Genomic DNA, 121,896 nt, shown 5'->3' with positions numbered 1-121,896 from the left:
CTACTAGCAGTTGTTTCTTGGACTCCACTTGAGGACCAATGAGGAATTGCAAGAGGATTGACACAATCGTAACGGGCACAGAAGAACAATCATTGCTGCTGCCACGATCAAGGGAGACACACGTTCTTGATTGCTGAAGTACATTGCTCCCTTGTCTCGCATAGCCACAGTTCATTCATGGACATCAAGCGTATGCAGTAGATACTTAGTGTTGGAGTCGTGCTGTATATCAAACAAGAAGGTGGAACTGGGGAGAATTGACCAACGAAGAACACCAAATTTGGAAGAAAATGTACCAACAAGCTCAAGTTGAAACTTTAGACGTGTGTGTAAACTAACGATGCGTATATGTTTTCTGTTGGTGGTAGTGCTAGGGCATGTGTGGGGTGTGGGAGCTGTGACGGAGTACAAGGTTGGGGTGATGCTCATCTCGGGGAGCGACGTCCCATACAGCTTCGAGAGGACCGGTCCTGCCATCAGACTGGCGTTTCAGAAGGTGAACAGGGAGATTCTCAACTCCAGTTACCAACTGGTCCCGGTGGAGAGGCCTTACGATGACATCTGTAGTGCTCGCAACGCCACAGGTAAACCCTCACATACGTGGGCTTTCTTTCAGAGGAGAAATGGGTTGGGATATACGTATATTGCACTTGGGATATACATATATTGTACCTGGGATATACCTGTATTGTACTTGGGATGTACATATATTGTACTTGGGGTATACCTATATTGTACTTGGGGTATACATATATTGTACTTGGGGTATACCTGTATTGTACTTGGGGTATACCTACATTGTACTTGGGATATACATATATTGTACTTGGGACATACATATATTGTACTTGGGGGGTAGACATATATTGTACTTGGGGTAGACATATATTGTACCTGGGATATACATATATTGTACTTGGGGTATACATATATACTTGGGACATACATATATTGTACTTGGGGGGGGACATATATTGTACTTGGGGTAGACATATATTGTGCTTTGGGATATACATATATTGTATTTGGGGATATACATATATTGACATATTGTACTTGATATATATATATTGGGGGTAGACATATATTGTACCTGGGATATACATATATTGTACTTGGGGTATACATATATTGTACTTGGGGTAGACATATATTGTACTTGGGGTATACATATATTGTACTTGGGGTATACATATATTGTACTTGGGGTAGACATATATTGTTCCTGGGATGTACTTATTTTGTACTTGGACTATACATATATATTCTACTTAGGACATACAAATATTGTACTAGGGATTTACATACATTGTACATATATTGTATACATGAAGCTTTATCAAGAATAGGATTACACACTTTTGCCATCAAGAGATACGAACCTATCGTTTCTCTCCACATCCTGGAATTTGTAAGTGTGAGTCAATGAGTATAGTTTTACGCCGCCGTTAGCACCAGACATTTTCCACACATGCACCCACCACGGGAATCAAACCCTAAACTTAAACGAGCAAACAGCTTTAAGCATCAGGCTATCCCATCGTCTTTATAAGACGATTCAGAAGGTAAATACAGCTTTATAAGACGATTCAGAAGGTGAATACAGCTTTATAAGACGATTCAGAAGGTAAATACAGCTTTTTATAAGACATCACGTTGTATACCTACCACTGCTGCTGCTACCAATACAACTTCTACTACAACTAGTACTCCTGTTACTAAGTAAGTAAGTAATAAAGTAAGTAAGTAAAACAGTAAGAAAGTAAGTAAGTGTTGCAGTAATATTGCAGCTATTTGAAACAAATACTTTCCTAATGAATAAAACCCACAGAAGATCGTTAAAGTCCGTTACCACAGGAAACATTAAGAAGAACTGAAATTCAAAACTTATCATTCTTCAAACATGCGAAATTAAGTGGTTAGAGACGGCATTGAAAAGTTCAGAAAATGTTTAAACATGATTAAAAGCGAATCAGAGCGAAATCAACACATTAAAAAAAAATGACTCTGAGAAGGAATACATTGCATAATCCTCTCCCTTAGGAGAGTCCAATGCGACACCTTTGGATCACAAGTTCATCTTCTCGATTTAAATTGGTAAGGGTATGAATCACAATCACGGTTGTATTCTTGTTTATTCCATCTTTGCTGCCAAATATTTCTCACGTATTGCCAAATATCGGGTTTTAGGTCAATGCATGGACCTTCTTGCATTGTACAAAATGAGTAAGTATTATATAATATTTTATAATATTCGGCTTTGTCTCAATGAAGTCGTTAGTGTATGTAGGTTTTACGTAGGCTCAGTATAATATAGCATTTGTTATTAGAACTTTAAAGAGTATTTTTGAACATACCTATTCTGGTACTTTTCCAAGAATAATCTAAACGAAACTAAATCACAATAGAAATAGTTGCAAACGCTTGTAGTTTGTCTAATGCTGAAAACAAGTAATATGACAACATTTTGACAATAAAAGTAATATTTTCCCCATGACTATAAATGTAACTGAAACCAAAATCTAAACTACTAGATTAAATCTACCAGACATATATAAAAATATTACAGATATGTAAGTAGTTTCAGGAAAATACCACGTCTTCACGCTACCGGGCACTGGGAAAACCCATATGGTGTGTCAACGCAACAGGAAACAAGGCGCTCTGCCAGTTAAAGACTGTTACAGTGCAATAAATATGTCGTTGTCCAAACAGTATCTTGATAATTGGCTCACGACATGACACATAACTCGTACGGTCTCGACACTTATCTCATAAAGAACCGTTTTAAATCATATAATTGATAAACCATCCGAATCACTGTGAACTTGATCCACTTTAACCATCAATGGCCTTTGAAGTTACGAACACTACGCTACGCGGATCTACACAGTATGTACATCGGTTTTCACGTTTATACTTCGATAAACGCAAAAATATTCAAGTCAATTCATAAATATATTAATATAATTGAAATTCATGAATGACGATAATTTTGAGCACGGGTATAGTATGGGTTTATATTATTATCGGATTTGTATAATGGATTCTGCTTTTAAGATTTATTGTTATTATTATTATTATAGAAAGCTTTAATCGCTCTAGTTAGAAGTCATATTCTTGTTGTCTTACGACAAGCATAGTTTGCTGAAGACCAAGCCATCTTCAAGGGTACCTTCTTACCACATGAGGTGGGGTAACCTACTGGTTAAAGCGTTCGCTCGTCACGCCAAAGACCCGGGTTTGATTCCCCACATGGGCACAATGTGTGAAGCCCATTTCTGGTGTCCCCCGCCGTGATATGGTTTCAAATGCATTCTGTTGTATGGTCGGTAACGAGTTCCAGATTCTGTACAAGCTTAATTGAATCGTTACAGTATTATTAGTGAGTGAGTGAGTTTAGTTTTACGCCGCACTCAGCAAAGTTCCAGCTATATGGCGGCGGTCTGTAAATAATCGAGTCTGGACCGGACAATCCAGTGATCGACAGCATAAGCATCGATCTGCGTAATTGGGAACCGATGACATAGGTCAACCAAGTCAGCGAGCCTGACCACCCGATCCCGTTAGTCGCCTCTTGCGACAAGCATGGGTTACTGAAGATCAATTCTAACCCGGATCTTCACGGGTTACAGTATCATTAACGCGCATCACATGGCAATTGTATCTTGCATTAATTTCTTATTTATCGGTTTGCCATCCTAGATGTTAATTGCTCAAGGGCAAAACCATTTTGATAATCTCGCTGAAGAAATTTAAAGTGACCGTTTCCATGTCCGAATATGTCAAGCATGTGTTCTTGAATCAGTATGATATGAAATAGGGATGATACCAGGTGGCCCTATCCCACCCCCATGGTGGCATACGTCACAAATACAAGCTAAGGCAAGTAAATTAACCGTAACATACCCAGAAACGTGTCGAGTACCATTCACAAAGAACATTGTCAATGCTGCATAAATGTTTGAAAATGACCTCCATATCCACATGTTTACCATAAACAATCAAAATATGAAATAAAAAAGGTAAACGTTTTGACTGCTATGTAAGAATTTTAGAGTCGCATTACTTGTTCATTTGTCTTTGAGATTTAAATTTTAATTATAACTGAGAGGTTTGAAGGCCCAATGAAGATTTTATTTCCAAAGATTCTAAAGATTTTATTGAATTGTTTTTAAAATTTAATCATATTCCTGTTCTGCTCAGTAAGCTCTTTTGTTCTTAACTTTTGTATTGTGATATGTCTGGTTATGTTCAGTCCTTGCGAGGCGTAACTTTTGTGTTACATATCACCTATTAAATGTCAACAGGTTATCCCGGACTGTCTTGACAAGTGGTTTGGTTTGCATAGAATACATTGTCATGATAGTCATAGTGACATATCGTCATGACAGAATGTTCACTTTTCAATAAATTTAAATATGATCACAGCTGCTGCTGTCATTGATTGTACTCGATACAAGTACCGTTACCTCGTTACGCTTATGTAATGCTCTGATTGCTATTTTACCTGAAGCATGAAATCGTTTATCACTTAGCACGCCAGCTCAGTAATCATTCAGCCTCGGGGAAAAAATTAGTAATCTTTAAGCAAAGCTGGAATACATCCGTCAGAACTGTTGTTAATTTATGCTATTTGTAAACGCTTTCATCGATTTGTCGATATCTCAGATCTACCAACGACGATTGTGATTCTTAGTTTGTTAGCATGACGTCAGTGATCATATTTTTGTGCAGAGGGTGCTTGGGTGCTAAGTCTCGAGAGAAGCATGTGTGAATACCACAGAGGGTGATGTGTGAATACTACAGAATGTTATGTGTGAATAACGTTGAAAGATATGTGTGAAACCGTAGTGTCGCGTCAACGCCTTAATAAGACAGCCATTCGCGAATAACGCGCATAATTATTTGTGAATACCGATCAGAATTATGTGTGAAACCATAGAGGATTATGTTTGAACACCATGGAGAGTTATGTTTGAATACCGTAGATAGTTGTGTGGAGATTAGTATGTGAACGCCGTAATGAGTTATGTCTGGATATCTTGGAGAGTTATATGTGAATACCGTAGGTAGTTATGTCTGAATACAATGGAGAGTTATGTCTGAATACCTTGGAGAGTTATGTCTGAAAACCTTGGAGAGTTATGTCTGAATACCGTAGGTAGTTATATCTGAATACAATGGAGAGTTATGTTTGAATACCATGGATAGTTATGTCTGAATACCGTAGGTAGTTATGTCTGAATACCATGGATAGTTATGTCTGAATACCGTAGGTAGTTATATCTGAATACCTTGGAGAGTTATGTCTGAAGACCATGGAGAGTTATGTCTGAATACCGTAGGTAGCTATGTCTGAATACCTTGGAGAGTTATGTCTGAATACCATGGATAGTTATATGTGAATACCGCAGATAGTTATGTCTGAATACCATGGAGAGTTATGTCTGAATACCATGGAGAGTTATGTCTGAATACCGTAGGTAGCTATGTCTGAATACCTTGGAGAGTTATGTCTGAAGACCATGGAGAGTTATGTCTGAATACCATAGATAGTTATGTCCGAATACCTTGGAGAGTTATGTCTGAATACCATAGATAGTTATGTCCGAATACCATGGATAGTTATGTCTGAATACCATAGATAGTTATGTCCGAATACCATGGATAGTTATGTCTGAATACCTTGGAGAGTTATGTCTGAATACCATAGATAGTTATGTCCGAATACCATGGAGAGTTATGTCTGAATACCATAGATAGTTATGTCCGAATACCATGGATAGTTATGTCTGAATACCGCAGATAGTTATGTCTGAATACCATGGATAGTTATGTCTGAATACCATAGATAGTTATGTCCGAATACCATGGATAGTTATGTCTGAATACCGCAGATAGTTATGTCTGAATACCTAGCAGGGTTGTGTCTGAATACCATAGCGAGTTATGTCTGAATACCGTAGATAGCTATGTCTGAATACCATGGATAGTTATGTCCGAATACCTTGGAGAGTTATGTCTGAATACCATAGATAGTTATGTCCGAATACCTTGGAGAGTTATGTCTGAATACCATAGATAGTTATGTCCGAATACCATAGATAGTTATGTCTGAATACCGCAGATAGTTATGTCTGAATACCATAGATAGTTATGTCTGAATACCATAGATAGTTATGTCCGAATACCATGGAGAGTTATGTCCGAATACCATGGAGAGTTATGTCTGAATACCATGGATAATTATGTGTGAATACCTAGCAGGGTTGTGTCTGAATACCATAGAGAGTTATGTCTGAATACCGTAGATAGCTATGTCTGAATACCATAGCGACTTCTGTCTGCATAGGGTGGAGATTTATGTCTGTATAGCGTGGAGAGTATGTATCGTAGATAGCTGTCTGAACACCCTAGCGAGTTATATGTGAACACCGAAGAGAAGTATTCGTGAATGCCCAAAATATTTAACTGAGAATACCTTAGAGATTTGTGTGAAAACAGTAGAGAGTAACGTTTGAACACTATAACATCAAATTGTCATAACGTTACGAAATATAACCGTGTGTCACACAGAGAGACAACATGACACAGACATTACTTTATCAGATAATGGGCAGGTTTCTCAGTGGGATAATCCCCCTGGTTACAGATGACATCCGTCAGGGTCATACAGACTCAAATATGAAGGGTCAAGTTGGTTCGACATCCAGGATGTTCAAATAAACAAGACTTTCCACTTATCTATACATTAACCAGACATCAAAATCACTTGCTGACCGCCTACCCACAATAGCTATTTTCCTGTGTGAAGTCATTATTATCACATGTCTGTCGTATGAAGAAAATGGTATTATGTGTGTCCTGGAACAAGGAACCATGATTACATACAGCCACGTGCTGAGTCTCACCAGAACGTTTTGGGTGAGTGAGTTAGATGTGAACAGAATTTCTGTTGAGTCAGCTTCGATGTGATTAATGCCGCTAATATGTTCTCTTTGGTTAATCTCTATATATGATCATACTAACAAGCAAACAAACAAACAAACATACAGACAAACAAATGAACGAACGAATGGTAATGTACTAAATGTAAATTTTGCATCTTCTCACGAATAATGGACGCCTGGATCGTCCAGAGGTCAAAGCGTTCTCTCGTCTCGTCTGAGGCCCGGGTTCGATTTCCAACAATCTGTAAAGCCGATTATGGTGTGGCATTGCTGGACTTTCACTGATGTGGCGTGAAACTATATTCCCACACTAACGTCATCTTTATCATTTGTAGTTTGTACGAGTGTGATTCGTAAACATAATGAAGAAATCGGTAAACGATTGTCATTAGAGATTATACATTTTAGAAATTAATACAAAACTGCTCCTAATTTATATTCCGGTGATATTTTAGAAGCTGTAGTAATAACGAAATGTATCAAAACGTTGATGACGTTGATTTCAGTATGGCTACCTTGTAAGAATACAGAAGCTGAAATCAACGTTGTCTTCATAGATCCTACTTTATCAGCTGAAGTAATTCAGCATGATGAAGCGGAAGACAAATATGTATGTGGAGTGAGTGAGTGAGTTTAGTTTTACGCCTACTTTAGCAATATTCCAGCAATATCACGGGGTAAGCTACCCCAACGACCCTTTAACGTTGGAGAAAGCACCGCCCCCTACATACATGTACATTGAAGTCCTAGGCATCGTATGGACCGCCTCCGTGGTGTAGTGGTTAGAGCGTCCGCCCGGAGAGCGGAAGGTCGCGGGTTCGATCCCCGACCGCGTCATACCAAAAGACGTTAAAATATGGTACTTGTTGGTCCCTGCCTGGCGCTCGACATTAATGGGTACAACACGGACTGGTCGACTCGGAGTCAGTATACTGTGTCTGAGTGGGGTATTCATCCTTCACTGCGGCATGGTATCTCAGTGGGCTAGCCCTATAAAACCAGCTATCGTCTGGGCTAGTACAAGCAAGCGGCCATACACATACGCATGCACGTCGTCATATGAGCGAAATATTCTCAATCACGACGTTAAACCCAATTTCACCTCACCTCACCTAGGCATCGTATTGACTTGATCTGTCTCCAGCCAAAAACTGACCACTCCGTTTGCAATAACGGAGACAGAAATCAATGGCAGTTGTCCACTACCTTTCAGTAAATGGCCAGTGCTGAATGAAACAGAAATAGCTGAGAACGTGGCCTTCAAGAACAAATCATAAAATGTCGGTTTCCGGTGCTGAGCTTGACGTGAACATTCACTAAGTTCCACAGCCAGGCATAAATTGAACTGTTCTGTTCTGTGTACAAGGTGTTATTGCCGTAGGCTAATGCATTAACGTTTTGTAATTTCGCGTGGAAATTAGCCAGTATGATTTTCAATATCCTGACAGACTTCCGGTGTGCGTGGCTAATTTTTGCTTTACCTGATTGGCATCTGCAATCCGATAAAGGCAATCAGTACTATGCAATCTCGTTGTGATGAAAGTAGTTCTTGATGCAGGCGATAGAGTATCTGTGACATCCTCTCTCGTCTTGTTCTTACGAAAGTAGTTCGCACTGCAGGTGATGTAGAGTCTGTGATCACCTCTCTCATCTGGTAATTATGAAAGTACTTCACACTACAGGTGATGTAGAGTCTGTGACCACCTCTCTCATCTGGTAATTATGAAAGTACTTCACACTACAGGCGATGTAGAGTCTGTGACCACCTCTCTTATCTGGTAATTATGAAAGTACTTCACACTACAGGCGATGTAGAGTCTGTTACTACCTCTCTCATCTGGTATTATGAAAGTACTTCACATTTCAGTTGAATGTAGAGTCTGTGATCACCTCTCTTATCTGGTAATTATGAAAGTACTTCACACTACAGGTGATGTAGAGTCTGTGACCACCTCTCTCATCTGGTATTATGAAAGTACTTCACATTTCAGTTGAATGTAGAGTCTGTGACCACCTCTCTTATCTGGTAATTATGAAAGTACTTCACACTACAGGTGATGTAGAGTCTGTGACCACCTCTCTCATCTGGTATTATGAAAGTACTTCACATTTCAGTTGAATGTAGAGTCTGTGACCACCTCTCTTATCTGGTAATTATGAAAGTACTTCACACTTGACCACCTGTCTCATCTGGTATTATGAAAGTACTTCACATTTCAGTTGAATGTAGAGTCTGTTACCACCTCTCTCATCTGGTAATTATGAAAGTACTTCACACTACAGGTGATGTAGAGTCTGTGACCACCTCTCTTATCTGGTAATTATGAAAGTACTTCACACTACAGGTGATGTAGAGTCTGTGACCACCTCTCTCATCTAGTCATTATGAAAGTACTTCACATTTCAGTTGAATGTGCACTGCGACCAACTCTCTCATGTATTACTGATTCAAACGTAGTCCAAACGTGAGCTTCTGATCAAAAAGAGGGAGTTTAGTTTTACTCCCATTTTAGCAATATCCCAGCAATATCACGGCAGGGACACCAGAAATGGGCTTCACACGTTGTACCCATGTGGGGATTCGAACCCGAGTCTTTGGCGTGACGAGCGAACGCTTTAACCACTAGGCTACCCCACCGCCCCTGATCAAACTGACAAAGCTAATGAAATAATGTTATCCGCAGCGTTACTCGCTCGTCCTATTGTCACACAAGTCTGGTAACTAATCATAAGAAATATAGACACGTCAATACGAGAACGTACATCAATTTCAAAATACAGTATATTTACTGACCACTTACACCGCAATAAAAGGACACAGGATAGAAAACATATCATGGTAATTGTTATTGATCTGACCTTTAGAGTAAAATCACCTACGCACATGTTAACATCTGATTGCACGCTTTTCTGTACTATCAATAAACAAATATGGAAATTATTGAAAATTCAAAGTAAATACACGTAACTGGAGACACCTCATTAGATATCCTACAACCAGCAGAAAATCTATTACACGTCGTTTACTTTTGTCATAATAATACTCGACCTCAGCGCAAGAGGCTGAAAACAACAAAGTACTGTCTGAAAAAATATCGATTCTATGGAATACTGTAAGGGACATTCTCGCAATCTCGCATTCCCGCGATCTCGGCCTTTTGAAACAAGCTAAAAATGCCAAAAGTGCGAGAATGCGAGATCGCGAGAACGCGAGATTTGACAGCATGTACAAATGTCGCATTCTCGCGATATCGACTTTTGACAAAAAAGTGCTATGTACCAAAAACACGAGAATGCGAGATCGCGAGAACGCGAGATTTTGGCCAAATCTCGCGTTCTCGCGATCTCGCATTCTCGCTCTTTTGGCATTTTTAGCTTGATTCCAAAGGACGAGATCGCGAGAATGTCCCTGACAGTATTCCATACGATTGTCACATTTTCACTAAACAGGTAGTGTTGTCATCACAGCTTGGAGAGGACATGGAGTCATATGTGTAAACATAAAGCATACCGTTAACAAAATATTGTATGCGTTCTTCCAGCGTTGGATAAGGATCTCTGGTGCAGATACATAACACCACGGTCAATATTTTACCCGTGTTAGAATTTGTCTTTAGCAACCCATGCTTGTGGTAAGAAACGACTAACCGGATCGGATTGTCAGACTCGCAGACTTGTTTTACACATGTCGATGCTCATGCTGTTGATCACTAGGTTGTCTGGTCCACACCCGATTATTTACAGACTGCCGCCATATAGCTGGAATATTGTTGAGTGCGGCGTTCAACAACATACAGCCAATCAATCCTAGAACAGCCTCTTGGATCGTTGGTATACTGTTACAAAAGTGTGAATCTGAGCTATATTGTGTACATTCTGCTGAGATAGCATTTGCATTTTCCCAACACCATTACATAGCAATTCCTCTTTGTCCTCATTCCATGTAACGTTTCTTCACGATATCGATGTAAGTAATAACGCGTCCCATTATCTGTCAATGAAACTGTAATGAGATAAATGCACGATACCATGACTAGAAATAGCGGGTGACTTATTCAGCCTCTTTGTTCATTCTCGCTGCTAAATGGGTCGACGAAAGCAAACGAAGTCCACGTTTATAGCTTTTAACGACATACTGCCATGTAAAAGATCTATTGTAATGCTGTCTGGGTTATACTCATTCTATATACCTATCTGCTTGTCCCATTTAGGAAAGAGACGCGTGAAAAGTTAGAATTGGTCTACAGAGGTGAGGTGAAATTGGGTTTAACGTCGTGATTGAGAATATTTCGCTCATATGACGACGTGCATGCGTGTGTATGTGTATGTGCGGCTGCTGGTACTAGCCCAGACGTAAGCTGGTTTTATAGTGCTAGCTCACTGAGATACCACGCCGCAGTGAAGCATGAATACCCCATTCAGACACAGATTACTGACTCCGAGCCGACCAGTCCTTGTTGTACCCATTAATGCCGAGCGCCAGGCAGGGACCAACAAATACAATATTTTAACGTCTTTTGGTATGACGCGGTCGGTGATCGAACCTGCGACCTTCCGCTCTCCGTGGGGACGTTCTAACCACTACACCACGGAGGCGGTCTGGTCTACAGAAACCCATGCTTGTCGTAAGAGGCGTCTAACGGCATTTGGTGGTCAGGCTCGCTGACTTGGTTGACACATGTCCCCGTATCCCAATTATGTAGAGCGATGCTCATGCTGTTAATAACTGGATTGTTTGGTCCAGACTCGATTATTTACAGACCGCCGCCATTTAGATGAAATATTGCTGAGTGCGGCGTTACACAACAAGCAAACAACACAGACTATAGGCATAATCCCAGAATCAATATCTTAAACAAATCTTGAGAGAGTGTAATGAAAAGAGGTGGCCATCCCTACGGAAACATCGTTGTACTTCTTCCCTTGCTGAACTCTATATATTGGCATAGAATACAGAATTTCTGCTCGTCAAAAGTGAAAATTGGAAATCGAAGCGAAAAAAAAATCAATCCCCCCCAAAAAAAAACAAATACAAAAAGGAATCATAAAAAAACAATCAAAAGTCGTTCTAATTTAATTTGTTTTTTCTATTTATAGGAGTGGCTGCTGATCTGTTCTACAGAGAAAATATCATTGCTCTGGTTGGTCCGGCTTGTGCATATGCTTTGGACGGCGTTGCGCGATTGGCTGGCTTCTGGAACATCCCCATAGTAACAGGTAAAAATTCCATTGTCCTTACATATCGGGGGTTGATGACACTACTCGTGCAAGGATAGTTATTCATGCGATCAACCTCTTGGTTACTTAGACAGGTTGTGGAGCATCTCAAAAACAAAGACAAATATACATAGGTTTCATAATTGATGATGACGGAGACCACGACATCTTTCTTCGATATATTTAATTTGAAGATATATCATGGTTGTTGCATATACACAAATATACATATATCATAATTGGTTGAGGTTACGCATCTTTCTTCGGTGGATACAGATATCATGGTTGTGGTTAGCACCGGATGTTTTGGCGACACTTTAGTGATATTTTTTATGTTTTGGTTAAATCAAATGTTCAAGTGCGCGTTCTCTTTTATCAGGCAGTTGTCAGAATTGCTGTTTGTTGCGTAAAAACATAATATGCATTCACTTTGGCGTTCACGCCGAAGACCTGGTTTCTACTCGATAGATAGTGTGGAGCCCATTCCCTCGCCATGATATTGCTGGAATATTGCTAAAAACTGCGTCAAACCATGCTCATTCATTAACTCATGCATTCAACACTCTCTCTTTCAACGGGGCGGTGGGGTATCCTAGTGGTTAAAGCGTTCGCTCGTCACGCCGATGACCTGGGTTCGATTCCCCACATGGGTACAATGTGTGAAGCCCAACTAAACTCACTCACTCTCTTTCAACGCCTAGCAGATGGACAGAGATTAGATGTAGTGATGCATGGTCGTCATGAATGGTGTCGGAATTGGAGCCACTATCCCATCTCTGTACGCAGTGCAGTGAGATTTCCCACAATAACGTGTAATCGTGTCCCTGCTGTAGCTGTAATTCCACCCCACACCATTATGGAACCACCACCGAATCGATTATGGGCCACAACAGTAGCATCTGCAAAACGTTCCCGACATCGTCTGTAGATTCTCACGAAATGAAACATTAAACCGGCTTTCATCAGTAAAAAAAAGACTGAGGACCACTGACGTTGATTCCAGCGCTGATGACGTGTGCACCATAGTAAACATGCTTGGCGGTGACGTGCTGTCAATGGTGGACGAACAGCTGGACGTCAGGAACGGAGACCAGCTGAACGTAACCTGCTTCTTACTGTTGTCTGACTAAAGCGGACGTCGGTGGCGTTAAAGAGTTCATCTCTCAACTGGCGTGACGTCAGAAATCGGTTGCGTAGAGCAAGGTTGACGAGGTAATGGTCCTGTCTCAGTGTGATAACCTTAGGACGCCCAGCTCTTTGGGCATAAGCAACAGTTCCGGTCGACTAATGCCGCTGCCAGAGTCTCCCAATTACGCTCTGAGCGACGTTAAAATGTGCAGCAACCTGACGTTGGCTACTACCCGCCTGGAGCATGCCAATAGCTCGACTTCGATTTTCAATACTCAAAAAACGTCGCATTCTTACAAGTGGATTTTACTGTCAACGAGGCCTGAAAGCACGCGCTTCTGCCCCTGTTTGCACGTGCCCACACGATATGGACGTGCGAATCGTGTGATGGGTTTGGGTTCGATTGTAACGATCTGTGGTCGAGCATGGAAATCGTCAATTGTTGGAATAATTATCACCGTTTGCTTACTTTTTTCATCATTTTCTGTGGTTTAAATTTTGTTCCCAGTACTTATGTCATAATCGTTAATCATGATTGTAACCTCTAACAACTAAAGTTTGTCTTACTGTCAACCCTAAATATAAGTAAACAAGCTTTAATTTCTATCAGTCATTCATATGGGCGCCTCTTCAATCTAAGACATCCTCCCTTAAACACCAACATTACAAAATCCGAAGCGTGGTTTTTCATTCTGACACATTGTGGTGAATGTTGGACGCGGAAACAGTTAGTGCGTCGCCATGGAAACAAACTCAAATTGGAGCATTTCATTAATAATTGAAAAACAATTTCCTCCTGATTGTTATTTATTTCTAGCTGTTTAGTCCTTGGTAATCCAGAATCTAAACAAGACTGCGTCTCAGGGTAACTAGTTGTTATTGTTCTGGAAGGAAACAATATTGTGTTGGTAGAATTCACGCGCAAGTCAAATCAAATCATTTTTTAAGTCACGTTCAAGTCAATTATATATACCATTTATGTAATTTCAAGTCAATAACAATTTATATAACTTTCAAGTCTGCTGTCTGAAATGTTCACGTCAGTTTTAAGTCAGTTTCTAGCGACGCTCAAGTCAGTAAACTACAGTTAATTACTTCAAATATTTACTAAATGTGGCGAAAAGGCATTTTTACTTTGAAGCCATAAAAATATACTCCACGTCACGCAAGTAAATGTGACGCGATTGTGACGTAATGACAGTAGAGCTTTAAACATATAACAATGCAAAATGAACGGCTTATCAAAGTATAAGATGTATAAGACGGCATCTTGTAACAACTGAGGCAACAAAGACCCTGGTCAATGGTCTAATAACATCAAAACTGGATTATTGTAACAGTTTGGTGCAGGGCATTAGTGACAGACATCTATCCCGACTACAAATGGTCCAAAACACAGTGGCTAGGATCATTACCAAAACTAGAAAGTTTGCGCATATATATCACCCATCCTTAGAGTGCTTCACTGGCTGCCCATCAGAGCCAGTTAAAAGATGGTTATCTCGAGCGGTTATCTCCCTTAGATATTACAATCCCTTTTACATTTCGAACCCAGTTGTGATACTTGATCATGGTAGCATCATACCGTGCTTTAACGATCTTTGAACTGAATCATCAGAGATTTCCAATTGCATTAAATTGACAACCACAGTGATACGAGTATATCGAAAGCGCAACTATCTCGCTTACATTAGCCAAATAAAACTTGTGTCGAACTTCATCCCTTGTTTGCCTTCTCTTCATTTTTGGATATCATCTAACCTTGCATAACTCGAAATATCTACTTAGGGCCTTCACGTTAGACACAATGGTAAATAATGTAGTGGCGTGTGGTCATTGAGCTCAGGTCACAAATCAGGTAAAGTTAAGCAACGTCGAGCGCGGAGAGTCCTTGGATGGGTGTTTGGTAGCTTGACACTTGAGAGTTTCTAGGACTTCTGTCCCGCCCCACAACGAAGCACATGTGGTCTCACCTTGGACAAGTGAGCTTGTTCAAAATTGCCTCTGTTCACCCAGCAGAAAATGGGTACCCGGTGGGATATGACAAGTCACTATTTACCTTCTAACGCCTCACAGGCAGCTTGGGTTATCCGGGGTAATAATGTGCTGTGCTATTCATTACTAGCGCTATGAGCATACCTAGTGTGGAGTATGGCGCTATATAAATGGACACATTGTTATTTATTATTAATAAAGACATTATGGAAAGCTTGATGATTAACATGGACATGTTCTGGCAACAAAACAATTCAGGTGTCCATGTGAATTAGAGAGAAGTACAGAGTCTTGTCGACCGAGTCTATTGGCCCGGTGTTAAAGATTAATCAACAGATGTCGTGACCAGACGTATTGCTATGAGACCCTGATATTATTAACATGATTCTGATGGATTTCATTCAGTCCAAGCTATTCAGAGAAATATAATCACCAATCAATTACGATACAGCTAGTAACACATGGTGCATCGGCTTCACAGAACATTAACAAAAGAATATTTCGATAAGCTATCTGGAAGGATATATGTATAATATCTTCAATCTAAAGATCTAGGATTGCGCATTTACTCCAATTCCCCTTTTTTGACATCCCGGGTAAGTGAGTGAGGGCCGCCTGCAGTCTAACCTCGTTATCTCGAATTCTGTTAACTCGAAGGGCAGTGGTGTAGCCTAGTGGTTAAAGCGTTCGCTCGTTAAAGCTTGGTCCTGCGTATTCCATTTTTAGTCAGCATTATCGGTTGTGTCGAACATCGGATAACTCGAGGTATTCAGTCACGTTCCTTCATCTTCGACACAGCGGTGTTTGGCTACATGTTTTACTGACAACGTCAACATCTGATGCCGTAATAGCAAGATTCTTACGCGATCGTGCGAACAAGCAGCGTTCTCATTGTAATAATACGTGTAAAATGATAATACGTACACAATAGAACGTCTTCGGGGCGGTGGGGTAGCCTAGTGGTTAAAGCGTTCGCTCGTCACGTAGAAGACCCGGGATCGATTCCCAACATGGGTACACTGTCTAAAGCCCATTTCTGGTGTCCCACGCCATGATATTGCTGGAATATTGCTACAAGTGGCGTAAAACGAAAACTCACTTACTGAATCTTCTTCAAGTAGGACAGTACATTTCCTACAGAACTCGTCCGGATACAAATACATTGACATTACCGAATAATTGCATCTCCAGGTGTTATTGTGTCGCGAGTGGAAGCACAATTGTGCGTTTCGATGCGTGATGCAATACACGAAGTTGTGATGAGAGGATATATAATGCTGATATAAAGGATGTATAATGCTCGTATAAAGGATATATGATGCTCATGTGAGGATATATAATTCTCATATAAAGGATATAATCCTCTATAAAGGATGCATAATGTTTATTTAAAGGATATATAATAATACATAAAGGATATAATGATGTTTATGTAAAGGATATACAATACACTTGAAGGATATATAAAGTTTGTAAAGGATAATACTATTTAAAGGATATATATGTTATGTCAAGGATAGAAGAAGAAGAAGAAGAGCTTTATTCAGTATTTATGGCCACATGACCAAAAGTACAATTCAATAAGCAAAATATAGCACATGGTCAGGAGAACAATTTACAATTTATACAGGTAAATATAGTTTAAGATAAAATGATACTCATCTTGTATCAAATTACAATTACATTTATCACATTTAATGGAATCAGCATTTACCTTATTAAAACGGTTGTGTTGAATTTTAAGTTTATGACTCATGCATCTGAATTTAAATAAAACTCGTAAGAGATCTTTATCATAGCAAAAACTCTGATATATATTTTCCGGTTCAAGTACAGATTTATATGATGAGTAATGATTTAAGAATGATGAAGAAGTGATTTTTGCATACCAATTCTGTATATCTATATCTTTACATCTCTGTTTAAAAACACTTATAAAACTTGTTACATCGCCACAATCTTGCGATAACCACACAAAGAAGAAAACCCAGAGTGAAATAAAAGTAAACGTACATGGGATACCCAGTTGCGACCACCATTGTCGTCGTATGTTTTTAACATTTCATAACATGCCTTTGGAATACGATAACTTTCCATATTCAGGAGTCTACACCAGTACTTTATACAACAGGTGAAATACTGTACACAAAGATGGCTTCTACCTGTTTCACCGAGTACAATATTTGAAGATACAGTTTTGCTAACACGAAGATATCTTTTGAAATAATAACTTTGTATTTTTTCAATGTTTGCACGATAGGTAAACCCCCATATTTCTGCACCATGTCAAGGATATAATGCTCTATAAAGGATATATAATGCTCATGTAAAGATATAATGCTCATGTAAAGATATAATGCTCATATGAAGGATATATAATGCTGATATAAAGGATATATACTGCTTAAACATCATGTGTATCTTCTAGAGTGGCAGGGGCGTGTTGTTAATAAGACAACAATCCTTTATTATTAATTTTATTGGATAATTCAATATGAAGTTTTCACGTTTTCATTGATCTTCAGTCCTCATTTGAGACAACAACGAAATCGTGAAGTGGAATCGCTTAATTGAATAATGCATTTCATCGTATTCCATTCAGTTACATCGATGCTCATGATGTCAATCACTGGATTGTCTGGCCCAGTCTCGATTATGTAAAGACTTGCATATATTGCTGAGACCAGTGTTAAGAATTGTCAACAAACAGACAAATTAGCACACATTTTTACTGGATATTTGTAGCGTCTAAGTGCCTCATTATTTGTAGTTCCATACAAGATAATCATTCGGAGCATGGGTGTTTTTCCTGGTTTAGATTATTACTGGAAGGGACGAATACCTGCTTATCAACAATAATGCAATTGTTCAGTGAAACGAAATAAGAAATCTTGTTTATCCCAAGTACTCTGAAAAACAGCTGAACACGCATCATTCGCTGAACAATCGGTACTCTTTAGTCTTGTTGATGCTTTAAACAAGTCATTACATATGTATCTAACTTACTAAAAGACAGTTAGACGAATTATACTTTAATTTAAGTTCCTGGTCAAATTACAATTGACGTTTATATGGCATTTACGAGAGTGGCATCTAATTCTAATTTACTGAAGAACATCTAATTTATGAGACAGTTTTCTAATTTACTGAAGAACATCTTATTTATGAGACAGTTTTCTTTAAGTCTGTTACTTCCAATGAATGGGCATTAAATACAACGAAGCAACAGAAATGTTTTTGATGTTATATTAAAAATGCAACATGTTCGTTTTTCTCACATTAGCATATATCATTATCGCTTAAACATATTCGAAAGAAGCCACTCAGAACATTATTTTCTCGAATAAATAAGATCAATATTATTTAATTGTTTGGGGTATTTTTGGTTCTTGTTAAAACATATCGGATGTAATAATGTAGGTTGTAGATTAACTTTATAGACCCATGTGAAATTACAAGTACTTGTTAATTACCAGAATTTTTATAGTTATTGAAAAATATTCACTACTCAATATTAACATAAGCCATTCTGAATATTACGGCTAAAATGTCCATTTATGGAAGATTGTTTTACTCCTAGGCAAGTCGTACTTGAGTCTAATGATGATGTTGACTGAGATGACGAGACTAGTTTCAGCAACTTTACCCCTGAATTGTTATTCCGTTTCGTGTCGTCGAGGGGTTTATAACATGTACGAGGGGCTATAAAAGGTTTTGAGTCTAAAATACTTCTGATATGTGCATGATAAAAATAACTGTACGATATTGAAAAATGGTTTACATCATTCACATAAACGTAATATTGACATGCACATGTCCCTATAGTCTGTTTGCAGGGAAAACCTACCGATGAATTTCACTTTAAACAAAAACGTAAATCAAATAAAGTGAAATTAGAAGTGCGAATCCTCATGATTTTACCTTGCCAACTGAACATTTAAATCTCAGAATTTTATTCAACTTAGGATATAAGTTGTTTAACAAACGATCATAGTTTCAAATCGCTATTATTGGTTTGTATTACAAGGGTGTGTGCACATTAAATGAAACACCGAGAACGAGTAGGGTTGGTCTAAGTTAACGCTCATCACGTACTGAACGTGCATTTGTATCACTGTTCCAATTACTGCGTTTACTCCCTTGTAATACAAACCAATAATAGCGATTTGAATCTATGATCGTCTGTTAAACAACTTTTATCCTAAGTTGAATAAAAATCTGAGATTTAAATGTTCAATTGGCAAGGTAAAATCATGAGGATTCGCAATCTTAATTTCACTTTATTTGATTTACTTTTTGTTTAAAGTGACATTCATCGGTACGTTTTCACTGCAAACAGACTATAGTTTCCGGTCACGTCTAATCACCCCTATAGCCCTATATCCCCTCCTATTGTTGCAGCTGAAGAATATTACCTCATTCGAGGTACAAACGCCATTGTGGCGAAGTTGCCGGGTCTATGTGAATGGTTCGAGTTATTCGACGTTCAACACAACCGTAAAATTACAGTATAGAAGGAATACTTTGGGGCCAAGCTTTTACTTCGAAACAACCATAGCTCGACACATCAAAGGTCGACTCAGAGATGTTTGATTGTAGTTGATAAATGGAAATTACTTAAATATATGTCATTCGATTACATACAATATTTTAGTTATGACATAGCAAGTCACTGTCAGGGATCAGACTGGAGCGATCTACGTCTTTTGCATGTTTCGCGAAATCCACGTCTGGTGTTGTGAAACCAATGATCATAATCAGGTCGCATCTGGGATTCGAACACATGTCTTGCTCAACAGCAAACACGAGGTCAGGCCCGGAACCCTGCATACCGAAAATCGCCGACCTTGAGGTTAAGGTTGAAAGTGCCCGTAATATAACGTCGCTATTATATACACAGCATAAAACATTACTTAAACGTTTCCAAGATCATTTAGTCTGGCAATTAAACGTTCTCTTTTCGTACCGACGTTCGTGGCTAGATTCTTCACTCACTCACTCACTCACTCACTCACTCACTCACTCCAGTGAATAGGAAGTACTCACAGTTTACACTGGTTGACCTAACAATGAAAGCTCTGTACGGAGAATGGACGGAGAATCAGTACTGATCTACATATCATAAGATGATGTATACATTGATTTGCTTGTGTTAACCTATTGATATACCGATTTGTCTGTAACAACCTATTGACAATTATTTTTATATATACAGATCAATTGATAATAATCTATGGACACAATTTCTTGGTCAAAACCAAGCGACATAACAAGCGAATCAATTACACTAACAGCTATTCTAAACAAACGGGCAAACGAAACAAACAATCGCATATGACGTGATCTTAGAATTTTAAAGCATTTTATAAGAAGAGAATGTGCTTTCCAAACCATGCAGGGTACATTCATGATGAACCTTTCCACGCACGAGAGTCCACGTTTCCCGTTGCGCCGAAATGTGCGGCGTAGAGTTGTCTCCCCTAATTGTAACCGGATGCGATGGTCGAAGAATCTAAGACCGCAAACATTTTGGTCTTTTCAGAACCATAGACTCACTCGTGAGGGTGAACTTCAGTGACGGACCTCTACCATCTGTGGATCTTGACCTCCCATTGAAACTGACTGACTGACTGAGGATAGTTTTTACGCCTTTTTCCTTAGCAATATTCCTTCAATATCACAGCGGGGGACACCAGAAATGGGCTTCACAAATTGTGCCCATGTGGGAATCGAACCCAGGCCTTTGCTGTGTGGAGCGAACGCTTTAACCACTGGGCTACCCCACCGCCCCCCTCCCATTGAAACATGTGCTAAGTGACATTCATCGTAAAGCTTCGTAAAGCTCCGAATTTCCTTTGAAAACATGGCGACAACAGAGTGTATGTAAACCATATCAGCGTCTGTACGATGGTTTGTGTAACGCCAGGCATATTAGACGCCCGTTTATGATATCATTAGGTTATTACCCCAGTCAATAATGATACTTCACTCCTTAACCCCACCCATATGAATAATGAGTATTTGATATATGTATATAATTAGACACAAGAACAGATTCATTATCTCAGACCATTTTGCGCAACAATTATAATCACGAATAGCTACGATAATAGCCAGGTCTTCGACCTATAGAGGTCAACAACTGTGCTTCATTATATTATACGAGTATACGTGACGTAGTGGAAGGAGAAACTAACTGGTTCTGATAGGAACATATCCCGTTCCACAACCCGTTCTTTGAAGATAATGATGATGGACATATATCGATAGTATAATATTAGAGTTACGATATTTACGACAATCGTATCTCTAAAATAGATTTAGGGAACGGTTGCTGGTTTATTACAGGCAAAGTCATACTTACGTTAGTGCAAACACGTGTACAATTACGCAAGTTCCGATCCCGTTTAAATATGGTAATTACGACAATCGTAAAACAAGGACGGTCACTTGGTACAGATGGGCCAAGGGTTAAAGAGAGGAAGTGTTACAAAATGGTCTTCGTGCGACTTGTTTAATAACTGTTACGGCCTTCACGTCTAATCGTTTACGTCGATCCTTGTCAAGAGACCTTGGCAACTTCTCTGGCACTTGACAGTATCTGTATTGACGTGCAAATATAAATTGGGAAGGTAGTAAATTCATGGATTTGTATGTAATAGATCTTTCCTGTGTAACAAACAAACAGAAATCATATATACGGTGTCATAGTTTTTACTGAAATTTCACACATTACGAAAGAACACGTCAATGTTTTCAAGGTCCATACTGGTATATTGTTGATGTAAACAGTAAAGTTCAGTTATAACGAACCCAAAGGGACCACTAATCCTAGTAAATAATAATAATAATAATAAGGGTACTTATATTGCGCAATACTCCATACCACAAAGGGGCATGCTCAAAGCGCGCACAAATGTTTAAAAACAAACACATCAAAATGTCATATGAATCAGTATTGTAGTAAATATGAGCTTGGAGAGAGTTAATGTTTATATCGACTGAAAAGGTATGTTTTGAGGTTACGCTTGAACACTTGAAGGGATGGAGCTGTACGTAATTTAAGTGAAAGTGAATTCCATAGTGCGGTTGCAACTGAAGCAAAAGAACGGGCACCAAGTGTCTTGAGGTTGAATGATGGCGGATCCAGCAGGTGTTGGTTACTGGATCTGAGGGCACGAGCAGGAGTGTATGGTGTGAGAAGATCACACAAGTATGAGGGAGACGTGGAGTTAACACACTGGTAAGCGAGAGTGAGTACCTTGAAATCAATTCTTTCATGGATCCGTAACCAGTGTAAGGAATCCAGAATGAACTGTACGTCACAAGACGGCTTAGAACGGCTAACCAGACTGGCAGCTTTATTTTGGAGAGATTGTAGGCGCTTTATCTGGGTTTTGGAGGCACGTGTAAGCAGACTGTTGCAGTAGTCCAATCTTGACAGAATGAGGGAGCGAACAAGCAGAGCGGTGGTGTCTTGGGTCAGTTGGTGGCGAATGCTGGATATATTACGCAGGTGATAGTGAATAGTTTTGCACAGCTGATTTATATGAGTTTCCATGGAGAGACTGCTATCCAAGTAGACTCCCAGATTTTTCACAACAGTGGAGAAAGGGATCGAAGAATCCCCAATCTTAAGATGATGAAAGTGACACTTTTTCAACGTAGCAGGTGGACCAAACAGTATTGCCTCTGTTTTACTGTCATTCATTTTCAGCATATTTGCTGTCATCCAGGACTTGACGTCACTGAGGCACAGCTCCATGTTGTGTATGGTGGAGGCTTGGTTATAACCGAAGTTCGTTATACGTATTTTTAATGAAATATACGGCAAGTGGTTGGGACCAAAAATAGTACGTTACAAGAGTATTCATTATAAACGTCGTTTACTTTTACTTTATGACGAGTGTTTATAGTTTATGTACGTTTCCGTGCAATTTCTACTACCACAATCAAGTTTAAAATGACATTTTGACCCACTAAAAATCCAGCCTTTATACAAAATGTCAACCGTGAAACTATGAAAAATATTTGACGTTAGATACTAAAACGTCACTACCTTCAGCGTCGTGCAAACAGATCTAACCATGGATGAAAAAACACACATAAAGCAGCGTGCAACAAATGTTGACAGATATACGTTTGGTTAGGTGATAAAATCCGGAAATATATTAGTTTGTGGGTGCCAACATGTCATTGACTTTGTCAACACTATTAGACATCCCATCATCTCACCCCATCATCTCTTAACGGAGAATCAGTTATTGTTATAGTGGCCTTTGGCGAGAATCATCATGAAATCGATAACCCGTTACGCTGACACTGGTTTTCACCTCGAACATATGTTTACTCGTAAATACAGCGTTAGTGTGCTCTTGTGTGGATGGTTGCCCTTGAATAGGCCGAAACATCAACGAGTGAGACTAGCGTGTGTACAGAGTGTTAGCGTGTGGTGTTACACTGAGCCATTTCGAAAATTTACAAGGGAATTACAATGCCAAATACTATAATGAATATACAAACAGGACAGCCTTCGTGAGATTCATCATGGTTTCAATGACTCGTTCATACGTTTTCAACTGAAGTAAATTCTCATGCGATGGGGTAGCCTAGTAGTTAAAGCGTTCGCTCGTCAAGCCGAAGACCCGGGATCGATTCCCCACATGAATACAATGTACTAAGCCCATTTTTGGTTATTTTTTGAAGTTATTTTACCCTTTACGTGAAGCGTGATGTTTCATGGAGATAGATCGGGTCTTTGTGGTCAAGATAATATATTTACTCCATCGAAATGTAATATACACTGAATGTTTTCCCCCATAAAATGGTTTTATGACCTAAACTTGAAAATGTAATCACTGTATGAGAGTGACCTATATTAAGTGTGATGCTGACGGTGTTTAGGGCAATCAGAATGCTATAATATTAAGTGTTTCTTACAAAACTAGTTGTCAAGACAAAACTCGGGCATGCAACACAGACACAGCCTATAAGGTCAGGATGGAGATGTGTTGGATCCTGACCTTTGGATAAGGGTATAGTGATCCAGATTGACATTGGGTACCGGAATATTGTTGAATAAGACGGAATAGGTTCTACGAGACCAAAGACAAAGAGCAGAACCTGGCATTTGGGATGAGACTGAAATGGGATGCTGGGCATTATTGAACGTGACTTAGAACAAACAGGACGAGGGCATTTTGAACGACACTGAGATAGGAAACTCAAACACAGCATCGTTGAAATATCCATAGTTCAGAAAATAGACTTTGTCCCACTCGACAGATCAGAAATAGTGCATTGTTAAAATGTGAGGAGGAAACTGGATATTGATGAACTACATTTAGAGGAGGAACTGGACATTTCATCAAACGTGTTTTTTTTCACACATGTCAATACACCTTCAACTAAATGATTCAGTTACCACTTAATGTAGAAGAACCTGGAGCTATTTAGAAATCAACCGTGTCTATAGATCCTGTGATATCGACTCTACATGTTCGTGACACTGCACCTGTCTACTGACCTACGTGCTTCCATGCTTTTGTTTATTTTGACTAAATGTATTACAAACAATATTGATTAATACGAATCCGGATGTTAAATCACAAAACATTCAGTTGTCGATTTTTCGTACCGGCTGCATGCCAGAATGCAAGATGCACAGACATACACAAACAGACAGGACGTTTGAAGTAGAAGAGGCTGAACAAAACTAAACAAATCTCTATGTACAGTATCAGGAACTGCATTCATGGGTGTCAAAGATGTCGCAAGAATCCAAATACACTCTACACTCGCATATGTGTGTATATCTACAGTAAAGACACCAGGTGTTCTCGAAACGGTATCGGAAGAATATAACAGTGGAAGAGAAAACATATGTGCAAGCTCCAAAACAATATGAAATGATCGCTGTTCGTGTGTAGAGTGACCTTGAAATTTAGTTCATTTTCCAATTTCCATCCAAATGTTCATTTTCATATAATTCCATTCATTTAAATTCTGCACTGGATTTTATGAATTGTTCTGACTGTTAGTTTTTATTTAATGCCACGCTCATCAATAAATAAACCGGTACTGATACTATAATGTGTTGATAAGGACTTCTGCCCCCCCACGACCACCACGAGCTGATCACTGGACAGCACAAATGCAGTCTGATTTAATATCCAAAGTCGGACAAAGTAAATTTTTGTTTTGAAATTACTCTCTTTAAATTTTACATGCGTTGCAAGTGTAACATGTTTTTCGTGTAGTGTTATTATTTCCAATTTTCCATTTTTCGGTAGGGTTGGGAGATGGAGGGATGTTCAAGAACAAGACGGACTACCCAACACTTACCCGCTTTGCCTACTGCCAGTGTCGCCTGAGGAAGGTGTTCGGGAGTGTATTCAAGCAGTTCAGTTGGTCGGACATCGTCGTGATCTACGACGTCAACGACGCCCACTCCGACATCCTCGGACAGACGCTGAAGAATGGACTACAGAAGGGGAACATCTACCCCTACATGATACCATACTATGGACAACAAAATCCTAACTTTGAGAAGATCCTCAAGACAGCAGCGGATAATGCACGCGGTAAGATCTCCAATGCCCTGAACTCAGTTCTATTAATTGGTGTGGGGGGCGGTGGGGTAGCCTAGTGGTTAAAGCGTTGGCTCGTCACGCTGAAGACCCGGGTTCGATTCCCCACATGGGCACAATGTGTTAAGCCCATTTCTGGTGTCCCCCGCCGTGATATTGCTGGAATATTGCTAAAAGCGGCGTAAAACTAAACTCAGTCAGTCAGTCAGTATTAATTGGTGTAAGTATTAAGACCATAGAACATGTGTTGAAAAGGAATACATATGTAACTAGATTTGACATAAAAGTATATCAGAATTAAAAGGTTCGGTCATAAGGATCAATAGAAACCATTCATTTAGGCTTCAAATTTGCATACTCCATAGGGCGTTGAGAATTGAAACTGGTACAGATACCATGTGATAGCACTATATTCATATTCTATCACACGTTTCGTATTTCTGTTCTTTATTTGTTGTCAGGAACCGAGAATTATTGTTCATTTACAAATCGGGAAATAATACGCATTCTACCATGACATTTAAGTATGTTCGTTTTTGATTGGCTGTTACTAAACAAATTTCAATAACCACTTCTGAGAGCCGGTTCACTGCGCGTAGGAATATTTTGCACTCATTAGGAAGGGTAATGAGTGCATATTTAAAACGCGTTTTATTCATGGTGCATATGTCATTGCAGAATGGAGATAATCCTATTGTGTTTACATTTTGGAAGTGATTATAGTTGGTTGAACGCTGCGAAATGTTTCATTTAGTTTCACTATGTTTCATTTAGCAGCGTTCAACCAACTATAATCACTTCCAAAATGTAAACACAAAAGGATTATCTCCTAATTATTTATTGTTTTACTTTCCAATTCTTTCCTTTACTCGGCCATTGTGAACTTATAACTACTAGTTGTTGCAAACGTTTATTTATCTATCAGAAACCTATAATTGTTACATGCATACAAGTGAGTAAATTGTGTTCTCTTTCCGCCAACAGTTGTGGTGTTGATTGTGCCTGGTGATTCACTACGAGAGTTTCTGCTCACTGCGCATAGTCTGGGCTACACGACCAATGGTGAGTTCGTATTCATGGACGTCGAGCTATTTCCGTTTCCGGGAAACTACTGGGGCAACCACCATTGGCGGAGAGACGACTCACGTGACCCGGAAGCTGAGGAAGCATTTCAGTCCCTTCTCCGGATCTCCTTGAAAGAGCCAACGAGCGAAGCATGGAAGAACTTCACCTGTGATGTTATTAGAATCGCCAGTGACGACTTCAACTTCACTTACGGCGAGGAAAAGGTAAAACATAATGCCATAAGTGCAAGGGTACTTTAGTCCAGTAGGAACCTAGGTCGAGACAAGTGGTATGGCATTTCGACTGCAGTGCTGATAAACACCAAACCGGGAACATACTGACAACGTCAGAAACGATTTATGGACATATAAATGTCTGGTGGAAAGATTTGGCGTACGAATTGTCTTGTATTTTAATTATTTTAACGACAAACTTACATAGCGTCAAAACGAAGTGGTGAAAGCTTGATTGCACAAATTAAAGGTCACATTGTCATGGAGACGACGTTAATTACCTAACAAAATGTACATTAATATCCATTTTACGACATTCTGCGTATGTTTTACGGTAAAAGCGATTCAGAATGGCACCATAACCTTCTGTAAGCTGTGACGTCATTGCATTGCAACCCCATTTCGTGACGTTAAAGCACTGTATGGCGTCATCGGCTGCAGGTTAAAAACTGAGGGCGTTATGAATGCTCATGGTTCAAAACCTAGCACACCAACAAAATGGGATATATTAATCTTATGATATCATCTTAATCATACAATAACGATTATGGAAACGATTTCATATACATATATAGAATACATATATAAATATGATAGAATTCTTTTTATTTATACAGATGGACGTTTAGTTTATATGTGGTCGTATATTCAGCAAAGTTAAAGGCTGAAAATCGTATCTTTGTGCAAGACCGTCAATAAGGTGCTTGCTTCCTCATATGTCATCGCAGCAAATAGCTGTAATATTGCTGACGAGGCGTAAAACAATATTTATTCATATTATTTAGGTTGTTGATAAATACACCTCAACGCAACACAATAACAGGTATCCCTGTTCGACATATGAGAGAGCAGTCGACTACGGATATAACGAATTCGGCTATAAGGAATTAATCAAAACCAATTCCCCAGAAATCCAGGGTATGCACAACGTGTAGCGGACAAATAATATCGCGAACCGAATGTTTATAATGAAATTATGCTTGAACTACAGTTCATAAAATATGGAAACTCAGAAAGGACATGTCTCATTGTCGTGGCATAATAAATTTTCACACTTTTTGCTTGCTTTTTAATGTGACAATGTGACTCCTAGGATTATATATGCATGAGTTTAAAAAGTACACCTATTCTATACGAAATGTAATATCGAGTTATGTTCGATACAGCAGAGAAATGGTTGTTATAAAGTTAATAAAAAGTACACTCTAATAAAAAGTACTCTTCATAACTGATTCAAACCAGTTGCATATCTTTTACCATCTAGAACATATATAGCCTCATTATGTATTTTTTACTTCCATTTGTAAAATTATCCCCGTGAAGCAATATCCTGTTATTTGTTCCACTCTTAAATGAAATATGACCACGGCTGATTGATCAGCTGCCAGTTGTCTGAAGAACCCCTGGTGATTTACATGGATCGATAAGAACGAATACATCCTCTAAATAAAATATAATGTCAAAATCAAGTGCAGATAAGAATTAATTGTTCAATGAGAAATGTGATTCCCCATGCCTTTATTCTGAGTCATTACTATCTGCATTGTGTTAATCGGGGTTCCAGCTGTAAAACGCATCAACGTCAACGAGTTTCATTGTTGAAGAACATTGATATTTCCATTCAGGGTAGTTGTGGTTTGGTAAACACGCTGTCAGTGTTACTGTGGCATACTGCATGCATTGTGACAGATGATAAATAACACTTGTCCATATATTCCTGGCACTGTTTTTTTAACTTTCGTAAAATGATAAATCAATAAAGCCTTCCTATTCATCGCCATCGAGTTTAACTCGTTATGTCTCGCGTTTCAATGAACTCTCGTTGTAGACTCTACAGATAACGTGGTTTTCCACATAACCCTGACGCTGTTTTTCACTTTCGTAAAATAATAAACCAATAAAGCTTTCCTGTTCATCGCCATCGAGAATAACTCGTTATGTCTCGAGTTTTAACGAAGTATATTCTAGACTCGCCAGAGAACGTGTTTTTTCTATCGAAAGGAAAACAGCAACGTATTGAATATTGGAATTACAAATGTTTCAAAACAGTAAGAGTGAAATATACATACGGATATAAATTAAACTATATCACTAAAATGAGCCGACATTAGCCAGTCACAAACCAGCTTCCGAGAATGTTTCGACTGGCGACTTCCATTTTAGACTATGCTAAAACATATTTTGACAAGATCTCCATTCCAATATTGAAATCTGAACAGGACAAATGTCAGGAATGTGTGACAGATGGTGGAGTTTGTAAGGCTGTTCTCCCAACAGAAAGTCACTTCTTTTTCTAATGTTATCCTGTTTAAGTGAGAGATATGCGAGGAGTTCGACAGAATCAGTCGTACATTCGGAAATTGTCATTCGGAATACTCCCAGTCAACCTTATCGAGTTTGCGTGTTTTAAAAAAACATTCTAACTGTCACTTTCCCGTACTGTAAGGAACGATATGATTGGTCGGGTAATCGTTCTGACGTTTACATGTTGCTTAGCGGAAGCGGGTACTGAGATCTGATTTCAGTGAGAGTGCATTTAAAAAACGTTTGTAAGTTTCTTTTAATTCGGTTTTAAACACATACATTCATTTGCCCGGCCGTTTAGCTATACTTAAATTAAAGTGCAGTCAAACACTATTGTGTCGAAATGTAATTTCGAGTTATGTTCGATACAGCAGAGAAATGGTTGTTATAAAGTAAATACACAAGGACAAAGTTTATTTCGATTTTACTTCGAGACAACCGTTGTTTGACATATCATAAATCGACACAATAGTGTGTCCAAGGAAATTATTGTGTATACTGAGGGAGCGGTAGGTAGACAAGTGGTTAAAGCGTTCGCTCGTCACGCCGAAGGCCAGGGTTCGATTCCGAACATGGGTGGAATGTGTGAGGCCCATTTCTGGTGTCCCTCGTCGTGATGTTGCTGGAATGTTGCTACAAGCGGCGTAAGACCAAGCTCACTCACTCACTCTACTAAACAGGGTGCATGAAGACCAATGTAGGTCGAGGAATGTGTTACCATCTGACACATTCGTGTCTTAATCCAGCACAGTCATAGTTGAAACATCATCTGTTTGTTTTATTGCCCAGGTGAACTACTTTGTCGGGGCTTTCCACGACGGGGTGGTGAGGTATGGGATGGCACTGAATGAAACGCTGGCTAAGGGGAGGGACGTCCGAGACGGCTACGTCATCGCCCGCTCTATGTGGAACGAAACTGTTCTAGGTGGGTATTATATATCTCCTCTGGACCATCCTCTTGCCAAGTAAATTATTTTATCCATTTTGGACAACCCTTGATTGTCTCAATGCACTGGACATCCATTATGAACAACCCTTGAGTGTTCTGTGCACTATAATGTAGCAATGTAGAATATTTATAACGCGCCTTTCCTGGCTTCATATATTGCTCGAAGTGCAGAAATATAATCCGATGATTATTACCCCTGATAATCCAAAGCTGCCTGTGAGGCACTAGAAGGTTAATAATCACATGACCTATACCACCGGGTACCCACTTTCTGCTGGATGAACAGAGGCCATTTTGAACATACTCACTTGACGAAGGTGAGACCAGGAGTATTACATGTACTTCGTTGTGTGTCAGGACTGAAGTCCTGAAACCTTCAGGGGTCACGCTGCCAATAAATCAAGTCTTGGTTATCCTACAGGGACATTTTATCATGCAGGCATTATAGATCATCCTCGTGCGTCCAGGGCATTATAGATCTATTCTAGATCATCCTTAATTGTACATACGGTAGTATAGTCCGTTCTGTTTTGCCAACATGTTAAACCTGTCGATTACATGTTCTCTAGTGTTCACGACCATCATGTGTGAATGAGCAATGTTCTTTAAGGTGTTACAGGAGACGTCATCATTGACGACAACGGCGACCGTGACACCGATTTCTCCATCCTTGACCTCAACATCAACGACGGCGAGTTCCAGGTATGCTAACCAAAAGTGTATCTTTCGATTAGGTGACGTCCCCAGGATTGTCGTCAGAATTAACACATCCCTTCGAGTCACGAGTATGATGTGACGTCCCTGCAATATCCCTATGTGTCTTTCAGGTTTTTCAGGGTTTTCCAGACGATCATTTTCCTGTGAGATGCTTTCCATAGATTGTAAAGGGAGATAACTCCCCAGCTACATTGATTCAAAGGGAGATAACTTTAAATTATTGATGTCTGTTTCAAATAACATTTTAACACTGTTGAAAAACACGTCTAAGTTGGTAGAAATAAAAGTTTAATATGGTGTCCTATAATTTGCCATCGCGTGGCGCGTAAAAAGAACTACGTCGTGGGCGACGTCGCCCACGACGTCGCATAAAAGACGACGTCGCCCACGACGTCGTGTAAGACGTCGTCCACGACGTCGTGCAGAAATACACAAGAGAGATCTACGACAAAAATACAAAATCGACGTCGTCCACGACGTCGAAGGCGACGACGTCGCCCACGACGTCGCGGGCGACGTCGTGTTTAGAAATTGTTATATTGGAAAATCGGGGAATAACCTTTTGTGGTGCAGTTATACTGCTATTGATCTCTAATCACTGATTTCATGTTCAACACTACTACTTATTTAAGTAAACCAATCGAGGGGTAAGCGCCAGAACACCTTAAGTAAAAAATTCTGTCAAATTTAGTTGATGTTTGATGTTGTGAAAACGGTGTTGTTTTAAAGGATCAAAACACTGGTTTTCTACAAAATGTAAAATGTCTCCACTCAGGAAACGAAATATGACTTTTGTACCAGCGGGTTGACATGTGAACCAGCGGGTTTAGTGTGAGTGAGTTTAGTTCACTCAGTTCATTAGTAGTGAGTTATTCAATTTCTTACATAAACGTGCAAGCTATAAGAATGTTGGAATTGACAGTTTTCATCATCATTTCCACAAATTCAGTTATGGAAAATGCACAATAGGTTTCTTTATACTTCTCGTGGTGGAACATACATATATGTAAATGGTTATATGTTTATTGTGAACAAGAAGAAAAGGGGAAAATGGATCTCGTGGAGATGCATTCAGAACGACTGCATATCAGTCTTAACAGTGAACGACATAATTTCCCAAGTACCTGGAGACCACAACCACGGACCTGTACACAGCGAAGTCAAAGTGAATCTTTTCGACTGTACCAAAAATACTGACGGCCCCCGCACAAACAACAACCTCCGGGTTTGAATTGGCATGGCTGTCTCATGAAGGTTGTGGTAAAACAACATCCCACCCTATTCGAGATGGCCAAGTTCCTGGAAGATGAACAAGGACTGAACGAGGCAAAGATGCTTCAGTACAATGCCGGCCAAAGACTGACCCCAAATAGAAGTACAGAGATTTGGAGGAACGACTAGATACCTTGAAGTTCAGGGCTTGCAAATAACCACCCGACATTGATGGAGTACCTGGACAATGACAGATAGACACACAGACAGTCACACAGGCTTTATTCAGTAGTTAAGGCCCAGTGGCCCAGAGTACAATTGAAGTTACTCAATTACAACTATTGGTCACGTGACATTAAATTATGATTTTACATGTGATTTACGGATGGACATCAAATGTTTCATGAAAATGGCAACAGATTTAATAATATCAGCATTATTAGAATTAAGTACATTGAATATCGTTTGTGGGGCATCATTAGTGCATTTTAAATACTTCTTTCGGCAGGCAGAGAAAGTCTTACAGACTAATAATAAGTGTCGTTCGTCTTCAGTTTTACCAGAAGAACAATAAGAACATGATAAATCTTCCAATATATTATTATCTTTCTAAAACGTTGTATTTTTAAGGCATGAAGAGAGATTTTAAATTTACAAAAAATTTTAAAAGGGACTTATCATTAAGAACACTGACATATTTTGCAGGTCCGAACATCGATTTACATTGTGAATAATGACTAAGAAAACTGGATGAATTGACTGATGCGTACCAACTGTGAATATATATCTTTTATTCGTTGTTTAAATGTTGACAAAACATTTTTATATCACCAACATTTTGCTTAAATCAAACATGAGAAAACTCGCTTGAAAATAACATATTTCTCACATCTGAAGCCCATGAATACTTTCCACATTTATCCAGTGATAACAATATTTGACAGCTTTGATAGGCGTAGCGATAATCAGGCATTCTTATAAGTTTAATCCAGTATCTAATAACTCTCATTTGACTCTCAATATGCATGTTATAGCATCCTGTTTCGCCAAGTATGGCTTTATTGGAAGCAAATATACCTTCTGTAAGAAATCTTTTAAAATAAGATGCATGGACATTTTCAATGGCTTCGAAATAATTTGCTCCCCATGTTATATGGGAAATTATGACATGATTATATATGTTAAAAAGAAATATACTAAATCACAACCTTTTGTAATATGTTATAAAGGATCAAAGAAAGTATACATTTACACAAACACACATTCTTATGTGTTTTCATTGTATTCTAAACCGTAAACAACACCAGCCCAAATCCGATAGCCAGCGCGTATGCATATGCTTAAATTTGCTAGTACACATGAAAGGCAAAATGGTATTATATCTACTAGTACCTAAATACTTCTTTATAGAGTCTCAAAGCGTAGTATTTTAAGCAAACACGTTGCTCGAAGTGCAGCCTTCATTTCTATATATTCTGAACAAACACACTGTGTCACAAGCGTTCGGTCCGGCTTGGCTCGAGTCGTCTAAAGCACCTAACACCTCAAAGGTGTATCTTTAATTGTGCTTAAATCCATAGATTAGTATTATATCTACCTACATATCACATTGAAATGTTACAAAATGCCACATGTAAAGGTAACTGCTCCGTTAAAGTGAAGCCCTTTGTTCGTCTAACTCAATAGTTTTCAATCAAAAGTGTTCAGTCTGTTCGGTTTCGATTTGTTTGGTTAACAGTAACTTAAACCTCACACATGTATCTTGAAATGTGTTTAAATCCATAGATCAGTATTATATCTACCTAAATGCCACATTGTGATGTTACAAAGAAAACTGGGTCTATAAAGTGGTATTTAGATAGATATAACTATATTCATTGGATGTAAACAGAATCTAGGATTCATCTGTGAGACTTCAAGATACATGTGCGAGGTTTAAGTTGCTTTTGACAGCTCCGGCCAAGTGGGGCCAACAGAAACTTAACACTTTTGATTGAGGCTATGTTGAAAATAGAGAGTGAATGAGTGAGTGAGTTTAGTTTTACGCCGCACTCAGCAATATTCCAGCTATATGGCGGCTGTCTGTAAATAATCGAGTATGAACCAGACAATCCAGTGATCAACAGCATGAACATCGATCTGCGCATTTCGAACCGATGACATATGTCAACCAAGTCAGCGAGTCTGACCACCCGCTCCCGTTACGACAAGCATGGGTTACTGAAGGCACTTTCTAATCCGGACCTTCACGGGTGAAAATGGAGAGAGAAAGGGCTGGAAAAGTGATATATAGGTAGATGTAATACTAATCTGTGAATTAAAACGCAATTCAAGATACATGTGTGAGGTTAAGCTGCTTTGACGGCCCGAGGTATGCCGGACCGAACAATAGTGGCGGTGATTATGTTTAGAGTGTGGGGAAGAGATCGTTTCATTTGCAGATGGGTATGCCTTACATACAATGAACAGTGGCCTTCTAGGGTGGTATTTGATTGGATATAGGTGTAAAAACATTTTCGGGTCGACAGAAATGTTTATCGGGAGTGACTGAAGCATTTTGCGTTTTAAATCCTGTTTCGTTTAACGATTCTTCTTTAGACGTAACCTTGGTCAGCCACGTTCAGAGGCCGATAACCACTGATATAGTCCGACGTCGCCTGCGACGTCGACCACGACGTCGCCCACGACGTCGCCCGACGTCGCCCACGACGTCGCCCGTTCACGACGTCGCCCGTTATTTTGTAGCCAAAATATATTTTACAAAGCGCGACGTCGTGTCAAAATTTTTATGCGACGTCAGGGCGACGTCGCCCACGACGTACTTCTTTTTTACGCGCCACGCGATGGCAATTATAGGACACCATAGTATTGAAAATGCAATTACTCAGTTCCCGTTGATAGGTAAACATATCTTGACATATCGTAGTGACGGACAATGTCATTTTTAAAATATTTTAACTTTGGTCTGAAACCATTTTATGCTGCATCTGCAGATAACGAGTACTGACTACTGATTATTGTTCTTTCTTTTCAAACCAACATAACGATTTTATTTGTAAATTCTAGTTGTAACTGAACTGAGTTCAACCTTGATTCTATTTCTTTCCATAATTTAAAAACAGATTCACATTCCCATAACATATGGTTGATAGTTCCCCTTTCTGTTTCACAAAATGGATATATTGGTGAAGATGTGTATCCAATTTTATAAAGTAATTGTCTTGTTGGGAGAATATTTCTATATTTCAACCATTTCAAGTCTATGCTTCGCGAACATTTATTTGCAATAATGTCAACAATTTTCCAGTCTATATCAGTAACAACACTCTGTAGAACTCTTTTCCCATTTTGAAAAACTTGGCAAATTTTGAGTTACGTTAGTCTTGCTCTTACTGTCAACCATGTATTTTTAAAGGCGTGTGTGTATATAGAGATTATTACACGAGCAAATGTGTCACACGAGTGTGAGAGAATGATATCTGCTCATATGACACATATGACCCTGGTTATGTTTCACCATGTGACTAATAAACCTGTAATATTGATGATTGCTCTGGAAAACATACACTGGCTCATTCACTGCCTGTCCCATTTCCACTGACAACGGGTACTGCGAATCAGTGTAAATTACGTTAAGAAACGAAAACTCGTATATCGAACGAACGAATATAAAGAACTGGATTGTATTTTAGTCGAAATAAGATTTCCAAGACTACATGTAGGGATTAAAACACAGTCAACTACGGTTATAGCGAACTCATAGGGACCACTAATTTTAATTCCCTACAATTTTTCTTGTGTTATTTATCCATACATTAATACACGTAGTCTTTGAGTGACTGAGTGAGTGAGTTAGTTTAGTTTTACGCCGCACTCAGAAATATTCCAACTATATGGCGGCGGTCTGTAAATTATCGAGTCTGGACCAGACAATCCAGTGATCAACAGCATGAAGATCGATCTACGATGACCGATGACATGTGTCAACCAAGTCAGCGAACCTGACCACCCGATCCCGTTAGTCGCCTCTTACCGTAGTCTTTGAGAGTCACTTACAAATGTTTAGTTCACAGAGACACAGCATATGTGGATATGGATCATATGTATTTGTTCATGTTAAACCTGAAGAAGTCGAAATCAATACAGCTTTTTAGTGTTTCTGTGAAATGCAGCTGAAACCTTAACACGTCTTCATTTGACATTTTGCTATAGGTTGTGGCCAATTATTGGGGCGACAGGCCTGGGTACACACCTGTAGAATATATGACCATCCACTGGCCTGGAACAAGTGGACTACCCCCGCAGAACACCCCACGGTGCGGCTTCAGGGGGGACGCCCCTGTCTGTAGTGACGGAGGTAAGTGTCCATCTCTAATGAGGTATAGTCCGTTTGGCTCAAAAGCGGACTGATGAATTGCAATCTAACTCGAAAACTAATAAACTTAAAATACTCAATGAAACGCTGATCAAAATCAAAACATCATACCCACTCTGTGAGGTGTTTGCAGAAACACCTGGCTGTCCCTTTCTCTGCACTCCTTCCTCGTAACAAACAGTGAACTGTGTCAATATTTTAATGATAGTTTGTTAAACAACTTTTTTATTTTTAGGACAAAAATTCTGCAAAAACCTCACAGAGTGGGTATGATGTTTTGATTATGATCAGCGTTTCATTGAGTATGTTATGTTTATTAGTTTTCGAGTTAGATTGCAATTCATCGATCCGCTTTTGAGCCAAACGGACTATATAAATACTGAGTTTTACTGACCCATGACATGATCGTTATGTAAGACTTAGTTGTGCTTTAGGTTATACTGAAAAATAGATGTAGACAGCCATGTAAATTACATTGTAAAATATATTGTCTCATTGACGAGTTCCTCATTGTAATGCTTGTATGTTTTGGAGAAATTGCCAAATATAGGAAATTCTGTCTCTAACAAAACTCCAAGCTTCCTCTCGCCATACAAATATAAAATGGTATATTCAGGTATTTAAAGCCTTAATCTCAGGCACTCCAACACAACTCCCAAGGTCCGTAAAAATAAGGACAATCTGACGAAACTGGTAGCACTCTAATCGAATCCGCAGCCGGTCCAAGACGATCAAGTGGTTGAACCACGTGACTGTTTCCGTTGGATGTTGGTCTTGTTTCGACACACTGTGGCCAATCAAATCAATGTAATTCCCTCTGCTATCTGGTTGCATGGAATCCTGTGAGAGTGCAGCTGAACAAGCGAAACTGAACATGAGGCGTAATGTTTCTGCTCTCCCGGATCGCGTCCTAACTACAAAACACAATGCCCAGCAATCAATTAGGTAATTCACTTCCGGGATTGTTATAAAGCACATTTGCATTAAAAAATATGAAACGTAATATACTATGATAAATTACACTACGATGGCATATGTATCCAGACCATCAAAGATTCAGCGTTTGCCCTTTAGAAATATATACAATGAAGGTCCAAGCATTTTGTTGTTACCCCCTAAACTGTAACTAAAACCTCATGGGAATCAAATATATATATATATAATCTATAAAATATACCGAATGGTCCTCTGACCTGAACCTTGTCACAAATACGATACCATCGAATGGACATTTCGTCTTTGTTACATACATGTACTTAGACACCAACATGGGAGCATTAATTCATTTGGCCGGCAGTTCACTGACCACGTTAACAGGTTTGACTTCAATGTCCAGTGTACACAAAGCATTGCTGACCTTTATCAAGGTCTGAGTACATGGTTACCTTTGAGTAGCAGATGTCTCAGACTTGAGTAATATGTTTTACGTTTGTCATTACTGAGATACTGAGATAGCTGGCATTTGGTCCATATGGATGTACGCGTTACAAGAGTGTACCGTTTCCAAAGCGCTCTTGGCATCATGGTCAATGGCAATAAACCATTTGTGTTTTGAAATTTGAGGTAAACTACTGTACCTCTGAGTACGCTCGGTTCCAGATTAAAATAGGGCAAAAAATGTACGGTTGGAGCCCATCAAATGTCAAACATTACAAGAAAAGAAAAGAAAAGAAAAGAAAGATTTATAGACAGACAGTCAGACAATTTATTTCGAGTATTCAAGACCATGGCCCATATTACAAAAGGGTTTTAACAAGTGTATTCATGCTGGTCATATTACAGGAATCTTGTCACTGGACGAGACAAAAAAGGCTCTCGTAAAATAACAATAGAGATGCTACACTAAACTATCACATAACATTTCAGCATATATACTGAAGATCTAATTATAACCTGTTGTATTTCTTATCCTAAAGACTTTGTATAAAACCTTGCCAAACGTAACATTACATTTCTATCAGTACTTGACATAATTCTAACAAAACTGTCCATAGAAGGACTATTTCTAATGCTGTTATGAAGACATTCTCTTATTTCGGCTTCATAACGCTGACAGATCATAAAGACATGAAATTCATCTTCAACAAGAAATAAATTTTTACTTTGACAATATAAGCAAAATCTTTCGACAGCAGTTAAATTGAAATGCATTCCTGTTTCAGTTGTTAGCCTGAAATTATTACACCTGAATTTACAGATAACAGTTCTTAAATGTAGTGGAATGTCAGCTGAAAGATAAGACTCAACATGTAACATAGTATTAAACTGACAATAAGTTTGACACTTGCTCAACTTTGAAGTAATACAGTGACATGCCTGGCTCAAGGAGTCAAATAATCTCTGTTAAAATAGAAATAAACATTTATGGATGTCAAATTCTTTATTGACGATGTATGCTTGCTCCTTCATCAGTGGACATCCACAGATCTTCCTTTTATTATGGATTCCACTTCTAAATGCCCTTCGAAGACAATATGTTGATTTTAGATTTTTGCCACCTGATCATTTATTTTAAAAGTTGATATCAAATATTATATCATCGCAACTTTACACAATTTAGCGACAGTATAAGAAAAGACCACTTTTGGTCGCTGTGATTAGATGTAATCATGTCACGTCTGAGAGAAAATAGCAGATGGCGAGGTATGGAGATATTTGAATACTGCACCGCATAGATAATACTGCAGAACCTCTTCAATGAATGACGGTTTCCCAAGCGCTTGGTTGCCTTTGAATAGCAGATGTATCATGTTGATATCTATAATTGAACATCCTGATATTTAAAGATACATCTATTTGATATTGTTTTTATTTGCTGTACATGCCTTTTCCCGTTTTCTGATGTCGATCCCAAGAGTCCAACACATTGTTAAACATTAAAATTGCTTTCAATTAACGCGAAGGATCGAATGAGTTGATATTTAGCCTGAGCCATTCATGGAGCAGAAATACGAAATTTAATCCTCTCGATTCTATTCAATAAACATCCTGTCAGTTTAGATTTCTGTATTTGATCGACCCGATAGCTGTATCGTATGTGCGTTAGGCGAATACACCACGGAAGATGTTTGTTGAAAAACACTTCTTCCTCAAACCCGACCACATTGGCCATTTCAAATGTGTTTTTAGATAATAAACGTTGGGAAATACCCTGCTGTGGTTCCTAGTTAAATATGACAAGCGTGGTATACTATGTCAGACAGGGACATTAAGAACTGAGAGAGTAAATGAGATTTAGTGTCATCTGCACAGCTTGACTGACGTCACGTCGATCACGCCAGAACATAAAATTGGTATGTATATTAGAAAAAAACAACATTGCCAAATCATTTTTTATGATGACTTCTAGCCTAATGGATTACGGGTATATGCATCAGATGATGATGATGTTGATGATGATGATGATGATGATGATGATGATGATAATAATGTGCTATTTTATTATTATTTTATTTTTATTATCTCTCATACGTCGGGTATCGTTTGGTCAAAGGATATACTGCATCGTGTATATATAAGGGGTGGTGGGGTAGCCTATTGGATAAAGCTTTCGCATGTCACGCCAAAGACCCGGGTTCGATTGCCCACGTGGGCACAATGTGTTAAGCCCATTTCTGGTGTGATATTGCTGGAAAATTGTTAAAAGCGGCGTTAAACCAAACTCACTCACTGTATCGTGTATATAACTATGTTGTAGTAGCGAGTGAGCTAATAACATATTTTATATGCATAATATTCAAAAAGATTTTGATTGTCTGTCTTTGAAGTGATCTGAGGGCAGTGCAAACATATGGATTGAAACTTGCCATTTGATCATTCAAGTTTGAATTTGATCCTTCATACTGTAAATGATTTTTTATATTATTAGAGAACCATTACTTATGAAAACGGCCCTGTTTATTTTTCGCTTTGTCACAGTATGTTGAAAAGGATCCTGACCAGTTTTCAATCATTCAATAACTGTAATGACGATAACTGTAATAAGTGTCATTCACACGGAAACTTGTCAGTGAAATGTTCACTTTTGAATCAACTTTACACGAGTGAATCTCCGTTTGAAACACGGAAGGTGTATATCCGAATGCAGTATATATACGAAATGGAAAATTACCATATCGAACAAACTTTATCGAATTTACCAAGTGAGTATCTTTGATCTTGTTTACTTGCAGATAGCGTGCCCATCTACGTCGTCGTGGTTTTGGTGTTGTTTGGCATCATCATCGTCGTCCTCATCAGCACCTTCTTGATTTACAGGTAAGGTATTCTGGACAAGATATTCAGAAGAAACCTCTGGTGGCTCACATGGTAACCTGAAGATTGATAGACCATCACGTACAGTTAGTTAAATAACACACTTTGTTGTGTTCATCCATAGCCAGTAAATATTTCGCTAGTGTACACTGAAACTCTGTTTGGCTGGACTCGGTTAAACAGGAACCGCCTCCAAATCATCTCAGAACTCAGAACGTCTTCACGAAAAAAAGGATTATTCGTTTCTCATGATTAAGTACTTTTCGCGAACACCTCCTATCATCACTATTTGACAGTAATGCATACACACATTCTTATGATCTTGTTGGGATTGTAGGATGAATTCTACTATTTTCTGAGATTTGTTGTGATTATAGAATTTTTGTTGCTTATATTTACAAATAATGGTCGATTCGGGATGTAACTGAACGTTGTGAAGCCAAGCCGATTGTAAGTGAGTGAGTGAGTTTGGTTCAGCGCAGCTTTGATATTATTTTAGTGATATCACGGTGTGTCAGATTGGATTTTGGAGGAAATTCTGAAATGAGGCGCTCTTAAGACCATCCCCTACTGATGAATCCCACGAGCATTGGTATCATGCTGATAAAACTAGAAACACCATCAAGGCTTGATTAGGATTCGAACCACGCACGTTCACAGTTTTCTGACACGCTAAAGATACCCTGCATGGCCAACTAGGAGACCCCTTGTGTCACTAGCAATTGTATATTTTGTGTGTAAAGAGGATGCAATGTTTCGGGATGCTTGTGATAATGATTATGATTACTTAATGTATGATTCGTTTGCCATTGAACGCATGATTATATATGAAATAATTAACCTTGTGAAGCTAGGTAGTGGATGGCTGTGATGCTAGAAGTAATTAACGTACATGTAGGGAGTGTAACTGGTGGAAAATGCGTTCTCTCGTCCTGCCGAATACCTGAAGTTGATTTCCCACATGGGTGCAGTGAGTGAAACCCATTCCTATTGTTCCCCCGTTTAGTTATTGCTGGAATAAAAAACAGTGGCGTAAAAATTAATTCACTCTTATATGTTAAGTGAACTTTTATAAATATTACAGTATAACTGAATGCTTAACCTATACAAACTACAAATCGGTTCTGAATTCTGCCGTAAACATGCGGAGAAGTTGCATTTGGGACCATGTTGATATTTAATCCATGATGGTATTGGATCCATGTTTATATGGGTCCACATAATGATGATATAGTCGGAATAGTTAATGGATCTGTTGATCGTGGGGAGGATTTTGTGGCTCATATTATTACAATATGGATCACAGCCTTAGCAGCTGGAATATCACTGAAGATGTGAAACATCGTGCAGCGTTAATGAATGAATGAAGAAATGAATGTATGAACGGATGAACGAACGAACGAGCAAGCGAGCGAACGAACGAACGAACAAACGAATGAACACACCTCTGACAAAACCCTTTACGGACGGTCGTCGGTCTTCAACATTCGCCATAAGCTGTTCACGTGACGTCAACCATGGATGTCCTCAGGTGAACCTAATTACGTATCGTTAGTTGGCCATAAACTTAAAAAACACAGCACGAACTTGCCAACTAATAAGATTTACTTCGTTTTCAAAGCTGATGAACCTAATTATTGTGCTAGATTTGGCTCCCAGTTGTACGACTGATGTTCGTTAAGATATCTCCAGACATGGGCATAAAATATGTTGGCAATATAGGTTGTTTGACCGACTGGAGAGTGTCTGGTCGACATGTGATGTCCTGATGAAAGACATAATTCCTTCTGATGCAGATCTCAGGCATCTGTTGCCATTACACTATCCCACAGACAGGGTTGTCAATGTGTTTGCTATGAAGTCATGACTCGCTATAAATTGAGGGTGCTCAAAAACGTCATTATCGGGATCGCTCATGATGTCAGTCACTGGATTGTCTGGTCCAAACTGGAATAGTTACAGACCGCTATGGTAACATGCATGACCTGGCTGATTGTGTGATAACACGCATGGCCTGGCTGATTGTGTGATAACATGCATGACCTGGCTGATTGTGTGATAACACGCATGGCCTGGCTGAGTGTGTGATAACATGCATGACCTGGCTGATTGTGTGATAACACGCATGGCCTGGCTGATTGTGTGATAACACGCATGACCTGGCTGATTGTGTAATAACACGCATGACCTGGCTGATTGTGTGATAACACGCATGACCCGGCTGATTGTTTGGTAACATGCATGACCTGGTTGATTGTGTGATAACACGCATGACCTGGCTGATTGTGTGATAACACGCATGACCTGGCTGATTGTTTGGTAACATGCATGACCTGGCTGAATGTGTGATAACACGCATGACTTGGTTAATTGTTTGGTAACATGCATGACCTGGCTGATTGTTTGGTAGCATCCATGACCTGGCTGATTGTGTGATGACACGAATGACCTGGCTGATTGTTTGGTAGCATGCATGACCTGGCTGATTGTTTGGTAGCATGCATGACCTGGCTGATTGTTTGTTAACATGCATGACTTGGCTGATTGTGTAATAACACGCATGACCTGGCTGATTGTGTGATAACACGCATGACCTGGCTGATTGTTTGGTAACATGCATGACCTGGCTGAATGTGTAATAACACGCATGACCTGGCTGATTGTGTGATAACATGCATGACCTAGCCAAATGTGTGATAACACGCATGATCTGGCTGATTGTGTGATTACACGCATGGCCTGGCTGATTGTTTGGTAACATGCATGACCTGGCTGATTGTTTGGTAGCATGCATGACCTGGCTGATTGTGTGATAACACGCATGGCCTGGCTGATTGTGTGATAACATGCATGACCTGGCTGATTGTGTGATAACATGCATGGCCTGGCTGATTGTGTGATAACACGCATGACCTGACTTATTGTGTGATAACACGCATGACCTGGCTGATTGTGTGATAACACGCATGGCCTGGCTGATTGTGTGATAACACGCATGACCTGGCTGATTGTGCGATAACACGCATGACCTGGCTGATTGTTTGGTAACATGCATGACCTGGTTAATTGTGTGATAACACGCATGACCTGGCTGATTGTGTGATAACACGCATGACCTGGCTGATTGTTTGGTAACATGCATGACCTGGCTGAATGTGTGATAACACGCATGACCTGGCTGATTGTTTGGTAACATGCATGACCTGGCTGATTGTTTGTAGTAGCATCCATGACCTGGCTGATTGTGTGATGACCTGGCACGCATGCATGATGCATGGCTGATTGATTGTGATAACATGCATGACCTGGCTGATTGTGTGATAACATGCATGACCTGGCTGATTGTTTGATAACAACACGCGTGACCTGGCTGATTGTGTGATAACATGCATGACCTGGCTGATTGTTTGATAACATACATGAAATGTGTGATAACACGCATGACCTGGCTGATTGTTTGGTAACATGCATGACCTGGCTGATTGTTTGGTAACATGCATAGCCTGGCTGAATGTGTGATAACACGCATGACTTGGCTGATTGTTTGTGATAACACATGCATGACCTGGCTGATTGTTTGGTACCTGGCATAGCACATGACCTGGCTGATTGTGACCTGGCTGATTGATGACACGCATGACCTGGCTGATTGTTTGGTAACAGCATGATGCATGACGCTGACCTGGCTGATTGTGTGATAACACGCATGGCCTGGCATGACTCGTGATAATTACATGTGGTAACATGCATGACCTGGCTGATTGATCGTATGGATAACATGCATGACCTGGCTGATTGTTTGGTAACATGCATAGCCACAGCTGATTGTGTGATAACTGCATGACCTGGCTGATTGTGTGATAACACGCATGACCTGGCTGATTGTTTGGTAACATGCATGACCTGGCTGATTGTTTGATAGCATAACATCATGACCTGGCTGATTGTGCGATAACACGCATGACCTGGCTGATTGTTTGGTAACATGCATGACCTGGTTAATTGTGTGATAACACGCATGACCTGGCTGATTGTGTGATATCACGCATGACCTGGCTGATTGTTTGGTAACATGCATGGCCTGGCTGAATGTGTGATAACACGCATGACTTGGCTGATTGTTTGGTAACATGCATGACCTGGCTGATTGTTTGGTAGCATCCATGACCTGGCTGATTGTGTGATGACACGAATGACCTGGCTGATTGTTTGGTAGCATGCATGACCTGGCTGATTGTGTGATAACACGCATGACCTGGCTGATTGTTTGTTAACATGCATGACTTGGCTGATTGTGTAATAACACGCGTGACCTGGCTGATTGTGTGATAACATGCATGACCTAGCCAAATGTGTGATAACACGCATGACCTGGCTGATTGTTTGGTAACATGCATGACCTGGCTGATTGTTTGGTAACATGCATAGCCTGGCTGAATGTGTGATAACACGCATGACTTGGCTGATTGTTTGGTAACATGCATGACCTGGCTGATTGTTTGGTAGCATACATGACCTGGCTGATTGTGTGATGATGACACGAATGACCTGGCTGATTGTTTGGTAGCATGCATGACCTGACTGATTGTGTGATAACACGCATGACCTGGATGACTCGTGTGGTTACATGTGGTAACATGCATGACGTGATTGATCGTATGGTAACATGCATGACCTGGCTGATTGTTTGGTAACATGCATAGCCTGGCTGAATGTGTGATAACACGCATGACTTGGCTGATTGTTTGGTAACATGCATGACCTGGCTGATTGTTTGGTAGCATACATGACCTGGCTGATTGTGTGATGACACGAATGACCTGGCTGATTGTTTGGTAACATGCATGACCTGGTTAATTGTGTGATAACACGCATGACCTGGCTGATTGTGTGATATCACGCATGACCTGGCTGATTGTTTGGTAACATGCATGGCCTTGCTGAATGTGTGATAACACGCATGACTTGGCTGATTGTTTGGTAACATGCATGACCTGGCTGATTGTTTGGTAGCATCCATGACCTGGCTGATTGTGTGATGACACGAATGACCTGGCTGATTGTTTGGTAGCATGCATGACCTGGCTGATTGTGTGATAACACGCATGACCTGGCTTATTGTTTGTTAACATGCATGACTTGGCTGATTGTGTAATAACACGCATGACCTGGCTGATTGTGTGATAACATGCATGACCTAGCCAAATGTGTGATAACACGCATGACCTGGCTGATTGTTTGGTAACATGCATGACCTGGCTGATTGTTTGGTAACATGCATAGCCTGGCTGAATGTGTGATAACACGCATGACTTGGCTGATTGTTTGGTAACATGCATGACCTGGCTGATTGTTTGGTAGCATACATGACCTGGCTGATTGTGTGATGACACGAATGACCTGGCTGATTGTTTGGTAGCATGCATGACCTGACTGATTGTGTGATAACACGCATGACCTGGATGACTCGTGTGGTTACATGTGGTAACATGCATGACGTGATTGATCGTATGGTAACATGCATGACCTGGCTGATTGTTTGGTAACATGCATAGCCTGGCTGAATGTGTGATAACACGCATGACTTGGCTGATTGTTTGGTAACATGCATGACCTGGCTGATTGTTTGGTAGCATACATGACCTGGCTGATTGTGTGATGACACGAATGACCTGGATGATTGTTTGGTAGCATGCATGATCTGGCTGATTGTGTGATAACACGCATGACCTGGATGACTCGTGTGGTTACATGTGGTAACATGCATGACGTGATTGATCGTATGGTAACATATATGACTTGGCTGAATAACTTATCAATTTGTGTGGTAATTGTCCATGACCTCGCTTCCGTCGTGGTAACAATGCAAAACCAGCTGGATGCTTCTACGACAAAATGCATGATCTAATTGACTGTGTGATAACAATGCATTACGTGAACGATTGTCAGGCAACAATGAATGACCTGATCATGTGGTAAGAATGCAAAACCTTATCATGTGGTAAGAATGCAAGACCTGATCATGTGGTAAGAATGCAAGACCTGATCATGTGGTAAGAATGCAAGACCTGATCATGTGGTAAGAATGCAAGACCTGATCATGTGGTAAGAATGCAAGACCTGATCATGTGGTAAGAATGCAAGACCTGATCATGTGGTAAGAATGCTAGACCTGATTATGTAAGAAGGTAGAGAATGCAAGACCTGATCATGTGGTAAGAATGCAAGACCTGATCATGTGGTAAGAATGCAAGACCTGATCATATTGTAAGAATGTAAGACCTGATCATGTGGTAAGAATGCAAGACCTGGCCTATTTTATCCCGATGGAAGTTTTAACATTTGAGACCTGCATTTCTGAAAACTACGAACCAGAAATTGTATAAACACTGTATTATTATAAACCCAAGTCTCTGCAAAGTAATAATAAACATGCCTGATTGTCTTAAGTGTGCCAATTAACAAAATGTATGATCGGCATATCATTTCAGTAATCATTCATCTGAGCAGTGCTATATCTTCAGTGTTAGTACCACAATGAAAAGGGTATATAACCTATAGGAGAGTATCACTGTAAGTAATATAATACCGGTACACACAGATCTGCTCATATAGTGTCAATATGTCTTCAGGTAAGCACATTTACAAGATATCAGTTTTGTAAATGGTCGTTAAAGGGAGTCGTGACTCACTAAATTAACAAAAACGCATTGTCCACAAAATATTATATAAACGATATAGCGTATTGACTCGCAGCCACGCCCAAGCACGTGGAAGCAACGTGACAAAATAACGTCCGCCCATCGAATTCACTTCTTACATTGTCATTAAATATTGGAATATACTATTTTCCCAAATACAAGTATTGGTCGTACCATTGTATTCATATGGAAATCATATTTGGTCATTATGATGCATCAATAATAATGTGCTTTGTTTTGTTTTGAGAAATGATAAATGGGACCCTAAAAGGAGGATTATTAACTTAGGAATGTTGTCTCATTATCGCGAAGTACTTTGGTCAGTATGTAAATATTGAATTTTTGTGACAATGTGATGGTATTGGAAATATACTTATGTTTAATGATAGTACCGGTCTTGCTGTACAAACAGTGGTAACTGATAGCAGTTTACACTCAGGAGACCTAATTGCAGCTACATAAATGTTTTCTGGCAGGCATAACGTCTTGAGGCGGATACACTTCATAAAAATATGCATTAGTTTAAGTATTTATTTATGTTTAGCCGAGTTAAGCACTACATCCGTATACAGATAATGTACACATTTTCCCCATTGGGAATGATGAGCATGAAGTAGCTGTCGTAACCATAGGCTTATTGCCTTAGGATAAATAAATAAATAAGTAGCTGCCGTAACCATAGGCTTATTGCAAATAAATAAATAAATAAATAAATAAATAAATAAATAAATAAATAAATAAATAAATAAATAAATAAATAAATAAATAAATAAATAAATAAATAAATAAATAAATAAATAAATAAATAAATAAATATTGGCATTTTATTTGTATGAGCTTGTATTTTTGTAAGTATATGCGTCATTGCTTCACTGTAAATGGAGATGAATCATTTCTTTTTCGCAACACATTTTTCTTCCTGCTTCAAGCATGCCGAGCAACGTTGAGATACATCCCGAGAACAAATGGTTTCCTTTAAGTTTATTGCAGCATACAAATAATACTAATTTCTTAAGTATTAATCCAGAAACAAATCTCAGTTTCGCCGGATTAGGCTCCCTGATCCACTGATTAAAGAAACAAAAACATTTCAATAACCAGTACAGACATATCTACTAAACGTTGAGTTCACCGTGCAATGCCGACGAGTGAGTGAGTGAGTGAGTGAGTATGGTTTTACACCAGAAATGGGCTTCACACATTGCACCCATGTGGGGAATCGAACCCGGGTCTTCAGCATGTCGAGCGGACGCTTTAACCATTTGGCTACCCCACCGCCCCCAATGCCGACGATATCACAAGCATGTGTTAATGAATCACTGTTAAATAGTGATGACACCAGGTGTTCTGGGAAACGTAAACATATTCCGTCCCACCAGTGACACTCGACTCAAACACATGCAAAGGCAAATCAATTGTTTACCTAAACACCCAAATAACGAAATCATAGGATACAAGTCAAAATCTGGAACAGCATCAGATGTAACTGTCACTGATGCGTCATATTTTGAGATTTCCCCATCTTCTGTTATAAACGTTTTAAAGCTTTACCGAGGCTTTCAATGTTCTGACCATGATCAAACAACTTTTGAGTAATGTCACTATTAGCGTTAACGATATATGCTGCTTTAACCCGACGACAAAGTCATACCACTTAAATACTCTTAATGGCAAAGTTTATAGTTTTCACCATTACATCTGAAATAGTTACAGATTATGCCAGTATTAGTAACTTCTTCGGGGTAACCTAATGGTTAAAGCGTTGGGTCGTCACGCCGAAGACCCGGGTTCGAATCCCCACATGGGTACAATGTGTGAAGCCCATTTCTGGTGTCCCCCGCCGTGATGTTGCTGGAATATTGCTAAAAGCGGCGTAAAACCAAACTCAGTCAGTCAGTAGTCACTTCTTGATGTAAAGGCTATAAGCTATTTTCAAAATCTGAGCTGATTGGCTATATTGATTAGATGAATGTGGTAAACTTAGAAAAGGCCATGAATGTTGAAAAAATTAAATTAAATGGGGTTTTTATTAAGATAGTTTGGGCGTGTCCCTCTGATTTGAGTGGTAGACTTTTTCAGGCTGGCACAAGTGATCGAATTCCGCAATACAACGCAAACTGGTTCTGTGACGTCTTTAAAGATATCATTAAATTTATTGGGCAATAAAGTTCACTGACGTCTAATTTAGATCAGCCTCAATTTACAGACATCAGCAGCTTGGAGTAAAATCCCACATGGATAGAATGTGTGTCTGGTGTCCCCTGCCGTGAAATTGCTGGAATATTGCTAAAAGCGGCGTAAAACCAAACTCAGTCAGTCAGTAGTCACTTCTTGATGTAAAGGCTATAAGCTATTTTCAAAATCTGAGCTGATTGGCTATATTGATTAGATGAATGTGGTAAACTTAGAAAAGGCCATGAATGTTGAAAAAATTAAATTAAATGGGGTTTTTATTAAGATAGTTTGGGCGTGTCCCTCTGATTTGAGTGGTAGACTTTTTCAGGCTGGCACAAGTGATCGAATTCCGCAATACAACGCAAACTGGTTCTGTGACGTCTTTAAAGATATCATTAAATTTATTGGGCAATAAAGTTCACTGACGTCTAATTTAGATCAGCCTCAATTTACAGACATCAGCAGCTTGGAGTAAATCTGGGATTCATACCGACACGCAATGATAAACATAAAACCTATCTCCCAACTCCTAACCCGGATTAAAAAAGCGAAAAAAGACAGCCAAATCTACTAAACAAATATCATTTAGGAAACACATCTCAATAGCGCAAGGGGCGTTGGGGTAGCCTACTTGTTCAAGCGTTCGCTCGTCGGGTTCGAATCCCCACATGGATAGAATGTGTGTCTGGTGTCCCCTGCCGTGAAATTGCTGGAATATTGCTAAAAGCGGTGTAAAACCTAACTCACTCTCTCACTCACTCGATAGATAACTGAGAATTTTTCAAATGTTAAGTCTGACAACTGAAATGCTGGAATAAAGGGTACTTAAACACAACTCGCTCACACTAGCAAAGATGCGCTGACTTAATGACATCACTTGTTTTCTAAAGACGGGTGAGACTGGAACGTGATCTCAAGGACATGTCATGGCGCGTCTGCCTAAACGACGTCAAATTCCGCAGCAAGGACAACGACAGTGTCCGTTTCAGCAAGACATCAATTGTAAGTTCATTGCAACTAACTATACCGTGAAACCCCGTCTTTATCACTCGATAGACCATTTAACACGACCTTTATCCCCAACAGCCCGTGATGTCTGTCCTTTATCTCCCCAGAGAATGTGAAGCCCCACTCTTTGCACCCAAAAGCTTGTGAAACCCAATCTTTTATCTACCAAAAGACTTTGAAGCCCTACTCTTTTGCACCCAAAAGCTTGTGAAACCCCTTCCTTTATCTAACAAAAGATTTTGATGCCTTACTCTTTTGTACACAAAAGCTTGTGAAACCCCGTCCTTTATCTCCTCAAAGAATGTGAAGCCCTACTCTTTTGCACCCATAAGAATGTAAAACGCCGTCCTTTATCACTAGAACTCTGTGAAACCCATATCGTTATTACCAGAAACAGTGTCAATCACTTTTCACCATGTATACAATGAAACCCATTTCTTCATGACCATAATAATTGTGCCCAAATGGGTTTTTTTAACCTTTACTGAGATATGATGTGCTTTAAACCGCTTGTATATGTACAGTTATCATATGCCGTTTTTACAATGATTTTGTGTTATGATAATTATCCACCAATCCACAAAATGCCAGTACATTGTGTTATCTGATCAGGCATGGTTGGGCGACAGCAACCCTAACAGTGAGGATGTTGGAGAGCAGTGTTTCGCCAAGATTGGAATATATAAGGTGAGTATGGAATTGGGGATGGTTTGTTGTTTAACGCCACACTCAGCAGTAGTCCAGCTACTGCATGAGCATCGATCTACGCAATTGGGATATGATGACATTTGTCAACCAAGTCAGCGAGCCCTGCCCACCCGATCCCGTTAGTCGCCTCTTACGACAAACTGAAGACCGATTCTAATCCGGATCTTCACGGATCTATATGATATGAGGCAACCGTAGAGATATACATGGTGGCGCTGATTTGGAATACATACGGTAAACCTTTTAGAAGAATTTACAAAGATTGTTTTAAAGGGATTTGCGATTCGTGGCCTTGCGAGAATATCGGGAAATGGACTTGAACTGTGATATGGAGATACAAATTTAGGATCATGCATTGGTTGACAAACAACACCGTGCAGTTGTAATACTGCTGAAACAAATATATAGTGCTTTTGGCAGATATTTCTTGTGGGTGTGGAAAGGGTTTTGTCGCTTCTATTGTAAAAGGGATCTGCCAACTGATCCATCACGGATCTGCAAGACGAGTCAGATATAACTAAGATTTCCTGTAGAAGGCATACGTGTGTATATATTACACAGTGTGTCGTGTTGAAAGGAGACGTAGGAGCCGCTACAAGCTCATATCAGGCAGTTGTGTAATGGGCTGCCCACTTGATGAATGTGCTTTTGGAAGTTTGATAACTTCATATTTTATAGTACTGTATTTGACATCTGCAAGATTTCTATTGCTTCTGCTGGCTTTATCAGATATTGGGGTTTGAAATAAATTCATTTACATCCTAATTTCACTGATTTAACTGATCGTCTTTGATACGCCAGGGGGAAACTGTCGCTTTGAAGAAAGTCGAATGTGACAAGATTGACCTCACCAGAAACGTGTTGATGGAGTTCAAGCAGGTAGGCGTTTTTGAGGCATTGTGACCCTTCGATAAGGACAGACATTAATGTCATTCAAAAGAAAAAAAAACAAGTCCGTCTTTGTTAGATGAAATATGAAAACAATCACCCGAGTGTATTGATCGTTAAAAATGGTATGAAAATCGTTGTTCTAACTACCAAGAAAATCCACAACCTTTCAGTATCTGGCTTTGTTAAAACGTGTTTGTGTTTTAAGAATTGTGGAACCTAATATGGAGGTTAGAGAGTTATTACTTATTCCGTGCTCCCTGGATACATTAGATGGTTACACACCTTTTATTCGTCTCCTGGTTGATCAGTTGGTATCGACATGTATACTTTTTATCTGAAACCTGTTTCTGTTCGGTATTGACAGGTGCGAGACTTGCAGCACGAGAACTTGACGAGATTTGTGGGAGCAGTCATTGAGCCCGGCAAAAACTACCTCCTTACAGAGTATTGTAACAAAGGAAGCCTGCAGGTATTTCATTCGGCACTTCTCGCCACTTCAGTCACGTCATCACTTTTGCTTGTCATTTTCACCACTTGCATTCTTCAGATAATGGAATCATTGGTTAATTCGGATAACGGAGACAGGATATTCTATGGAGTTTGAGTAGTGTACATTATATTTGAACATGCATGCATATATGTTTATCTTAACAACGTAATAATCACGAATTCGGAACCATGCCAAATATAATCCTCATTCATGGTCATATAGATGTACAATTGTATAATTCAAAAGAACACAATACTTGAATAACAATGAAGCCCGTTAACTCGAATGCGTACACCCACCAGAAGCATATCGACTTATCCGTATTTCGATATAAGCGGAGTGTCAGTATTTATTGTTGCTACCTATTACAGGACAAGTTACACTATATTACAGGATATGTTGAGTTATCAGAGTTCGAGTTTCAGTGTACACAACAATATGATGATGTATTCCAGGATGTGCTACAGAATGATAATATCAAGCTGGACTGGACCTTCAGGCTCTCTCTGCTCAGAGACATTGCAAGGGTAGGTTTACTATAGCTTCTCAGTGATGAACTCTCTCATCAGAAACATGTCAGGGTAGGTTTGCAATCAGCATTTTACATCAAGACGAGAGCTCTCTGTACAGTTAAGCTGCCGTCACTATATGGCTGAAATATTGCCGAGGTGACGTTGAATTTTAACTCACTCACTCACTCACAGTTAAGCCGCCGGGGTTAACTTACACATCGACTGCCTCACGGCCCGGCACTGCCATGGATACAAACACCCTAAAATACAGCAAGCACTCAGCAGTATTCCAGCTATAAGGCAGCGGTCTGTAAATAATCGAGTCTGAACAAGACAGCCCAGTGTCCAACAGCATGAACATCGATCTACGCAAGTGGGATACGATGACATGTGTCAACAAAGTCAGAAAGTCTGTCCACCCGATCTCATCAGTCTCTCACGACAAGCATGAGTTGCTGAAGACCAATTGTAACCCGGATCTTCATGGGTATGGCCTAACATGGACATCACCAAAGTAGGTTATAAATAGGCTGTCTGTTCGTTCACATCTAAGGCCTTTGTTCAGCGATATCGCTACGGTAGGTTCAGTTTGTAGACTCTCTTTTCTGAGCCATTACCATGATCTTTTAGCTTACATAATGTTTAGCTTTTTATTTGATTTTACATAGGCAGGCTAATGTACCGGGTATGCTACCCGTATGACCTGTTAGAATATACACTGATAATGAAACTGTTTTCACACAGGGCATGGCGTACCTTCACAAATCAGATGTGCGTTGCCATGGCTGCCTCAGGTCATCCAACTGCGTGGTGGACGGCAAGTTCTCCCTCAAGGTCACGGACTTCGGTCTGCATAGTCTCAGAAGTACCAAGGGAGGCGAGTACGACGGAAACACACACGCCAAATTTGAGAGTGAGTAAAATATCTACTGTTTATGGACTCTCAGGCATGGTGTGGTGAGGTGAGGTGAGGTGAGGTGAGGTGAAGTGAAATGGGGTTTAACGTCGTACTTAAGAATTTTAAGTTGCATGCGTGTATATGTGTGGCTGCTTGTACTAGCTCAGGCTTAAGCTGGTTTTATAGTGCTAGCCCACTGAGATACCATGTCGCAGTGAAGCATGAATACCTTACTCAGACACATTATACTGACTCCGAACCGATCAGTCCTTGTTGTACCAATCAATGCCGAGCGCCAGGCAGGGACCAACAAGTACCATATTTTAACGTCTTTTGGTTTGACGCGGCCTAGGATGGCACCCGCGACCTTCCGCTCAGACGCTCTAACCACAACACCACGGAGGCGGTCCTCAGGAATGGACTTCAATTATTGGACATGTACGTCCCATCAATAGTTTAGACTCACTTAAAACACTCACTATGTGTGTGTGTGTGTGTGTGTGTGTGTGTGTGTGTGTGTGTGTGTGTGTGTGTGTGTGTGTGTGTGTGTGTGTGTGTGTGTATATATATATATATATATATGCACGATATTTGCAAATATCGTGCATATGAACAGCTACGTTTTGGTGTAAAGTTTGTTAAGAATTCGTCAATTTATACTGATTTTAATAATTTATTGAACTCATGACAATAATGTTTTCAACATTACGGATTTGTTTGACAATACATAAGTTCATGTGTAAACGGTACCTTTAAACAGTGTGGAATATTTTGCAAAATCTAGTTTAGATCAGTTGGCTGAAGTAAGTGGCTACATTTACATAAGTGAGTCTAAACTTTTGATGGGTAGTATATGTTGGGAATCAAACCCTTATCTGGACAAGCTAACGTTTTACCCATTGTGCCAGCCGATCACTTGTGTACCGTACGCCGTGCTGTTCTTAACGTCAGAAGAGGTGATATGACTCTTAACGTCAGAGGAGGTGATATGACTCTTAACGTCGTCTTCAAGGTTATTGCTCTTATTCAGCACGGGACATGGGCGCTTAACGTGTCTCTATAGTGATGGACCAGTAAGATGCAAACCCGCAGTTTAACAGAGATACCCCAATCAGTGAGTGAGTGAGTGAGTTTAGTTTTACGCCGCACTCAGCAATACTCCAGCTATATGGCGGCGGTCTGTAGATAATCGAGTCTGGACCAGACAATCCATTGATCAACAACATGAGCATCGATCTACACAACAGGGAACCGATGACATGTGTCAACCAAGTAAGCGAGCCTGACCACCCTATCCCGTTACTCGCCTCTTACGACAAGCATGGGTTACTGAAGGTTCATTCTAACCCGGACCTTCACGGGTATACCCCAATCAGAGACATCATTACTCCAAGGCGACCAGTCCTTGTTTTATGTCATATTTGTCAGGCAGGGTAACAAGAAGTATCACATTTTATCATCTTTTTGGTTAACCCATAGAACCAAACCACCAATCTCCCGCAGACCTTCTTTTTTCACATCACCACGGCTGTCTAATTCGTAAAGATTATGACACAAACACATAGTGACATTTCGTTGTATGTGGATAGACCAACATAATGACATTTCGTTGTATGTGGATAGACCAACATAATGTTATTTCGTATTCACAATAGCAACCACTTGTTTGTGTCGTGATGACGTCATACTGTTTGTGTCCATTAGAGTTGCTGTGGGTGGCGCCCGAGCACCTGCTGGATGAGGGGGAGACCCCGAAGGGGGATGTCTACAGCTTTGGCATCATCTTGGAGGAGATGATTGTCCGGTCGGCTCCCTACGACACTTATCGAGGCATTATGGATCCGCAAGGTGAGGAGTCAAAATTGTTGTTCCAACTGGGAGCGTTGTTGCTAAACTTCGTTCACGGTTTATTAATAATCAGCGCTCGGGGCATCTATAATAGGCAATGTTGTGGTCAGTATGTGTGAATATAGCGTCAGGATCTCACTCATCAATATAGCCAATTGTGTCGGTCATTTATTTATGATTCCGTCACCTAAACTGAAGTAACACCTACCATAACGAGGAACCGAGTCGTAAATAAATTGTCACAAAGATTTAATCTGAAGACCTGCGTGATACGAAAATAGGTGAGGTGAAATTGGGTTTTACGTCGTGCTTAAGAATATTTCTCTCATATGACGACGTGCATGCGTGTGTATGTGTATGTGCGGCTGCTTGTACTAGCCCAGACTGAAGCTGGTTTTATAGTGCTAGCCCACTGTGATACTATGCCGCAGTGGAGCATGAATACCCCACTCAGACACATTATACTGACTCCGAGCCGAACCAGTCCTTGTTGTACCCATTAATGCCGAGCGCCAGGCAGGGACCAACAAGTACCATATTTTAACGTCTTTTAGTATGACGCGGTAGGGGATCGAACCCGCGACCTTCCGCTCTCCGGGCGGACGCTCTAACCACTACACCACGGAGGCGGTCTGATAATAAAGAGACATACCGATTGTATTATAGCAGACTTAAGATGAACCAATGGATAATTGAAGGTTATATTAACACTGAGCTATAACAACCTATGTAAAGCATTACGCGTTTGAGCTGGCAAATAATTGGCTTACACTACATAATTCCAACATGTTAATATACACAGGTTACCGGCACTGATAGTGACGATTCAGTTCTGATACACAGCTGTGTGTTAACACAGAGGATGTAAATCCACTAAATGTAGGAAGTAAATTACAACGATAAAGGTCATTAACTCATTGGGTGTGATGGCTTTGCCTAGTGGTTAAATCGTTGGCCTGTCACGCCGAAGACCCGGGTTCGATTCCCCACACGGGTATAATGTGTGAAGCCCATTTCTGGTGTCCCCCGCCGTGATACAAGCACTCACTCACTCACTCACTCACTCACTCACTCACTCACTCACTCACTCACTCACTCACTCACTCACTCACTCACTCTCACTCACTCACTCACTCACTCACTCACTCACTCACTCACTCCTCACTCACTCACTCACCACTCACTCACTCACCTCACTCACTCACTCACTCACTCACTCTCCTCACTCACTCCCACTCACTCACTCACTCACTCACTCACTCACTCACTCACTCACTCACTCACTCACTCACTCACTCACTCACTCACTCACTCACTCACTCACTCACTCACTCACTCACTCACTCACTCACTCACTCACTCACTCACTCACTCACTCACTCACTCACTCACTCACTCACTCACTCACTCACTCACTCACTCACTGGCGTCGTGTATGTTTCCAGATATAGTGGAACGCGTTGCGAGTCATGACAACCCACCTTTCCGTCCCAAGGTGAACCAAGCATTTGGCCCCAAGGGAGTTCATGAACTCATGCATCAGTGCTGGACGGACAACCCAGAGGACAGGCCCAACTTCGACACCATAGCCAAAACACTCCGAAATCTCCAAGGGTAAGACAAGGATTTTACAGGCGAATCATTCATTATAAACACTTTACATTGGCATAATGACTTGATTTTAAATTGAAATTTCTCGATATTTAAAATACCTGTTGATTATTTTTTTTAGATTACAAGCTTTTTCTCGCTACTAACATCATTTACTCGATTATTACAGCCAGTTTCTTCTCATTACTCCAATTATATATTACAAGGTTTTAATTCGAGATTTTAAACTAAACATGAAAGAAAAATAATATTCAAAGTTAGCAAGAAGAAGTTGTAATTACAGTTGAAACCCCCTGGAAATAACGAGAAAATAATTGAAATTATACAGAACATATACATCATAACAACAAAATACCCATCGATTTAAAAAGAAAAACGAGAAAATGATCACAATTGTGTAAAAATGTAATCGCGGGGTAACTAGAAGAACTCGATTTTTTGTAAAAATTAAAATATAATTGAAATGACGAGAAAATTCATACTTCCAAATTGGTATCATCAGGCTTTCGTAAGTGCAGACTCACTTGTACAGAGAGAGCGAGTACACATGAAATGTGCTTGCTATGCTTAACTTTCCACCTCTGAAACTGATGACTGGAAGTCGGTTACTTCAGGTCAAAGACCGACAGCAGATACGCCTGTTTAATGAACACACCAGTTCCAAGATTTACGCACATTGATTTCAACTCTAAGACCGATAACTGTTACGCCAGCATGTGGTTTCCAACAGGTCCAAGACTGACAACATCGTTGAGGCGTTGATCCACCGCCTCGAGGACTACGCCTCCAACCTCGAGGACATCGTGGAGGAGAGGACGCAGCAGCTCATCGCTGAGAAGAAGAAGTCGGAGGCACTCCTGTACCAGATCCTTCCAAAGTAAGTCCATCATTTATCAATTAGTTTATCAACCTTTGAAGGTCTTTGAACTATAAAGTTCCCGATGAAATGTTCATGATCAATCCAGTTGAACAGGTTGTCCAATGGCGTGGTCCAACTTCTATTCAACTATTTTAGGCTAAAAAGAACCTGTGAAGGTCTTGACATTTTCTAATCACTAAAATATCATCCTCATCAACAGTATGGGTATCGAGCTACGCAATGGGGATAAAATGACTTGTGCCAGCCATTCCCAATAGTCGCCGCTTATGAAAAGCATAGATGACTGAAGATCAATTCTTTATTGACAGGTCGGTTGCTGAGCAACTGAAGCAAGGGAAGGCTGTTGTCCCAGAGACGTATGAGAGCGTCACCATCTTCTTCAGTGATGTTGTCGGCTTCACGTCCATGTGTTCGGAGAGTACCCCGATGGAGGTGAGTCTGATTTCCGACGGGGTGGTCACATTATGTGACTGTCCTAATTGTAAAATCGTCCGCCAACGGCGCTTTATGATATCCACCATCTGGTGTTCAAAGACATCAGTTCGTGCTGATTATGTTTACAGGTTTGTCAGCACCGTAGCTAACTGCAATCCGAAATACTGATAATAATGCAAGTCCGAAGACCGGTGAAGATCCGGGTTGGAATTGATCTTCAGTGACCCATGCTTGTCGTAAGAGGCGACTAACGGGATCGGGTGGTCAGGCTCGCTGACTTGTTTGACACATGTCATAGTATCCCAATTGCGAAGGTCGATGCTCATGCTGTTGATCACTGGATCGTCTGGTCCAGACTCGATTATTTACAGACCGCTGCCATATAGCTGGAATATTGCTGAGTTCGGCACAAAACTAAACTCACTCACTCACTATATGCCCGAAACATTGGTTACTACAGTATAAAATATTATTAAGTTAAGTCCCCCAAACACTTCTTACTAGACCGCCTCGGTGGTGTATTGGTTAGAGCGTCCGCCCGGAGAGCTGAAGGTCGCGGGTTCGATCCCAGACCGCGTCATATCAAAAGACGTTAAAATATGGTACTTGTTGGTCCCTGCCTGGCGCTCGGCATTAATGGGTACAACAAGGACGTCTGGTCGGCTCGGAGTCAGTATAATGTGTCTGAGTGGGGTATTCATGCTTCACTGCGGCATGGTATCTCAGTGAGCTAGCACTATAAAACCAGCTTAAGTCTGGGCTAGTACAAGCAGCCGCACATACACATACACACACATGCACGTCGTCATATGAGCGAAATATTCCCAAGCACGACGTAAAACCCAATTTCACCTCACCTCACCTAACTTCTTACTACAGTTTCAAATACTACTTACCACAGTCCTAAAAATGCTTACTACCACATGGCACAAAGCCAGCTACAGCTCGAAATACTGTTACTCTCACTTCTTTTACAGTCTGCGATGTTACTTTCCGCAGGTGGTGACCTTCCTTAGTGACCTTTACTCCTTGTTTGACAGCGCCATTGACAACTACGACGTCTACAAGGTCAGTAGAAAGAATAATTTGTCAAACACACCCAAACCAATTTCTTAAAGCAACGATATCTTTGGTGTGATTCGTTGTCATATTATATATTTATCAGTAAATATTTGGTGTTCTATTTTAAAATCAATATAAACTAATGCCAATGACCTGAATGTTGGTAATGACGAGTCCGGGAAATTGGTATAGGGAAATATTTTACAATGCTACTTCATCTCACAGACAGACTGTATCACCATATTTCATTTGCTGAATCACTAACACAAAGCTTAATGGCTCTTCTGTCCAGGTTGAAACAATCGGAGATGCCTATATGGTTGTGTCTGGGCTCCCGATCCGAAACGGACAACGCCATGCTGTGGAGATCTGTAGATTGGCACTGGCGCTGCTGTCGGGGGTGGATACCTTCGTCTTCAAACATAGACCACAGGACAAGCTGAACGTCCGGATCGGGATACACACAGGTGTGTCATACATAGAGAATACTACACTCGGTCTCATAACATACGAATTATACGAAACGAGTGTCCTTCCTATGGTATCTGACCTCGCGAAAGGTCAGATACCATAGGAAGGACACTCGTTTCGTATAATTCGTATGTTATGAGACCGAGTGAGGTATTTCATTTATTACCCACGTTTTACATGCTTTAAATTGACAAAAGTTTGTTATTTTTATGGTTTCAAACCGAAACCGGTTTCATAAAGAGGTTGCGGAAGAATGTTGTTCTGTAGTACACTTTTTGCATGACGTCACACTACGCCTTGTTCGTCTGCCCCCTTGGTAACCGACGTCACGATGCATGTCAGTTGTCATCGCCTCGTACAGCCGCCTACATTAAACTACTCCGTAGTACCCCATTTCTTAGTTTGCAGTTGCTTCTCTCGGCTAACATCACTGGTGGAAACATTGCGTTTATGTTTTTCGACGGATATAATATAATGTCTCAGTTCGACTCACAATTAAACAGCGATACGGCAACGGTCGCAATGTTTACATTCCCACAATGCATTCAAGTTGTAGAATGAATGAATTCACGTGTTTGTTATGAATGAAAAAGTAGTTCCGTCACAACGTGACCTAATTGAGAGGTCATCGGTTATCCAATCAAATCGTTAGAATCTTAGGTCAAGTCGTTACGACACAGGTCAACGCGATACGACACTCGTGTGACGTACGAGATTAGTATTCAACTACCCATACGTTGACCTCGTGTGTAATAAAGCACTGTATGTTGTACGGTTGTACTGTTGTACTGTTGTACGAGAATGGACATGAATGGTATGACTTTACCTTTCTTCCAATCAACATTCCAGCAGCTCTTGGTTTTGGTGTCTTCAATTCATGCTCTTTCCGCGAAGATTTCAAGGAGTCCTTTGATCAGGTTTCAAAGTTTGCGGTCTCACTAATGCTTTCAAAAAGTTAGTTGACACGTCTAATTAGACGCGACAAAACACATCCCATTTTTCATTTTTTTCCACACTTTACATTTTGAATTGTCCTGTCGGTTTTCATATGACTACTTGATTTGCCACTGCATGTGTTTGTGAACGGTACCCTTTATGCTCAAACACATGCTAATGATATAGTCGGAAATGTTCAACAGACTCTTTTACCAGAGGATTCTTATAACCATGTCGCTGTTCTTTAGATCCAGAGTATATTCTTCCTCTCGCAAGGTATAAGCAAGCGGTTATTCTGTACCATTATTCTAGCGATATCACGACAGGAAACACCAGAGAGTGAACCCATGTGTTGGACATAACGAGAGAACTAGTTCCAACAATTTAACTTATTAGGATACCCTTGTTTCATGTCTAAAACACATAAGCTTGAACCAATTGACTAGCACAGCATTTCTCTAGGAGAAAAGAACGTTTACAGCATTTACCAAAGGCTATCCTTGCCACCTGCTGGAATACAAAGGAGCATTTTGTAAAATTAAGTTACCCATTTAATTTATGTAAAGTGTTATATACACATGTGAACTCAACTCAGGGGAATGTAATGATAAGTTTTTTAATTTTTTTTTTTGTTTTTTTTTTAATTTATTATTTTCATTTTTTTTTTTAAATATATAGTTTTTTTATTATTCTTTATTACTTTTATTGAAAAAACAAACAAATATAATGATAAGTTGGTGTTTTTCACTTCAGATCTTTTAATACACCATCATTTTTCGTCTTGCTTCTTTCATTGGGTATGACGCTGAGGATGAAGGATGATATACAATGCTGAAACTGATTGTGAAAATAAGTTGGAAAGATCCATGGAACACAAGAAAATATACATACAAATATAGCTCTTCTAAGGGTTTAGTCTTCTGGGCTCCAAAGTAGTCTGTGGGCTCCAGTGTAATTTTTTTCCAGCTTGAAATTCAATCTATTGTCGACGTGTTGCAGGCCCATGCGCTGCTGGTGTAGTGGGTCTGAAGATGCCGCGATACTGTCTGTTTGGAGACACCGTCAACACAACGTCCAGGATGGAATCCACGGGAGAAGGTAAGGAGATGCTGGTATTTGGGAAATGAATTTCACATTTTGAAAATGGAAAAGGTCATTAACTGATTGAATGAGTCGTACAGTCGTACACCTGATGAAGCACTCGGATTGATGGGATATGTTAACACCCGAAGAGTATAAAGAGTAGAGAGTACAACACCCGATGAAGAACTGACACTGAACATCTCGTACACCTGATTCAGCCTCAGTATGATGAGGGGATTTGAATTTGAAGACAATTCACCCATGGCTGATGTCTTAGTAACTTCTTTCTGTATGAACACCTTTTCCCTTCAGCTCTGAAGATTCACCTCAGTGGCACGACGAAGGCTATACTGGACGAAGTCGGCCACTTTGATACACCTCTCAGAGGCCAAGTTCCTATGAAGGTGTGTATGCGTGCGCGTGCTTGTGTGTGCGTGTACATGTGCGTGTGTGTGAAAGTCATAGTCGTGTCTTTGCGTAAACATGTAGTTAATATGCAGTAAGTGAGTGAGTCAGTGTAACTCAGTGTAAGTGTATTCAGTTCTTTTTTATATTCAGATCCTATGTCGGTTCTCTTCGTGTTGTCGATTTATATATTTTACCAGGAAATATATTACAGGCCACCGGAAGTTAAATTCCTTATTGTCCAAGACACACTCTGTGTCCCCAGCATGGTTGGCTCTTTTGTACGGATGTGTGATGGATGAATGATGGATGTATGATGGATGTATGATGTATGTATGATGGATGTATGTATGGATGAATGATGGATGTATGTATGGATGTATGATGGATATATTATGGATGTATGTATGGATGAATGATGGATGTATGTATGGATGAATGAGGGATGTATGATGGATATATTATGGATGTATGTATGGATGAATGATGGATGTATGTATGGATGTATGATGGATGTTTGTATGGATGAATGATGGATGTATGATGGATATATTATGGATGTATGTATGGATGAATGATGGATGGATGATGGATGTATGTATGGATGTATGATGGATGTATGATGGATATATGGATGTATGATGGATGTATGATGGATGCATGTATGGATGTATGTATGGATGAATGATGTATGGATGTATGATGTATGTATGATGTATATATGATGGATGTATGATGGATGTATGGTGGATGTATGTATGGATGTAGGTATGGATGAATGGTGTATGGATGTATGATGTATGTATGATGTATATATGATGGATGTATGATGGATGTATGATGGATGCATGTATGGATGTATGTATGGATGAATGATGGATGTATGTATGGATGTATGATGGATGTATGATGGATGTATGATGGATGTATGTATGGATGTAGGTATGGATGAATGGTGTATGGATGTATGATGGATGTATGATGGATGCATGTATGGATGTATGATGGATGTATGATGTATGTATGATGTATATATGATGGATGTATGATGGATGTATGATGGATGCATGTATGGATGTATGTATGGATGAATGATGGATGTATGTATGGATGAATGATGGATGTATGTATGGATGTATGATGGATGTATGATGGATGGATATGATGGATGAATGATGGATGTATGTATGGATGAAGGATGGATATATGATGGATGCATAATGGATGTATGTATGGATGAATGGTGGATGTATGATGGATGTATGATAGATGTATAATGGATGAATGATGGATGTATGATGGATGTATGATAGATGTATAATGGATGAATGATGGATGTATGATGGATGTATGATAGATGTATAATGGATGAATGGTGGATGTATGATGGATGTATGATAGATGTATAATGGATGTATGATGGATGTTTAATGGATGTATGTATGGATGAATGATGGATGTATGATGGATGTATGTATGGATGTATGTATGGATGGATGATGGATGTGTGTATGGATGAATGATCTATATATGATGGATGTATGATGGATGCATGTATGGATGTATGTATGGATGAATGATATATGGATGTATGATGTATGTATGATGTATGTATGATGGATGAATGATGGATGTATGTATGGATGAAGGATCGATATATGATGGATGCATAATGGATGTATGTATGGATGAATGGTGGATGAATGATGGATGTATGATGGATGTATGATGGATGTATGATGGATGTATGATGGATGTATGATAGATGTACAATGGATGAATGATGGATGTTTAATGGATGTATGTATGGATGGATGATGGATGTGTGATAGATGTATAATGGATGAATGATGGATGTATGATGGATGTATGATGTATATATGATGGATGTATGATGTATGTATGTATGGATGAATGATGGATGTGTGTATGGATGAATGGTGGATGTATGTATGGATGTATGATGGATGTATGTATCGATGGATGATGGATGTATATATGGATGTATGATGGGTGTATGATGGATGTATAATGGATGTATGTATGGATGAATGATGGATGAATGATGGATGTATGATGGATGTATGATTGATGTATGTATGGATGTATAATGGATGGATGTATGTATGGATGGTTGAGGGATGTATGTATGAATGTATGATGGATGTATGTATAGATGGATGTATGGATGTATAATGGATGTATGTATGGATGTATGATTGATGTATGTATGGATGTATGATGGATGTATGATGGATGTATGTATGGATGGTTGAGGGATGTATGTATGGATGTATGATGGAAGTATGATGGATGTATGATGTATATATGATGGATGTATGATGTATGTATGTATGGATGAATGATGGATGTATGTATCGATGGATGATGGATGTATATATGGATGTATGATGGGTGTATGATGGATGTATAATGGATGTATGTATGGATGAATGATGGATGAATGATGGATGTATGATGGATGTATGATTGATGTATGTATGGATGGTTGAGGGATGTATGTATGAATGTATGATGGATGTATGATTGATGTATGTATGGATGTATAATGGATGGATGTATGTATGGATGGTTGAGGGATGTATGTATGAATGTATGATGTATGTATGTATGGATGGATGTATGGATGTATAATGGATGTATGTATGGATGTATGATTGATGTATGTATGGATGTATGATGGATGTATGATGGATGTATGATGGATGTATGATGGATGTATGATGGATGTATGATGGATGTATGATGGATGATGGATGGATGTATGAATAATGGATATGGATGGATGGATGTATGATGGATGTATGTATGGATGTATGGATGGATGGATGGATGTATGTATGGATGTATGATGATGATATATGATGATGATGGATGTATGGATGTATGTATGGATGTATATGGATGTATGATGGATGTATGGATGGATGTATGATGGATGTATGTATGGATGCATATGATGGATGTATGTATGATGGATGTATGATGGATGTATGTATGGATGGATGTATGATGGATGTATGTATGGATGTATGATGGATGTATGATGGATGTATGATGGATGATATGATGGATGTATGTATGGATGAAGGATGGATATGGATGGATGATGGATGCATGGATGGTATGGATGTATGGATGGATGGATGTATGATGATGGATGTATGGATGGATGATATGATGGATGTATGATGGATGTATGATGGATGTATATGTATGGATGTATGTATGGATATGAATGATGGATGAATGATGGATGTATGTATGGATGTATGATGGATGGATGAAGGATCGATATATGATGGATGCATAATGGATGTATGTATGGATGAATGGTGGATGATATGATGGATGTATGATGGATGTATGATGGATGTATGATGGATGTATGATGGATGTATGATAGATATACAATGGATGAATGATGGATGATGGATGTATGTATGGATGGATGATGGATGTGTGATAGATGTATAATGGATGAATGATGGATGTATGATGGATGTATGATGATATGTATGATGATGATGGATGATGTATGTATGTATGGATGGATGAATGATGGATGTATGTATGGATGAATGATGGATAGTATATATGTATGTATGGATGGATGGATGGATGTATCGATGGATGATGGATATATATATGGATGTATGATGGGTGTATGATGGATGTATAATGGATGTATGTATGGATGAATGATGGATGAATGATGGATGTATGATGGATGTATGATTGATGTATATGTATGGATGTATAATGGATGGATGATGGATGGTATGGATGGTTGATGGGATGTATGTATGAATGTATGATGGATGTATATATATGATGGATGTATGGATGTATAATGGATGATATGTATGGATGTATGATGTATGTATGGATGTATGATGGATGTATGATGGATGTATGTATGGATGGTTGAGGGATGTATGTATGGATGTATGATGGAAAGTATGATGGATGTATGATGTATATATGATGGATGTATGATGTATGTATGTATGGATGAATGATGGATGTATGTATCGATGGATGATGGATGTATATATGGATGTATGATGGGTGTATGATGGATGTATAATGGATGTATGTATGGATGAATGATGGATGAATGATGGATGTATGATGGATGTATGATTGATGTATGTATGGATGGTTGAGGGATGTATGTATGAATGTATGATGGATGTATGATTGATGTATGTATGGATGTATAATGGATGGATGTATGTATGGATGGTTGAGGGATGTATGTATAAATGTATGATGTATGTATGTATGGATGGATGTATGGATGTATAATGGATGTATGTATGGATGTATGATTGATGTATGTATGGATGTATGATGGATGTATGATGGATGTATGTATGTATGGTTGAGGGATGTATGTATGGATGTATGATGGATGTATGATGGATGTATGTATGGATGGTTGAGGAATGTATGTATGAATGTATGATGGATGTATGTATGGATATATGATGGATGTATGATGGATGAATGATGGATGTATGATGGATGTATGAAGGATGTATGATGTGTATGATGGATGTATGATGTATGAATGAAGGATGTATGATGGATGGATGATGGATGTATGATAGATGTATGATGTATGTATGATGTATGTGTGATGGATGTATGAATGATGAATGTATGATGTATGGATGGATGTATGTATGGATGGATGTATGTATGGATGGATGTATGACGGATGAATGATGGATGTATGATGGATGTATGATGGATGTATGTATGGATGGATGTATGGATGTATGTATGGATATATGATGGATGTATGATGGATGAAGGATGGATGTATGATGGATGTATGTATGGATGAAGGATGGATATATGATGGATGTATGATGGATGTATGATGTATGAATGAAGGATGTATGATGGATGGATGATGGATGTATGATAGATGTATGATAGATGTATGATGGATGATGGATGTATGATAGATGTATGATGGATGTATGATGGATGTATGATGAATGATGGATGTATGATGGATGTATGATGGATGAATGATGGATGTATGATGAATGATGGATGTATGATGGATGTATGATGGATGAATGATGGATGTATGATGGATGTATGATGGATGTATGATGGATGTATGATGTATGATACATGTATGATAGATATATGATGAATGATGGATGTATGATGGATGTATGTGTGGATGTATGATGGATGTATGATGGATGTATGATGGATGTATGATGTATGAATGAAGGATGTATGATGGATGGATGATGGATGTATGATAGATGTATGATAGATGTATGATGGATGATGGATGTATGATAGATGTATGATGGATGTCTGATGTATGTGTGATGGATGTATGATGGATGAATGAAGGATGTATGATGGATGTATGATAGATGTATGATGGATGATGGATGTATGATAGATGTATGATGGATGTCTGATGTATGTTTGATGGATGTATGATGGATGAATGAAGGATGTATGATGGATGTATGATAGATGTATGATGGATGTATGATGGATGTGTGATGGATGTATGATGGATGAATGAAGGATGTGTGACGGATGGATGATTGATGGATGTATGTATAGATGAATGAATGTATTATGGATGGATGGACCTACAACGAAACTGCTTTATATTTCAGGGAAAGGGATTACAAACAACGTATTGGTTACTTGGGGAGAAAGAGGTAACAAAAGATGTGGAACAGGACCAGAAGGTTCAGCAGCAGCAGCACGACGAGCAGCACCAGCAGGAAAGTGTGGAGATGGAGACTACACAGAGAGACGAGACAATCAACAGTCCTCAAAGAAGCGTCATACTGGACGGATGGGCTGAGCCGAACGAGTCCGATGACAGCGGCGTGACCGTTGGACCTGATCTGGACAGAGATCAATGGAGTACGGCTGACCCTCAGACCTGGAACCACACAGACCTGTCACCAGCGAGAGGTAAAGTTGTTCGCATCCAAGTGGAGCAGTACGGTTCGCTGAATCCGGAGAAGAAGATCGTGTTTCAGGGACCGCATCTTGAAGATGTGCTGGGACAACGAGGTAACGACCAGCGCCATGGATGAAGATGGAGATGACATATGGATGACATGCAGATTGCACTGATGGAGCGGCGATGTTATATTAGCAGAATGGAAATTGCTGTGAGATGTTTATGAAGGGAAGTGCACAGGGAGGAAGTTTGTAGGATACACTTGATTTCCTCTGCGGTTTGAGGGTGTTATTGATTAATAACCGAATCAATTGTAATGACGTCATGATAGAGAGGATCGATGATACAGCAATCTGGTTAGCCAAATTTTCAACAGATAACTAAAGTTATTTGCCAAATACTGATCCAGTGTAATATCTGATTTATGTGTTATCCATTTTCCCAAAGCGAATGACACATTATTTTAAAAATTGTGGATTTATAAAAAGGCGACTTCGCCAGAAATCGTAATATCTAATTTATGTGTTATTGCTTTTACCACAACGAATAGCAATTCTTAAAACTATTGTGGATTGACAAAAAAGGTTATTTATCCAGAAAATTATCCATGTGCACGTTCAAGTCCGTAAGGTTTCTTGGAACCGGTGGCCATTACGTTCTTGAACCATTCCGTTTTACAAATTTGCATAGTGGAAACGTGTAAACCGTCATAGTTTTGTTGAACAGCGGGTACACTTGTATTGAATCATGCGAATCCAAATTTAGTCGAGTGGGTATCACTTGATGATGCAGGTTGCTGGTGCTGGATTCAACGAGACACCCAGTTGTGATGGGCAGAGGGGAGTCATGTAATACCTCAAGATAATGTTTTCAGATATTCGGTTCTTACTGTTCTTGCGTGAACTTTATCATATTTATTAAACCGAATTCATATTTATTGATTTAAATTCATATTTATTGAACTGAATTCATATTTATTGAACTGAATTCATATTTATTGAACTAAATGATGTCCGAGGGTATATCATACTAATCCCGTTACACTTTGATCATATTGCACAGTGGCACGTATGTTTAAAATATCATAAGTTGATTACAGTTATATCATGCTACTCCCGTTACATGTTGATCATATTCCACAGTAGCACGTATGTAATATATACATCATAAAATTGAATACAGTTATAACCACAAGCTGACTCACTGTTCGTAGTTATATCATTTTTTATTGCACTTGCACCGTTGTATTCGCTTTATAACGCCTTATGTTTTGTTTTATAACACGTTGTTTTTGATTGTCACTGCGTTAGTTTAATACAATTTGTCATCAGTAACATCCATTTAATCACGCGTGTTGATATATTTACAATACATTACTCTCGGGTATAAGTATTTCATAACACGTTATACATGGTTATACCTAGTTCAGAAATTAAACATTATCTAAGCATCTTCTGTTGTCTCTTAGATGATTGTGACCCAAATATACTGAGGGAAAAAAATAAGGGATCTCATGAAAGCACAAGTGTCCTTTATTTGTTTCCGGGTTTCTTCACAAGCTATACGATACAATGCTTGTGAAGAAATCTGAAAAAAATATAGAACACTTGTGCTTTAGTGTGATCCCTTATTTTTTTCCCTCAGTATATTACATTTGGTTCAGTTCTACTCACCTTTCAACAGTATATTCATATACGTCAATATAATTCATTCCTTGATCTAAAGGGGCGTTGGAGTAGCCTAGTGGTTAAAGCGTTAGCTCGTCACACCGAAGACCTGGGTTCGATTGCCACTTCTTGTGCTGGAATATTGATAAAAGCGGCGTAAAACAAAATTCATTCACTCACTTGAATTGCAGTTAACCATTTGGGCAATCGGTAAGGTAGTGATTACACAAAACCACATGTTTTCCAACTGACGTCTATAAAGGTAACATTCTATTTAACATTATTTTACTTAGCCATCAAAAGCACTATGCACATGTGTGCAAGGTTTGGCAAAGCAGCAACAGGAAAAATATATATGACTAGATAACCAGGCCAGACTAACCCTATATGAAAAGTGCGTTTGGCTCAAAAGCGGACCGATGAATTGCAATCTAACTCGAAAACTAATAATCATAAAATACTCAATGAAACGCTGATCATAATCAAAACATCATACCCACTCTGTGAGGTGTTTGCAGAATTTTTGTCCTTAAAAAAAGAAAGTTGTTTAACAAACTATCATTAAAATATTGACACAGTTCACTATTTGTTACGAGGGAGGAGTGCAGAGAAAGGGACAGCCAGGTGTTCGAGAACGGATGGAGACGGCACAGCACAGGTTAATGAATAAATAACTTTGTCTGTGAACGTGCTTCTCGAACACCTGGCTGTCCCTTTCTCTGCACTCCTCCCTCGTAACAAACAGTGAACTGTGTATGAAGTTCACTGTTTGTTACGAGGGAGGAGTGCACAGTTTTGATTATGATCAGCGTTTCATTGAGTATGTTATGTTTATTAGTTTTCGAGTTAGATTGCAATTCATCGGTCCGCTTTTGAGCTAAACGGACTATAGTTTCGCACACAATGTCATCCCATATGTGTGGCCACATTAAGCACATGCCATCATGAGAAAGAGTCATGGTTGAGACGGTTCAGAGGTGGTTGAGGCCCAAATCGATTAATGCTATAAAATATATGTTAAAGGTTAAATAAATTTGGAAATTCCAACATTAGTTGAAAATATTCTCCCTTTCATTATGTATTTCGCCTGTCTTTACTCTTGCATGTTAAGGTTGAGGAGTGAGTGAGTTTAGTTTTACGCTGCACTCAGCAATATTCCAGCTATATGGCGGCGGTCTGTTGCTGAAGATAAATTCTAACCCGGATCTTCAAGGGTTCACGTGTCCAAGAGCTCACCACAAGCTTCATACGAGATTATATAATACAGTACTTCCTCTAAATACTGCTTATACGAGCTTGCTGTTTAAGTGTGCGAGTGAGTGAGTTTAGTTTTACGCCGCACTCAGCAATATTCCAGCTTTAAGACGGGGGGTTGTAAATAATCGAGTCTGAACCAGACAATCCAGTGATCAACAGCATGAGCATCGATCAACGCAATTGGGATACGACGACATGTGCCGATCAAGTCAGCGAACCTGACCATCCGATCCCGTTAGTCGCCTCTTACAACACGCATGGATGACTGAAGACCAATTCTAACCCGGATCTTCACGGGATAAGGTTGAGGAAGAGAAACTCTAAAAAATACAGATGGCCCCAAAGTCGAATCTGCAGTATTATTGACGAACTTGGATTTAGCTGGTTTATTTTGTTAATGTTCTTTCAATGCGACGGTGCGTTTCTGTCCTTTCATGTCTTCCAAAGGACTATTAATTTCCGCTTGTTTTGCCATTACTCGGATATTTGCTCTAGTAGAGTGACTGAGTGAGTGAGTTGAGTATTACGCCGCTTTTAGCAATATTCCAGCAATATCACGGCGGGGGGACACCAGAAATGGGCTTCACACATTGTGCCCATGCGGGGAATCGAACTTGGGCCTTCGGCGTGACGAGCGAACGCTTTAACCACTAGGCTACCCCAGCGCCCCTAGTAGAGAAGCACATATGGTTATATGTGGAGGTAAACGCTGCACAGAAAACGACCATAAATAATCTACTTATAGAGTACATTATATTTTTAGAACCTCATTGAGAAACTACACTCAATCTGAAATTGAGAACGCTCTTGTCTGAAGCAGCGTTGTGAGTGTGTGCACTTTCAAATATACGGGAGCGAATCAACCAACCTTTCCGTCCCAAAGTAACAAAGCATGTGACCTCAAGGGAGGGAGTGGAACACCCAGGGGACAGGAAACTGACACCAAAAAAGCCCCAAACAAAACAACATCTAATATGTGCAAGGATAAGAGAAAGATTTTTCAGACGCTTCATTCATGAAACATATTCAGCGACGCCGCAACCCTGCGTTTGTTGTGGTAATATCTGAACAAGAGCTTATCTTCTATTCAAGTTATTTTTCTAGGGGCTGTAGGTGATTGCTTGAGTGAGTGAGTATAGTTTAAGCGGAGTCTACGACTGAACCCACGGTAGCAATATCGCTGAAGAAATCCTTAATCTGAACGTACTCTGGTTGGTTGGGTGTTTAACGAACATTTGAGTCTGGACCAGACAATCCAGTGATCAACAGCATGAGCAATGATCTACGCAACTGGGATACAATGACATGTGTCAACCAAGTCAGTGAGCCTGACCAACCGATCCCGTTAGTCGCCTCTTACGACAAGCATGGGTTACTGAAGATCGATTTTCACGGGTTCTGGGAGACTAGAAGATGATAGCAAAATATTTCTTCGATGTACTTTGTTAGATTTAAATCATGGTTGATGAAATGAGCCCGTTTCACATATTTTAACCGATCAACCCACAAGACCAATCCTTGTGTAAGACAGAAAGCAAGATACACACGCACATATATACTGGGGCATTGGAGTAGCCTAGTGGGTAAAGCGTTAGCTCGTCACACCGAAGACCCGGGTTCGATTGCCACTTCTTGTGCTGGAATATTGATAAAAGCGGCGTAAAACCAAACTCATTCACTCACTTGAATTGAAGTTAACCATTTGGGCAATCGGTAAGGTAGTGATTAAAGGTAACGTCTATAAAGGTAACATTCTATTTAACATTATTTTACTATCCAAAGCTCTATGCACATGTGTGCAAGGTTTGGCAAAGCAGCAACAGGAAAAATATATATGACTAGATAACCAGGTCCTTACCGAGAGCATGAAGCTGAACAGACAAACCCTAGTTCCACACACAATGTCATCCCATATGTGTGGCCACATTAAGCATATGTCATCGTGAGAAAGAGTCATGGTTGAGACGGTTCAGAGGTGGTTGAGGCCCAAATCGATTAATGCCATTAAATATACGTTAAAGGTTAAATAAATGTGGAAATTCCAACTTTAGTTGAAAATATTCCCCCTTTCATTTATGTATTTCGCCTGTCTTTACTCTTGCATGTTAAGGTTGAGGAGTGAGTGAGTTTAGTTTTACGCTGCACTCAGCAATATTCCAGCTATATGGCGGCGGTTTGTTGCTGAAGATAAATTCTAACCCGGATCTTCAAGGGTTCACGTGTCCAAGAGCTCACCACAAGCTTCATACGAGATTATATAATACAGTACTTCCTCTAAATACTGCTTATACGAGCTTGCTGTTTAAGTGTGCGAGTGAGGGAGTTTAGTTTTACGCCGCACTCAGCAATATTCCAGCTTTAAGACGGGGGGTTGTAAATAATCGAGTCTGAACCAGACAATCCAGTGATCAACAGCATGAGCATCGATCAACGCAATTGGGATACGACGACATGTGCCGATCAAGTCAGCGAACCTGACCATCCGATCCCGTTAGTCGCCTCTTACAACACGCATGGATGACTGAAGACCAATTCTAACCCGGATCTTCACGGGATAAGGTTGAGGAAGAGAAACTCTAAAAAATACAGATAGCCCCAAAGTCGAATCTGCAGTATTATTGACGAACTTGGATTTAGCTGGTTTATTTTGTTAATGTTCTTTCAATGCGACGGTGCGTTTCTGTCCTTTCATGTCTTCCAAAGGACTATTAATTTCCGCTTGTTTTGCCATTACTCGGATATTTGCTCTAGTAGAGTGACTGAGTGAGTGAGTTGAGTATTACGCCGCTTTTAGCAATATTCCAGCAATATCACGGCGGGGGACACCAGAAATGGGCTTCACACATTGTGCCCATGCGGGGAATCGAACTTGGGCCTTCGGCGTGACGAGCGAACGCTTTAACCACTAGGCTACCCCAGCGCCCCTAGTAGAGAAGCACATATGGTTATATGTGGAGGTAAACGCTGCACAGAAAACGACCATAAATAATCTACTTATAGAGTACATTATATTTTTAGAACCTCATTGAGAAACTACACTCAATCTGAAATTGAGAACGCTCTTGTCTGAAGCAGCGTTGTGAGTGTGTGCACTTTCAAATATACGGGAGCGAATCAACCAACCTTTCCGTCCCAAAGTAACAAAGCATGTGACCTCAAGGGAGGGAGTGGAACACCCAGGGGACAGGAAACTGACACCAAAAAGCCCCAAACAAAACAACATCTAATATGTGCAAGGATAAGAGAAAGATTTTTCAGACGCTTCATTCATGAAACATATTCAGCGACGCCGCAACCCTGCGTTTGTTGTGGTAATATCTGAACAAGAGCTTATCTTCTATTCAAGTTATTTTTCTAGGGGCTGTAGGTGATTGCTTGAGTGAGTGAGTATAGTTTAAGCGGAGTCTACGACTGAACCCACGGTAGCAATATCGCTGAAGAAATCCTTAATCTGAACGTACTCTGGTTGGTTGGGTGTTTAACGAACATTTGAGTCTGGACCAGACAATCCAGTGATCAACAGCATGAGCAATGATCTACGCAACTGGGATACAATGACATGTGTCAACCAAGTCAGTGAGCCTGACCAACCGATCCCGTTAGTCGCCTCTTACGACAAGCATGGGTTACTGAAGATCGATTTTCACGGGTTCTGGGAGACTAGAAGATGATAGCAAAATATTTCTTCGATGTACATTGTTAGATTTAAATCATGGTTGATGAAATGAGCCCGTTTCACATATTTTAACCGATCAACCCACAAGACCAATCCTTGTGTAAGACAGAAAGCAAGATACACACGCACATATATACTGGGGCGGTGGGGTAGCCTAGTGGTTAAAGCGTTGGCTCGTCACGCCGAAGACCCGGGTTCGAATCCCCACATGGGTACAATGTGTGAAGCCCATTTCTGGTGTCCCCCGCCGTGATGTTGCTGGAATATTGCTAAAAGCGGCGTAAAACCAAAACTCAGTCAGTCAGTCAGACATATATACTACACGATTACAAGGAAAAGACGGATGTAACGAACTGTTTCCGGCCACTTGCTGTAAGTCATGTTCCAGTCGAAATGCGTTAAACCACCTACGGTTATGACAAGCTAACATTGGTGGTCCCTTTGAGTTAGTTATAAGCGAAGTTGACTGCAGCTGAATATATATGGTTTGATGAATAAAATAGCAGAGCGCTTGTACAACCCCAATATGTAAAATCCAGACAATATGTAAAAACTAACGCAATATGTAAAAACTTAACGCAAAACGTAAAATATAACGCAATATGTAAAATATTAACGCAATATGTAAAAGATATATGTCTTTAACGCAAAAAGTACAACACCTAACGCAAAATGTAAAAACAATTGTTAACGTAATATGTAAAAAATTAACGCAATATGTAAAATCCCTTTTAGGTTTGAATATTAGGAGTGGCGATCAAAATCCATTTTCGTCACAAATTTGCCAAAAATTGTCTGTATTTACAAAAACTAAGATATCGCAATGTTTCTTTCAAAATAAACTTCATATTACATATTTTTTTCAAAATCTTACCTCGTTCAGTATACATGTAAGCAGAGTCGATAAACATATCATTTCCTTGTATATAGAAATATCTTAATCCATCTTATAGTCTGTTTTCGAAAGTTTTTTTCTTCAAACTTGTTTTCATAAATGATAATTTGGGTTATATTTATTATGTCTTATTCAAGAAGATTAACATGCATGTTGTAGCTATATTTCCAATTCTCTCTCTCTCTCTTATGAGACAAATCATCAGAGTTGGTCTGTCGATTTCATGTGACAGTGCAAGATTTGGGTTTGTTGCAATTATTATTTTTTGTGATAGTGAGCAATTCATCGGTCTCAAGAGAAATCAAACGGACTGTAGTTTGATTTGTATTTTGTCTGGTTGTTTTGATGTGAAATGACAATAATTCCTCTCTCTCTCTCTCTCTCTCTCTCTCTCTCTCTCTCTCTCTCTCTCTCTCTCTCTCTCTCTCTCTCTCTCTCTCTCTCTCTCTCTCTCTCTCTCTCTCTCTCTCTCTCTCTCTCTCTCTCTCTCTCTCTCTCTCTCTCTCAACAATACATGATCTGCGTCTCTCTCTGCCGTTGCATGGCAATCAAATCACTTGTGTCACTGTTTTTGACCTCTATCATAAGAATAGAGAACCAGGTGATAGCTGGTTCCATTTGTACTAATGTTTGATACTACGTCAAAGAATCACAGGAATGCCACAAAATACACAGCGAATGGCAATCTATGTGATTAAATGGTAAATTACGATAATAATTTCTTAGGCGTGGTTTGTGATTTTGCAATTCTATACATGTATCATTGATCTTGGCTTTGGCATGTTTGATGGATTCAGTTTTCCGAACCCTAAAACAACAAGTCATGTTACCCATTTACATCAATATTGCATATTACTTAAATTGCATCAAATACAATAACTTTATTTCATTAAATTTGAGCGATCAACATTGGGATTCAATCTCAAATGTCTCTGGTATTACTCGATTTCATTCGCAGAAATATTACCTGTGACTTGATTGAAGGAAATTAAATGTGATTGGAATGCAAATACCCGAATCACTGCGATGCATCTTGCATGTCCAGTATACCTAAAACTGCAAGATGGATTTACCATTTCTAAATCAAATATAATTGTGTCCAGCGACACATTTATACTTAAACAGTAATTTTCACATTTTAGAGTAATATGACATTTGTAAATACATCATCATAAATTCATTCAAAGTGTTTCTGAAACTAATTCCCAAGTCTCTTGTAATTTCTATGGGATGGATCAAACGTTTTATCAGGATTTGTTGCATTTCATTTGTGTATTTTGAGGTGAGATTAAAAAAATCACTGCCAGGAAAATAACTAATACATTAATTCCATAAAGGAAAATGTTTTGCTATTAATTCACCACTAATAGGACAAATTTGAAAACAAAACTGGTCTCTCAGCAAAAACAATGAATTCCAAGTTGAACCTTGGTTACCGTACCCAATGCGGAGGGTAATTTTATGTCCCCAACTTTGCGCTACATGCGCGTTGTGGGATAAAAAAAAGGCCAAAAGGTAAAACCTCCTAGGACATAATGAATACCCATATGACCATTTATGTAAGAATACTATGAAGAATAAAACGATATCCTTGGATACTGTCAAATATCGATTATGTTATCAAGTATCGCTATACATGTATATTACACAATTATCGGCTTTACTTTGATGTTAAACGACCCAAAAGATCAGATATCAATTAAGTCAGAAATGAGGTTAATTTTGTCAGAAATATTGCAATAGCCTAGGTATTTTATAACACAATAAAAAAGTAAAGTTTCTAAGAAAATAAATTTCAGTCGCCAAAACAATAAAGCTGTAGTTTACAGATTCTGTTAATCTTTTACAAATTGCGTTAAAAATTGTTTTTACATTTTGCGTTAGGTGTTTACATATTGCGTTAAAGACATTTTTTACATTTGGCGTTAATCTTTTACATATTGCGTTATATTTTACGTTTTGCGCTAAGTTTTTACTTATTGCGTTAGTTTTTACATATTGTCTTGATTTTACATATTGGGGTTTACAAGCATTTTACATATTGGGTTGGTTTTTACATATTGTCTTGATTTTACATATTGGGGTTGTACAGCGCTCACACAAACACCCAGTTGCATCAACTACTACAGGAAACGTCCACTTCATTAACCACCACGATTACTACGTTGTAGCAATACTTGGTCACCTGACTTCCGGTGCTCTGACAATCGTACGCACGCACATAAGTAATGCGTTTCTGGAACTCGTATTAACTTAATTTCATTTAACGACTCACGTGGTGCCTAAAAATTAAATAATAATTCGCATTTTTTAATTTTCTTAATGTGGATACTGCATTATCGACACAATGAAAACAATGGTTATGTTTTTGAGACCTTTCTTATCTGGAAGAGTCGATCCATATTTCGAAATGCATCACTGACACAAACGGTGCAAATTTTCCTTTTGAAAAAGCTTTCAGTGTAACTTCCAGAATTTAAAGAATATCATGGTCCATAGTAACGTGTCCATACGTTTAATATTTTCGGGTTTTTTAATAACGCATTAACGAATGAAAATCTGAAATCACGTAACTGATACAATGACAAGTTTGTGCGTGTTAGGTTTAGGGTATTTCCAATGGAAGGGAGAGTTGCGACACTCCGGAAATGAATAAAGTTTAAACATCGAGACTAAAAGGAAGGGATACTCATCTGGGGGAAGTACTCGGCAGGACGTGCAATTAAAGTATGTTAGTATCAATACTTCAAATGCGGGGGTTCCTTCTCCGTTTTCATGCGCAAGGGAACTGTCCTTTTAAAACTACAATGCTGTCAAAGACCTTTGAACGTATTGCAAGTGTCCAAACTATTTCTTGGGAGTGGTGTTTCTAATGGTGGACCCTTTTACGCAGCTTTGAGTAGGTTCCTGGTTGAGGTTCGTCGACCAGTCAGCAATTGTATGGGTTACGCCATATTCTGGGGCCATTTTGACCAATCGAACTACTTTTACAATTGGATGCATGAACTGTCCCAAATTTTACTCAGATCAGGGACTCAGATTTTCTGAAATATGAAATCACAGTGACTTAGGGTGGAGGGACATACCACTTTGGGATTCGACCTATAAAATAGCAAATAACCGGGTGATGTTTCAAGCTCAGACTATGCTAGCTACATGTAGTTGACCGTGGGTGGTGACTGGATGGAATGGATCGTTGTTCATAATAACAACCTCTGGATTCTTCCCTCTGCACTCGATTATTTGGTACTGCTATCATACTGCTGAAATATTGCTGAAATATTGCTGAATATGGTGTTAAAGAACAATCAAACCAACTAGCGAATCCTCAAACTGCTGAGGGACCTATCACAGACCATTCAGCAAACCCTTGTCTGTTCAGTAGTCATCAAATACCCAATTCCCTGCTTACCATTCTGAATTGGAAATAAAGTGAGACTGCATCGTCAGTTCCATGTTTATATCTATGGAAAGATTCAGAGTGAGAATAATCACTCACAATAATCAACTTTCCCTTGAGCAATAAGCTAGCAGTCCAAGCCTTGATGTCCACATTTCACAAATTTGGAGATGCATTTTTACACATATTTCAAAGAGCTTTGTCATTTTAAGAAGTCGTTTGATCAGGGAAACATTCAAAACCTCTGTAAATACGTTTTATGGTAGACTTGTTGATGAAGGTACCCAATCTGACGCATATGTACTATGAGTTTTCAGGTTAACAATAGACCTGCTCTTGCATGCGTTTGTGACAGGTAACACCGATGGATCAGGGCGAGTAGAGCTAATAGCGTTCACCAACTGTCATCACTATTCTATGGTGATTTATTGGCGCATGCTAATGATATAGTCGGAACTGTACCGTCAACTCTGGTTTTGGCAAGTGTTTCTCCTGAATATGAAGGTGTTTGTGTGTATTGGTTGGCCCTTGCCCACATGCAATTTCTGTATTGAGGACACGCTTCTACGAGACTTTTCGATTACAAAAAGAAGCACATATATAACGTCATTTAACTGATGATATTAAATACCATAACGTCTCAGTGTTGGACGATAGGCTTAATGGATCATCAAGATGCACTCACAATAGGCGACAGACTGGACCCTGAATGTCGGAAAATGGACACATGAAGAACTATTTCCCTATTGTTTAAACCACTCAGGAAATGAGTGGTAGGTTGTATGTCCCCGTATGTCTCACCACCGATCATATGACAATAGAAATAATTGACAATGCGTAGGCAGAGTTAATGGGAGGGCGCATGTAGTTATTGTCCACATATCCGTGAAGATCCGGGTCAGAAATGATCCCATCCTTAGAGGCGACTAACGGTGAGTGAGTGAGTTTAATTTTACGCCGCACTCAGCAATATTCCAGCTATATGGCGGCGGTCTGTAAATAATCGAGTCTGGACCAGAAAATCCAGTGATCAGCATCATGAGCATCGATGTGCGCAATTGGGAACCGATGACATGTGTCAACCAAGCCACCGAGCCTGACCACCCGATACCCGTTAGTCGCCTCTTACAAGCATGGGTTACTGAAAACAGAAGACTGATAGATATCATTTAATACCCGTGACTCATATACAGGATATATGAACTGAAGAAAAGTACTTGCCTGTTCCTCTAGTCATTCTGCTGAACTCAGAATACTTCTGTTTTGATTGACTCTTTATGTTCTTCCACTTTTTCTCTACCTCTTCTTTAGATCTGGGATGCAGACCAGCGGAGTTGATGGTTGCTGTAATAACCTGTTGAGTTGAATGAAAACTGTCAACCTTTATTATGATATACATATGTTACTATCTGCTTATGCATTACTATGTCATGACCATAACTTGTTAGAAATCAACTATATGTATTATGATTGTGGACACATAAGAGGCAGAGCATTTGGGAGAATGTTTTTTATAAAATAGGATTTCCTAAAAAAAATTATACAAGGTAGGATTTCCTATTTTTAAATTTTCCATAGATTCTTGAAATCAATTGTTCTAAAGTTGATTACACTTATGATGATAATACCTTTAATAGATATCACTCAAAGCTTTCATATTTAGTCATATATTTATAAACTAGGATTTCCTAAAAAAAAATTATAAAGTAGGATTTCCTATTTTTTAAAATTTTCCATTGTTAGTAAACAAAACACAGGAAATTTTACAAATATTCCTGACACTACATGCTGTAGCCTCATCAAACTATTTATTTGTATGAGGTCATGTTCGCTTAAAAAAAAACTTTTTCGTTCATACATGTTCCTTTCCTTCTTCGTGTGACCTCGGCTAATCATCACCTACACCTACTACATTTTTCCAGTGTTTGATGCATTTTGGGCTGTTTCATAGGCGTACCAATGTAATTCAGAAAAGAGAACAGAAAATCGTACTTATTCAAAACAAATAAAAACTATGTGTGGCACGTAATCTAAGACATTTCTGTATTCTTGACTACACCTTGACAGTCGGACCCAATGTTTACATTACCTGCCACGCCTCTTGCCGCTTCGCCGACGTCACGCCCGGACCAAACTTCCCTTACAAGACTCTGGCAACAGCAGGACCTCGTCTTTAGTCCAATTAGGTTTTCTCTTCTTTATCTCAGATTCCGACATATTTTCACAATGTATTACCGCGGTATCTCAATGTGTCGTCTGCCGTAAATAGCAAAAGGGAGATCCCAACGAAAGCCATTTTCACACCTTTTTATAAAAGAGTTCCGCCGGAAGTCTAAAAATAACTCGGATTCACCCTAGTGATCACGCGGGTATGCACTACGAAAAAAACTTAGTTTGTCTTTGGAAACTTAGCTAAGTTTCTGACTTAGTAGCTTTATGAATAGCATCTTAAGTCTCAGACTTAGCTAAGTCAGTTTTAAAAAAACTTAAGTTTGGACTTAGGAAAAATCTTAGTTTCTTTATGAATACCGCCCCAGGCCCCGATTTCTCGAAACAAACTTAAGTTTTTACTCAAATTTCTGAGTTGGACAATTTGAAACAGCTGAATTTTTAATTCAACTGCATTTTTTAAATAAAAAAAGCCCAAACAACTTAAGTAATCTATCCACCAAACTCAAATTGTCTACTAAGTTTGAGTTTAATATTGATTTCAGTTTATTCTGGGAAATGCATTTTCCTGCGTTTTCTCAAATTTGAGTCAAAACTCAGACTTAAGTCAAAACTCAGACTTAAGTTTGTTTCGAGAAATCGGGGCCAGTTCTAACCTGGTCTGTCAATTGGAGATCTTCACGGGTCTAGATGGAGGCGTCCTTAACGATTTTATGTTCGGAACACTACCCGAAAACCGTTTAATGTTTTCACCTAAAATCGGCAGATACATCCAACAGATCCAGAAGTTGAGCTTTTTGCTATTTGCGGATTTTTTGCATTTCAGTGTTTCTTGATATCCATGGAAACAATTTGTGCTTCTATCATGGGGGGTTCGGTTTGGTGTCCAGGGAATGATCAAACAACCGTTCAATATGTTTTACAAAACTGGGCAGATATATCAAACAGATCCCGAAGTGGTGTCTTGCGCTATTTCAAGTATTTTTGGGTATTGATATTTTACTGTTACCATGGAAACAAATCAGACTTGGCTAAATCGGTGGTAGTTGTCGTGTACAAGCAGAACTGAAACATATTCATAATATTTCGTTCAAACTGGAACATGTATCATTCAGGGCCTGAACTATTGCTTTTTGTTATTTAAGAATTTAAAAACAAACTCTTTTCTTGTTTCCATGGCAACAAGGTCGATTTACTTCATAGTAGTATGTTTTTTTCAGAACCATAACTCTAAACCCAATAAGAATTCCTTCATGTTACCAAGCACACAGAAAGACCAGGTTGTCATTTAAGGTATTTAGATATTTTCAGAATAAATTATAATGCAACAAATTTAGACAATTTGACTCATGACTTAGTTGTTCATAAAAAAAAAGTTGAGAATTCATCTGTTCCCAATTCCATGGCATTGTTTTGATAGCTCGGTAACTGCTTTTCTATTCGGACAGAAAAATTACACAGAAATCCTCTCATCGTGCTGGACTCATTGAAACTGTCAGATTACGTGTTCTTTTGAATTTGTGGGAACCGGGACATTTATTTGTCACGTCTTGATGACACCTGCCGATGCATCGAAGTGGAAGTGATATAACTAAAGGGAGAACCAGTCATATCTCTGCTGGATCACGTCTCCCTGCTGCAGGACGTCACGGTGTAAGGGCCTGTTCGATTATTGCGAAACTGGTTTTGGTTTCTGAAACTGGTTTCTCCTGTTATAAACGAGCGTCTAGTTTCGGATACATGGTTTCAAAGTGAAACTAGTTTCTAGTTTCATAAACGAGTGGATGGTTTCACCATCCGGTTTCAAAATGGATACCCCCCAAAAATGTCTCAGCTATATATGTGGAACGAATTGGATGACAGCATTGTCGAAGGTAATATTTTTTTGTCATTTTATCAGTGAATTAATAAATGATATAGAGATGAGATACTTTTGGGGGTAAATATTTGCGTATATGTAATTATACTGTTACAAGTAATTATATGTATACAAGTTACATAAAATAGTCATGTTCAATAGACTGGGGTTTTAAATAATATTTTCCTACTTCTCAGTTAATTTTTATCATTATTTTGGTTACAGAAACTGCTGCTATATTTTGCCACCAAGACCAGCTGAACTTCGTGTCCCCCATGTTTGTTGTGAGAGAAGCGAAACCGAAACTGCGAAACCTGCCTCGGAGATGGTTTCGAAGTTTCAGAACCCAGTTTTAGGTTTCGACATAATCGAGTGCATGGTTTACTAGAAACCAAAACCGGTTTAGCATAATCGAATAGGCCCTAAGTGTCTCCCAAGCTGACATCCGGCAATTCACAGCAAACGCTTCCTTCACCGACGTCCAGAAATAAAATAAGTGGGAAACAAAATTCTCAAGCTACATACTTTCTTTGCTTATTCATAATAATCTATAGTAATAAATTATAATAAAGCTTAAAAGAATAAAACTATATATTTCAATATGAAATGTAAATGAAACTTGGAAATGAAAGGAAGATTCGACAGCGGTGACTAATGATGACATTATGCCGAAATACGATGACTTGCATCAAACATATAAATATACCCTCACAAATATAAATGTAACCCATGATTTAATGACGTACATATGCGACAAGCAAGGGTGACTATAGGATTTGCAGTAAGTATCCCGCCACTCTGCAAACCCCCCCCCACCCCGACACCACCACCACACACACCGCTCGAAAGAAATGCCTCTTCTTGTTTCCGTCAGTATACTTAGGTAACACGATCCTGATTTAGCAACACGAGACACATGTAGGAATGGGTGTTGATTAAATGTGCATAATATATTTTCTCTCAATTTTCGTTTACATACAAAACAACATCGGTATACTTTTTTTTTTCGCCGAGTTAAAGAAATATAGTTAAATACCGTGTATCAAAACTAATAATCGTCTATTTCCATGCATTTCTAAAAACGTCGCAGTGACCACGTCAAAGTAGGTCAAAGGCTTCCGTAATTCTAGGTGGTTTGAATCACTTTGCCTTGTCACAACAGGCCTGGCGCCTCAGTGGTGCAACTCCTCACTCGACCTTCTAAGTATTTCAAGTGGCGAAATATAACTCTGCTCCCTGTTCCTATAACACGTACATCTAGCAAGGGAACGTTATTGTGTGTGGTGTAAATTTTCACTTGCGAAGTCTCATATAGAACTACAGATCAGATGACCAGTCTTAGAAATTCACATCGACTAAACCATACTTCGAGCTATATACGATGCGGTTTTCTCTGTAAATGAACCTGAAGATAGCAATTTTATGAATTTTGTAATATTTTGAATTTAGTTCGTTGTAATCGTAATAATAGTTTTGAGTTTCGATATAAACGAATGGTTAATCTGAAATGTTGTTTCCTCTGTAAATGAACAAAATGATATAGTAAATATACGGTTGTAACGAATGTAGTAAACTACGGTTGTAACGAACACAAAGGGACCACTACTTTTATTTCGTTGTAACCGTAGCTTGTTACGCCCATTTACGCTAAAATATACAGCGAATGAGACCTGATTAAAAAATACAGTTTGCTATATCCGTCAGTTCTTTGTAAGCGTGTTCGTTACAACTATAGCTTACTGGATTACAATAAACAAGTACTTCGATACAGCCGGATTTCCGATTAAAGGTTGATAGTGTTTAACAGTATGTAGTTCGACATAACAGTGTATGCACATAGGAGAATGTTGTTGTTAATATTCAATCCCTGTACCCGATATTAAAGTGATTTAAATGAACTAAAATAAACAGTCAGAAATGACAAATATAGATCGCATTTAAAACCGCCATGTAAGGAAACATCATCCGGGTTCGAACTGATCCTCAGCAACCCATGCTTGTTTCTACTGACTGACTGACTGAGTATGGTTTTACGCCGCTTTTAGCAATATTCCAGCAACATCACGGCGGGGGGACACCAGAAATGGGCTTCACACATTTTACCCATGTGGGGATTCGAACCCGGGTCTTCGGCGTGACGAGCCAACGCTTTAACCACTAGGCTACCCCACCGCCCCTGCTTGTTTCTAAGAGGCAATTAACGGGACGGGGTGATCTGGCCCGCTGACTTGGTTGACACCTGTCATCGTATCTCAGTTGCGTAGATTGATGCTCATGATATCAATCCCTAGATTGTGTTCTCCAGACTCGATTATTTACAGCAGCCGTCTAATAGCTGGAATGTTGCTGAGTGCTGCTTTACCAAAAAAATAAAATATTTACACTAAAATGGCATTAGTTGTTTGGTTGACGCATGTCATCGTATCCCAGCTGCGTAGATTGGTGCTCATGATGTTAATCACTAGATCGTGCTGTCCAGATATGAGTATTTACAGCAACCGTCTAATAGCTAGAATGTTGCTGAGTGCTGCTTTAACAACAAATAAAACACTAAACTAAACATGGCTTTAGCTGTTCACGCATTTATTTCTTTAAATATGCTGCACCATACACTCATGTTCCATTCACACGAGTGCCGATATCTGATATACAGAAGGAAACACACCAAGTCTCGTGTACAATTACAGTGCAAAAATACACACCATTACCAGCTTGTCATTACCCCTTGAGCCCCAGCCGTAACCTTACACATAGGAAGTATCTGAACAGATACGTATGTGCTTAACTATCATAAGTTCACAGATTGTTCCAACCTTACGTAAGTCAAGCCAGTCACCGGATGAAGATACTTGACAGATGGTAGATTTTAGGATATCGAGCACAGTGACATTAGCATGTGAAGCAATTGAACATGCTCTGTCTACGACTCATCTTCTGTAATGATACAACTATTCCATAATAATTTAGTATTTAGTACGTTACTCATGCAGCTACACTGTTACTGACATACATCCGTACATTTCAACAACTGAAATTAAAAATGATACTTAATATAGTGAAACCTCTTTAATCCGAAAGGTAGTACTCTTTGAGTGAGTGAGTATGGTTTAACGTCCCCTTTTAGCAATATTCCTGCAATATCACGACGGTGGACACCAGAAATTGGCTTCACACATTGTACCCATGTGGGGAATCGAACCCGGTTTTTCAGCGTGACGAGCGGACGCTTTAAGCATTAGGCTATCCCAGTATTCTTTGAAATAGTCCCGATTAGGATATTCTGGATTAACGAGTAACCCTTTTAAGGGGGAATGTTCATAAATGCTCCCGGAGGACATTCGGTTTAATGAGGGTTCACTTTATACTGAATATATATATTTAAAATAGTTCATGAAAGACGATATTCACAAACTGACTTTCACACTGAGCGTGTAAAAAAATAAACAAACATACAAAATGTGACGTGATAATTACAAACACCCTAGTTTCTATCCTGCCAATCCAAGTTATGTCTTCTGTCTCTGTAAACAATCATAAACAATCAATAAGCCGAGACTAGATTTGGTTTGAGTCCTTTTTGGGTATAATCGTTCTAGGTTTCATGCTAAAGTCCCGATTTCGTATGTCTTATTCGGAATATTGCTGGGTGCGGCTTTAATAATAAACCAACCAAGCATTCCTAAAATAATGCGAGTATAGAAACAAAAACGGTTTAAACGCCAAAAATTCTCTTTCACAAAATGTTCATGTTAACAGATATGCACAAACAGGCATGTCAATCTTCCATGCTTTCAGACATACTTAACAGACATGTATACATGTGTAAACTATTTGGGAATGTGAACAATTCATAAATGAGTATTTTAATTATGATATTGTAATGTGTTTTCAGTCTGCTTGAAAATGTGTCTCACATTCATCGACACATTAATCAGTAACGAAAAAGTCATATTCCCCTATTATCACGTGGTTGGTTGTGATGGAGAAATTGTCTTTTTACTTAAAGGATGTACAGTGTATATACAATGGCACTATCATAACTATTTCACTCTCCAGAATGCTGCTTATAGAAAATAAGTCAATGATATGTACAAGAAACTATCCATTTTTTTCTGTCATGTCCCCGCTATGCCCAGTTTAGACCCGACAAATACTTTGTCCTTAACCACCTCAGCATATATACTATACTTCACGGCAATGACGATTTATCTCCTTTAGACAATGAAAACCTTATAAAATCTGTACAGAATTATATAACTGAAACTAACCGCTTTACGGAATTCAAGTAACAACCTATAAACATAAAATGCACTTGGTATCTTGTTCTAATTTTCTTTTCTTTATTTTGTTTTGATTCATTCATTAATGTCCTAATGTCTGCTCCATAGAATTAAGTCAAGATAATAACGAATTATATGCGGAGAAGCATTGACATAGGCCATGTGGCCTGTTTGCTAATCCTATTTCCATTTTGTTATGTTGTGTATTATGAAAAATGTAAACATTAATGGAAATAAAATACTGTTTAAATCACAAGAAACTAGAAACATGTAAATAAAAAAGGCTCCGACTCGACAATTTCCCCAAAGTATGAAACCTATTTTAGCTTTCCAATAAAGAAAACCATATATTTTCCTATTGAAAGTAGTGACTTAAATTGTTGAAAACGATTTACAATGACAAAGAGTTGAAATATCAGCTTATTTTACGTACATAACTTGCTTTGTCATTCACAGGTCAATCATGATAGTAACCGGATGAAGAATCGGGACAAATGACTGTGACATCAACATGTGAAGCTATTGTTCATGCATTAATTCCTTATATAGTATTGTATTATTTTTAGTTCAAGGTAATGAAATGTGATCCACAACAATTAACCCCTTCAGCAGTCACAACAAGTACGTGACTAACCCTTGCAGCGTGGGTCATTGATGGTTGTAGCAACTACATCTGTAGGGACTACGAAGGTGAAATGAAATTTCAATACAGTGAAACCTTCTTAATCCGAAAGGTATTCCCAAAATGAAATCATTCGGATTAATAAATTAGGTATTTACAAATAATTAATCTACAATGATTAAACAGTTCTGTAATTATTCAATTCTAAGTACGTGACAAGCCGTTGCTGTGGTAATCCTACATGGTTGACGTAACTACATGGTTGACGTAACTATATGGCTGACGTAACTACATGGTTGACGTAACTACATGGTTGACGTAACTACATGGTTGACGTAACTATATGGCTGACGTAACTACATGGTTGACGTAACTACATGGTTGACGTAACTATATGGTTGACGTAACTACAACGCTACTCACATACGCTTGTACAAAAAGAAAATGAATGATGCTCAATACAGATAGACTCGTGTTTGCAGTGTAGATGTCAAATTGAAAATATATGAGTGTATAACACTCAAGCTCAAACACAGATTGATATAATCGAAGCATACAAATGCACAACTAATGTATCAAACGTTGCTTCACTAAAGTCATAATACATAGTCAGCATGATAATAATAATCAACATTAAAATGTTATATAGCTTCAGACAAATACAGATTTTCGCGACGTGTTAAATAATTTATGCATGGCTAATATTTAGAAAGAGTATTTACTACACATGAAACCGTGTGTTCATAGAAAGCATAAACGAAAAAACGTTTTCTTTCACATTTAGAAAGAGTATTAGAAAGAGTATTTACTACACATGAAACCGTGTGTTCATAGAAAGCATAAACGAAAAAACGTTTTCTTTCACATTTAGAAAGAGTATAGAAAAGCATAAACGAAAAAACGTTTTCTTTCACATTTAGAAAGAGTATTAGAAAGAGTATTTACTACACATGAAACCGTGTGTTCATAGAAAGCATAAACGAAAAAACGTTTTCTTTCACATTTAGAAAGAGTATTAGAAAGAGTATTTACTACACATGAAACCGTGTGTTCATAGAAAGCATAAATGAAAAAAACGTTTTCTTTCACATTTACAGCTAATCAGGTAGACATTTTCACTGAACATTCAACATTCAAACCAGCTACTGTTATACTTCAGTCAGTACCTTGCAAGCTTTATCTACAAGAAACGGAACACCCTTTTAGTTTTGATGGAGATAAGAAAGAAAATAAGAAAAAATAATATTCTTGCTTCATATAATATATGTCATATAGCCAATGTTATAAATTGAACAGTATTTGCATTTTATACATTCTATCTCTAAAGAAAGTATTGCAGATGTCAGCTTCAAACTACAAGAGCATATTATTCGAAAGAAATCTTGCATATCCACCCTCTCACCAAAACGTATATACAAATACCCCTTCGTTTGACATTGGGATCAATCTCATATGACAAGAATGGTTTTGTTGGTAACATCCAGGTAATTATGATGTAACCATTACCAAGGGTTTTTGGAACTTCATGAAATTCCAAGCTATTACCAAAGTCATGCAATTGGATTTTTAAAACCATTTTCATTTTTCATGAAAGCAGACAGTATTTGGGATAGTATTCAGCTTTGAATAATACATCGTGTTTTAGCATTTAGATATTATTTCTTGGTTAGCGAAATTATTGAATGATGTTGATGAATGTACTAATTATCCCATATATTTCTAAGTGCTTAAACGTACGGCTCAGAGTAATGTATTTCTTAATTTACAAAATCTCACGCTGAGGTACAGAGTGTACAGTACTTCATCATTTAACTATTAAAATTATGTTAAGTTTTCAAATTTAGTTTAATAACGTTTTTTTATGTTAAGTTTTCAAATTTAGTTTAATAACGTTTTTAAATAGATTTTACCAACTATTTCGCATTTTCTAAATCAGTTCATGAAAGGTATTGCAGACGGAAGACGAATATAAAGTTATATTTCCTATTCAAACGCCACCTTGATTAAATTGCTTCAAACTGAACCATTGACTTAGTATCAAGTTTCAATTCATATTTCAATAATTAATTTTAATTATAATTATAACTCGCTGCATCTGATGTTGTGAGCATGTTCAGTTCATCTTCCGCTGCTTCCTGTTCCTTCTTCTTGCGCTGGTTCCGTGTCCACAGCCATGCAAGGATACCAATGACAATCATCCCCAAAACAATCCCAGCAGAGATCCCTATAATAAGAGGCATGACCCCACCAGCTCTATTTTTCTTCGAGTTCCTTACATTTGGTACTCCTCCACTGCCTGTTGATGTTGTTGCGGTTGCTGCCGTATTGTTTGTAACAGAAGCTGGCGACGTATTGCTGTCATTACCTGTAAAAGGTTCATCGTCACCTGATGACGTGATATTGTCATCAGGACGTTTTGACGTTGACTGCAGCCCGTGCGTGACGTACGGAGAATCCCCTTTGTTGACGGTGACGTTCGCATTGGTGGCGTTGGTTTGGGTTTCGCTGCTGAAACTGTAGACTGATGTCACTGGCGATGATGTTGAACTTGACGTTTGCTGTCGTGTCGATGTAGGAGCAGTTGTCGTTGTTACAGGCGTTGACGTCATCTTGACAGTTGGTTTCTTTGTAGTGGTGGACAGCTTCGTAGACGATCTCACTGTTGAGGTTTGTCTTTTGGTTGTCGGCTTCGTTGTGGTAGATGTTGACGTTGTAGTTGTTGATGTGCTTGCCGTAGTAGGTGTTGTTTGTAACGTTGTCAAAACAGTTGTAGTAATGGAAGACACAGATGAAGTGACAGGTTTAGCAGTCGTGGGTACAAGCAAAGTCGTTTTGACAGAAGGCACTATTTCTGTGGTAACGTTCTTCATCATCGCGCGCGTGGAACTGACAGATGTGGAACTGGCACGACTTGTTGTCACTCTGTCGGCAGTAGTTGACGTTACGACCACAGTTGTTGTCGCTGCTGTTGTTACTGGCATCGTCGTTGTAGTTTCTGCATGAAATAGCCTCAATGAAATCAAGTATCGCATACGGTTGAAATGTAGATGATAATATTCAACAATATTTAGCATAAATCTCCATGTTTTTTACACTTTACACTTAATTTCATTGGTGATATTACATTCTGAGGATTAACTGATGGATTTCCTTTACATACTATGTACGAGGTGATGTGAAATGGGGTTTAACGTCGTACTAAAGATTACTTCGCTCATATGACGAAGTGCATGCGTGTGTATGTGAGGCTGCTTGTACAAGCCCAGACTTAAGCTGGTTTTATAGTGCTAGCTCACTGAGATGCCATGCCGCAGCATAAATACCCCACTCAGATATATTATACTGACTCGAGCCGGCCAGTCCTTGTTTTACCCATTAATGCCGAGCGACAGTCAGGGGCCAAAAAGTACCATGTTTTAACGTCTTTTGGTATGACGCGGCCGGGGATCGAACCCGCGACCTCCGCTCTCCGTGGGTACGCTCTAACCACTACACCACGGAGGCGGTCACATGCTACAGCGAAGGACAACTTGTATGCTCAAATGCCTAAGGTTTTGTTCATCTTTGTACATTAATGGGAAGCGTACCTTCTGAACAATTGAACATCCGAAGGTCATCAATGGCGATGTCGCTGACAAAAGCTTCTTTCCTTGTCCCAACTATCACGATCTAGATGCCGAAACATAATGAACAGATAATGAAATGAAAAAGAATATGATTTAATATTAATTAAATTCAAAACATCAATACCCGTGAATATCCGGGTTAGAATTGGCCTTCAGTAACCCATGCTTGTAAAAGGCGACTAACGGGATCGGGTGGTCAGGCTCGCTGACTTGGTTGACACATGCTCCCGTATCCAAGGTGCGTAGATTGATGCTTATGATGTTGATCAATGAATTTAATGGTCCAGACTCGATTATTTACAGACTTTTTACAACGCAGGGTCGTTTCAGAACGTGTCGGTAACGAATAATTCACGATATTTAATTTATACTTGCGAATTATTCAAATGGATATAAGGGACAAAATTCATGTACGAATTCATGTACAAATATATGCTACGCACATGAAACATGTCGCACCGGCCGATCAGGATGGCGAACAACTGTGAGCATCACTATTTAATTGTGATGTATAATTACATGTTTAACATATAGTGGGAATCATACAATAGACTCATAGACATTACGTACTTATATTATGGGAAGGTTTTACATCACTGATCAATATTATTGTCATGATTATTACCATTAATATACATCATTAACATATTTCACCTTGAATATCTCGTCTTGGTCTGGGATCTTCACAAGACCGCGATGCCACTTGTTTCCTTGGTTACCGTCAAGGTAAAACTCGGGATCAATTTCGTCAATGTTGACTGAGGCGGGTTGGATATAAACTTCCAGACTTCCAACAGCTGAGGAATATGGATGTTTCAATTAAAATGTCAGCAAAATATGTACCTACCATTCATACCATTCATTACAGTGGGTGAATCTAGTTTCTTAAATGCATTGCTCATCATATCAGCGCGTCAGCATGAAGAATGTCGAAACGAAAGGAAAGTATATATCGACCAAAGTAATTATGAGAACTTGGGATTCGAACCCAGACCGGTTTCTGGCACGTGAAATTCACGTGAATTAATATTTGCCGAAAGTCTTGTAACCATATCCCAATGAGAGTCTCCAGGCAAACGCGCCAAGAAAGTCTAAGAGGTACTACTTTGGGCAACGAATTTTGAATATCCGGGTTAGAATTGGTCTTCAGCAATCCATGCTTGTCGTAAAAGGTTACTAACGGGATCGGGTGGTCAGGCTCGCGGACTTAGCTGACACATGTCATCGTAACCCAACTGCGTGGATCGATGCTCATGCTGTTAATCACTGGATTTTCTGGTTCAGACTCGATTAGTTACAGACCACCGCCATACAGCTGGAATATTGCTGAGTGCGGCGTTAACCATCAAACAATAAAACTGGACATTCGAGATATTTCCGGCGAGATCACTCACCGTCGTCGTCCGAAGGTCCCTTCATATGGTACCAGAACTCAAAGCACATGTTCCGGAGTGTGGGTGGGTAAGCCGGTGAGATAAGCCGAGCAGCGTCCCCGGCTTTCCTTGGACTCGAACTCTCAATAAACAAGTAGAAGCCTGCAGTATACAAACAGTCGGTCAGGTTAACACAACAAATACATGGTGGGTCACTCGACGGCTATGGAAAGTCAAATGATGTCATATTTGTTGATTTCAACTACACGCCATCATTTCATATCAAGGTCAAGGTCCTATACGTATTAGAAGTGAGACCGTCTCTTGAAGCTTCACTTAAAACGTTACGTTTCGGAGTCTCTTTTGCTTGTGAACGGTTTATACTTTATTGATCAATATATTTACTTGTCTTTTTTAATCTTGTCTCGTGTTCGATATGAAAAAGATGGAAAAGATAGAAAATAAACTAATTGTAGGCGCACACTATCTGTTACATTCCTTTCATTAGCTGAACTGACATACGAAATGCATCAAATCAGATATACATTACGGATTACCTTTTGGGTATTACAAAGCTTTGTTTCTTAAATAACCATTTGCGAAATATCGACGATCTTATCAAAGACGTACGATAGGCGCAGAGCTGAAATCGCTCTGTACCGTTGGACCCTTGTCGTTAACCTAAACATGAAACATGTGGAATTCCTTTCTGATCAATCCGATTCTGGTGTTTCAACCAATCACACCTAGGACACTCCACAGAATTTGCTTTTGCTCATAGCATTCATCTTCGATAATATCCAGGGTATACGTTCTGATAAATCTTCACTAGTGGAACGTATACCCTGGAGGTTGTCGATGATGCATAGCATTATGAATGACACATCTGCGTTACAGGCATGAATTTGAAAAGGGTTGTTTCCAAATATGGACTAAATGTTCCAAGAATCTTTGAAACGTGTTCACAATAAACCATATGGACCAAGGCTACATGGAAGCCGTGTCTCTCTGTCATCTGTACATCGCACAAAATACCAAATTAGAATTAGAAAGTTTGATTTTAAATTTTCATAAAGTGTGTGAAGTATATCATGAGGCAGCAGGAGGCACCGGTTGATTTTAATCGTCTATGAAAATACCAGGAGTGATGAGTTATGGTTTAGAAAATGGGAACGGTTTATTCTGGACCTACAGTATGACTATCCAGTATGGAGAGATTTTGTATAGTTGAGTACCTGTGCCCATGACTCGTGAAGATCCCATCAGTAACCCATGCTTGTCGAAGGCGACTAACCTTGGTTACACATGTCATCGACCCCAATTTCGTAGATCGATGCCCATAGTGTTATCATATTGGTCCAGACTGATTATTTACAGACCGCTGCCATATAGCTGGAATATTGCTGAGTGCGGCGTAAACTCACTCATCCACTCACTCACCTGAGCCCGTTGTGTGGTCACCGGGAGGTCCTGTACTCATTGTCGGTGTAGTCCCCGACATCCTCGTCCACTCAAAGTTGTCGAAGGTGTCCTGACTCCATCCACAGATGCCCTCCTCTTCAAAGTCACACTCCATTGTGTAGCCGACTGCCAGAGACAATGTTTTCTTACTTAATTAGCATTTCAGATACATTATATATATACTCATGCCAATAATGGTTGTCACCCCTTTCAACTTTTTTAATTGGAGAGGGTGTGTGGGGTGGGGTGTGAGGTGTGTGGGGGTTGGGGTGGGGAATGGGTGACAACCATTATTGGCATGAGTATGTCTCAGTTGATAGATCATGATCATAGAAGATAAACTTAGTAGGTGAGTATGGTTCAGAGCAGATTTAAACAGTTTTTGAGCGTGTCATCTTCTTTCCAGTAGGACAACTAACCGTCACAGATCAAAGACGTTTACCACTTTACGGAAATCAGTGACATTGTGTACTTGTAACATATAGAATTCGAACTACAGCTGATAATACATAAATAAAAATGTAGAATATTTATAACGCGGATTTCCTGGCTTCATATCCTCCTCAAAGCGTACAAATATAATCTGATTATTATTGGACCGGATAACCCAAGCTGCCTGTGAGGCGCTAGAAGGTTAATAGTCACATGACTTATCCCACCGGGTACCCATTTTATGCTGGATGAACAATGGCAATTTTGAACAAACTCGCTTGCCTAAGGTGAGACCACGGCCTGACCTCATTTCGCCTACACCTCATTTCGCCTACATCCTTATCAAAACAAATTTAGGGTTGACTGCACAACACATAAATGCTGTTATACCTTTAGAAAGTAGACTCTTCCACTAATGAAAATAAACTCTTGCAATGATGATTTATACTTTAATAGGTCATATTCAACAAGTCCAAAACCAATATCATCACAATGTATCGGTATCCAGCACTTGTTGACCGCCTCTCTTGGAAGTAACAAACTCAGCTCTCTGAAGATTTGCCATTTTGACGCGCTGAGTGTGAAACTTGCAGAGGTTTATATACGACATTGCTAAAACAGAATAAGATGAGATGATCATCTTATGTTTATACAATCAAAACATGCATGGTTGATCAAAGAAGAAGATGAGCAAGTCATGTTTATACAATCAAAACATGCATGGTTGATCAAAGAAGAAGATGAGCAAGTCATGTTTATACAATCAAAACATGCATGGTTGATCAAAGAAGAAGATGAGCAAGTCATGTTTATACAATCAAAACATGCATGGTTGATCAAAGAAAAAGATGAGCAGATAAGTAGATGAGGAAGTCATGTCATGTGTTAATGTTAACAGCTAGTTGGGTAATACCCATTATTATGATAGGGGTGGTTGAATTTTCCATTATAATTACTGTAGGCGAAATGAGGTGTAGGCGATATGAGGGCAAGCCGAGACCCACGAGCATCACGTGCTTCGTTGTGGGATAAGGATATAAGATGCTTCACGTGTTTATCACGTAAATAAAAATAAATAAATAAAAAAACCTCTGCTCGCAAGCATTTAAGTGACCTGTGAAAGAAGTGTTGCTTTAGTAACTTTTGATATATGTTAACCACAAGAAAATAATAATGAAAACCCGCCATAATAAACCCCCATCAGTCCAACATTGGTTTGTGCAGACAATCCTTCCTCTGAGGTACTAAAGCAATTTCAAATCAATGTGATTAAACAGACAAATTGCGATGCTCGTGTGGTGATGATAAAGGCGATATTTTACACTACAGACACCAGGTCAAAGGCATGCATTTCACAAAACAACAACCAGGAACTGCAAAGCAATAATACGGCTATCTACGTGGCAGTCATAGACAGTGTGGTTCAAGTTGTATGACTTAATCAACAGAATCGCAAATGCAATGGAGTTTTCTGAACTGGAATGGGAACAAATCAACCAGGCACGAGAAAACCGCCCCACGACGACACCTTGACCATCTATGCTCTGACAGGCGCCTATACAAGATCGAATTATACTAAGAACTCAATTTGACCTTCCAATTCATATATTTCTCTTTTACCATATTCTTCAGAGTCCCAATCCTAATTTTGAACCACCACTATCAACATACATGCTCTTCTAAAGATAGTCAACCAAGAAGAAAGAATTCATTCCAAAACAGACCATTCCATGACTGATTAGAACTAACGCCCCCCTTGGGACAATCAACAGTTGAACACTTAACAATGTCAGGTGAAATATGCACAGATAAATATAACTTAATATATTCAACCCAAAGCCAGCACATTCTTAATAATAAAGTCACTATGTGAATTTTAGAATAAACTGTCATTGTACACAATGCCAGATGTAAATAACATTAATTCCTGGACCATTGAGAGCCTGGAGAAAAGAATGTCAACTACACGTTTAAAAGTTCAAAACGGGTGTCGGAATTTGCATTCTGCTTACTGTCGCAGGTAGGGGGGTCCTCACTCCACTCTCGACCGTCACAGGTGAGGACTTCCGGTCCTGTGCGTTTGGTTCCAATTGGACAGGTGAACTTGAGAAGGGCGCCATTGTAGCTCTCCTCCACCTCCATCTGAGGGAGAGCTCCTAAGGATGGACAACCGCGTGCTGAAAACAGAAAGTAAACTCATCGTAATGTTACTGTCTTATTTTTTACTATTACGCCAGCTACTGAAGGACCGATGCTATTCATCTGTTTTATCGTTTTGCCACTTCCGGTTTGAAAACAAGGCTTTGAGTATTTAACAGGATTGGGGTCTGGTGTGCATGTGAGTGAGTGAGTTTAGTTTTACGCCGCATTCAGCACTATTCCAACTATATGGCGGCAGTCTGTAAATAATCGAGTCTGGACCAGACAGTCCAGTGATCAACAGCAATCTACGCGATGTTGGGGTACATGTATACACAATGGTAATCACATATACACATAGGGGTGGGTGGTCTGGGGTACATGAATATACAGGGGTACTCACAGATACATATAGGTGTTGGGTGGCTCCACGTCTCTGATTGCAGGCACACAGCAAACCTGTCTCCAAGTCTCGTATATCTCTTCTTACACTTGAAGTAGGCAAACTTTCCCCTGGCCCGCATCTTCACGCGACCATTTGGCAATGACAGCTTTGGACATTTCCTACCTGTAAAATCGTAAAGCAAAGGCACATATTAGAGTTTGTTATGTTAATACACTTGACAGCCGCGTGCCAGAACTTTAGTTGGCGATTGATTTAACATGTAAAGTCACATCGGCAGTATTAAAGCCATATAAAAGTAGAAAGAGTCCTGACTTCCAGTTCGGAACCGCGCCAATGTACACTAAGGGTACACTAAGTATGTGGTCTAGACTACCAGTTGTCAGACTTCCAGTAAGATATTTGAATCAGTGTCAAGGAATGATCTTGTTCGCCATATCACATCATGTGTCAGGGGCGTAGCCCTGGCTTACACATGATTGTTGCTATTAAGGTTGTAATATTACTGTGTATCTTTCATCATGGCACTAAAACAACTTAATTTCAATATTTAACAACCTACACACTATCCAATTTGTAAAATATTTCTACTCACTAGCTGTTTATCTTTCATCATGAAACTAAAACAACTTTTAGCTAATCCCAAATTTCCTTGACACTAGCACTAAACAACAGATTAACCCTTCCCTTGATCTCTTGATCTCATCTCTCCCTTGATCTCATCTGTATACTCTATGCACTAATCTCTCCTTTGGGTCAGTCCATTATGCCAGACAGGTAAATGCCATGTGTTGTTTTAACTAAATGTAGGGGTACTGGGGTGTAGGGGTAGTGGCATGTAGGGGTTATGGGGTACAACCACAAGTCCTGAATATTATCTTTCGGGCTTACACGGAAAAATGGGCTTGCTACGCGCATGTGTGTGCCTTTCTTGTAAGGCATACGTTATAATAATCACGCCATAGAAATGCAGAACCAGAGTCTCATTGACGTGAACATGAAACACGAGCTACCGGAAGTTACCGGGGGAGTTAATATCTTCCATTTTTCTAAATTTTGCCTCGGTGGCTGCTAACCAGATTTCCGCCTTTTAACGGAAAACGAGGATTAAAAATCTGATGTTAAGTAGACTTTTCACGATGAACAATAATGCATCGCCTATCACACATGATCGCACATGACGAATGGTGGAAAAATATATTTTGTCTCCAGTTTAGCACCCAACAAGAAGTAGTGTTTACTGGACATGAATGAAATATCATTTGTTGAGAGAGAGAGAGAGAGAGAGAGAGAGAGAGAGAGAGAGAGAGAGAGAGAGAGAGAGAGAGAGAGAGAGAGAGAGAGAGAGAGAGAGAGAGAGAGAGAGAGAGAGAGAGAGAGAGAGAGAGAGAGAGAGAGAGAGAGAGAGAGAGAGAGAGAGAGAGAGAGAGAGGAATTATTGTCATTTCACATCAAAACAACCAGACAAAATACAAAACAAGCTACAGTCCGTTTGATTTCTCTTGAGACGGATGAATTACTCACTATCACAAAATCTAATAATTGCAACAAAACCAAATCTTGCACTGTCACATGAAATCGACAGACCAACTCTGATGATTTGTCTCATAATTTTGGATACTCGAATATAAAAATTGTTTAACAAATAGCCGCTATTTTGTTGTAACTTTTCGTTATTTTTTATATGGGGGGACCAGTTGTTGGTTGCACGTGTGAAATTGAGAGAGAGAGAGAGAGAGAGAGAGAGAGAGAGAGAGAGAGAGAGAGAGAGAGAGAGAGAGAGAGAGAGAAATGCCCAATTGCTACGTTCAGAATAACCTCAGCCATTGAAGCCCTGTAGACGGAAATACGTCAACGCAACCAGAGTTGAAGGCGTCAACCCACTTCACGTTTGTCCGGACTACCGTTTTATAATTTCCTTTTTTGACAAGTTAGGAACACATAGAAACTACGCAAATGTATGTTTGCTACAAAGCACCACTCATCAAGACACAGGCGACCTCTGTCAGTGATGATCGTAAAACGGTTGATTGACAAGCGTCTGGCTTACAACACTCTTTTCTCACGAATGAATTATTTGTACCTTAATTTTGAACTTAAACTATGTACCATGAACAGATTACACACTGGGCTAACAACTTCTCCCTAGTATCCTTTCAACGTTACACAAACGTGACGACGTCATAGTGACGACGTCATAGTCCTAACTGCCAGTTCACCTGATGAAGGGACCTGGAATGGTCTCGAAACATCGTGAGAGAAATTAAAACAGAAGTTTAATCCATAAAAATATCTTGGACATCAATGTACAACTTCTAAATGCCATTGAAAGACATTACACAAACACTTTTAATAAATGTGTTAAGATAATATGTTCGTAATAGATACAAATATTTTGCATGAATGTGTAATACATACAATAACCTACACAAAATAAATGTACTGGCATATTTATTTCATGAAAAAGCAAAAACGGAATTTTCATGAACTGGATTGGTCAACAAGCTCAAAAGAACTTATATGAAGACCGTTCCAATATACATAGATATATGAAACAGTATCATGACAAGAAAAGATGATATCTTAAATGAGAGTAGATGGTATGACATGTAGTCGGAAAATTAAAATTAAACTCATGATGGTTGTATACTGGCACGTGTATCTATACAGCTGGAAAAAGGTATCGCAGCACCCCAATTTTATGACAGAAACTATATCTAATCACAGTTTACATGCCATATGTGTCGTCACAAGAAATTATTTTGTTTAATACAAAAGCAATAAAGAATCCGCATGGTATAAAAGGATTAAACATGGTAACAAGATAACATAATGTGTTAATACAAGTATGGTCATCCCAAACGGGTAACACGACGCATAGTCCTGATTCATGCACCCTGTCCACAAATATGGTCTCTAGTTTCAGAAACAGAAGACACAGTCAGTATCTTGTGTAACATCCGCCCTCCTGGATGACGTTTTGAACCCTCGTCCTCATTGAGTGCAAAAGACGCTGAATCCGAAGGTGCTGCAACTTGTTCCATTCTTTGAGCAATGTTTGCTCTAATTCATCAATATTCTTGACTGACGGATCTCACTGACGAACCGTACGCCCCAGAATGTCCCAAACATGCTTGATGTGGTTCAAACCATGGTTTCTGGCTGGCCATGGAAGGGTGGTAATGGCTTTTTGATGCAGGAAACCAATGATTGCGCGTGCGCGATGTGGCCTGGCGTTGTGATCCATAAAGAATGGCCTTGGTAACAGGGGATAATTGTCAAAATGAGGCACTACATGCCTCCTCATGATTTCCTCTTGGTATCTTTGTCAGACTTCCTCTCACTGTGACAAGCTGAAGATTGCAGTCTTGCGACACACAGCCCCTTACCATCAAAGATAGTCCGCCGAATGGAACTTCTTCTGGGATGTTCCTTTCAGGATATGCCATGTTCGTCTGTCGCCATACACACGCTTCCGTCCGTAAAAAGCAGCAAAAGCGGCTCTCATCTGAAAAATGGATCTTCGTCCGGGAAGCTAGGTTCCACCGATGCCGGTCACGGCACCACAGTAATCTTGCATCCATGGGGGCACGTGTCAGCAAAGGTCGTCGGACAGGTCTCCCGACCTTACACCCTGCTGTTTTCACTAGATTTCTAACAGTTTTATGACAGAGTTTCTGATGCCGTTGCCGTTTTAACATTGGACTTGGTGCAAAGGGAAATCGCCGAACAAGTCTAATCAGGGCTGAGACTGGTCTAGCTGATCCCTTGTGTGGTCTGCCTGAACGATGCAGATCCTTTACATTGTTTGTTTGGTGATATTTCCCCACTAATAGACAGATTGTTGAGGGGTGGTGACCTAAATGCCTGACAATTTGTCTCATGGACAATCCGGTATTAACCATTGCTATAACTGCCATCTGTCGTTAGTTGAGGGGGTAGCATAGAGTGGTTTAAAACAATGAGAATGCGTTTTAGCTCAGTTTTCTAACAAGAGTGAATGATAATTGAAACTGTATGGTCATGACAGGAGGGGTGCAAGTGTTTCATATGCTCCACACTTGTTACCTGCAGCACGTGCAGCATGATTTGTTGCGTTTGAGGCACGTAATGGGGTTTTGTTTTCATTTAAATTCATAATGTTGTTATGTACGAAGTTCTATGATACTGAGATAAAAAAGTATTAGGTGTTGCGATACTTTCTACCGCGTGTATAATTAGAACAGATCTGGTTTTTTGGTCGTTGTGCACGTGTACAGTTAGCGTACAGTTAATGTGTACGAGGAAGGAAGACATGATTTAACAACACTCACAGAGCGGGAAAACTTCCTGTTTTGCAGCTAAGAGTAAGTGCAGTGAGGTTTATTATGTTCCCGTCTCTCAAGTGTCAGGAGTGTAGGAACATGATTGTGCCTGCGCTTTATCAGATTTGACGGGCATAAACGTCCTTGTTTGTTTGTTACAAGGTTTACCAGTACTAACCCCTCTTCCCAGATGTATGTTGCCACCTGTCAACGATTTTATTACGTACTATACTAATTAAGCTGTCATCTGTCAACGATTTTATTAAATTATATATTACTATATAAGTTGTCACCTGTCAACGGTTTTATTACGTACTGTTATTATATAAGTTGTCATCTGTCAACGGTTGTATTGCATACTTTTACTATATCAGCTATGACCTGTCGACGGTTTTGTTAAGTACAGTTACTCTATCAGCTGTGACCTGTCAACGGTTTTATTAAGTACAGTTACTATATCAGCTGTCATCTGTCAACGGTTTTATTAAGTACAGTTACTATATCAGCTGTCACCTGTCAACGGTTTTATTAAGTACAGTTACTATATCAGCTGTCACCTGTCAACGGTTTTATTAAGTACAGTTACTATATCAGCTGTCATCTGTCGACGGTTTTATTAAGTACAGTTACTATATCAGCTGTCATCTGTCGACGGTTTTATTAAGTACAGTTACTATATCAGCTGTCATCTGTCGACGGTTTTATTAAGTACAGTTACTATATCAGCTGTCATCTGTCGACGGTTTTATTAAGTACAGTTACTATATCAGCTGTCATCTGTCGACGGTTTTATTAAGTACAGTTACTATATCAGCTGTCATCTGTCGTCGGCTTTATTAAGTACAGTTACTATATCAGCTGTCATCTGTCAACGGTTATATTTCGTACAGTTACTATATCAGCTGTCATCTGTCGTCGGCTTTATTAAGTACAGTTACTATATGAGTTGTCACCTGTCAACGGTTTTATTAAGTACCGTTACTATATCAGCTGTCATCTGTCGACGGTTTTATTAAGTACAGTTACTATATCAGCTGTCATCTGTCGACGGTTATATTTCGTACAGTTACTATATCAGCTGTCATCTGTCAACGGTTTTATTAAGTACAGTTACTATATGAGTTGTCACCTGTCAACGGTTTTATTAAGTACAGTTATTACAGTTACTTAATGATTTGTCACCTATTAAGGCTGTTTTTACGTACTGTTACTATTTCACTTCTTTGACATGTATTCGTTTTCGAAACATATGCTGTCACTTGTAGAACAGTCGTATTCAGAAATATGTTTGTCAACCTGCGTCTGTGATATGCGTAATCATTTTGTCTCATGGTTGTGCAGTACGTGAATGTGTCCAGTGTCATCTCATGTTCTAGTATGTGTCTTGTCAGTGTCGGACATGTGTCATACCCTGTGGCTGAAATGTGTCCAGTACGTGTCATATCTATCTGACATGTGACATGTCCGTGTACAGTATATGTGTTTAATTTGTGTCTGACATTCTTGAAATGTTTTTGTGATATGTGTTCGACATGTCTGTGGTCTTTGTCAGTTGTACCCATTTAAACAAAATATTTCCTTTCCCAAACCGTCAGGAATCGTCGCCACAGCTTCAGGCAGATATCATATAAGAACATCAAGCAAATGTCAAGCGCAGATGGGGCGTCTGGGTAGCCTAATGGTTAAAGCGTTGACTCGTCACGCCGAAGACCCGGGTTCGAATCCCAACATGGGCACAATGTGTGAAGCCCCTTTCTGGTGTCCCCCGCCGTGATGTTGCTGGAATATTGCTCAAAGCGGCGTAAAACTAAACTCAGTCAGTCAGTCAAGTGCAGATCGAACGAACAGAAGATTGGCATCGAAACTAAATCATGATATCTTTTGCAGGAGATAATCCATTGGTCAGTCGATATCAGTTGTTCCTGGGTAAAATTCTGCTAGAGGAGATGGGCAAGAACATTACGTTATGCAACATCCGGATATTAGGTTCTTGTGATCTGGAACTGTCATGTCCTGGAACTTGGTCTGGTTTGTTGTTTAACGCCTCACTCAACTGTATGGCGGTGGTCTGTAAATAATCGAGTCTGGACCAGACAATCCAGTGATCAACAGCATGAGCATCGATCTACGCAATTGGGATACGATGACAGGTGTCAACCAAGTCGGCGAGCCTGACAATCCGATCCCGTCAGTTGCCTCTTACGACAAGCATGGGTTACTGAGGTCAATTCTAACCCGGACCTTCACGGGTAGCTTGGAACTGTCCTTAGCTTTGTCTCAACTTCGACCTTGTGTGAGCATTCGACAACCACGACCACAACTCAAGGGGTCAGTGTGCTCATCTGTAGAACCCACGCTCTTTTCGCGAAACCTGTATTCGTCCCCTAACAATATTGAGTTGCATTGTAACGAAATCACATCTTGTTATAGACCAGGAATGATGAGCCATTGCCTTCTTGAGAAAGACAATCAGTCAGCTTCCAGGGTTCACATTGCAGCATCTTCCTTGACAGTAGATCAACATCTTGTGCAAGGATGAGAAGATTGAAACAGTCGCTGTACAGAAAGAAGATTCACTTAAGCAGCCTGTCTCTGTATTCTGAGAGGGTGCACCAAACTCTCTATTTATATGGCCTTGCTATTCAAATATGGTCCACAATTACAGGCAGGCCGTGCACAGGTTTCACAGGCGTGAATATGTATTAAATTGTTCATGTGTCATCTTTGATGGTTGTTTAACGTCGAACTTATCATTATTTCAGCTATATGGCGGCGATCTGTAAATAATCGAGTCTGGACCAGACAATCCAGTGATCAACAGAATGAGCATCGATCTACGTAATAGGGATACAATGACATGTGTCAACCAAGTCGGCGAGCCTGACCACCCGATCCCGTTCCTCGCCTCTTAGGCATAGGTTGCTGAAGACCAGTTCTAACCCAGATCTTCAAGGGTTTCACGTGTCATGGAAAACCATGTGTCATGTAAACCACGTGTCATGTAAATACTGAGTGTGTTTGACCCTCTTTTTCATGTCAAACATCCATAGGAACATTTACACCTTCACACTCTAGATTCCCCAAAGAAAAGACACAATAATAATGGCCTTTTATACAATTTAGGCGATAAACAAGTGTACATGTATATGTGTATCGCATTGATCGCATCTTTTTAACCTACCCGGCAAAGAAAATATACCACTGAAAATATTGACTAATAAGCAAGAAAAGGTCATGGGGCTGAAAATATTCACGGAAACAATAATTTTAGATATAAACACAACTATGGCAAAGAAAAAAAACCCAAAACGCATGAAACAAATAGCCATAGCTGAAAAAAATCGTGTTCCTTTCAAATATTGACTAATAAGCAAGAAAAGGTCATGGGGCTGAAAATATTCACGGAAACAATAATTTTAGATATAAACACAACTATGGCAAAGACAAAACCCCAAAACGCATGAAACAAATAGCCATAGCTGAAAAAATCGTGTTCCTTTCAAATATTGACTCATAAGCAAGAAAAGGTCATGGGGCTGAAAATATTCACGGAAACAATAATTTTAGATATAAACACAACTATGGCAAAGAAAAAAACCCCAAAACGCATGAAACAAATAGCCATAGCTGAAAAAAATCGTGTTCCTTTCACAAGCCACAATCAAATTGTGGAGTTACTCAACATTATATGTGAGGGCAACTTTCCCAAAGTCTCTACTCTGTTATGTGGCCTAAATGTCGGGTGATATTTAATTCTAACAATGTTATCTGCAATGGTTTATTGTTTTGTGTAATGATATACTCTGTGGTGAAGTACTGCTCGGAAAGGAAATCCCGCAGACACAACCTTGAAGTTTAGACAAAAAGTTGTCGATTGCGGAAGTGAACTTTGAACCCAATTATTTTGTTGTTGACCCTGATGAGATGAGTTACGCAGAATATTCAACTAGATTTTGTATTAAGGTGGGATTAAAAACCTTATGTTTGATACTAAAAATCTGATCCAATCCAGTTCTCCTATAGAGAGGTGCTTGCTTTCCCTCATGTATCAATACGTGCTTCTACGTGCTAATAAATATTGGTGAAAGCAGCTTTGAGGAAGTTCTTATTATAATCCGCATAAAGTGTTAATTGGAACATAAAATGATAAACATTCCTCAGATTTGTATCGGAAAACCACCTGTTATTTTTAAAATGCTGAAAACAAAAATAAGCGTATCACTGTGATAGGAGGGTATCAGTGTTCATAAAGCCAAGGAGCGATGGAGTAGCCTAGAGGTTAAAGCGTTCACTCGTCACGGGTTCGATTCCCCACATGTGTGAAATGTGTGAAAGATATTGCTACAATAGTGATAAAAGCGGCCTTCAACCCTACTCACTCACTTACACAAAGACGACGTTATATATAGCGGGATTGTGAAATGGAGTATCAGAACAAAACATGAATTAAGACATGTTTCGTTCACAAAGTAATCCATTAACATTCTGTCAACATCCTTCTAGTCTGCCTAACGCGGCAGACTGCAATATCTTAGTTTAAATACTATTTGACATACGATAAACAGGTTCTCATAAAAGCAGTATAAGCACCGGTACTTACTTTGTGCAAAGACTGACTGGTCCTGTAACGACAGTAACAGCGTTATTGTACACAACACCTCCGACAACTGCATAGCTAGGGTGTGGTCACTGCTGCCGTCCCGATGTTAGACTGTCACATATATCCTCGATGTCCAGCTTGTGTGGTAACTCGTCGCTGGAGAGAAACAGTGGCTCGAGTCCATATGCTAATACCGGAAGTGGGTGGGACGATGGGAATGGAGGCCAAACACCCCGGATGTCTATCCTCAGGAAACGGCGCAAGTAGCTGAGTATGTAGCTGCCGCTCCAAAACGTCTCTGTTGCTCTAATTAGAGACTTGTAGATGTGTTTCTCTTTTTCCTCTTAGATTATCCATGTTTTGCTCGATTCAAATTAAATGCTACTGGAAAGTTGTTTCGCTTTATTTAACAACCGGTTCAACAACTGACGAAAACGTAGTATCCTACTTGTAACTATTCACTTTTAATTATTTTTCAGCAAAATAACTTATCATATTTGAATGGAAAACATTTGACTTAAAATTTTAAGAAATCTTATTTGTTCAAACTTTTAAATGATCCGATGAAATGATGCTTTGGGTGACTTTCCAAATATTTTATGATACTCCACACAACCATGTATGACGAAAAGTCCACGAAATTGGGTCACGTGATGGCCCTGATAATCTTGTAGGCGGAATTCAGTCATTTCGTGTGAATGATGAATTCCTGTCACGTGATTACTTGAGCGAAATATTACCATACAGACTGTAAACACTGCTGCTAGTACTTGCGGTTTCGTAACCGCAAGAGGAGTAGCTAGTATTTAGAAATGTGTCTGGCAAAGAACTGATGTAGTAAGAGTGAGTGAGTGAGTCAGTAGGGTTCTACGCGGCTTTTAGCAATATTCCAGCAATATCACGGCGGGGGACACCTGAAATGGGCTTCACACATTGTACCCATGTTGGGAATCGAACCCGGGTGTTCGGCGTGACGATCGAACGCTTTTAACCACGAGGCTACCCCACCGCCCCTGTTATGAGATGACTGACTGAGTTTAGTTTTACGCCGCTTTTAGCAATATTCCAGAAACATCACGGCGGGGACACCTGAAATGGGCTTCACACATGTGGGGATGTTATGAGATGAAGATACTGCATCCTGTGTCGGAATCTTGCGTGTTACTGCTATGTTCCTGAGAGTGTAATATGTGTAGTCGTGAAGATCCGGGTTCGAAATGATCTTCAGCGAAACATGCTTGTCGTCAGAGGCGATTAACGGGATAGGATAGTCAGGCTCGCTGACTTGGTTGATGCATGTCATGGACAAGTGAGTGATCCCAACATGAGCATCGATTTGAGCATTTGTGATAACTTTTCCCGCAAGACCAGCCGATTCTGTTATTCCTAATGGGTTGTTGAAGACCGGATCTTCACAGCGTGTCGGGTAAATGAGGTCCGAGTAAAGAGCTCTACACCCTTGATTTCTGTTGGATCTTCGCGTCCTTGTTAAAAAGGAAGGGACGCTGGGGTAGCCCAGTGGTTAAAGCGTTCGCTCGTCACGCTGAAGACCGGGTTCAATTCCCCACATGGGTACAATGTTTGAAGCCCATTTCTGGTGTCCCCGCCCTGATATTGCTGGAATATTGCTAAAATCGGCGTAAAACTAAACTCACTCACATAAAAAGGGAGAAAATGATTTTAATTGAAAAAGAATATGAAATAAGAATGAATGCATTCAGCATTATTTGTGAATGTAAATGTCACGGGGATTTTTCAACTGCTTAGCCACACTGTCCGCATGATGCGCCTGATAATATCTTCTATATACATGTTGGAAACGTATTGAGGAGATAATGTGTGGGCATAGTGAACGAGGAACAGAAGAGTTGCCTCCCCTGATGCCTTTAGTCCGCGAGCATGGTTTAATTCGTAAAACAGACAGATCAGGTGTTGCTGACAGCTTCGATAGGGTAGATAGTATTGATAGCGTGCATTTCGTAGTCAGTGTTCATCACATGGGTAGCATAGCTTAATAGATAGCGTACATATGCTAATAAAGCGAAGATAACGTAAATAGCATAGGTATCTTTGATGTCGTTGACAGTGCAGGTGTTTTTAATAGTGAGATAGTACATATTATGCTGATTGTTCTTATAGTTTAGAATAGTGTTTATAATGAACATTTTGTAGTGTATATAGCATAGACAGCAAAAACAATATTTATCTTCAATATTAGTAATGTTAAACATACTGTAGACAGGAAAGATAGCATTGACATAGTAGATAAAGTAGATTTTGTGTATGGTACAGATCTTGCACAGTCTAAGTAAACTAGATTGATAATACGATGTGCCGTTGAGATTGACATCCAATGATCGAGGGAAAACTAGTTGCCCGGATATGTAATAACTAAGGCTCAGTATTATTCGTTACACTGTCTCAGTATAGCAGTGTAACGAATACTACTGAGCTTAAGTTTACTTAGATTGAGATCTTGCAGAGACTATAGATTGGTTTTTTAAATTTTAGACATTATAAATAACGATGACTTGATAGTGCAGAACTATGCAAATATTATGGAGAGCATAGATAGCATTACTATCGTAATAAGTTGATATAAAGTAAAGTGGATATAGTTTGGAAGGTCTATCCAATAGAGAAGACAGTATGGATAGTGTACATGATGTATATAGTCTAGATCGCTTGAAAAGGTACATAGTGAGGTGAAATTGGGTTTAACGACATGCATGCGTGTGTATGTGTATGTGCGGCTGCTTGTACTAGCCCAGACTTAAGCTGGTTTTATAGTGCTAGCCCACTGAGATACCATGCTGCAGTGAAGCATGAATACCCCACTCAGACACATTATACTGACTCCGAGCCGACCAGTCCTTGTTATACCCGTTAATGCCGAGCGCCAGGCAGGGACCAACAAGTACCATTTTTTAACGTCTTTTGGTATGACGCGGTCGGCGATCGAACCCGAGACCTTCCGCTCTCCGGGCGGACACTCTAACCACTACACCAAGGAGGCAGTCAGGTACATAGTGATAGTGTGGACGGTGTACATGTAGAGAGCCTGTAATACATATATGTCCATTCGTGTGTAAGTGGGCGGGGCTGGCTGTAAGTAGCGGTTGAGTGAACAGTATACCCGACTTATGAAATCTGTATTACCACTTTGATGGTGCAGACATAATATTAACGACTCATAGACAATAGCACCTGTCGTTCCCTATACTAGCACGACTGACGCGCATAGAGAATAGTATGGGGTCATTAAATAGAAGGTAAATGAGTATTGGTGTCCTATGCAGTCCCTGTTTTGACCTGGGTGCGGTTGTACAAATCAAACTCGGCGTTACGACAGTTGTAAGTCTTTGTTAAGGTATGGGCGTTACCGTCACCTCAGCGTTAGGACAGTCGTAAGTCTTTGTTAAGGTATGGGAGTTACCGTCACCTCAGCGTTAGGACAGTCGTAAGTCTTTGTTAAGGTATGGGAGTTACCGTCACCTCAGCGTTAGGACAGTCGTAAGTCTTTGTTAAGGTATGGGAGTTACAGTCACCTCAGCGTTAGGACAGTCGTAAGTCTTTGTTAAGGTATGGGAGTTACCGTCACCTCAGCGTTAGGACAGTCGTAAGTCTTTGTTAAGGTATGGGAGTTACCGTCACCTCAGCGTTAGGACAGTCGTAAAGTCTTTGTTAAGGTATGGGAGTTACCGTCACCTCAGCGTTAGGACAGTCGTAAGTCTTTGTTAAGGTATGGGAGTTATGGTCACCCCAGCGTTAGGACAGTCGTAAGTCTTTGTTAAGGTATGGGAGTTACCGTCACCTCAGCGTTAGGACAGTCGTAAGTCTTTGTTAAGGTATGGGAGTTACCGTCACCTCAGCGTTAGGACAGTCGTAAGTCTTTGTTAAGGTATGGGAGTTACCGTCACCTCAGCGTTAGGACAGTCGTAAGTCTTTGTTAAGGTATGGGAGTTACCGTCACCTCAGCGTTAGGACAGTCGTAAATCTTTGTTAAGGTATGGGAGTTACCGTCACCTCAGCGTTAGGACAGTCGTAAGTCTTTGTTAAGGTATGGGAGTTATGGTCACCTCAGCGTTAGGACAGTCGTAAGTCTTTGTTAAGGTATGGGAGTTACCGTCACCTCGGCGTTAGGACAGTCGTAAGTCTTTGTTAAGGTATGGGAGTTACCGTCACCTCAGCGTTACGACAGTCGTAAGTCTTTGTTAAGGTATGGGAGTTACCGTCACCTCGGCGTTAGGACAGTCGTAAGTCTTTGTTAAAGTATGGGAGTTATGGTCACCTCAGCGTTAGGACAGTCGTAAGTCTTTGTTAAGGTATGGGAGTTACCGTCACCTCAGCGTTAGGACAGTCGTAAGTCTTTGTTAAGGTATGGGAGTTACCGTCACCTCAGCGTTAGGACAGTCGTAAGTCTTTGTTAAGGTATGGGAGTTACCGTTACCTCGGCGTTAGGACAGTCGTAAATCTTTGTTAAGGTATGGGAGTTACCGTCACCTCAGCGTTAGGACAGTCGTAAGTCTTTGTTAAGGTATGGGAGTTACCGTCACCTCAGCGTTAGGACAGTCGTAAGTCTTTGTTAAGGTATGGGAGTTATGGTCACCTCAGCGTTAGGACAGTCGTAAGTCTTTGTTAAGGTATGGGAGTTATGGTCACCTCAGCGTTACGACAGTCGTAAGTCTTTGTTAAGGTATGGGAGTTACCGTCACCTCAGCGTTAGGACAGTCGTAAGTCTCTTTGTTAAGGTATGGGAGTTACCGTTACCTCGGCGTTAGGACAGTCGTAAGTTTGTTAAGGTATGGGAGTTACCGTCACCTCAGCGTTAGGACAGTCGTAAGTCTTTGTTAAGGTATGGGAGTTACCGTCACCTCAGCGTTAGGACAGTCGTAAGTCTTTGTTAAAGCATGGGAGTCAGCGTTGGACAGAGTTGTTAAGGTATGGGTCACCTCAGCGTTATGGGAGACCGTCACCTCGTTACGACAGTCGTAAGTCTTTGTTAAGGTATGGGAGTTACCGTCACCTCAGCGTTACGACAGTCGTAAGTCTTTGTTAAGGTATGGGAGTTACCGTCACCTCAGCGTTAGGACAGTCGTAAGTCTTTGTTAAGGTATGGGAGTTACCGTCACCTCAGCGTTAGGACAGTCGTAAGTCTTTGTTAAGGTATGGGAGTTACCGTCACCTCAGCGTTACGACAGTCGTAAGTCTTTGTTAAGGTATGGGAGTTACCGTCACCTCAGCGTTACGACAGTCGTAAGTCTTTGTTAAGGTATGGGAGTTATGGTCACCTTAGCGCTAAGATTGCATTGTATAACGATACACTGTGTATCTCGTGTGTTTTTTCAGCTGTACAGTTGATTTGCTTTGCATTAGTGTGACCCACAGGACCGTGCACGCTCACCTTGTTGGTAACACCGGTACTTCATGTTGATTATCAGAAGGGGTTTGTCGCTTTTATTGACCAAGAAGCCGTACCTAACATTATCAGGTTACATCGTCGTATATTGTGTTTGTTGTTTAACGCCACGCTTTTCAATATTCCAGCTGCGTATATTACTGTAAACTGCAACGAAAACAAGTAAGTTCCTGATGTTTCTTCATTAAAATCTTCGAGTACGGATACACGCTGTTTGACCAAATATAATAGTCTGTGCGAACCTGTACTTCAAACACAAAGCGTCAAACCTTTCTTGTTGCAAATTCCTTTGACCACTGGCCCATGTGACCACTTGGACAGGACGAAGGTGACTTTGATGTGGTCATCCAGAGCGGGGATTCGAACCCATACTTATCAGACCCTTCCCGCGTCTTTAATCAATAAACCAAATATGCCCCTCCACAAGGAACAATGTGAGTTTGACGTCATCAAAACAGACTGGCGGAGATGGGAGATAGGAGTAGGAGGCGAGGGAAGGCGGAAGAAGGAAGTTATGGATTTGGGAGCTGTGTCCAGTAGATGGTCAAGCAAGTGGCCATAGGTCAAGGAGGGAGGATGCAGGAGAGCAGAGACTGTCAATGAAGAGGTCGGGGTGTTTACTGCTGAGAACGTTATGCGCGTTACATTGTTTACTGTTAATTCCGCGGAGCTCATCAATATAAATTAGTCAACTGGCGAACATGTGACTTATTAGTCCTGAATCAGTGTGATCGATCGGCTTAATATGGGAGTGAAAACAATCCTAAAAGATAGCGTCAATCACGTCAATAGCGTCTGTAGAATTACCAGGGAGAATATCCTGTATGTTGATACGGGAAAGCTATGGTTATTACCAATACATAGGGACCGAATTGATTTTCGCCATATCAGTTTTTCATTCGGCCATTCTCCAAGTGTACAGCACCGCGTGGGCTATAATGGGATATAAACACCCAGCAATACAGACATTCAATATCAATGTTCCACATTACAGCAAGACCTCGTTAAACCGGACCTGATCGTTTGGAAACCCCTCTGTCTTTATTGTGATGAACGTCTACATGTATAAAAGAGATTACCTAGGAACATTGCATTGATATATTTGCTGGTATGTGTGTGTGTATGTGTATAAAATACACATCTCTCTCTCTCACACACACACACACACACACACACACACACACACACACACACACACACACACACACACACACACACACACAAATCTTGCTGATTGCGGCGTAAAACTAAACTCACTCACTCACTCACTCACTCTCTCTCTCTCTCACACACACACACATATACACATATATACTTTGAAATAGATTGAAAAAAACCCCAAAGAGCCAATTTCACCCCTACATGTTTCGGGTGGGGTGGGGTGCGGTGGGGTGGGGGTGTAGCCTAGTGGGTAAAGCGTTGTGATGTTGCTGGAATATTGCTAAAAGCGGCGTAAAACCAAACTCACTCACTCACTCATTAATTCGGGGAGTTGTGGCAGTTGTGACGTTATGACATCACAACTGTGTAATGGGTGACAAAGTCATAACACGTCAACATATTTGTTGACGTCACAACGTCATAACGTCATAACGTATATATATATATATATCTATCGGTCTGACTGTCTGTGTGTCCGTCTGTGTGTCTGTCTGAGTGACTGACTGTATGTATGTATGCATGTACGTACGTATATCTGTCTGTATATACGTGTCTGTATGTCTGTATTTCTGCCTGCCTGTCTGTATGTGTGTATGCATGTATCCATCCATCCACTCATCCATTCCATTTCTTGTTAACCCCGACATCCCTGGAATCTGTTCGAAACAAATAATGGTAATTTACAATGACGTCAGAAGAGAGATGAAAAGTGACAAACAAATCAAGCGTCATTTCATGGATGCAATACACTAATCTTCCCAGGATTATCATATTTAGGTATTCCCGAACATAACTCAGAGGAATATTTATTCTTTAATAAATTAATTATTTCAAACACATTCTACGAAAGGGACAACATCATAATTCATCTCAAGAGCCTCCAGGCTCATAACTTGGATTAGCCATATTAGGCGGAATCTGTTAACGGTAACGACTGATTGGAAGAAGGATCTGGAATGTACATGTTCTCAACGACAAAGTTCACGTAGCTAATTTCCACAATCGTCTTTTCCGGTTGAGTGTGCGTATGAAAGTGATTCTAGAAATGGAAGCTCCGGTCTTGCCTGAAACGTCACCTGCAACACCGTTGGGGAAACCAGCGTTCGCTTCGAACCACTACTCCATTGATCCTCCGTCCCCGACGGCCACTACACCATCAGATTTATAGTTCGCTGATCCCATCTGAATTTCTTGACAAAAACTGCTAAGGGGAAAAGGGCATTTTTGGACTAAAACGTATCCTATCATTGTCAATCCTGTAAAAGTCAAATGGTCTGATTTGTCACTTAATCGACCACAATCGTCAGTAATTTCAAATGCTGCCTGTCTGCGTTTCGTTGAAGAAGATGTTTTTCTCTCATGAAACCTTTCGTTTTCATGAATTTCTAACTTTGGTTTCCAACCCTAACCCTATTTTACAATGTTTGCGGAAGCAAAAATATGCATAGGTGGATGAAGAAGGATATGTATTAAATTCTCGGAAATTTTATGGATTTATTTTTTCAAACTTCTTGATACCGTTCGTTTAAACAATTCACGCTTCTTTTATTGGGATTTTCGTGCACTTCAATTTGCGTAGAATAATGCGGAATATTTTTTTGTCCTTTGTCAATCACTATGAACTCGTTTGAACTCATCCAGATATTCCACCCAGATGTTTTGTTCCTCGGCTGCCCGAGTGAATATGGTTGTACGCGGGGGACCCGAAATGGGCTTCACACATTGTACCTCTGCGGGGAATCGAACCCGATCTTTGGTGTGTCGTGCGAACGCTGTAGCTACTACGCTATATACATTGTGTGGAATATCGTCACTGGGCCAGATAACACGAGTCTTATATATTTTGTTTAAAAATCGTCACTGGGCCCAGATAACGAGAATCATATGTACAGTGTATGGAATACCGTCACTAGGCCCAGTTAATGAGAATCATATGTACAGTGTATGGAATATCGTTACTGGGCCCAGATAACGAGAATCATATGTACAGTTGGTGGTATACCGTCACTGGGCCGAGTTAACGAGAATCATATGTACAGTGTATGATATACCGTCACTGGGCCGAGTTAACGAGAATCATATGTACAGTGTATGGAATATCGTTACTGGGCCCAGATAACGAGAATCATATGTACAGTTGGTGGTATACCGTCACTGGGCCCAGATAACGAGAATCATATGTACAGTGTATGGAATACTGTCACTGGGCCCAGATAACGAGAATCATATGTACAGTTAACGAGGTGGTATGAAATATCGTCACTGGGCGTCCTAGATAACGAGAATCATATGTACAGTGTATGGAATACCGTCACTGGGCCCAGTTAATGAGAATCATATGTACAGTGTATGGAATATCGTCACTGGGCCCAGTTAACGAGAATCAGTGTATGGAATATGTTACTGGGCCCAGTTGAATCATATGTACAGTGTATGAAATACCGTCACTGGGCCGAGTTAACGAGAATCATATGTACAGTGTATGATATACCGTCACTGGGCCGAGTTAACGAGAATCATATGAACAGTGTATGGAATATCGTTACTGGGCCCAGATAACGAGAATCATATGTACAGTTGGTGGTATACCGTCACTGGGCCCAGATAACGAGAATCATATGTACAGTGTATGGAATACTGTCACTGGGCCCAGATAACGAGAATCATATGTACAGTTGGTGGTATACCGTCACTGGGCCCAGATAATGAGAATCATATGTACAGTGTATGGAATACTGTCACTGGGCCCAGATAACGAGAATCATATGTATAGTGTGTGAAATATCGTAACTGGGCCCTGATAACGAGAATCATATGTATAGTGTGTGAAATATCGTTACTGGGCCCAGATAACGAGAATCATATGTATAGTGTGTGAAATATCGTCACTGGGCCCAGATAACGAGAATCATATGTACAGTGTGTGGAATATCGTCACTGGGCCCAGATAACGAGAATCATATGTACAGTTGGTGGTATACCGTCACTAGGCCCAGATAACGAGAATCATATGTACAGTGTGTGAAATACCGTCACTGGGCCCAGATAACGAGAATCATATGTATAGTGTATGGAATATCGTCACTGGGCCCAGATAACGAGAATCATATGTACAGTTGGTGGTATATCGTCACTGGGCCCAGATAACGAGAATCATATGTACAGTGTATGGAATATCGTCACTGGGCCCAGATAACGAGAATCATATGTACAGTTGGTGGTATACCGTCACTGGGCCCAGATAACGAGAATCATATGTACAGTGTGTGAAATATCGTCACTGGGCCCAGATAACGAGAATCATATGTATAGTGTGTGAAATATCGTCACTGGGCCCTGATAACGAGAATCATATGTATAGTGTGTGAAATATCGTCACTGGGCCCAGATAACGAGAATCATATGTACAGTGTATGGAATATCGTCACTGGGCCCAGATAACGAGAATCATATGTACAGTTGGTGGTATACCGTCACTGGGCCCAGATAACGAGAATCATATGTACAGTGTATGGAATATCGTCACTAGCCCCAGTTAATGAGAATCATATGTGCAGTGTATGAAATATCGTCACTGGGCCCAGTTAACAAGAATCATATGTACAGTGTGTGAAATATCGTCACTAGCCCCAGTTAACGAGAATCATATGTACAGTGTATGAAATATCGTCACTAGGCCCAGTTAACGAGAATCATATGTACAGTGTGTGAAATATCGTCACTGGGCCGAGTTAACGAGAATCATAACGAGAATCATATGTAACGAGAATCATATGTGGAGTTGGTGGTATACCGTCATATTGTCACTGGGCCCAGTGTAACGAGATACCGTCTGGGCCGAGTTAACGAGAATCATATGTACAGTGTATGGAATATCGTCACTGGGCCCAGGTAACGAGAATCATACGTATAGTGTGTGAAATATCGTCACTGGGCCCAGATAACGAGAATCATATGTTAGTGTGTGAAATATCGTTACTGGGCCCAGATAACGAGAATCATATGTACAGTTGTGGTATACCGTCACTGGGCCCAGATTAACGAGAATCATATGAGTACAGTGAAATGTCGTCACTGGGCCTGATATATACCCGTCACTGGGCCCATATAACGAGAATCATATGTACAGTGTATGAAATATCGTCACTGGGCCCAGCACATAACTCCAGCACACAGTGTATAATATGTATAGTGAGAATATGACGTTCGTGTCCCAGTTATATTGTAGGCAGTATGGTGAAATACCGTCACAATGGGCCCAATTAGACGAGATTTAATCCAGCTCTCATGAGACGTACCGTCATGGGAGGCCCAGTTAACAAGAATCATATGTACAGTGTCGATCACTTAATATCGTAGAAACACTGGGCCCAGTTAACGAGAATTTTCATATGTACAGTGTGTGAAATATTGTAATGGCGGTCAGAAGATAACGAGCATCGACTTTGAATATCGTCACTAATCCAGATTAATGAGAATCATTGTGCAGTGTCATGGAATACCGTCACCCATGGTTATCCCTAATATTAACAGGAATCATATGTACAGTGTGTGAAATATCGTCACTAGCCCCAGTTAACGAGAATCATATATGTAGTGTATGCAATATCGTCACTAGGCCCAGTTAACGAGAATCATATGTACAGTGTATGAAATATCGTCAGTAGCCCCAGTTAATGAGAATCATATGAACAGTGTGTGAAATATCGTCACTGGGTCCAGTTAACGAGAATCATATGTACAGTGTGTGAAATATTGTCACCTGGCCCAGATAACGAGAATCATATGTACAGTGTATGGAATATCGTCACTGGGCCCAAGTAACGAGAATCATATGTACAGTGTATACAGTGTATGGAATAGCGTCACTAGGCCCAGTCAACTGGAACCATATGTACAGCGCATGCAATATTGTCTCTGGGAACTTATGAAGCAGATGAGCCGCTTTGATTGCCCTCTTTTATTTCCCATTAATGATTGTAAATCAGAAGGACATTAGCTCAAGGGCCAGATTAGAAATATATCAGATCATCGATATACCTGAAGATTAAGGTGAACGTCTTGCTTTGAATTCCACGTCTGAAATTCCGAAACAAAAAGGAAACAGGTCCACAAGAATACCGCAAGAAATATACCCAATGAATATACACCAGGAATACCGCATTGCACAATACCGCTATTAATGTATACCACATTGTTTCAACAATATCAATACCTAAGCTTACTGAGGCAATTCTCCTGCAGACAAATCTCCAGCACACAGTGTATGAACTGGAGTTTAGTAGCCTCATCAATATGACGTTCGTGTCTTCACGTTCAACTTTACACTTTGAACAGATTGAAGGCAATATCTGAAAGGTACACGACCTCCACAATGACGTCACCAATCACGTGACAGACCCCTGCGAGAGTGATTTACTGATCCAGCTCTGCCACTGCCCTGGGTCGTAGAAGACGTCTTTGACATGGGAAGGTCTGTATCGTGAATAGAACTACATTGATAATAAACTATGACATAGTAATTAGTATCGATCACTTAATGGTCGAAGTAGAAACACGGTCGTTCGTCGTTCAGCCTAGGGAATAACAGGGTGCATTTTGGCGACATGATCAAAAGCATTGGTTCTATAATTTGATGATTATTGCGGTCAGAAGACAAAGCACGATGGTACTTTGAAACGGCATCAATCAAGATGAATCTAATCTAATTTGGAATTCGTTTGTGTGTCACGTACCAGATTGCCCATGGTTATCCTAAAACTAATATTCACAACCATATAGCATATTTTATAGCATGGATCATTCATTAATTTGTCAGATGATTCAAATGTTTTATGAAATAAAATCCGACGTCAGTCTAATAATTTTGAAATTAGTCCTAACTTAATAAGTCATTATGCGTGAGTAAAAAAAACATAGCATGGTACATAATACAGTTAACTTCGGTTATAACGAACACGGTTACAACGAACAGGTGCATGTAACGAACTGTTTTTCGGTCCTGGTTACTTGCTGTTCAGCAAAATCATAGTTGGTATGAGCGTAGGCTGCGTTACTCCCACTTCGACCTGTTGAAAGAAAACCGTGAAGATCCGGGTTAGACTTGATCTTCAGTAACCCATGCTTGTCGTAAGAAGCGACTAACGGGATCAGGTGGTCAGGCTCGCTGACTGGGTTGACACATGTTATCGGTTCCCAATTGCGTAGTTCGGTATTCATGCTGTTGGTTCTGGTCCTTACTCGATTATTTACAGACCGCCGCCACATAACTGGAATATTCCTGAGTGCGGCGTAAAACTAAACTCACTCACTCACTGTTGAAGGAAAGTATTCAATATAGGCAACATAAGATGAAATGTTTAATAGTGACACCCAGTCGGATCGGTGGTTCTCTGGAATGAGTGAGTGTGTGAATGAAACTTGTTTTGCCAGTCAACAATATTCAAGATATAGTTAGGCCACGTGTAAAAGCACAGTCAAGGAAACCAGTGGAGACTGCGTCATGTCGAGTTACGCTCATCCATTTTAACCACCCGATCCTCAATTTAGTTATGGGATCGCTCGAGATATTTTTAACCTTTTCAGTCCCAATATTTCCGTGGAATAGCAACTGGCTAATTAACAGTGGCCTGTCGAAATATACTCATGCCAATAATGGTTGTCACCCCTTCAATTTTTTTAATTGGAGAGGGGGGTGTGGGTGGGGTGTGGTGTGAGGGGTGGGGTGGGGAGGGGGCTGACAACCATTATTGGCATGAGTATACTTTGCAAGGGAATTAGTTTTTTTCCCCAAAAAAGTTATAATTATTATTTTTAATACTATTATGCGATTAAGATGATTCAGTCAACACACATTCAGTAAACACAACATAGGTTTCACAATACATTATTTAGCACTACATACTCAGACGTAACAAAACCTGTTCTATTAGGATAAATTGTGTGCCAAGAGCATCATTGTAGGACTCCGACCGCATCGTGAGGAGATATTAATGAATCGCCGTCAAGTAATGATGACACCTAGTTTTAGCGAAAAAATGAGCGGATCCTGTTCCGCTTGATGCACAAAAACACGTTGATTATGATTTTTCTTCGCTTCATATCATGAATCCTAATTTTTATCAAAGTGTTTCACGTTCCAATTATCAACAACACGCAAACACGGTGAAATACTTCTCTATACGGCACAAAACAATCTCCCTCACTAATTAAAGACGAGTGATAGGTTCACAGATTGGACTGTTCAATAAACCCATTGTGCATATAACAGTCTTTGAAAGCTTGCTTTTCTTGCTAATAATGTCGGATGATCAACTAAGTACCTGTTACTGTTAATCTCGTTCAGGGGGCGGGGTGGCACTGGCGGGTTTGGCGCCGCTGTACACTGAGCAGAGTTGCCTACCTTGGGTACACCAGTAAACTATGATCAAGTGTTCGAATCCCGCTTCATCATGATTTAGTTTGCCAATATATCCCTGTTCTTGGGTTTTACCAATGTGACAAACGGTTGAGATCTGCATCACTTTGGGCTTTCCTCTCACATTGGGATGACAGGCAGTGGTAGATCTGGAAGTTTCAAGGTGTGTTAAATTCACTCACGCACTCACTCTCTCAACCACTCACTCAAACACCTACCCATCCACCTATCCACTCACTCTCACTCACTCGCTCTCACCCACTCACTCTCTCATTCACTCACTCACTCACTCACTCACTCACTCACTCACTCACTCACTCACTCACTCACTCACTCACTCACTCACTCACTCACTCCCTCCCTCCCTCCCTCCCCCTCACTCACTCACTCACACTCACTCACTCACACTCACTCACTCACTCACTCACAGAAATGACCCAAAGGTTATGTAATGTGTTCATAATTTTACTTCTTTGAAATCAAGTTCCAAAGATGGTTATAATCCTTGGCTGATCAGCGCCCATCTCAATGCCCGGCTGGTTTCACTGTAGTGATCAACGTGCACCGTTGGCCTTCCTCCATTTCTTCCAGACATATCGTGATGTAACCATTTACTCCACTCGTTGAGGAATTAAACCTTAGTTTG

At 39.7% G+C, this 121,896-nt stretch overlaps 2 protein-coding genes across 2 annotated transcripts; one reads left to right on the top strand and one right to left on the bottom strand.

The window, feature by feature from the left end:
• The first annotated feature begins 202 nt into the window (after nt 1-202).
• Nucleotides 203-70,543, top strand: LOC124275696 (atrial natriuretic peptide receptor 1-like). The gene is made up of 23 exons (XM_046711322.1): nt 203-584; nt 12,051-12,170; nt 25,586-25,876; nt 26,867-27,171; nt 30,274-30,409; nt 31,044-31,135; nt 36,575-36,719; nt 40,910-40,994; nt 50,758-50,869; nt 51,488-51,562; nt 52,385-52,462; nt 52,839-52,943; nt 53,420-53,491; nt 54,221-54,389; nt 56,079-56,222; nt 57,668-57,836; nt 58,564-58,710; nt 59,022-59,145; nt 60,148-60,216; nt 60,503-60,677; nt 62,617-62,715; nt 63,013-63,104; nt 68,793-70,543. Exons 1-23 carry the CDS (start codon nt 341-343, stop codon nt 69,222-69,224), a joined length of 3,480 nt encoding a protein of 1,159 aa, XP_046567278.1. The 5' UTR covers nt 203-340; the 3' UTR covers nt 69,225-70,543.
• A 19,256-nt stretch (nt 70,544-89,799) lies between these two features.
• Nucleotides 89,800-107,447, bottom strand: LOC124275695 (zonadhesin-like). Its single transcript, XM_046711321.1, has 8 exons — nt 107,254-107,447; nt 98,350-98,514; nt 97,820-97,984; nt 95,355-95,501; nt 93,936-94,076; nt 93,196-93,338; nt 92,503-92,584; nt 89,800-91,910 (listed from the first exon to the last, which is right to left on the bottom strand). Exons 1-8 carry the CDS (start codon nt 107,324-107,326, stop codon nt 90,985-90,987), a joined length of 1,842 nt encoding a protein of 613 aa, XP_046567277.1. The 5' UTR covers nt 107,327-107,447; the 3' UTR covers nt 89,800-90,984.
• Between the last annotated feature and the right edge of the window lie 14,449 nt (nt 107,448-121,896).

This window comes from Haliotis rubra, unplaced genomic scaffold (assembly GCF_003918875.1).
Source record: "Haliotis rubra isolate DU_JTF1 unplaced genomic scaffold, ASM391887v1 Scf201, whole genome shotgun sequence".
Lineage (NCBI taxonomy): Eukaryota > Metazoa > Mollusca > Gastropoda > Lepetellida > Haliotidae > Haliotis > Haliotis rubra.
The sequence above is the reverse complement of the archived record's forward strand: the minus strand, read 5'-3'. Positions and strand labels throughout refer to the sequence as shown.

Bases quoted from the DNA above. Each gene is read 5' to 3' on its own strand.
- LOC124275696 (XM_046711322.1), top strand. From the start codon at position 341: ATGCGTATATGTTTTCTGTTGGTGGTAGTGCTAGGGCATGTGTGGGGT. The intron at 57,837-58,563 runs GTAAGACAAGGA...GGTTTCCAACAG, and splicing joins ACACTCCGAAATCTCCAAGG to GTCCAAGACTGACAACATCG. The intron at 59,146-60,147 runs GTGAGTCTGATT...TACTTTCCGCAG, and splicing joins CGGAGAGTACCCCGATGGAG to GTGGTGACCTTCCTTAGTGA.
- LOC124275695 (XM_046711321.1), bottom strand. From the start codon at position 107,326: ATGCAGTTGTCGGAGGTGTTGTGTACAATAACGCTGTTACTGTCGTTA. The intron at 98,515-107,253 runs GTAAGTACCGGT...ACGATTTTACAG, and splicing joins CCAGTCAGTCTTTGCACAAA to GTAGGAAATGTCCAAAGCTG. The intron at 95,502-97,819 runs GTAAGCAGAATG...TGTCTCTGGCAG, and splicing joins GGACCCCCCTACCTGCGACA to TCGGCTACACAATGGAGTGT.